The 144179-nt window shown below is 39.9% G+C and overlaps 2 protein-coding genes across 2 annotated transcripts in view; one reads left to right on the top strand and one right to left on the bottom strand.

Annotated features, from left to right (window-relative positions):
* Nucleotides 1-43548: 43548 nt before the first annotated feature.
* Pak5 (p21 (RAC1) activated kinase 5) lies at nucleotides 43549-130261 on the top strand. Its single transcript, XM_051144715.1, has 8 exons — nucleotides 43549-43759; nucleotides 98981-99766; nucleotides 110635-111126; nucleotides 114076-114209; nucleotides 114884-115010; nucleotides 122970-123095; nucleotides 124875-125009; nucleotides 129210-130261. The coding sequence occupies exons 1-8, from the start codon at nucleotides 43556-43558 to the stop codon at nucleotides 129363-129365; spliced, it is 2160 nt and encodes a 719-aa protein (XP_051000672.1). The 5' UTR covers nucleotides 43549-43555; the 3' UTR covers nucleotides 129366-130261.
* Nucleotides 130262-141137: 10876 nt separating this feature from the next.
* Nucleotides 141138-144179, bottom strand: part of Lamp5 (lysosomal associated membrane protein family member 5) — an 11679-nt gene continuing 8637 nt past the window's right edge. The window contains exon 6 of the mRNA XM_051144714.1: nucleotides 141138-141336. Within this exon, the coding sequence (XP_051000671.1) occupies nucleotides 141158-141336 (179 nt within the window). The 3' untranslated portion in view covers nucleotides 141138-141157. The remainder of the gene's footprint in view (nucleotides 141337-144179) is intronic.

Raw genomic sequence — 144179 nt, 5'->3', positions numbered from 1 at the left:
TATGGGAAATAATTCATATACTACTACTGACTCCTATCCTATCTCTGTCAGAGACCACAATAGATTCTAGACCTTTTAGCTATAGAACCCACCCTCATGGTCACATGTACTTTCGTAATGGAGTTTCTATGTAGTCACACCATAAGCTTTATTGTGCACATGGAATTGGGCTGATTGTTGCCTGGGAACGTTTCCCCAAATTGTACTGTGTTTTAAATGTGGTGACAAAGAACCACTTAGCACCAGACTCCAGGTCTGACCCAGGTTGACAATGTCAATGTGAAGCAAGTTTTCATTCTCACCTCTTCAGGTTTGTTTCCCTGCATGGACACCTGAAGAGTTTCCCTCAAGATATCAAGTAATGGCTGGAGAGATGGCTCAGTGGTTAATAGTTCTGACTGCTCTTCCAAAGGTCCTGTGTTCAATTCCCAGCAACCACGTGGGGGCTCACAACCACCTATAATGTAATCCGGTGCCCTCTTCTGGCCTGCAGGTGTACTTGCAGGCAGAGAGCTGTATACATAATAATAAATACATATAAAAAAAAGACATCAAGTAAAAGCACATTAATTCCTGCTCAGTTCTTTCTCTTGCCTTTTTTTTTCCTTGAGAGATTCCCTAAATCATGAGTTTCCAAATCATTGCCTCAGGCTTTGCAGCTATTGACTCCATCTAAGACAGAGAGAATCATGGCAGGTTTGTCATTGACTATAACAATGGAAAGACCATTCAACCATGAGCTGTGTAGAAAATACCATAAAATTATAATGAAGCTAGGAATTTCATATTGCCTACTGACCTTGTATCCATTGGAATAACATCTTATAGCACTCTTATGTTTGTGATGAGGGTGGCATAAGCAAGCCTACATTTTCTTTTTTTAAATTGTGTTTTATTAAGTTTCTGTTTTAACATAAACATTTCTATTATTACACATGGGTAAAATAAACTACACACTGCAGGAAGAACCACGAGCGAATCAGGAATTATAGAAATGTAATATTCATAATGACTTGGCTATTTGCATTTGGCAAACTTGAAGTAAGCATCTTTCCTATCTTGTTCGGTCTAAATTTCTGAATGGAGATTAATATCTATCACATCTCATCTCTATTAACTTAAAACAGCTATCTTGATCTAAAAACATCTTAACTCCAATCCTACTAAGCTTAAATGACTGACTAAACTATCTGGTCTTCAAACCCATCGGAGACTTCAGAAAGGATAAAACTTATATACTTGAGTGAACCCAGAGTTCAAGTTAGCAGCTTCCAAAATGAAAAAATGACTGAGACTGTTTACTGCCTAAACAGTCACCCAACAGTCTCTATAACATTGGAGCATCATCTTCAGCCTTCTGGTCCAATATCTCTGACAGATATATTTGTGACTCAGGAACTATAAGGACTTGCTTACCCTGTCTTGGCAGAGTTTGGCCATAGACTCTGTCTGCATCTAAACTTGTCTACCTTTAGGCAGAATTCTGTCTGTGGCAGAAATGAGGACATTTTGCCCAGTGGCTGGTTTGCAACATTTGAAGCCAACTCCATAAGGAGATTCTTTGATGCTCATCTTCTTTGAGACAGGCTGGGTGTTGCCAGGAGTTAGCTTGTATTGTTGTCAAAGAATCTTTAGAATAATAAAAATATCTTTAAATGCCATATTATTTAGGTCTCTGAGGTTTTTGAAGACTATTTACCTCCTATATCTATAGAATCATATCTATCTATTAGGCCTAGAATATATATTCTTGTGATAAAATTAGACTAGCTTTTGACATGAGCATGATTTGCATTGATATACAAAGTTCAATACCATTACATTTAAAAATAACCTTATTTGTGAGTAACAATTAGGGCTTTGAGATGAGGAATAGATTCAATATTCAACCTTTTCTTCTATCCTCCCTTCATATTTCTATATCCCCCTTTCTTTCTTTTCAGCTCCTATCTCCTTACCTACAAAAGAAAGATAAAGGAAAAGAGATACGTCTCTGAGTCAAACCTAGGGGAGGGAGGGAAAGGGGATGAGGGAGGGGGCTACAATCAGGATGTAAACAATTCAAACTGCAGAATAAGCAGGTAACTAATATTGCTAATCCCACTACATGGAATTAGCTCTGAGATTGGCTAAGATACTAAGGTCTATGCATAGACAAGGCTTCATGTTGGTCACAGATTCTCTGTGACTTATAATTAGAGGCCATTCTTAGTATGCCATGAAGGAAGATTTGCAGATGTCCTACTTCTGCTCATACAATGAGCAGAGAACCAGCCTTAATTGCTCTGTACATCCTGCATATCTCATACCATCACAATGTTAGAACTGTATAAGTCTTGTGAGAAATTATGTTTTCAGAACATAAGAACTGAACACTGACCCTGCATCAGCCCTGACAGGATTCATTCCTCTCAGCAAGCATGATGTTGACATCCTGCATCCTCCATGATTCAGCCCCAGGTGCCTCAGTTGCTGGTTCCCATCAGGACAGCTTCCAGGGCAGCGTTGTAGAAAACTTCTGATCCCAATTGGTCTAGCTGTTTAGACTGTCCTACACAGGACTCCTATTAAGCCGAGAATTTTACAATTTTTAAGAAATGGACCACAAATGCTATCCCTGGCTTACTTAACATTTTTCCCCAATTTGGGGGGCACAGGAGCTTCAAATGAATTATTTGCCCTAAATCAACCTGAAGAAATCTTTTTTGTTTTCTTTTGGTTTTTTTATTAATTTATTCTTGTTACATCTCAATGTTTATCCCATCTCTTGTATCCTCCCATTCCTCCCCCCCCATTTTCCCATTATTCCCCTCCCCTATGACTGTTCCTGAGGGGGATTACCTCCCCCTGTATATTCTCATAGGGTATCAAGTCTCTTCTTGGCTACCTGCTGTCCTTCCTCTGAGTGCCACCAGGTCTCCCCCTCCAGGGGACATGGTCAAATGTGAGGTGAAGAAATCTTAAGAGAACAATGTCCCATTTCCTCTAAGGAGGCTTGGATAGGTTTCTGTTTACTCTCTTGGTCTACAGATGCTTATTTTCACTGGGAGTTGGTTATAAGTATTGTTGACCTTTTACAGAGAGGAAGCCTACATTTTCTTTTTTTTTTAATTAATTTATTTATTTATTTATTTATTTATTTATTTTTATTATTAATTTATTCTTGTTACATCTCAATGTTTATCCCATCCCTTGTATCCTCCCATTCCCCCCCCCTTTTTCCCATTATTCCCCTCCCCTATGACTGTTCCTGAGGGGGATTACGTCCCCCTGTATATTCTCATAGGGTATCAAGTCTCTTCTTGGCTACTTGCTGTCCTTCCTCTGAGTGCCACCAGGTCTCCCCCTCCAGGGGACATGGTCAAATGTGAGGCACCAGAGTACGTGAGAAAGTCGTATCACACTCTCCACTCAACTGTGGAGAATATTCTGACCATTGGCTAGATCTGGGAAGGGGTTTAAAGTTTACCTCCTGTATTGTCCTTGGCTGGTGCCTTAGTTTGAGCGGGACCCCTGGGCCCAAATCTGCCTATCATATTGTTCTATTTGTAGGTTTCTAGGACCATCTGTATCCTTTTATTTTGCTATTCTTCCATGCGTCTCTAGAAAAGTAACCACACAATTATGTACATGAGATATGACAATGATAATGCATTCTATTATATCTTCTATTATACTTTGGAATCTTCTTGTTGTTTCTCATTTTGTGGGGTTTCCTTTGTATGCTTGCTGGCTTGCTTTTTGTTTGGTTGGCTGGTTGGTTCTGGCTGTGGTTTTGACATAGTGTCTTATGCACAGCCTTAGCTGTCCCCTTGCTCACTGTCTAACACAAGTGGGTCTTGTGTTCATAGTTCTTCAGTGTCATACTCTTGATTCTATGACTACATAGTTGTCATGTACCACCATAACAAGGTTCACGGGTGGGTGACATTGATGCTGACTGTTATACTTCAGTAGGGTGCACAGGAACTTAGAGTGCCATGAAATCTAGCCATTAAGAACAAAGCTCCCATGTGAGTACCAGCTTGATTTCTCCACATTCTCAGGTACGTGGTATCTTCAGCGATAAGGTCTTAGAATCAAGATATATAGGGTAACCAAAAGTATTGTCAAGTAGCCTATAATATTTGTGGTCTATGGCACCCTATTGGCCAACAGCTCCAAAAGAAATAGCCCATTCCTGATACTGGAGTTTTCATTTGCTAATATGAGGTGTCTAGTTGAGGTATTTTTCCCCTGTAGGATGTCTCCATTAAAACTAGTATATACTTATAAATAAATATATGCGCATGCATGCATATATGTGTGTTTATATGTATGTATATATGTAGATATATGAAAGCTTATATAGCATGTTTCTAGAAAGCTTTCATCATTATTTTAGAGTTCACTCTTTTGACTTACAAAAGAAGTTTGCTGTGGAACGTGTATGCACGATGACGGAACAGCTTCGTACATCCCATGTTTAACTGGTCTCTTGGTTACACCAAGAAGCCATAACCAACGAGTGAGGCTTGGCTTCTTGTTCTATGTAAGTACTCTCTGTTATTAGTAATCTTTCCCAGAACATATCCCCACCATGAAGGGATGCATACATATGGCACACTCCATCCAGATTCCAGAATCAATGATGCTTCCATTATAAGACTTAGGAAAAAGGACACATGTAAGAAAACATTAGCTCATTCTTTGTGTGTGTGTGTGTGTGTGTGTGTGTGTGTGTGTGTGTGTGTGTGTCAATATTTATTAAGATTTTATTGTGCCCAACCTAAAGACATCTCAGTTAACTCTTGATATGATACAACTATAGTTCTATTATGAAAAACACCACATGTAAGGGATTTTTACCAAAAAGTGATGATTAAATTTGTATTTTAGCTACCTAGATTTACTCATTTTACAATGCATATATACTTCATAGCATGTTGTTGTACATAATAAACATAATAACTCCAAGAATGACCTATGATGTTATGCATTCTAAGACCCATTTATTCTCAAATGTATTCTTAAATAAAGAGTAGGGAGGGGTTCAAATTATATACTTGTTTTTTGTGCCTGCATATATTAGTGATTCAGGTTTTAGACTTTCTCAGACTAACAGAAAAAAATGATGAGGAATAACTGATGGAACTATAGGCCTCAACAATACTTAAAACAGGGAGCAGTGGAAATTAAATGTTAGCTGTCTTGCTGAGATAGTTTTTGCAAGGCTGTGCCATTCTCATTCTGTTTCTGTGGTGGCTTTCTTTCTCATAATTTCAGTTTACTTGGGGCCATTACACTACCCAAAGTCTTTTATAAGAAAACAAATTATATTATGTTGCTTTGATGAAATTTGCATACAGTTATATAGTTTGTCTTTGCTGCTTTGTGTGTTCTCTTTCCTACCCTATATCCCCTAGTTTCACCTGCTATGACTAGGTAGAAGAGAAATAAGGATAGAGGAGAGAGAGAGAGAGAGAGAGAGAGAGAGAGAGAGAGAGAGAGAGAGAGAGAGAGATCCTTGAACTTTCACTCTTTTTGTTTCTTCTTTAAAGATGACTAATAACAAACTGCAACCAATGCCCCTGAGTGACCAACAACTTCCCTCAGGCCCTAGCATTTATATACCCTCTGAAAAGTTCACAGAATTCAAAATGTCACACAATTGTAGAAACTATCTGCAGCTGGCAAAACCATGCCTCTGCTAGAGCACAAGGCAAATCATAGTAAGCTGCTGCAGATAGCCCAAAGAAGCCCCATATGTCCACACCTAGGATTAAAGCAAAAACATATCCTTGTAATATTTCTGGTTTTTTTAAAGAAAACAAAATTCCAGAATTGTCACTACATTGGCTAGTAGAACTTCCTTAAACCACATGATTAGTCTAGTTTAATTTTTCTCAACACATTTGAAGTTAGTAACTAGCCATTTGTGAATAGAATACATTCTGTTAGAAGCTGATAGAGGAAGTCATGGAACATACAACTGGATTCCCATTCAGAGGACTAGAACACAGGGAAAATTGCCCATAACTCTTCCATGTCCCACAAAACATGCAATGAATTATTCTGATGGAACAAGACCTTTTCCCTTCATTATTATAAGACAAATTCCTGGAACCATTAGGAGGCAGGTAAATTGTAATTAAATCAATCAGAAAAATTATAGAGGAATCATTTACATTCCTTAATGTTATGTCACATAAAACAGTCCAGGCTTTCAAAGATATACTGTTCAATATACTACACAATGCAGTGATTGAAATTTAATAAAATAAAGTTTAAATCAATGAAAATTCCAATCCCTCACTTAAATTGTTCTATTGGCAGTTATTGAAGTACACTCGGTGTATAACTGAATATGATTGAAGAAATTTCCATTAGGCAGATTTGGGTTTTTTGTTTTGTTTTGTTTTGTTTCTTAAGTGTGGCATTTACTTAGGATAAAAGGTTTGAGATTCATTGCTGTTAATTCCTTTCCTTTTTCCTGACGAGCATGATGAGTCCCTTTCCTGGAAACACATTAAGAATGAGGTGCCAGGTTCCTTCCATCTGTTACAGCAGGAAGGACAACTGCTATTTTGTAGTTATTTTAAATGCAATAAGATGTCAAAATAAGAAAAAAAAAAAACACCCTGTCTGTTCCTTAGTGTTTATGACATCGCTTGACCATACAATTCTTCCTTTTCATGGGCAATAGCTATGCAAAATGGTGACCAAATGTGTAGCCGGGTTTGTTATTTGAATCTCTGCAACTTAAGGTGGGAAGAGACCGCCTGGGTCTCTAATCACCTTTGAGGCAGCTGTATTTTCTGCATCCTTCAAGGTGCAGCTGTGTCTGTTGCAAACAAACCGAAGTTACTATATTCCATGGGCTGTCTGTCTTCACTGTAGTTCCCTCCTGTGCTTGAAGGCAAAATGAGATGAAGGGGTCAGGGAAAGAATCAATATTATGAGTTTGAGGTTAAGCAGACACTCATTTTCATGCTCTGACTTTAAAATTTCCCTGTATGACTCACACCAGGATTACTCACGTATTAAATAAAATAACTATAAATATTGTTGTATATCTGTCATCTACTGAACATTGTGCATATGTATAGGTTGCATCCTCAAAGATTGTTAAAGGTGGTTTGGAGTCAAATGTTTCATGGAAATCCTTTGAAAGTTTGGCACGTTTAATCTTAGGTTCCTTTAAGTCTGGATTTAATCCATAACGCATGTTCATTTCCAATGTGATTTCTATAAGAATCCTCCTACATCCATCCCTCCTCCATCACTGAACTCCCTCTCTCCTCTCATTTATTTCTTCTATCCTTCAACAAATTCTAAATTAAAAGACTCAGGACAAACCACTCACTAGTCTCACATTCTGTGGGATGTGGTTATTTTCATGGAAGGGCTGTGACAGCAGCAGGCTTTGTATTAAAGCCCTGGCTGCCTTACAAAATTCATATTTTCCAGGGCTTCTTCTTGTAGGAAAATAAGAAAAAAATTAGCTGCATGGCCGATTCACAGGACCCAACCCAATGAAGATGCTCTGTGTTTGGATATTGCTTAGACAATGATGCATAAAGAACTCATTCTTTTCCTTTAAAAAATATACTTTTAAATTGCTATCTATATTATATTAAAAAACATTTACACAGATTGAAACCCAAAAAGAATCATGAGAATAAAGACTTTTAGTAAGACTGAACCTAAGTATAGAAGAAAAGGCATATGTGAGCCCCTTAAAATAAAAGCTCAGTTCAGTTTCTTAAAGATATTTCTAGAAGGGCTCTTCCATATTTAACAATCCATACAGATACATATAAAAAAACTATACTTTGAAAGTAAATATGAAAACTATCTACATTTAAGAGAAAATATTCTAAGCATGTATTATTAAATGTAAAATTAAAATTGAATCACATTTTAACTTCTAAAAAATAGATATTGCCTGACTTAAACATTGGATGCATATGTCCTAGATACTGTGCTATTTAAAAACATGTAATCACAATTGCAACCATACCCAAATCAAAGGTCTTTTATTATAAAAATATCTGCTGGTTCCACAAATTGTGCAAGGTATATTTCATATTCCATGATGCATTAAAACGCTTTTGATTCTCACTTACCAGTAGATTGGGATAGATGTGAGGACATCCTACTGGGACTCTAGGTAAGAGAAATATAGGAGATGAGGAAATACAAGGACCAAGAGGGTCCTAGACACCTACAAGAAGAACATCATGATGGGTGGATCGGGGTCCAGGGGGGTCTGTTCAAACTACTGCACTAACCAAGGACAATACAAGGAGTAAACATCAAACCCCTACTCTGATCTAGCCAATGGACTGATATTCTCCACAGTTGTGCGGAGAGCAGGGACTGACCAAGATGAGACTTGACAGCCTATGACCATTTAGTGGGGGAGGAAGTCCCCCTAGGTCATAGACCTAGGGGAGGGGAATAGGGTGAAAGCAGGAGGGAGGGATGAATGAAAGGATACAAGTGATGGGATAACAATTGAGTTGTGATCTGAATAAATTAAATAAATAAATAAATAAATATTAAAAAGCTTTTAATTCTCTGAATCTAAGGAGAAAATAAGCCTTTGGTGGTTGGGGTGTCTTTTTATTTGGCTTAGTTTTGAGGCAGGCTTTCACTGTGTTGCAGAATCAGGCCCTGAGCTCTCCAGCCTCTGCCTCTGCATTGCTAAAACTGTAGACACGCACTACCACATTTAGGTATGAAAGCAAGTCTTAACTATGCCATGAATTCTGGTTGCTGCAAATGTCAATGCTGCTGGTTGTGCAGGCTCTATCAGTCCTCTACAAAAAAAGATAAATATAGAAATATACCTTGTTACTTCTGTATTGGGCTAATTCTTTTGCAGGTATACCCTTCTCAGTCGAAACTAAGAAAACTAGAATTGCCTCAATTTACCTTCCAAGTAGCGCAGAGGTTATTATATTAGTTACATAATATATTTTCATGCCAGAAACAGGAACAAATTGCTTCTGCACATTAGTTGGAGCACAAGGCTGACAATATACAAAATATTCTCCTAGCATTCAACATTTGCTCTTCTAAAATTCATTGGTATCTTTCCAAATTACTTCTGGCTAGCCCATCCATCAAGACCCAGCAAATCCTGACACTTCTCTAAGTCATAAGAAGGGACAAGGAGAAAAGATTAGGACTCTCTCCTTTCACTAGTGGGAATACAGCATCTTGCTGGAGGCAAGGGTAAATGTAGCATGTTTTCCTTCCAGAAATGAAGATGTTCAGTTCAGGTGAGAACTGACTATTTTGCATTTACAGTACTGTCAACAGATCATAAAGGAAAATGGATGGAAACATATGGCTCAAATTTTCCTTTAAAAAAAAAAAAACCCAGACCAAATAAATAAATAAACAAGCAAAACAAAAGTTTTCCATTTTTTTGTTTGGTTTCTCTCAACCTTTTACTTACTTGTATTTCATTTAAGTATGAGGTCAGGAAGTGTATGTATTGATTTCTTTTTTAATATATATTTTATTAATTTATTCATATTACAACTCAATTGTTATCCCATCCCGTGTATCCTTCTATTTCTCCCTCCCTCCCATTTCCCCTTACTCCCCTCTCCTATGACTGTGACTGAGGGAGACTTCCTCCACCTGTATATCCTCATAGGGTATCAGATCTCTCCTTGTTAACCTGTATTAATTTCTTAGAGCCATGTATTTTAAATTGATCCCCAGTAGTTGACTATTCTCCTTTTCTTCTTCTTCTTCTTCTTTCTTCTTCTTCTTCTTCTTCTTCTTCTTCTTCTTCTTCTTCTTCTTCTTCTTCTTCTTCTTTTTCCTTCTTCTTTTCTTCTTCTTCTTCTTCTTCTTCTTCTTCTTCTTCTTCTTCTTCTTCTTCTTCTTCTCCTCCTCCTCCTCCTCCTCCTCCTCCTCCTCCTCCTTCTTCTCTTATAATTTATATCCTAACCATAGTTTTCCCTCCCTCCACTCTTCAAGGTTAACCAACACCACTTTCCCTCTCTCCTGTATCCACTTCTCCATTTTTATTCAGAAAAAAGCCAGCCTCCCAGGAATATCAGCCAAATATGGCTTAACAAGTTACAATAAGTCTAGGCACAAACCTTCCTATCAGAACAAGAGAAGGCAGCCAAGTAAGAGGACAAGGGCCCAAGCATAAGCAAAAGAGTCAGACTTCCTCCATTCCCACTGTTAGGAGTCCCACAAGAACACCAAGATATGCAAACATAATACATATGTAAAGAACCTAGCACAGACCTGTCTAGGATTTTTGCTTCTGCTTCAGTCTCTGTGAGCCCCTATGAGTCCTGCTATGATTCTGTGAACTATGTCCTCCTGGTATCCTGGACCCCTCTGGCTCCTACTATCCTGCCCCCTCTGTGGGAGTCGCCTGAATCCACCCAGTGTTTGCCTGTGGGTCTCTGCATCTGCTCCCATCAGTTGCTGAATGATTGAATGATGCTTCTCTGATGACAACTAGGCTAGACACTGATCTAAGTATAATGAAATATCATTAGGAATCACTTCATGATTTTTTCTGCCAGTCATGTTTGGTTCTATCTTAGGCCTCTGGGCTGTTCAGCCTCTGATTTCTGGCTATCCTGGCAGTGTCAGGCATGGACTTCCTCTCATAGGATAGGCCATAAAGTTGAACCAGCCTTTGGTTGGGCACTTTACTCTTTTAAGGGGAAAATCTTACTGAAAGCAACTCTCATTTTTCCACATTTTTATTAGCTCATTAAGAGTTTCATATAATGTATTTTGATGATATCTACTACCTTCCTTCATTCTTCACAGATATACCTACTGTCCATAGGTACTGAATTTTGTGTCTTCTGTTTTTTGTTTGTTTGTTTTTGCTTAACCATAAGGTATATTTGGTGTTGCCCATATACTATTGGATATGTGGCCTATGGGACTGTAGTCAACCCACAAGGGACAACCCCCTTAAAAAATGACTATCCCATTCGCAGCACATATCAGTTGCCAATAATTCATTGGCTAAGGGTGAAAGTTCTTGCTGGGATTTTTTCTGATTGATATTTTGCTGGTTTTATGCATGCTAACTCAACTGCTACAGACTCATTTGTACCATAACCGAACTGTCCAGAAAATACTGCTTCCTTGTAGATAACCATCACTTCTTGCTCTTACAATCTTGTCAGCAGTTGTTCCTCAATTATATCTGAGCATTGGGAGGAGGGATGTGATATAGATGTTCTGTTTAGAGCCCAGCATTCCAAAGTCTCTTATATCTGCACCTTGAGCAATTGCAGGCCTCTCTTTTCATCTTCATCTATTGCAAAAGAAAGACTATCTGATGAACTAAAAGTATTCCACTAATTTATGGTATAATCTTCCTCTGTAGCCTGGAGAGGATGCCATGTCAGGGGGAAGTGATCAAAGTTAGTGGGCCAGAGTCTATGTCAGATGTAATCCTTACTGCCCATATGTGGGATCCACAAGGAAACTGTTCTGCTTATATACTACATCTGAGCAGAGGATCTAGGTCCACAACATATATGGTCCTTGGTTGCTGTATTGGTCTATGTATTGTAGTGTAGTTATCTTGTATTATGTGGCTAATATCCACATATGAGTGGACAAGCCTGGATGCAGGCAGAGTTGATGGCCAAACTCTGCCAAGACAGGCTAAGCAAGTCCTCAATAGCTCCTGCCTCACAAATATGTCTGTCAGATCTACCAAACCAGAAGGCAGAAGATGATGCTCCAACGTTATAGAGAATTTTGGGTTACTGTTCAGGCAGCAAACTATCTCTGTTATCTTCTCATTTGGGAAGCTACTAACTTGCACTCTCTGTATACTCAGGTAATTAATTTTATTCCTTCTCAAATCTCTGATGGGGTTGAAGACCAGATAGTTTAGTTCTACAACTAAGCTTAGTGGTTTAGGTGTTAAGCTGTTTTTAGGTCTAGATAGATGTTTTAAGTTGATAATGATGAGATATGATAGATATTGATTTACATTCAGGATTTTAAGCTCACCAAGATAGGAAAGATGTTTTCTTTTTTATTTAATTTACTAATTTATTGAGATTACAGCTTAATTGTTTTCACCTCACTTGTGTCCTCCTGTTTCTCCCTCCATCCCACTTTCACCCTATTCCTCTTCCCTAGGTTTGTGACTGCAGGGGAACTCCTCTCCCACCCCAATTAAGTCATAGGCAATCAAGTCTCATCTTGATAGCCTGCTTATCCTTTCTCTGAGTGCCACTAGGCCTCACCACCAAGAGGAAATGGTCAAATATGGGGCACCAGAGTTCATGTCAGCGTCAATCCCCACTCTCCACATAACTGTGGAGAATGTCCTGTCCATTGGCTAGATCAGAGTAGGGGTTCAATGTTTACTGCTGGTATTGTCCTTGGTTTGTGCAATAATTTGAGCAGGCTGCCCTGGGTCCATATCTGCCTGTCATAATGTTCTTCTTGTAGGTTTCCAGGACCCTCTGGATCCTTCTATTTCCCCATTCTCCTATATTTCTCTTACCAAGAGTCCCAATAGAAAGTCCTCGCATCTAGCCCAATCTCCTGGTAAGTGAAGGCTTTCATGGGACATCCCTTTTGGGCTAGTGCCCAATTATAAGTGAGTATATACCACGTGAGTTTTTCTGTGCCTGGATTAACTCACTCAGTATGACCATTTCTAGTTCCATCCATTTGTCCACAAATTTCAGGATTTCCTTATTTTTTTTTTAATTTTTTTTCAAGATTTATTTATTTATTATGTATACAATGCTTGCCTGCATGACAGAAAAGGGCATTAGATCACATTATAGATAGTTGTGAGCCACCATGTGGTTGCTAGGAATTGAACTCAGGACCTCTGAGTGAGCAGTCAGTGCTCTTAACCTCTGAGCCATCTCTCCAGCCCTTCCTTGTTTTTAATAGCTGAGTAATATTGCATAGTGTAAATGTACCAGAGTTTCTTTATCCATTCTTCAACTGAGGGACATTTAGGTTTTTCCCGGTTCTGGCTATTACGAATAGGCTGCTACGAACATAGTTGAGCATATGTCCTTGTTGCCTTGTGGAGCATCTTCTGGGTATATTCCAAAGAGTGGAATAGCTACGTCTTGAGGAGGCCCTATCACCAGTTCTCTAAGAAGGCATCAGATTGATTTCCAAAGTGGTTGTACAAGTTTGCGCTCCCACCAGAAAGGAAGGAGTGTTCCCCTTTCTCCAAATCCTTGCCAGCATGTGGTATCACTTGAGTTTTTTATCTTACCTATTCTGATGGGTGTAAGATGGTGTCTCGGAGTCATTTTGATTTGCATTTCTCTGATGACTAAGGACGTTGAACATTTCTTTAAGTGTTTGTCAGCCATTCGATATTCCTCTGTTGAGAATTCTCTCTTTAATTCTGAGCCCCATTTCTTAACTGGGTTATTTGATTTGGTGGTATTAAATTTCTTGACCTCTTTACATATTTTGGATATTAGACCTTTGTCAGATGTAGTGTTGGTGAAGATCTTTTCCCAGTATGTTGGCTGTCGCTCTGTTCTGTCGACAGTGTCTTCTGCCTTACAGAAGCTTCTCAGCCTCATGAGGTCCCATTTATTAATTGTTAACCTTAAGGCCTGGGCTGCTGGAGTTCTGTTCAAGAAGTTGTCTCTTGTGCCAATGTGTACCAGGCTCTTCCCCACTTTTTCTTCTAACAGATTTAATATCTCTGGTTTTAGGTTGAAGTCTTTAATCCACTTGGACTTGAGTTTTGTGCATGGTGATATATATGAATCTACTTGCATTTTTCTACATGTAGGCATCCAATTAGACCAACACCATTTGATGAAGATGCTATCCTTTTTCCATTGAATAGATTTGGCTTCTTTGTCAAAAATCAGGTCCTTATATATGTTGATTTATTTCTGGGTCTTTGATTCGATTCCACTGATCAACCATCCTATTGCTATGCCAGTACCATGCTGTTTTAATTACTGTTGCTCTATAGTACAGATTGAAATCAGGTATGGAGATTCTTCCGGAGGATCTTTTATTGTATAGGATTGTTTTAGCTATGCTGGGTTTTTAATTTTTCCATATGAAGTTGAGAATTGATCATTCAATGTCTGTAAAGAATTGTGTAGGTATTTTCATAGGGATTGCATTGCTTTTGGTAAGATGGCCATTTTTACTATGTCAATTCTCCTGATCAACAAACAAGGGAGATTTTTCTATCTTCTGATGTCACCTTTAATCTCCTTCTTCAGATATTTGAAGTTTTTTTCAAAAAAATCTTTCACTTGCTTGGTTAGAGTTACTCCTAGATATTTTATATTATTTGTGGCTATCGTGAGTCGTGTAGTTTTCTTAATTTCTTCCTCTGCACGATTGTCATTTATATATAAGAAGGCTACTGACTTTTTTGAGTTAATTTTGTATCCAGCCAATTTGTTGAAGGTGTTTTATAAGCTGTAGGAGTTCTCTGGTGAAATTTTGGAGGTCACTTATGTACACTATCATATCATCTGCAAATAGGGATAATTTGACTTCCTTCTTTCCCGTTTGGATCCTTTTCATCTCCTTTTGTTGTCTTATTGCTCTAGCTAGAACTTCAAGATCTATATTGAAGAGATATGGAGAGAATGGGCAGCCTTGCCTGGTCCCCAAGTTTAGAGGGATTTCCTTGAGTATTTCTCCATTTAATTTGATGTTGGCTATTGGCTTTCTATATATAGCCTTTATCATGTATATGCATGTGCCTTGTATTCTTGAACCCTCCAAAACTTTAAACATGAATGGTTGTTGGATTTTGTCAAATGCTTTTTCTGCATCTAAGGAGATGATCATGTGTTTTTTTCTTTCAGTTTGTTTATATGGTGCATTATATCAATGGATTTCCATATATTAAACCATCCCTGCATGCTTGTAATGAAGCCTAGCTGGTCATGGCTTTTTTTTTTTTTTTTTTTTTTTTTTTTTTTTTTTTTGGGGTTGGGAGAATATCAATGATTGCTATTTAATTAGTTTATCTGATCTTGATTCAATTTTGGCAAGTGGAATTCATGAAGAAAATCACCCATTTCCCTTAGATTTTCAAATTTTGTGGTATATATGCCTTTGAAGTAGGATCTTATCAATCTTCATATTTCTTCAGTGTCTGTTGTTATGTTTCCCTTTTTATTTCTGATTTTGTTAATTTGTATAGTGTCTCTCTGCTTTTTAGCTGGTTTGGCAGATGGTTTGTCTAGCTTGTTGATTTTCTCAAAGAACCATCTCCTGATTTTGTTGATTCTGTGAATTGTTCTCTTTTTTTTCTAATTTATTGATTTCAGCCCTGAGTTTGATTATTTCCAGATGTCTACTCCTCTTGGGTGTTTCTGCTTCTTTTTTTTCTAGGATTTCCAGATGTATCATTAACTTGCTTATATAGGATGTTTCCAAATTCTTTATAAAGGCACTTAGTGCTATGAATTTTCCTCTTAGCATGGCTTTTACTGTGTCCCACAGATTTGGGTATGCTGTTCTTTCATTTTCACTGAATTTCAGGAAGTTCTTGATTTCTTTCTTTATTTCATCCCTGACCCAGTGTCATTAAGTAGAGAGTTGTTTAGTTTCCATGTGTGTGCAGGCTTTTTGTTATTTCTGTTGTGTTTGAAGTCCAGCTTTAGATCATGGTGATCTGATAGGATACAAGGTATTATTTCAATCTTCTCAAATTTGTTGAGGCTTGCTTTGTGACCTACTATATAATCAATTTTCAAGAAGGTTCCATGGGGTGTTGGGAAGAAGGTATAATCCTTTGTGTTTGGGTGAGAAGTTCTGTAGGTATCTGTTAGATCCATTTGATTCATGATGTTAGTTCTTGTCATTATTTCCCAGCTTAGTTTCTATTTCCATGACCTATCTTTTGTGAAAGTGGGGTGCTGAAGTATCCTACTATTAATGTGTGGAGATAGATGTGTGGTATAATCTTTGTTAACAGTTCTTTTACAAATGTGGATGCCCTTGTATTGGGAGTGTAGATGTTTAGAATTGTGATGTCATCTTGGTTTACTTTACCTTTGATGAGTATGAAGTGACTTTCTTCATGTCTTTTTATTAATTTTGGTTGGAAGTCTATTTTATTAGATATGAAAATGGCTACACTGGCTTGCTTCTTGTGTCTGTTTTTTAAACTACCTTTTTCCAGCATTTTAGCATGAGGTAACGTCTATCCTTATGGCTGAGATGTATTTCTTGAATGCAGAAGAATGTTGGGTCTTGTTTACGCATGCATTCAGTTAATCTGTGTCTTTCTATTGGAGAATTGAGACCATTGATGTTGAGGGATATTAATGACCAGTGACTGTTAATTCCCTTGATTTTGATGTTGGTTGCAATATAGTGTTTTTATGGTCATTGAGAGCAGATTGTTGGTGAGTGATTATAGGTCGATGACCCTTGCCTGTGGCAATCAGGGAATTCTTCCATGGAACAGGCATGTAACCTGGTTTCAGCTCCAGGAGACTTTGCTCCACACCTTAGACTCCCTACTGGGTCAGCAGAGGTAGGCTTCTGCCCTGTCCCTTTCAGATTGTGAAACTGTAGAAGTTCAGTCCCACTGCATTGGGGTTGCTGGTTAGTTTTCTGCCATGTCCCCTCAGATCTGCTCAACATCTCCCAGGTGCATGGGAGGATCAGCCAGGCAGTGGAGCCTGGGTAGGCAGAGTTAGATGTGCCCAATTGTGCAGGCAAGGTCAGCAGTGGCCAGTAGCTAGGTTCCTGCCAGCTTGCATTCAGACTGTGCTTCTGTAGCTGGGTAATGTGTTCACAGCTGCCTGGGCTTCCATGTGGTACCTGTGGCTTTCTCTGTAATGGTGCAGAGCAGGTGGTCTGAGGACAGATCTACCCATTTCCCTGAGATTTTCCCAAACCAGGAGCTCTGGTGCTTCACTGCCCGGAATTCAGTCCCTTATACTGAGTTCCTGTTATAGAGGCTGGCTGCAGTTTGCAGGCAGATTCCGGTCCAAAGTCTGGGGACTGGGCTCCTGTCCTCCATGGGCCCTTGGTTGACCTAGGGCAATGCTTGCCTGTTGTCTGCACTATGTGGGACCCCACTCACCTAGTGTTTTCCAGTTTTTGTGCTCTGTGGCTCCTAGTCTGGTCCCTCATCTTCATGCGGTAGATCAGATACAGTGTATGATAGGTGCCCCCATCTTGGAATCCTCAATGTAAGTTTTTTCAACATCACAAAATCCATGAAGGATATGTGCCCTTCTATTGGACATTTCCTGTGCAGCTATGTGGCATAAACACACTTGTAATTTATCAGGTACTCTTCAGCCTTCAGAGTCTCAAAGAACAATGCAAACACTCCAGTCACTTATCTCCTCATGCTCTTTAATCTTCTTTCCTCAACTCCTAAACTCCCCCCGCCGACCAGAAAGATGTTTTCTTCAAGGCTGCCAAATACAAATAGCCAAAATACTATGAATGTAACATTTATATAATTCTTGATTGTTTCATGGTTCTTCTTGCTGTAGGTAGTTTATTGTATATATGTGCAATAATATAAATGTATATGTAAAGTATTTAATAATAAAGAAGGAAAACTTTCATTTTTGTTTTAAATAATTTGTGGGATAATAAGTCATTAGCATTCACTTTAATTATATGTAAATTTGCTGAAAAACCCTTAGTTTATAAACAGGACATGAAACTAAACAAAATGTTCTTAAAAGGTGAAATACAAATGGCTGAAAATAATTTTTTAAAAGTTCAAGACCATTTCTCTGAGGGAAATATAAATTAAAACTACATTAATTGAGATTTCATCTTATCCCATGTAGAATTTATAAGATTTAAAAAAATGACAAATGTGGGAACAGAAGTGGGGGAAAAAGAAACAGTTATTCACAGCTGGTGGGAGTGCAAAGTGGTGCAGCCACTATGGAAATCAGTGTGGAGGTTTCTTTAAAAGCCTAGAAATAGATGAACTATATGACCCAACTATACCACTCATGCACATCTACTGATTGAACTCCATATCTTAGTATAGAGATATCTGATCATCAGTCTTCTTTGTTATTTTTTTCATAAAAGTTGAGCAATAAAAATAGTCTATATGTCATCATCTAATTAAAGAATAATGTAAATATACACAATTTACACAATGGGATACCATTCATCTCTTCAGAATTATGAAATTCATAGGTAAATGGATGGAGATGAAAATACTCTTTCTGGATGTGGTAACCTATACCCAGAAAGACAAACATCTTTTGTTTTCTTTTATTTGTGGATATTAGCATAAAAACTTCAGATATATGCATTGCATTTGGAATAACTGCACAGTTCAAGAAATTAGTAAAGGTGTTGATATACTTCAAGGAATAGGAGATAGCATTCAGTGGTATAAAAAATAGGTAGGGTTAAATGAGGTGGGAGATAGAAGATACTAAAGACAGAAGCACAGAAAAGGATAATTAACATTGAGATATTTCAATAGAGTCATATAGAAACTTACAACTGTAGAATATTCCTAAATATATGCATTAATATATATTAAAAGGAGTTTAAAGGGAGTTACTTTATAATGGGGCAATGAAAAAACCACAGGTTAACAAATACAAAGTCCAGTGCAAAAAAAAAAATGTATTACATTTTTGCAACTGTTGGCCAGTAAGGCTCCATAGACCTTTAACACAACAGAATACTGTCAGTATCCTTGGTGGCCCTGAAGAACTTGATGGTAAGATCCTATTGCTGAAGATAACACATACATGAGTTCTAGAACATACATAAAGCCAGCTTATACCTACCTAGATATGCCATCCCTAGTGGCTAGATTTCATGGTGCTAGAAGGCATTATGAATGCTACTGAAGGAGAAAACTAATATCTTGCCCAGTTGTGAACCCTATGAGCTACAACAACCAGCCAGGCAAAACAAGCACAGTGGTGCAGTAGTGGCACAAAAAAGCCATGACAGTAACCAACCATCTTGTGATTAAATTAAAGCCTGCTCCACAGTTGAATCTATATATGGCAAAAAATATCAGCACCAAGAAACTGTGGCTAGATAAATTATAGGCACTAGACAGTAATTTACTCTATTAAATGGGCAAAATATAAAAGCAATTCTTAAGAAAACACATGCTATGGTCAAAATATACTGTATATATTCACCACATTTGCAAAGAATGAAGTAGAATTTTGATGACTCAAATGATTATCTAAGGAAATTCTACTGAAATTTTTACTTCTTTTTTAGTCTATTTGATATAGTTATGAATTGTATGTTAATAAATGAATGTTCTTAATACTAATCAGCTATTATTTCTAAGAGACTTGAGATGGTATTAAACACGTGAAACAGAAAATAGCTTAGAAATATAATAGCAGGGCTTTTGACAATTCATCATTTTCATGAGCATATATATTCAAGATGTACTTAAATTAAAAAATGTTATGTTCTGTGTGAACTTATGTGTAACAAACTACCACAAAATCTTGTGATTTAAACAAAGCAGGTTGTATTTAAGAATTTATATGTATATACTCATGTATTTAATAAGAATTAGTGAAAAACAAATCATGGATTTGAAAGAGATAGGAGAAGTATATGAAAACATTTAAAGGTGTGAAAGAAAGGGGGTAGTGATGTAATTATATTATAATCTCAAAACATAAAAAATTAAAATAAGAAACAACTTTATAATATCCCAAGATACAGTAGGTTGGGAGGTTAGTCAATGCGTGGTTGGGTGATTTCTTTGTCCTGCATATATTGATAAGAGACCACTGAGAAGGAAGCAGCTAGAAGATGGACTAGAACCTGCCTGGTAGGAAAGCCTGGTACTTGGTAGGCTGAGGAAGAAATATTGTGAGTTTGAGGCCAGGAAGGTAGTGTAACTCCATCTGAACAATAATAGCAGCAGTAACAGCAGCGGCGTAGGCAGAGGCAGCAACAGTGGCAGCGGCGGCAGCAGTAATACTAAATTAAAAAGTAGAACATGTGAGATACTCAAGTCAGTCATGTAGATTGACATGCACATGTGGGTGATGAAGGGAATGACACTACTGAGCTCAGTTTGGACTGTTGCCTTGCGCACCTATACATGTCCAGTGTATATAATAACCAGGAAGTAGATGGACTCCAAAAATGTGTTTCAGGAGACTGAGGTAGAAGCTGCTAAGTATTTTTTTTCCTTTTTTTTTTTTTATTAATTTATTCTTGTTACATCTCAATGTTTATCCCATCCCTTGTATCACTTACCAGGAAACTGGGACAGAGGGGAAGGCATCCTATTGGGACTCTAAATGAGAGACGCATGGGAGAACAGCAAAATAAACGGATACAGAGGGTCCTAGAAATTTACAAGTAGAACAATATGATAGGCAGATTTGGGCTCAGGGGTCCCGCTCAAACTAAGGCACCAGCCAAGGACAATACAGGAGGTAAACTTTAAACCCCTTCCCAGATCTAGCCAATGGTATTTTTTTTTTTAAGATTTATTTATTTATTATCATGTATACAGTGCTCTGCTTGCAGGTACTCCTGCAAGCCAGAAGAGGGCGCCATATCACATTACAGATGGTTATGAGCCACCATGTGGTTGCTGGGAATTGAACTCAGGACTGTTGGAAGAGCAGGCGGCGCTCTTAACCACTGAGCCATCTCTCCAGCTGCTAACGTTTTAAGGCCAGAATCCAAAAAGAAATGAAGGATAAATCCTGGCATAGTCATAAGAATAGGACAATTATACTATGTGTCCTGATGAGTACATTAACACAAATTTTGACACCATGATTAATACATCATCCCCCATAACATGGCTCAGAAAGAATGACTATGAGCATGGACCTATTAGCCATATGGCTCATTATACATGAGGAATTCATCCTAGCTAAGAACTTAAAAAAAGGAAAGAAAAGAATACTTAGTCATAGCTCATAGCGTCATTGTGATCAGCAACATTTTCATATTATTTACTGTATTTATTTTATTTTATGAGTGCACCTGAATGCACTTGTGTGCAGTGTGTGTGTGCAGTACCTAGAGAGGTCAGAAGATAGCATCAGACCATATAAAACTGCAGTTACAATTGGTTGTGAGTTATTTGGGTTCTGTGAACCAAACCCGGATCTTCTATTCTTAAGTTTAAGTAATTTTGACTTCTGAGCCATCTCTCTAGCCCCTATGATAGGATTTTATTTTTTCAAGTTAATCTGAAGTTATGTGGAAGATAAGTGTTTGATTGGGAGCATGTATTAGCTAGGAATGAGCAAACCTTTTGAAAAACAAGAAAATGGAAATCGTTGGTCAGCCAACACAATGCCACAATGCAGTATCCTATTGCCTATTTGATTTTGCTCTTTGTTCTTGTTGGTTTTGAGCATTTTTGTTTGGTTGATTGTTTAATTTGGTTTGCTTTTTGGGTTGTTTGTTGTTTGGGTTTTTAAGATAGGATCTCACTTGTAACCTAGGTTGAGCTTTAACACTTGGCAGGTCTCTTACACCGGTCTCCTAAGTGCTGGTATAACAAACATGAACCACCATACCTGTCTTCATTTTTGTTATAGTTTCTTTTATTTTAATAAAGCAACTGTTTTTCAAAAATTCCCATTAATATTGAAGAATAATGTCTGTGATTCCATTCTTTCTGATATTCTCATTGTAATTATTTATGTTATTAATTGTACATTTCCTGTAGTCAAGTAGAATAGTGTCCTATTTGTTTCAGTAAAATGGATAGCTGATTTCAATTCAATAACCAAAGTTGTTCCCTCTAAACAATAAGGTGTAAAATCTTTTGTTATGTTTTATTAGTTTCTTTCTCAATATGTCCTAAAGGGAGCACTACAAATTCAGCAACCCAATTTTTCTCTCCTTCTAAAGTTTCTTACATGTAAATATGCAGTACTAATTTAGAATATTAATTAAGGTAAAATATCAATATGCTCCCCAGTGAGGAATCTCAAAATATATAACTCATCAAACAGAATACATATATATTTCTCATTCTTGATGTTCTGGATTATGTAAATCTTTCATAATGCAGTTCAGAGATTTTGGCTACCTGACCTGAGTCTCTCTGATAGCCTTAAGATTTAAATTGTTCCCATTTCTAAGCAGTGGCTAGCAGTTGTGTCATTCCTCCATCACTTTATACACACAACAGGATACACTGCCAACATGTGCCTCCCATCCCATTTATTGAAGACTCTTCTCTAATGAACTGATTTGACATTTATGGGTCCTTCTCTGTGTAAGTTTTTCTTTTGTTCTTAAACTATCCTTTAGCCCTATATTGAGAAAATTATGCAAGAGAACAGGTAGCTATTTCATTTTTTAAGTCTTAATCATTCATGACTATTTCTCTTGGAAGAAAATAATAACTATAAAAGGATACTGGTGAGGCAATTGAAATGGTGGCAGCAAATTCTTTGATCCCTTTGTACAATAAGAAATGCCCTTCTATCAGTTTGAGGAAGTCTAACAAGGTTCCAATGTACAGCCAAAATGTTTGTTGCTGCAAGGGCTATGTAGTAGAGATAGTATATTATTGCAATTTTATACTTTATGTCAAGGTGGACTTCTTAATTCTCAATATCCTAATTGTCAGAAGAGCAAAAAAGTAGAGTTTTGGAGTAGATAGAATTGTTTAGATCCAGTTCACTATAGGATGCCACTGGGCTCTGAAACATCTGTGCTCACTTTACTCAAATAGAGAATAGATTCTACAATCATTAAGGCATCTGGACAGATAAAGGGAATAGTGAGACTTTCTCTTTGGTTCAAAGCATGGATGTGGATGTGGATGTGGACCCAATCTGTTTTCATTTCTCTCCTCTTTTTTCTTTTTAACATGTATTTACTTATTGTGTGTGAATGTGTGACTTGAACATGAACTTGAAATTCCACATGAAGTCAGAGGAAAACTAAGTGAATTTGGTATTCTGCTTCTGCCATGTGAGCACCAGAGATTGAATTCACGTCATCAAGCTTGGCAGCAAGTACCTGGGGATACTGAGCCATCTTATAACCAGATAAGATTATCTCTTTTCTAAGCCTTGTTTAGGCGAGGTAGTCAAGCCCACCATTCTGTATGAGTAAGTCTGATTCCTCCCACTGTAAGGCTGTGTAAGGGGCTTCTCTGCCTCTGCCTGCCATCTTTGTTAAATCCCTGCATAAGGGAAAGCAATAGCCCATTTTAGCTGTTTTTCTTCTAATCTACACTGTGACATTTGTTAATCATTTCTGTATAGTTCTTGCTGGTCTCTGTCTGGATTCCATTGTGATAATATATTTCAACTTTAGTACACTTTCTACTGCTTATGGGAAATGGATAATGGGAAGTATGGAATTCTTTGGTTTTTTGTTTATTTTTTGATGTTGTATTTTAATTACAACATATTTCTTCATTCTCTTTTCTCTCTCTAAACCCTCCTAGTTGCCCCTTCCTACTCCACTTCATATTTTCATAAATTTTATTGTATACATATATGTAGTTTTAATTCATATATATATATATATATATATATATATATATATATATATATATATATATATATATATATCCCAAATGTAAGCTGTTGAGTCTATATGGTATTAGATCTGTATATGTTTTCATAGTTGAGCCCATTTCCAACAGACATATCTGCGAAACACTCTAACACCTAAGGCTCAGGGAAAACTATGAAAGAGGGCATTGAAAGACAGCGAGAAGCAAAGCATCATGAACTTTGTTGTGATTTTGTGCCTCATGTAACATCAGAAGCTACATCCATAAAGTCTCACTAATATGACCACCTAAACATAAGCTGAAAAAGGATAACACCAATGAGCATGCCAGCGTGCATGGGAAAAGCCCCCAAGGCCTCAACTCCACACAAAGAACTTCAGGTAACTGAGAAAAGCAGGGAGTGAGAGAGGTGGCCCTCCTCAAGAAAGAACAGGTGGAATGATTGTCCAATGCCACGTGGTTTAGAATCCTTAAACAACTAGTCAGTAAAATCCAGTACACACAAGAGAACGATTTAGAAATGGTTTAAATGTTCTTTTATTCAGAAAGCTCAAGTTTCCGAGTAGAAGAATATACTTTTGACCCCCTCAAGGTTCGTGCAAGCTCTCTCCCCATTTTTACTAGAGAACTAAGGACAGGGTGATAGATATGGGCTCCCATGTATAACACTGTCTCGCATTTTTGAAAGAAGGATGCGATTGCTGGGGTTTCATATTTTGTAATTCTGACATTGTAGAAAGCAGGCTTAACAGATCCCCAAACCCCACCATTCTCCAGCAACTTACCAAAATTAAACAGTAGTTATAAGGCAGAAAGAAAAATGCATTTGTGGATTTTTCAAAAGATTTGAGCCTCAAAGGAGATATTATTATGCATAACAAAGACAGGAAAATGAAAATGCTAGTTACATAACCCTTCCAGAAACTTCATATTAAATGCATTTCAGATGCAGCTTTAAGATTCCGAAATTAGGAAATTTTATTCTGGCAATATTTCTTTCCTTGAGGTTATCTTATCAGGGCCAAGAAGCTGCCAGCTGCAGTGGGAGTGTTTCATGGGAACATAAAGCCTCTAGAATAAAATCAAGCTCCTGTGAAATAAAACATTGCCTCCCCAACCAGTACAGAGTTGGTCATGCAGTGGTTTATCTTTAGCTATGTGTGTATTTAAAGAAAATCATCTGCTGTAAAATATCACAGTAAAGTTTGTCTTCTAAACCATATAATAATTTCATTATCAACTTCACTGAGTCTTCTTTTTGTGTGTTCCTGCTGCAAACCTGCACGATGCCTAATAATCACCATTACTTCAACGCGTACTTGCATTTTATAGCTTGATTCACTAAACAGCATAGAAACCCTACATTAAGTGCCAATGGAGTTATACATCGGTCCTATGTCTGTTACTATCCACCTGAGAGACCTTAGGCAGGTGATTTCACTCTTGGACTGAGCTTCTCCTCCTTCCTATCAGGCTAATGACATTTTCTAGTAGCCACATGCTATCGGAGAGGAAAACTGGCATGTATGCTAAGATAATGCTCACAGAGTTTCCTTCCATTTTCAGTCATTCAAACCTGCATGGGCTCGACTCAGTAGGCTTGCAAACCTTTGCTTGTGCCAAGCGCAGTGCATGTGCTACCAGTTAAACAGACGTCTCCTCCATGCAGCAATGCAGAGACCCGGGCATCTTGTACTTTGACACCTTAGTGTGTCCTCCTATCTCTTCTTCTACATCAGACCAATACAAAGTTCATCATGCGTAAGTGAGTCACATAACTTCTTGATACAAACAGGTCAATGGCAATACCTGAGTGCAACAGAAACTAGAAATAAGTAGACAGGGTTTCTAGGATATGTTCCCTGTTACAGAAAGGGTTGCCTGTGAAATATATGTAGTTTGTGAAATTGATCTTCGGTTACTGTCCTGATAGTGTTATCATTCTACATGGACACTCCAATGCCCACTGAGCATCATGACTGGCAACATGCTATCTCATAACAGAAGGCCAATAGATGGTCCTAGTTCGAAACTCACTTTCTCTTATTTCCCAATGCATGGGCTCTATCACTGCTAATATTTTTGAGTTCCCCAGATCATAGTAGTTCCCCATTTTACTTGAAACTCCAGTTAACTTCTATAAGTCACAGGCATAAATCATTAAAGGAAAAATTCAGAAATAAATAGTTTGTAAGTTTTAAACGGCATGCCATTCTGAGTAACATGATGAAGAAATCTTACGCATAATTCTGTTCCATTCTACCTGATTGTGAATCATCCATCTGCTTAGTGCTCGGTATATGCTACCTACCCACTAATCATCATCCATTTGGGTTATCAGATTGACTGGTAGCACTGCAGTATTTGTGTCCAAATGATCCTCCTTTTACTTAGTAATGTTCCCAAAACACAAAAGCACTATTCTGTAGGGTTAGATATGCCAAAGAGAAGCCATAGCATTTCCTTTGGGTAAGAGAGATTTTTTTTTTAATTCTATTTAATAAGAAGAGGGAAAATAATCACAAACTGAAGGTTTTTGAGTCTATGGTAAGAACAATTTTTTTCTTTATAAAATTGTAAGAGAAAGAAAAAGAATTCCCACAGATCCTTCTGACATGTCCCACGTTGCACAAGATGCAGCCATGGTATGAGGTAAGGGGATGGAAGGGCAGGAAGATGCTTGAAACTGCAGGGTCCTTTCCTAGCTTCAGTTTCAGACACCCATGGACACGACCCTTAGCATAATTCCCTTGGTGTTTCCCTAAGTTCTTGCAGGCTGTAGACAATGGAAAACCCTGGAAGAGAGTGTGCTCAATGCCTCAAAGGTAGATGATTCCTCTCGCCATGATTCTTAAATTGCTCTGTGAGAATTTTCTGTATTGCTTATACTTACAGTGAGCACTCATGACTTCCCCCTTATTCTCAAGGGTTAAAATTCAAGACTCCCAGTGTATAGCTGAAACTGTGGGCAGTACGGAGGTTTCCATTTCAAGCAACAGTGGCACTAATGATGCTGGCATGGAGCCCATGACTGAAGAAACTCACTCTAGTGACCCAACTTCCTATTCTACCTCTGTCTTCCTCTTTTTTTTCTAGCCTCTTGCTAGTGAGCTCACATGCTCTGTACTGTCTTGTGGACCCTTCCCTTTTAGTACATGTCATCATTGTGGAGACACAGATGGAAAGGGGGCGGCAGATGAGAATTACACACTGTGGCCTGGTTTTCAATGCGTAGATGAAACATCATCAGAACTACAATTCCTATTTGGTCTGACAAATGGATACACAGTGAAAAAGTTCGATGGTTTAACATTTTTGAAAAGGCTGAAGTTCTTTGCCTAAAATTGTGTTGAAACTTGGTAGTATTTAATGAAGTTCCTTTCTTTATATTCATAACACTAAAATCTATTCTTATTTTAACAAATCTTCAACAAGTTTCTTATACCCAGTGACCTATTTTTTAAATAGATGGAATCAGAAGTTTTGGGAATGGGCAGTTTGCCAATCCTGCCATAACTTCAAGCATATATACAACACTGTGAAGTCGTTCAACAGTTGATAGCAGGTCTAGCTTATTTTGGGAAACATCACAGTATTGTTGACAACACCCCTATGGGGCCTTATTCTCACCAGGAGGTGGAACAAGCACATGACCTACAGTTGGAAAAAAAAAAAAGGAAAAGGAAAATTAGGCCAGTGTTCCTGGGACCCCTCTGACCAATCAAGAAAAGGCAAAAATAAGGTTATGTAAGGTTTGTTAGCTCACTTTAAAATTCTTATGCATCAATTACCTTCAGAGAAATTAATCGATCTCTAATGTTGACAAAGTATCTGCGGGGAACATGCAGAGGTTATAATTTTGATTGATACTTGCTCATGTTTACACCTTCACCACACACACACACACACACACACACACACACACACACACGTGCACACACATACACTCCTATGTTCATCCACCTGGGAAGTCGGAGAGTGAGGGAATGAGTTCTCTTCCGTATCCCATAGTTTCTGTTGCAACAACTTCTCCAATATGTAGACTAAATATAGGCTTAGAGAATGCTTTCCTTTGCTTTCCATTTTCTGGAGTATGTCATTTCCCTCCCTTTCCCTTACATGTACTTTTAATTTGTGCACTACAGCATTATGTGTCTATATTTAGGGGTTTCTCTCAGTGGTACCCAGGAGATAGCACATACGACATGGTAAGAGTGAATTATGCTCAATATTTTAAAAAGGATTTGTAACTTAAAAGGCATGTTCAGCAATGCTATACTGGTAGCTTGAAGTCATCTACCTGTGACTGTTTTTGCACCCTAGAAATTGCCAAACACTTCAAGGGAAAGATGCTTGCCTTCATCCCAGAACCAGCTGTTAAGTATTGACCAGCATGTGGATGCCATGGATTGTGGTCATGTGCAACTACAATCCTGAAAGCTTCACTTTATATCATGTGTCAGTAGAACCAATTTGGATGCCTTAGAAAGACAAGGTTCAAAAAGGTCTTCTCTTCCCTCATGATCGTTATGATGCTTGGGCCATACTGTGAGGACAAGCTAATACTCATCTAACAGATGAGAATCTAAGTGATTTTCCTACACTTGTAAGTTTCCAAGCCACTCAACATCTAACTATAGAATGCTTGCACAAGCACCGACAAGACCAAAGGAGCCACCACAAAATCCAACAAAGACTGTCAACCCATCATATTATAAACCATGTACATGGCTGCCATTTGGAATCACTGGGTCATTGGGTGGTTTGTTATGAAACAAAGGCTGATATACTACTCTGGCATTCCATTAAGTGTCAACTCAGCAACTAACAGTGGTATTTCCAGGGTTATATTGTGGAGTAATGTCTGCTTAGAAAATGATACTCTACCTACTGTGACATACTATGAAAACATCTTCAGAATAAAGTTCTCCATCCTTATTTTATTTATGTTATCACATATTTATGTGAAAACAACTTCAAGAAGTACATGGAGGATATTTAGGCATTAGAGTCAATGGAGTACAATGCAAAACAAAACAAAAAAAAATCCACAAGGATAATTTTCAAGGCCATTTTGCTAAATTGGGGAAAATAGCCAATCTCAAATGGCCATGTATTGCATGCATATAACGATTTCAAAAATAAACATTTTTAGAGGTAGAAAAGAGGTTCCAGTTTGCCAGGGGTTAGGGGTGGTGCCATAGAGATGACAAAAGGGAGCTATTACAGATTCATAGTGAGTTCCAAATCATAACAGAGGGACACTCAATGGGTCATTCACTTATGTAATACCTTGTTTTTCCATGTAGCAATAAGTAATATAACAATTACTTAATGCAAATTCTATGCCAGGAAGGTGTGTGTGTGTGTGTGTGTGTGTGTGTGTGTGTGTGTGTGTGTGTGTGTGTATGTGTAACCATGATTGACTTGCTAAATATTTCAACAGCCTTTTGGTACAGATACTAACTTCAATTTATTTTAAGTTTCTAAAATGTAAGAGATTAAATTGCCTTTGTAAGTGGCAGTTCTTGGTTTTGAGCCCACAAAACTAGTTTTGAGTTGCAGTGTGTTAATATATCTTTGCTCCCTTTACTCTTTAAAGTCTCATTCATCACTACTTTGTTTGCAGTATTTAGTACATTGTAAGTTATTGGTAAATACATATAAAGAAGTAGGTAAAACATATTAGGGAAAACTTAGAGGACCTATGTTCTATTTTCTCTGCTCTGGCAAGATCTATGCTCAAGCAAATTCCTGAGAACCAGCGATTCTGGTGTGTGCCTGCCCACTGCTGCTGTCTTCCACCCTGCGGACTTCTACTTGTTAAATCCACCAAAGGATACAAAGCTGTAGTTAAAATATGTTTTGGAACAACAAGACGTACAATAAGGTGACTATAGTCAATAAGAAGGCACAATAAAGCTTTAATGAGCACTATGTATAAATTGATACACGCCTCTAGTTGGCCCTCAAGAGACAGTCAGGATAGGCTGCTGGGAGGACATGAAGGAGACCTTCCTTGGCTGAGAGTCCTAGTAGCAGGGCACATAGTAACTAAAGAGGACATCCTATAACGAGACAAAACTCCTAATAGAGGAGATTTATCCTAATAGAGGGAGGGGAAAACCTACTCACCCACAAAAACATCGACCCAAAAGTTACCCTGCCTATAAGACATACATGGATAAAAATAGAGCAGAGATTGAGGGAATGCCCCCAAGCAATGTTTGGCCCAACCCAAGACTCACCCCATGGGAGAGAGCCAACCTTGACACTATTAACAATATTCTGCTATGCTTGCAGACAACAGCCTAGCAGAGCTGACCTCTTAGAAGCTTCACTCGGTAGTGTTTCTAAAAAGACACTGAGGCTCACAGCCAAACATTGGGCAAAGTATAGGGAGTCTGGTGGAAAAGTGTGGAGAAGGAGAATAGAACCTAATGTGACAGGAACTCTACAAAAAACCCAACAGAGCTTGTGAAGGCTGTATTGCCAACCAAGGACCATGCATGGAGTAGACCTAGACCCACTACACAGATGTAGTTGATTGAGAGCTCAGGCTTCATGTGGGTCCTCTAGTAAGGACAGCAGGGATGGGAGTTGGAGGGTACTATCCCTGAAATGAAGTCTGCTGACTGCTTTTTTATCACTTCCCTCTGACTGGATTGCCTTGCCAGTTGACAGGGAAGAGAATGTGCTCAATCCTGGTATGACTTGATGAGCTGGGGTGGGTGAGTAGGGGTGGCTCACCTTTTCTGAGGAATGGGGGAAGGGGAAGAGGGAGGGAGGGCAGGACTGGCAGGAGAAAAAGGAGCAGGCTATAACCAGGATGTAAAGTGGATAGATAGATAGATAGATAGATAGATAGATAGATAGATACGTACATGCATACATAGAAATTTCAAAAGTTCAAGGCCAGCCTGGAATACATAGTAAGACCCTTTGTCAAAGAAAACAAACAAGAACAACAGTAAACATTTAAAAATAACTAATAAAAATAACTACTACAAGTGAGGAGATAGCAATCAGGATGTGATCTGAATAAATTATGATAAATTTTAAAAATTAATTTATCCTACTTGACTAGTTTAGGAAAACATCAGTAAAAATTATATAAAGACTAGCTGAGGCAATGGCTCTGGGGACAACAGACATGCTATGCAAGCAAGAGGGACCAGAGCATGAAAGCTCAGCAGTGATTAAAAATAAAATATCATATAACTTCATTATAGAAATTAAATAAATGACTCTCCATTTAAAAAATGAGAGAAGATATATGCTAATTTACTCAACTTAGTCCCATGAAATTATATTTTTTCAATAATTCATATTATATTGCATAAATGTATAATAAGATTTTACAATAAAAATTAACATTTAAAAATATTTAAGATCCAATTTACTTAGAGAACAGGTTGACTTTAGCAAAATATCAAATATTTTGCCATACTAAGCATTCAACAAATACTTATTGACCACCTGCCTTACAGCAGGCCCAGAAAAGTTGGAAATCAACTAAATAGACAAATGGCTTATCAGGGAAGACCCACTTTACTTTCTGGCAGAAAGAAATATCATCTAAGCTTTCTGAAAATCAAATTGATAGCATTAGAAAAACAATGGCCCATGTGTTGTCATAGGCTGATTTTTATCTTCCTAAATTCACATTTAGAGAGTTCCTAGGCACAAAAATTTCAAAATGGGACTCTATTTGGGGGACAGAGTCTATAAAAAATACTCAGCTTTAATTAAAGTCATTAGTACTGGACAGAATCCAAGATGTCCAGTGTCCCTATATGAAAAGGAAACTGGGACACCATCATGTACAGAGGGGTAGGGTGACAACACAGAAAGGAACCAGCCATCTACACATCAAGGATAAGAAGTGTTGGGAGAATCGACTCTAACAACCCTTTGATATTGGATTGCCAGCTCCCTGACACCTGTAATGAGAAAGCACCTTTGTGTGAAGAGCCCAGACTGTGTGCTTTATGCTGGTGACCCTAGAAACCTACTACACACGTTTCTGTTTCTTGTCTCACTGTTTCCAGAGCTGACAGTCTGTCCCAGAGGGAATGTTTGCACATATGTAGAATGATCTCTGAACCAAGTGTCCCACTGGAATGTTGAGGTTTAGAGCAAAATAAACCTTAAATGTTAATAAAAGAATCAATAAATGGATTATATTACATTCCATTTCATAAAATATCACAGAGCCTCAAAAAAAAAAAAAAAAAAAAAAAAAAGCCCAAGAACCAGTGATGTGTATATTGGCATGAGAAGATAGCAAATATTTGCTTGATTTTGTTTTTTATGTAAAAGCCCAAATAGTTAAGCAACACACATACAATGCAAACCTCACACAGTGTACATAGTATGGTGTATTTACATATGAAAACCCAGTTCTTCTGCAGGGCAGCAAAAATAAACAGAAAAAGGTCTAGGCTTGGAGATGTGAGGGAGCAGCATAGTGATGCGCTTTGAGCATTTTTTCTGCATGCCTGTATAGTGTTTATCCTATCCATAAGCCAACGTGTTACTTTTTAATTGGGAATAATGTTTCTGCAGCACCATAACTATACAAGGTACTTTGGAGGGACATAAGCAAGGTTCTGGGTTCAAAAGAGATTTCCCTGTGGATGTAGCACTTGATCTGAAAACAGAAGAGGCACTCCCTGGAGAGTCAGGAGTGATGGTAGAGACTAGGTGGAGAATGCAAAAATAGAGGGATGAGAGGCTTTAAGATAATGAAGGGGAAGAAAGGACACCAAGGCTTCTGAAGGAAAGAAGGGACTTACGCAAGCAACAATGTGATGAAAAGAGGATAGACAAGGAACCTTGAGGTCTGGTTTGTACATGGTCAATGAGAAGCAACAGAAAAGGTTTAGAAGAAACAGGCATGGATTTATATTTTAACAAGACAGGTCTCCCTGCAGAGTGGAGTTGCCACTTGGAAGGATACAAGCTGGTCAAAGTGAAGCTTAGCTAGATGGGTTTATTGTAAGCCAAGCAAAGATGGGAACATGTGTAGTATGGTAAGAACGGTGAGTGTGGTGGGTAAAATAAACCTGCGCATTAGGTTGCTTTGCAAGTGGGAGCTGCTCCCTTACAAATCGGGCATGGCAATTGCTATTGCTGCTAATAGTTTGCTGGAGCCAGATAATAATGAGGTAGATTACCCCAATAAGCCAAGTAGAATCACTAGGGCCACCAAGATTAGAAGAACTAAGGAGAAGAGGCCAATGTGAAAGATTTAAGAACAGTGGGAAAAATGTGTGATACTTCTGGCTTTGACTGTGGCATGGAGGCCTGAGAGCCAAGGAAAGCAAATCACTTCTAAACACTTGAAAAGCAACAGAAGTGGTTTTGCCCCCGAAAGGGTCCATGAAGAACCATGGCACTGCCAAAATGTTGATTTTTCACCCAGCAAGACTCATTTCAAACTTTTGACATCCAGAACTGTTAAACAGGTTATATAGAGCCTAAGCTGACAGGTTTGTGTTCATGAGTTAAAGTAGCGAGAGGAAACCAGTACAGTGGAGATTCTAAAAGATACGCAGATACAGTGGACATTTGGGAATAAGATGGACCAAAGTTGGTGATTGTTATGTGCACAGCGAGGGAGAAGGGAAAGTCTGACTACATTCTCAGAATTGGCTTCAGCATTTTGCTGTTCTGTGTATTGGAGAATTGATTTCTACAGAAGGTGAGCAGATTGAGCAAGTGTGACAACCAAGAGCTAAGTGTTGGAGATGCTGAGTGTCAAAAATAGAAAGAACTCAAAAGGGTATCTGAAAGCATTTGCCTGGACCTCAGAAGAAAATTCTAGACTGTCTCCATAGTTGTGATCTTTGGTAGAAGGAGCAAAGAAACTCAGAGTAAAGACAGGGAGAAATAGCAGCTTTCAGTTGTGACATTTAATGGATGCTTCTAAAGAGATTTTGGATGTGTCTACTCTGTTGATAGTATTTTTAAACACATGATATTCACATTTCAATATTGTGGTATCACTATGGAAGTGTGGAAATGATCAGAATTTAAATGTATTTTCCTCAAGGCATGCCTTTTGTTAGTCCTGAATCTTGGCTAGTGAGAAAAAGAGATGGATTGATTAAAGCCAGTGTGAGGAATTAACCTAAACCATAAAGGTCCTATAATGTAGAGAAGCTAGTTAATGAAAAATTGGCCAAATGAATGGGCTAAAATCTTTAAGCCACCACTCAACTGTGGGTGCACATTTGAGAAACAAAATTCAGAAAGTTTAAATGAGAAAATATTAGCAAACAAGATCACCGTGTAATGATTGGAGCAACACATCAAAAGGATTGTCTGAAGTATAAAAAGGGGCAAATGACATACCAGGGGTCAAAGTGTAAAGACTGAATTCATATCTAAATGGTGAAATTGGACACCAGAAGTTGGACCCACAAAGAAGAGTCTATAGCTGTTTAAAGGGCAGGTTTTAGGTGAACTAGGACTCAAGTCGGAACAGTTGTAGTGAGAACATGGGGCAATATACCAAGCAACTAGAAGATACAAGATACAAGAATAACTATTTTTCCCATTCAGAATTCAAGCAGTTTCTCTTTCTCTAGGGTTGCAAAGGAATTCAGCAAGCATAGCAACTGTTCTGTGACCTGTCCCACATATACTGCAGCTTATAAAGAGAAAGACAAGAAGGAAGGAAGGAAGGAAGGAAGGAAGGAAGGAAGGAAGGAAGGAAGGAAGGAAGGAAGGAAGGGAGGGAGGGAGGGAGGAAAGAAAGGGTGATTGATGTATTGCTAATATTCTGAACATATAACATGTTCTACTTACAAAACACCTGCCATCTTGAGATTGTATAATGAGCTCACCACAGTTGGTTTTTGTTGTTGTTGTTGTTGTTTTGGTTTGGGTTTTGGTTTTGTTTTTGTTTTTTGCTGGTTTGTTTGTTTTTTTAGCACTGAATCCCCACTAGGTACATTTTCCCTAAAAGCAACAAAACTAAAACTCTGGGTGTTTATTTTCTTTATTCTAATTTTATGATTAGTCTTTAACAAGAGAGTGTGTGGTTGGAGCCATCCCTCTACCACATAATTTTCGAATCAAGCATTTTTCTTCTACCAATGACAGGCCAAGTCATTAAGTCTACATTATCTGGGCACGTGTAGGTATTTCTAAAATACTTAAAAATCCATTATTACATTTACTAGGTTCTTCGTGATAGATATGAGACTAAGAGAAGAAATTTTTCTTGATAAAGCAGTCAGTGAGAAATGATTGTCTCCTAAGAAATATGTTAAAGGTATTTTAGTTTGTTTGGTTCTTTTTTTTTTTTTTTTTTCTTTTTTTTCCTTATATTTCCTATATCTCAAGTGTCTGTGCAGCTGGGATTTTTTTTAATCAGCTATTTAAGAACTTCATAATATGTATTCTTGGGTGTGTGGCCTCCACTCCAGTGCGCTTAAACTTCCAGAGACCACTAAAGAGAACTGAATCCCTGTCTCCCCACAGCCATCAATTGCCAATAGCTCCTCATCCGGGAGGCCTTTGTGCCTGTCCCCTCCCCTCACACTTGGATTTTTGATGAGCTTTAGCCTGCATAGGATTTGTGCATGCTGTCACAACTGCTGTGAGTTCATACGTGCAACTATCCTGTTGCATCCAGAACACCAAGACATTTTCTTATAGTCATTCAGTATGTCTGGCTCTTATAAGCTTTCTTCCCTCTTTTTTTTTCCCCCCAATGATCCCTGAGGTTTTGGAGGATAAATGTGATAAAGATGTTCCATTTATTGCTGAGAATTCTCCAGTTTCTTCTTCTCTGAACCTTGACCAATTGTGGCTCTCTGTTACTATCTACCTCCAAAAGAATGAGAGGTGCATTAAATCTAGGGATATGAAAATAAGTCAGGAAGAGTAGGTTTAAACTATGTCCATTTAGCAGAAAAATATCAGCTGATTCTTTCTTAGGCCTGTGACTATCTAGGTTCTTCGCCTCAATAATGGTGCCAGTTACAGTTTTTGAGCTTGTGGGAAAAAGCCTTAATCCAAGCAAAAAGCAGTTGGTTACTCCCATTATGTTCATGACACTATTGCCCAAGGGGCATATCTTGCCAGCCTAGTCATTAACATAGCGCCCAGAGTTCACAGCTGGGTAAGGTGGTGACTAGTTTTCTCCTCTGGTAGCATGCATAACACCTTTCAGCACTTTAAAAGCTATCTACTAGATGAGCACCAGTTTTATTTCTCCATGTTGTATGACTCAAGTATATGGTACCTTCAGTAATGGGGTCTTATCATCAAGTTTGCAACTGAAACAAAGAGTAATAACAAAAGCCTACAGTGTTTAGAGGTCTATGGGGGCTCATTAACCAACAGCTCCAAAAGAGGAAGCCAGCTCAGATTTAATCTCTTGTCTTACTTTTTGTACCTGACATAGCCAGAAGAGGGCAGTTATATTGGCATTCCATTTCAAATACACAGTTGAGGAAGTAGGCAAAGTACTTACTGTGAGGTGCAGAATTGATGGGTGCTGAAGAACTTGGTTTTTGACTCTAGCAAACAAGTTCAGCTTTCAACTTCAACACCACAGTGTGCATTCAGTGAGTCAACAGGGTGCCCAAGGGGAGATGGCACTGTTTAGTAAGAATGTTCTAATGTTTGGGCTTTTAAAAGATAATTTCATGAAGAAAATTGTTTCATAAAATGTCATCTTTCTTTCTTAAAATCATTGAGCTTTAAACCCCACTGAAGGATCAGGGAACAAGGCACCAAACAACTGTAGATGGTTTAAAATAGTCATGAAATAATACACACAAGTGGTGGGGGTCTTTGGAGGACTGCTGGATGAGTTGTGTCCTGTGTGAACACTCTCTAGTCTCTATGATCTTGGGTTCCTACAAGAATGCCACACCACTAGCAAGCTATGAGTCTGTGCACTGGACGCAACAGGAAGGTCAAGTTCTCATCTAAAGTAGATTTCTAGGATAGCAGCTTTTGAAAAATGTGAATGACTCTTCTGGACCATTCAAAGTGGCTGATCAATTCTCTACTTTGTAACCATAAATTTCAATCTTGTCTTTATGAACATTAACCCAAAGAAAAGACTTTTAAATGATCTGAAGATATTCTAATTTAAAATTTCTAGTCATTAGTTTTAAATTGACTTTAAAATACCCCAGGGGAAAAAATACATGTTTCACAAAGCTTATGAAATATAACAATTGCAAACTATCTCTCTGACGATGTCCAGTTCTCTCTGGTTTACTATGGCATTTCTTCTTGTCTTGCCAATTCATTTTTCCAGGTTTTTACATACAGACACACACACTCAATGACTAGAGGGAGTTTCATGCTATTCCGTGATGCAATGTCCAGGTCATTTGCATATCAAACAATAAACTGGATATAATACAGAGGAGTAGTATGGAAGCATAGACTTACTCAATGAGAGTAAAAGTATAGCACATACTCCAAGGGCACAGCAAACACACGCCTCAAGAACTTCAGGTTCTTTGGGGTTTCTTTTATGAGTTTAAGCAAAGGGACAAGCTAATCCCCAGCGGCAGCCATGGGGTGGATCTTTTGTATGACTGACAAGTGGGCTGTTATAAAACTTTGGATGATCTACCTGTGCCTAGGCAATATATTCCATAATTGCAAGCATATGGAAGCCTCTTTAAACACACATGCGATGGTAAGCACATATGTTTTCCCTGATTGGTACCTTCAAGTCCAGATTCCCCTTCACTGTGCTTGCATCCAATACCTTCTTAATTCAGCCTTGTGTGTTGCTTCTCCCAGCAGGAAGCACCTGGTAGAGAAGCGCTCTATTACACTGTCTCATGGGGAAGTGACAGACACATATCTTCAAGAGGCCCTGTAGAGATAACTGGGGTCGACCTAACACACACATACACACACATACATACACACACATACACACACATACATACACACACATACACATGACCTAACACACACATACACACACATACATACACACACATACACACACACAGACACACGACCTAACACACACATACATACATACACATACACACACACAGACACACGACCTAACACACACATACACACACATACATACACACACATACACACACACACAGACACACGATAAATAATACTTCTTAAACACTTTAATATTCTGCCAGTGTGCATAAGAATTTAGCTTTATTTACAATCTGTTGCCTACTTTTCCAAAATATTATATTCCTGTTTTGTTCATGTCAGTAGAGGGCCCACTTGCTTTGTGATTCTCAGTGATAGGGGCTGTTTCAGTTCTTGTCCTTCCCAGGGTTTCTTGTTTTCTTACTTTCTTAACAATCTGTCTATAAAATTTCCTTATTTTCCAAAACACTTTCATCTTCCAGAGAGATGTGTATTTTGCTGCTGCTTTTAATCTCCAAATTGTGAAGTTGAAAGGACCCCTCTCCCCATGCCTCTGCATCCTACACTTGATCTCATATATATTAATTGAGTTTGCCTAAATGTTATTTAAAGTGAACATAATTTACTACAGAGTATAATATAGTGCTTTGCCCTCTGCTTGTCAAAAGCAACACTTCAGAGGCAGGTGTGAAGCGAGGAAGACTTAGATGTGAATATAATTTTGCCACCTCTTAAGCAGACTTAGCCAAATCAGGTTGTTTGACCCAATTTGTAAAGGGAAAGTGGTGTGTTATAGAACTGTCAGTACAGGCACTCTTGACTGTTTCTTATCCGTACCCTGTACTACATCATAGCCATGGCTAGCACCCATGAGCCTTCTCACGAAGTCATCGACTGTGGATGTCTCCTACAGTTGCTGGCCCAGGCTTCTTGTGCATGTGGCATCAGGACCCTAAGCAGTCATGGACACATCAGAAAGCGGACACATACCATGATGGGAAGTCTTGGTTTTCAACTTGGTGGGATTTAGAATCACATAGAAACAAGGCTTGTCAACAATGGCATTTCTAGACTGAGTTAATTAAGATAGAGATAGTTACCTTAAATATGACAGACTCATTGCATGAGTGGGGGCCCACACTGAATACAATAGCAACTAACTGAACACTAGCATCCTCCTCTTTCTTTGCTTTTTGACTGTAGGGCAGCTTCCTCGTGGTGCTGTTGGCATGACTTCCCTGCCAGGACATATTTTGACCTAGAACTGTAAGCAAAATAAAGCCTTCCTTTCTTACATTGCTTTGGCCAGTGTACTTTCTCATACCAACAAAAAAAAGTAACCAAAACACCTACCAGACATATTTTCAAGTCTTTACAGGCTATCTCTCTGTTTCCTGGTACTCACGCACACAGAACCCTATTTCCATCTTTCGTCCAAATGAAGACAGTAATGGTTACTGTTGAGAAAATGTCACTGTATTCAGTCAAATGAAAAGTTCACTGATATGTTGCCTTAGGATTTAGATATTTTTTTCAAATTTCTTTTGCATTTCTTCTTCTGAAACTCATTGTCATTGTATTGTTATTTTGTTTTGTCCTGTCTCAGTTTATTTTAATAGTTTATTGGGTGGTTCTCAAATATGATGTCAGTATGTAGAACATCGTGCCCTTAAACCTGAGACAATCCATTTGCCACTGCTTTCTTGGTGCTGAGACTTCAGGCAAAAGCAATCATGAACAATTGATTCCTTTTTAAACTTGATCTTACTAGTCATGTAGATCTGTGCTAAATACCATTTAAAGGATGATGCATAGGAACAAAGAATGCTATGGACTTCAGTTAATTCAGCCAGAGTTTGGCTCACCACCATTTCTGGGTACAGTGTTAGTTTATTTATATTTCTTTTTATATGCACTCACTTGAATAGCATAGTGGCCTCTGGAAGATTCACACATAAAAGGAAATAGTAAGACATTTGTGTTCCAGTTCTAAAAATATTTGATCTAGGGTTCTCGTTGCTTGTTCAGGTATGGATGAACAAAGTTTTTCCGAATGAATTGGTCTTTCTTTTTTAAACTAATGAAAGGCAAAGTCTATTAAGATATCAACTTGACTCAGCCAATGAATGACCTAATTATATTTCTGGATGTGTTTTATGTTCAACAAATAAAGCCAAAATTGTGGTATATAGAGCTGCTAACTTGTAACTTTTTCCAACTGCGAATTCTCCAAGCAGTCAACTATGCAGGTCATGGTATCACAATCAAGATGCTTTTGCATTAAGGCAATTGTATGATGGGTGATGTCACTGCCCAGATTGGACATGTTTATCTGAAACCTTGATACATCAAAAACTGAAAAAATGATGAGGGCAAGACAGGAGGTGATAGGTGTTTCTTATTAGCTTTTCTTTATGTAACACTTGACTTCCAAAAATAATGTTTCAAAGTATTTGTGTCCTGGTTTGATAGGTCAGAAACTAAGGATGCCATTCATCCAAGTAGTTTTCTTCTTGATGGTCTGTTTCATGCAAAGAGCTACAGATCCAATAAGCATCTCTGCTGCTGGGGATTAGCTAGGGATGGCTAGTAAGACCAATGACTTTGTGCTATAACAAAATAACATGGCTTTCTTTTTTCTTATGTGGACCTCAGATTCTGAGATCAGCAAGAGGGCAAACCCCTATGGTTAGCACATTCCATGCTTATACTGTAGTGGTTTTCATCCCACAGACCACAGGAATTTATATATCCAAATCAAGAGTCATTGTGAAAGAACTTTTAACCTGTAGGCTGATCCTGCAATAACCTTCCCTCCTTGTCCCCCCACTTCCTTGCATTTCCAGTTCCATGTGCCCAAACTTTTTATAAGCTATGTTTCTCTTTTTTACACTTCATTTTTTATTAATTCATTCATATTACATCTCAATTGTTATCCCATCCCTTGTATCCTCCAATTCCTCCCTCCCTCCCACTTTCACTCTATTCCCCTCCCCTATGACTGTGACTGAGGGGGACCTCCTCCCCCTGCATATGCTCATAGGGTATCAAGTCTCTTCTTGGTAGCCTGCTATCCTTACTATGAGTGCCATCAGGCCTCCCCATCCAGGGGACATGGTCAAATATGGGGCACCAGAGTTCAAGTAAAAGTCACTCCCCACTCTCTACTCAACTGTGGAGAATGTCCTGTCCATTGGATAGATTTGGGTAGAGGTTCGATGTTTACTGCATATATTGTCCTTGGTTGGTGCCATAGTTTGAGCAGAACCCCTGGGCCCAGATCCACCTATCATAATGTTCTTCTTGTAGGTTTCTAGGACCCTCTGGATCCTTCTATATCCCCATTCTCCTATATTTCTATTACCTAGAGTCTCAGTAGGATGTCCTCACATCTATCCCAATCTCCAGGTAAGTGAAGACTTTCATGGGACATGCCATTTGGGCTAGTGGCCAATTATAAGTGAGTATATACCATGTGAATCTTTCTGCTTCTAGGTGAACTCACTCATTATGGTCATCTCTAGTCCCATCCATTTGCCTACAAATTTCTAGAATTCCTTGTTTTTAATAGCTGAGTAGTATTCCATAGTGTAAATGTACCACAGTTTCTTTATCCATTCTTCAACTGAGGAGCATTTAGGCTGTTTCCAGGCTCTGGCTATTATCAATAAGGCTGCTATGAACATGGTTGAGCATATCACCTTGTTGTGTGGTGGAGCATTTTATGGGTATATTCCAAGGAGTGGAATAGCTGGGTCTTGAGGAAGCCCTATTCCCAGTTTTCTGAGAAAGCACCAGGTTGATTTCCAAAGTGGTTGTACAAGTTTGCATTCCCACCAGCAATGAAGGAGTGTTCCTCTTTCTCCACATCCTCGCCAGCATGTTGTGTCACTTGAATTTTTTATCTTAGCCATTCTAATGGGTGTCAGATGAAATCTCAGAGTCATTTTGTTTGGCTTTTCTCTGATGACTAAAGACGTTGAGCATTTCTTTAAGTGTTTCTCAGCCATTTGATATTCCTCTGTTGAGAATTCTCTGTTTAGTTCCGAGCCCCATTTCTCAATTGGGTTATTTGGTTTGGTGGTGTTTAATTTCTTGAGTTCTTTATATATTTTGGGTATTAGACCTTTGTCAGATGTAGGGTTGGTGAAGATCTTTTCCCAGTCTGCAAGCTGTCACTTTGTTCTGTTGACAGTGTCTCCTGCCTTACAGAAGCTTTTCAGCCTCATGAGGTCCCATTTATTAATTGTTGACCTTAAGGCCTGGGCTGCTGGTGTTCTGTTCAGGAAGTTGTCTCCAGTGCCAATGAGTTCCAGGATTTTCCCCACTTTTTCTTCTAACTGATTTAGTGTCTCTGGTTTTATGTTGAGGTCTTTAATCCACTTGGATTTGAGTTTTGTGCATGGTGACAAATATGGGTCCAATTGCATTTTTCTACATCCAGTTAGACCAGCACCATTTTTGAAGATGCTATCCTTTTTCCATTGAATAGATTTGGCTTCTTTGTCAAAAATCAAGTGACCATATGTGTGTGGATTCATTTCTGGGTCTTTGATTCGATTCCACTGATCAACCAGCCTATTGCTGTACCAGTACCATGCTGTTTTAATTACTGTTGCTCTATAGTACAGTTTGAGATCGAGTATGGAAATTCCTCCAGAGGATCTTTTATTGTATAGGATTGTTTTTGCTATTCTGGGATTTTTTGTTTTCCCATATGAAGCTGAAAATTGATCTTTTAATGTATTTAAAGAGTTGCGTAGGTATTTTCATAGGAATTGTATTGAATCCATAAATTGCTTTTGATAAGATGGCCATTTTTACTATGTCAATTCTCTTGATCCATGAACAAGGGAAATCCCTCCATCTTCTGGTATCATATTCAGTCTCTTTCTTCAGAGATTTAAAGTTGTTTTTTTTTCCAAACAAGTCCTTCACTTGCTTGGTTAGAGTTACTCCTAGATATTTTATATTGCTTGTGGCTATCATGAGGGGTGTAGTTTTTCTAATTTCTTCCTCTGCATGTTTGCCATTTGTATATAGGAAGGCTACTGACTTTTTAGAGTTAATTTTGTATCCAGACAATTTCCTGAATGTGTTTATCAGCTTTAGGAGTTCTCTGGTGGAATTTTGGGGGTCATTTATGTACACTATCATATCATTTGCAAATAGGGATAATTTGACTTCCTCCTTTTCCATTTGGATCCCCTTGATCTCCTTTGATGAGACCCCAAATAATCTTATAACCTTTTATAAACCCCACATCAGTGTGTGGAAGGGTTCCCAAAATGACCTTGTTTATCCCATTCGTGGGTGAGTGTCAAAAAAGCACTCATCTAAAACACTGTCACTCACATGTAATGCGGGACAACCCAGTGTTCAAAGCCAGGTTACATCACAGGTTTTCAGAACCATAAAGCACAGAGTCTCCATTTACTGCAGCTAACTCTTGCAAGACCTACTTTGTCCTGGTGATTTTCTAAGTATTTGATGAGTATTTGTTTCTATGTATAATAATTGTTTTATATGCTGAGTAGTTATTAGCTCATTTTCATGATGATATCTATGCCATTTTGCCACATATGTGCCTTGGATTTTGAGTACATACCAAACTTTGAGGTGCTTCTCCTTGGGAATTGGTCATTTTTCCTTCAGTAATGTTACGTGATAAAGAAGTCTGAATTCTAGCTTTCATGTGTTACATCCATACAACCATCAGCCGCTGCCTACCAATGGCTTAGTTGGGATTACCTGCTCTTGACTCCAGAATGAGCTTATGTCGGCTTCCACACATCCTTTCTTCTAGAACTGTGGAGGAGGAAGTATAACCTGCCTGAGAAATCTTCATGGCAAGTGCATTGGGGTGGGAGCACACCGAGACTCCAAACACCCCTACCCCAGACTGGCTTATTTTCCAGACCATTGGTCAGAGCAGGTTACATGGGACAAATTCAGCATCAATGGGGCAAACAACTGTATATCTCAGGGATCATTCAAGACAAGAACAAAGATTCAGAATGGAATTATTTAATCCATTCAGCTTGAGATTCTAACTTCTTCTATCTTTTGAAATTAGTATTGTGAGAAATAACTAAAATGATGTGACTATGTGATTTAAAATACATGCATCTTCTGATGGCAAGCTCTAATAAGCTTCCTATTTTCTCTTTGTATTTCATAGGTTTTTACATCATGTTTGGAAAGAAAAAGAAAAAGATTGAAATATCTGGACCATCCAACTTTGAACACAGGGTTCATACTGGGTTTGATCCACAAGAGCAGAAATTTACTGGCCTTCCCCAGCAATGGCACAGCCTGTTAGCAGACACAGCCAACAGGCCCAAGCCCATGGTGGACCCATCATGCATCACACCCATACAGCTGGCTCCTATGAAGGTATGCAAGAACTCTGTCTTCAGGTTGATTTCAGACCGTGCTCTGACTTGAAACAGTGACTTTTTAAATGCCAATATATTAGTTACATTAGTCTTCATTTTTCAGCACATAAACAGGAAATTTAGTGTATATATATATACATATATAATTACAATATTCAAGTGTAAAATTAAGCAACAAAATAAATTTTATTTTGGATGATGATCTCCATCTCCTCTGATAATATCAGCAGTAGCTTCTATTCAAATATTTTATTGGACATGTCTGTGGTTTCCTATTTGTTCTAAAAAAAGTTTATACTTAATCTTGTATAAGATGTAATAATAACAGATTTCAATAGCAATAAATCATATTTACATGTATATAGTACACTCACATGTATGTATACATATGTATGATTTATACACTAAATGTGTGTGCTCTTAAATTTATTTTCATAGTCTAAAAGAGATCTATTTTAAATATTAGCAAATAATTTTAGTCATTGGATAGGCTATAATATACCTAAACAAAGAGCTAGTAAATAAATATTTGATAAGGTTCATGCAGACAAGTGCAAAGAAGCAGAATACAGACTCATTAATTCAGCTACTACAAAGAAAATTCAAGGGTTGCAGCCTCTCTTTACCTCAGTGGCCCACAAGCTCTCCATTATAAATGATCACCGGAATATTAGACAAGAGATCACTCCAGAATGCTCACTGTGCTAGTACATATCTGTGTTCTGAGGATACTTACTGTGCTAACATGAGTAGTCTATAAACTGTGTTAAATTATATGTAAAGTGATTCTAAAGGTTTCAAACAAGGGACATAGTTGGCAAGCGATTGAAGATTCTGCTATCTCTTGAACTGACTGAATTAGAACTGTGATCCCATGAAAGAAGTGTATCGTCTTGTATTTGAGGTGAAGTGGTGGGCTTTAGCACTGGACAGCAGGCTTCAGGATGCTTTTTCTGAGTGTAAATCTACCACAGCAGCCAGTACTCTTTCGTAGGTCAGGAGTCCTGTTGCTCCTATTCAGGTCCTCCAGGACCTATTTTGCCTACAACTTGACAGGGCACAGCTGTCATGAGCAGACTCATTCATTTATTTATGCCAGTGCTTCTCCAACTACATCACAGATCAGAATCACCTGACAGGCTTGATTAAACACACGTCTTAGTTTAGGGTGTCTATTGCTCTGAAGAGACTCATGGCCACAGCAACTTTTATGAAGGAAAGCATTTAATTAGGGCTGACTCACAATTCTGAGGCGTAGTCCATTGTCATCATGGCAGGAAGCATGGCAGAATGCAGGCAGATGTGGTGCTGGAGAGGCAGCTGAGAGTTGCACATCTGGATCCACAGGCAGCAGGAAGAGACAGTGAGCCAATAGACCTGGCTTGAACTTCCAAATCCTCAGAGCCCATCATCTCTTAGTGACACAACTCCTCCAACAAGGCTGCACTTCTAAATAGTTCCAGTCCCTGTGGCATATGGGGACCATCTTTATCCAAACCACCACAGCCCTGATATAAAACACTACCTCTGTTTCTGATTCAGTAGAACCAGCTTAGGACTTCCAGATGTTTACTTTTAACTGATGTCCTGCTGCTGCTAAGGCTGCTGGTCTGAAGATAGACTTTGAAAACTTTAATAAACATAGATATAAAGACTTATTTCCAATAGAAGATATAATCAGCATATTATATTATATCAGAATTTTTATCAGAATCTTAGATTTATGACAAAAGTTGACTTTCTTGGCCCCAGTCCCCAAACACGTAGACTGACTGAGATCATTTGAATAATCAAAGGGGAGGAATTTTTTTCATTTTTTTCTTTTTCTTTTTTAAATAATTTATTCAGATTACATTCCAATTGTTATCCCCTCCCTTTATCTTCCTGTTCCCCCTCCCTCCCTCTTTCACCCTATTCCTCTTTCCCTATACCTGTGACAGAAGGGGACCTCCTCCCCCATCATATGGTCACAGTCTATCAAGTCTCATACAGATAGCCTGCTTCCCCTTCCTCTGAGTGCCCAAAGGGCCTCCCCACCAAGGGGAAGTGATCAAATAGGGGTCACCAGAGTTCATATCAGAGTCAGTGCCAGCTCTCCTCACAACTGTGGAGAATGAGCTTTCATTGGCTAGATCTGAATAGGGGATTTAGGTTTCCTGTATGCATTGTCCTAGGTTGGTACAGCAGTTTGTGCAGGCGCCCCTGTCTCCAGATATGCCAGAACTGATGGTCTTCTTGAAGGGTTCCTGGACCCTCTGGGTCCTTCTATTTCTACATTCTTCCATTCCATTCTCACCTGGAGTCCCAATAACGAGTTCCAGCATCTTTCCTGATGCCCCACTGAGTGAAGACTCAGGGAGGAATATTTTTAAACACGTGGCAAGAGTGGGAAATGTGGATCCGTGATGTGGTCTGTCTTAGTATGTGTGACACCCTGGGCTCAGTCTCTAACATCTCTTCTCCTCCCACCGAACTGTTTTCCTTCTTAACTATTTTGTTCACAAGAGCATCACAGGCAATATTACCCTGCTGTTCCTGAAGTCGCTGTATTATATGCAAAAGGAAGGTTGAATGGTTGCGTCTCTTTGTTCTGAGTCTCAAACTTGGTCTTGAGGGGTTTAGTAACCCTCTTCCCACTCAGCATCACCTGGAAGGTTCTGGGTCAGTATTTCTGGAGTCCCCCAGGCTGCATTTGTTTGTTTGTTTGTTTTTGGAGACAGGGTTTCTCTGTGTATCCCTGGCTGTTCTGGACTTGCTTTGTAGACTAGGCTGGCCTCGAACTCACAGAGACCCACCTGCCTCTGCCTCCTGAGTGCTAGGATTAAAGGTGTGTGCCACCACCCCATGGCTCCTGACTGCATTTATAACAAACTCTAGATGCCTTGTTGACTAGGGAAAGATCCTGATGAAAGTACCAATATTCCTGATGAGCACAGTAACATGTGCCTGTAATCACAGCCCTTGAGAGACAGATAAGAGCAGTGTGAGTTCCAGCCCAGTCTGGGCAACACTGCAATACCCTGCCTCAAAATTAAATGGGAAGGCATTGTTTTCACTGGGTTAAAGCAAGGGCATCATGTTAACCCTTTGTCTTTGCTACAGCCCAGAGGCAATTCTAAATGATGCAACAAAATGCAGAAAGATAGAGAAAGGCCATCACAACTTCCACTTCACCTGAGCAATCAGCACATCCTAATGTTTTCATTTTTAATTTTGAATTAGAATTATGGTAATTATTCTAAATATTTTGGTATATTTAAATTTTACTGTGGTGTCAATCAATATAACTCTCCTTTACCATTTTTCTTTGAGATTGAGATTAAATTTCTGATTCATACAGATGGTTTGAGTTTAGTTTAAATTGTAACTTTTTATAACTTAGCAATTTTTAAAATAAGTTTGTTTATTTTTAATTTATTCACTTTACATCCCAGTTTTAGCCCTTGCCCTCATCTCTCTCCTGGTCTCAGTCTCCCTTCCTCTTCCCCCCTGCCCCATACCGGAGTCCTCAGAAAGGGGGAGCCATTCTCCCCTACCATCTGACCCAGCCCATGAAGTCTCCTCTGGACTGCCTGCATCCTCTTCCTCTGTGGCCTGGCAAGGCTGCCCTGACAGGAGAAAGTGATCAATTAGTGGGCAACAGAGTCCATGTCAGAGGCAGCCCCTACTCCCCATACTATGGGGCTCCCATGGAGACTGTGATGCCTATTGACTATATCTGAGCAGGGGTTCTAGGTCCTTTGAAAGACTATGTCCAGCAAGAAATCAAAGCAGATGCTGAGACTCACAGCCAAACTTTAGGGCAGAGTGCAGGGAGACTTAGTGAAGAGTTGGGGGATAGAAGGGCCTGAAGAGGACAGGAACTCCACAAGGAGAACAACAGAGCCAACTAATTGGGGCCCAGGGGGACCTGCAGAGACCAGTGCACCAACCAAGGACTATGCATGGAGATAACCTAACTTACCCATTTTTCTAGAAAAGAACACTATAAATATTGTGCTATAACGTTATTGAAAATATCATGAACATATGTGTACCCTGTTCTCATAATGACTTCTTAGGTACATGAGATTCTTTGAGTATACAAACTGTTTTTATAATAATTAAGCCAGTTGTCATTTTCATTAATTATTTACTGAGGATACAGTAAGCTTTTCCAGAAGACACACATGTCATACTGTCATAGTTTATGCCTAAAGGATCATGAACTCTTTACTGTTTTGCTTTAAAAGCTTATTATTTTTAATATATTATACAGTAAATAGTTCTTAATTCTCTCATAAACAGAAGTCTTTTGGATCCTAAATGAATTTGATGGAGTTCTAAAACCAAATCACTTAAGAACAACCATTTGGGGTTCGCATCAAATGTGATTATCTGTGACTTCTGAGGTTTGATCCTCACTGAGTGATTAGTTTGTTGTCTTTTGAATTGCTCTCTATCCTTATGAAAGGAGACTTTTGTCTTCTCTAGTTGGCCATTAATGTTCAAGATTACTGAATGTAATACCTTATCCTATTGTAATTAAACACAATGTCTCTAATATAGTAACAGCTTGGAGTCACATAAAATGCTTATACCCTTTCAGACTACCTTTTATCTAACTTAGCCTTCAAAGCATTCTCTTTTTTATAACTGCTTTATTATTTACTTATGTGTATTTTGGTAGAGAGTATGTGTATCACTGCACACATTTATGTAGGTGCCCTTGGAGACTAAAAGGGTGTCATTTTCTCCAGAGCTGGAGTTGCAAGAAGTTGTAAAACACCCAACATAAGGGCTAGGAACGAAATTCAAGTCCTCTGAAAGAGTCAAAGTTCTCTTAACTTCTGAGCTATCTACTTAGCCTCTAATCAAGGATTTCTTTAATATTAATATATATCTATCTGACCTCCAATTTTAAAGATTGTGTGTGTGTGTGTGTGTGTGTGTGTGTGTGTGTTCTTTGATAATCCTATACAATGTATTTTGATCACATTTGCTTCACCTCAACACTTCCAAGATCGGTTACACCTCCATACCCACTCAACTTGGTCTTTTTCCTCCCTTTTTATCCATGAAATCTTATTAGTGCTGCCCAAATTCTCTTGGATTTAAGGCCTGTTCTGCAGTTTGAATGACCTATTAAGGGTCATATCCTTAAAGAAAATTGATTCTCCCTCTCTTAACGGGTGTCAGTTGTCAAGATTACCTCAGCTAGGGGTGGAGTTTCCCTTTTGATAGGTTTCCATCTCGCTTGAGCTTGCTAAGGTCTTGTGCATGCTGTCACAATGCCTTTGAGTTCATGTGTGCAACTGCCCATTACATCCAGAAAAGATTGTTCCCTGTAGCCATTTACTGAGCCTTTCAGGGAGATATAGGGTGCTATAGATGTCCCATTTAGGGCACAGCACATCACAGTCTATTATCTACACATTGACCAGCTGTGGGTCTCTATATTAATTGTCATCTATTTCAAGAAGAAGCCTTTCTTCAGGGACTTTAGGGATGTACTAATTCACGTGTGTAGTGATGTTATTGGTCACCCTGCAAAGCTTCCTATCAGCCCTCTGTTTATCCTGTGGAGACTGAAGGGTGGCAGAAATACCAGGGCCAGGCTGGCATTCCTGGATCTTCTTCAGATCTCCAGTCATCAGCATTTTGTAACAGTTCAAAGTTGCAGTTCTGTCTCTTCTTTATCCTCTGCCTCTAGACACTACATTAAAAAGAACCTTATTAGGCAAAACAGGTAAAATCGAGAGAGGAGAATCTTTGGGTCCTAGCTGCTTCGTTCTGGGAAACCACTGCTTTGTTTCCTCTCTTGTAGTTTATGTCAGAAGCTCCTCAAGGAACGAATCCACCTTCATTCCTTTACGATTCTCTTTCTCCCTGTCCATGCTTCACTATTGCACACTGAGAGCCTAAATATTTTTAGCTTTGCAAACTCAGTCCAATTTCTATTAGATTCTCTATGTTGAAACACACTTGCCTAAACCATAGGACAACTATACATTTTCTAACACTGGAGGGGTTATTTTTTCAAGTGTGTCCTCTAATTTCTGAGAATAGTCATCAAGAAGTCAAACTGTAGCAGATATTTGTCACACTCTTAGCTGGATGAAACTCCCAGAAACTACAACAGTGAGAAGTGGCCCGGGGAGACTTTCCTGGGTTCCATGTCTGCTTGTTGTCCTGCACTATGATCCTACATTTCAGCCCAGCTAAGTAGCCTCTATTCTCTTTATTCTCATCCTGATATTTTTCCATATGTCTCCATTCAAAGCCCATAGGTTCAATTCCATATAGTTAACCTACTCTCTAATATAGTTTTAGCTCCTTCTTGTGTGTGTATGTATGAGTGTGTGTGTGTGTGTGTATGTGTGTGTGTGTGTGTGTGTGTGTGTGTGTGTGTACTGTGATGCAATGTTAGATATAGAAACATCTATTTTAGCGCATGAAACTTGATGTCTTAATGTTTGCCCAGCTGAACTTTCTCTTTCCATCTCTAAGTGTCTGCCTTGGTGGGTGAACATCATAGTTCATCTAACAATGAGGCACGAGAAGACTTTAAGAATGGGAAATATTTACGGGAAGAAGTAAGAAGTGGTACAGAGATCCTATGACAAAAACAGGTTTAGTGAGTTTAAAGGGAAAATAGATTACCTACAGGGGTGGGGCAGAGAGTTCTGGCGAGAGAGGAAGGAGATGCTGTCAGATAAAGGGAAGCAGCAACTGGAGAGAAGATAGTCTGGACAGCAGAGCATTTGGAAACTGCATTTAAGAGTTTGGTGCCTGATGATGCTCAGTAGGAGACAGCACCAGGCCTTGCATCTAGAGATTTTTCTTTTTAAGAAATGAATTGACTCATTTAAAGGTCATATCAAATTTAAAGTTTACCTGCCATGTTGATCTAAGGTAGAATCTTGTAGGTTAGGAGTGGAAGTCATTGTTGGAAGATGTGAAAAGTCAAGATTCAGGAAGTTTTTCCAGGTATATGATTGCCAAAACGCAGCTGAGAAGACACAATGCTTGTCCTAGAATAAACTGTGGGCTTTTAATAAAGGTGATTTCAGTGAAAACAAAATGTAATTATAAAATGGAACCTGTCTGGAAGTTTAGCCATGTTTTAGAACTATTTGTGAAAATTCCACTTCAAAAGAGCGGCATCAGTGTGTGTCCGGTTAATCAGAGCCAGTGCTCCCACCAGGAGGACAGATGGTTCCTGCTCTGTCAATTTCTCACCTATTTCTACACTTCAGAAAGGCAGTGAGGACAACAGACAGGCTCTTCCAGACTTCCCCATGCCTTTTATTTCCCCAAACTCCTCATTGTAATTGGAAAAATTATTTTCAACCAATTCACCAGCGTGGGGACTGGGAAACACATTTCTTAGCTGCTAGGATGTAGGAAGCTGGATGAGATAGACTCCTCCCCAAGTAGGAGAAGAAGAACATCAGTAAAGCCAAGGACTTTGTGGGTCTGATCTCTGCACATCTGAAACTGCCAAGTTGTCCACTTTATAATGATGCTAAGCTTCAAAGTGTACACCCTGATAACATATCTCCTTTCCTTAAAATCAGTGCTCCTCTTCATCCCTTTCTCTTTTCTTTCCTGCTCTTATCCATCTTTATCTCGTCTTTGTTTTTCTGTCCTTCAGGAAACTCCACAAATTATAGAGAAAGTGAAACCTAAGCTTAGCCCATGTAAGTACTCACAAGAACCGGAAGTACCATCTTCCTTTGCATCAGCACCTTGTTGTGTCTAACTTATGCCACCTTAAAATTTCCTCTCTATGTTTGAGCAACCAAACTCAAATGCCCTTGTTGTTACAAGTAAATAAAATCTGCCATTTTCTGAGTGACTAGACTCAGGGAAGGCATCAGTGGATGTGACTGCCCTGCTTTGATGTTGAAAAGCATAGTAGGTTGACTAGATATTTCCTGAGGGCCTCTCGACAGGCTCATCCTGGCGTCAGTGTGACAGTGATCATAGATAGATTACTCCACACCTGTAGCTTAGTGGTGAAGTGAATTTAGCGCCTCCCGTCACCCTTGAGACCAAAGGAACATTCAAAAATGTGGCATCCGATGCTGTCTTTGGTTGTGACAAAGATGGCTAAGTCTACTTCAGAGCACCTCCTGATGCAATCAAATGCCTCTCTTAGCACTTTGCGGTGAAAGTCTCTGATTGCAACTCCACAGCAGAAATTAAAGAGGTGGCTACTATGTCCCAACAGAAAACACACTCAGGATTCTTGACACCTTTCGGCTTGATGTCTTATGCAGCTCTGCTTCCAGGTCAGGGGCTGATGTGGAAGAAAAGCTGACTTCTGATTTATTGTGATCTGAAGTTTTGTTGGACGTTACTAGGAAACAGGCCTGATCAAAATGGAGAATACCATTGCCAGATGCGATAATGTTTATAGAGCACAAAATGCTCCATATCTATTATTTGTAGCATCCATACAATGACTAGGGATGTACTGAGCAGTCGTGAGGGGGAAGAGACCTTGACTGAGTACAAACCCACCCACTCTCTAAGCTCAACCACACTCTGCTTTCTGACCCAGCTGCTTTTGGTTGCTCAGCAGACTTCCTTTCTTGAGCTTTCCTTAATGATGACCTTGCTTTTGAAGATGATCAAAAAGAAAATTGTAATCCCAAGCATAGAACTTTATATTGTAACATCGAACAAGTGAGCAAACTTGTGCTTATATCTTCCCATGGGGACATTTTCTAGTTTGCTTCATATAACACAAGACAGATCGATTGCCCTGGAGAAGTTAACAGACAATGGGGTTGGCTGGGCCTGAATCTGAAGTGTTAGTGATGAAGACTAACCCTGTCTATTGGAGGCTGTGAACGTAGACCCCACAGCTGTTTCACAGATACCATTCGTGGTTGGCTGAATGACTAACCTGGAGTTTTCATTTCTCATGCCACAGCCTCATGATGGGCCTTGAGTTTAGGCTTGACCATGGGGCTTTCACAATCTGTGGCATGGTGAGAACACAAGCATCTGATCGGCAGCTAAGCATTGTGCATCATCTCAACAGAATCCTTCCCCACGGAGGGTCCTAGAAACCTACAAGAAGAATATTATGATGGGTGGATCTGGACCCAGGGGTCCTGTTCAAACTATGGCACCAGCCAAAGACAATACATGCAGTAAACTTTGAACCCCTACCCAGATCGAGCCAATGGACAGGATATTCTCCACAGGAGAGTGGGGACTGACTTTCACACAAACTCTGGTGCCCCATATTTGACCATGTCCCCTGGAGGGGAAGACCTATAGGCTCAGATGAAGGATAGCAAGCTACCAAGAAGAGACTTGATACCCTATGAGCATATATATATGTATGAGAGGTCCCTCACAATCACAGTCATAGGGGAGGGGAGTAAGGGGAAAATGGGAGGGAGGGAGGAATAGGAGGATACAAAAGATGGCATAACAATTGAGATGTAATATGAATAAATTGATAAAATATGTATTTAAAAAAGGGACTCTTTCCCCGGAACACTCAATAACTCCATGGAGAAAAAGCACATCTGGCGCACATCAGCTCGCTCAACCTATATCCTTTCAACGTGAAGCAGAGCCGCGCCAACCTCACCCTCACAATTTTGCATGACTACGGCTGGGGTATTTGCCATGTAGCTTTGTGAGACAACAGGGCCTTGCTTCATTTAATCTACAAATCATCCCTTCATGTGGGTGATATTGATTCTGTCTTTTAGGTGAGGAAATCAAGGGTTAGAGAAATAAAGAATATGAGCCAGCATGCTAGCTCATGGTTGTCATCCAGACACTTGGAAAGCATATGCAGGAGGGTTGCCATGGGTTCCAGGTTAGCCTGGAATAAAAAGTAAAACCCTGTCTCAATATATATTAGAAGTTCCATAGCTGGCAAAAAATAAATAAATAAATAAATAAACAAAAAACAAAACAAAGAAACAAAAAACAAAACAAAACAAAACAAAAACAAATGAGAGAACAAAACAGATTCAAGTCCCCAAAACTTTATGACTCTAAAACTCATTGCTATATAATCAGCACACTCCCTAACCACTAATGGTAAGAGTACATCCAGTCTGAAAAACGTAGAACACAGTGTTCTCAGACAAGGTATCATGATTTTTCACAAGCCAATTGACAAGCTGTTGTAAAAGTGCTACAGGGAAAGGGTGCCTTTTAGGCCTTTAGGCCATTTAGAAGGTCTGCGTTTCACCTGTGAACTTCTTCCATCCACTCAAGAATGTGACAAGGACATCTTGCTAATGACAAGTCTACATATCTATGCTTTGATGACTGGAAGTTCCACATAAGCTGAAATATCCTTGGGATAAACCTGTTGGCCTCAGCTTGGCCCTCCTGGCAGTGGCGGCCTACTGAAAAGAATCCTTCTAACTCCAAAGGAAAGGCTATCCCTTGGCCCACTCACACTAAGCATCTTATGAAAACTGGGACAGTAAGGTTGCAATTATACAGTGTTTGGGGAGGACTGTCAAATTCTTATTCTTATAATGTTGTTGTGGATTCTTAAGTAAAGTCCCTACACACTGTTGACTTTATTGATAACACTGTTATTTCAAACGTTTCTAAGCAGCACATCGCTGTTCAACTGGTTGGGTGATTTGATGAAGAGTTTAAAGTAAAAAACAAGAAAAACCTGCTTCTGGCTAGGGGTGGCCTAAGTGTTTCCTGGTAACTTGTTCCTCGCTTATAAGGAATAAAACCTGAGAGCTGATGCACCACAGTTCTGAGCACTTTGAGCTCAACTCTTTCAGGGAGGAGCTCTGCATCTTCTTTTTATTAACATTCGTTTATTAAAAAGGTGGCTGTTTTTTTTTTTTTTTTAACGATATTGCTGAACATTTTTAAAAGTGCTTTTGCTTTACTGAGGATCAGAAGGGAGTTCTAGAAGTCTCATTTTAGGGAAATACATAGACAGCAACAAATAGGTAGGAAGACCTTCCCACTCTTCTTCCCAGGCCAGTTCTTGGTCTACACGGCCAGTAACCATATACAAAGCACTTTCCAGGGCTGCTGTTTTGTATGTTCGTCCTTGAAAATTGTCCTGCTTCGTGTGTGTGTGTGTGTGTGTGTGTGTGTGTGTGTGTGTGTGTGTGTGTGTGTGTGTGTGTGCATGTGCCACTGTCCTTAGAAGCTAAAAGATAGAGTTGGACCTTTCGGAGATGAAGCTATAGAAATTTATGTACTGCCTAGCATGGGTCTTCTGCAAGAGAAATGCACACTCCAGCCCCTTGCCCTGAGTTGTGTTAGCTCCCAATACCTATAGCCCATGGGTGTGTTTACTGGGATCCTGTCCTGTCTGTGTCTGTCTTGTTCCTGGTCTCAAGGACACAGTTTGAATAACATGTGCTATTCTTTCTTAGCCTGCATTGAGATAGACTTCTGCACTGAGATAGGTGGTCTGCTGAAGGAGACTCCAGTTTCTGGTGCTAAACATCTGCTGGAGCCACCCATTTTCCTCCCCATCCCTCTCCCTAGCTATGTTTCCAACATGGTTTCTCTGTGTCTGGATGAAGATGAGAATTGTGAATGGGGTTTGTCTTATTCAAGGGATGCCACAGAGTCTAGACTATACCACCTCTCCAGTGGACTGCCTGGGCCTTATTCAAATGCAGATGTTCTAATTTAGTGGGTCTGCTGGAGATGTTACAGTGAGCTATTAGCTACCCTGCTAACCTACAAGCCACTCTTCACAGCAATAGTTTAACTTATCCAGAAAAACATGTAACCAAGAGCAGGGTTACGGGCAGTTAGACAAGCAGGATCAGTGTGTGCCGTGTGTGCTTGTCTGTGTGTGTGGAAGGGTGGTCAGTGTCTTCCAGGTGGGCTAATAGCACGTCCGGCTTTTATCTCCTCCTTCAGTTGCTAGATCAACACTATGACCAGAAATTGCCAATATTTGCGGGGGTGGGGGGATCACAGCAAAATAGCTCCTGTTCAAGAAACACTGGTATAGATGTTATTATAGAAGAGTCCATTAAGATGCTGAGTCTCCTGGCTTTAATGACTGAATGGTGATGTAAGACACTGAGCGACTCATCTCTGTGCCTCACTTTTTGTCTGTAAAATGGGTATGACGATGTCTATGTTAGAGGCTCACAGTGGTACTGTAAAAATGAAGGGATTATATATCCATGGACTGCTTAGAACTACATGCAGAACCATACCTAGACATCAATTCATGTTAGCAAGTATCATTAAAATAAATCTGTCTTAGTCTTGGACTGCTCCATGCCAGTCATCACAAACTTAAAGGCAGAAAAGTCCTTAGTTACTTTCCTCATCACTGTTATGGGCAGTGGCTAAGGGCAACTTAAGCGAGAAGGAGACTCGAAGAATGTGGTTCATGGAGCAGGAAGGCATAATCCTGGGGGAGGTCGGAGGAAGGCGTGGCATGGGCAGTGGATTGGTCTGAGATGGCCAGGAAGCAAAAGGAAATGCTGATTCTCACCCAGTTTTATCCTGTTTCCCCTTAACTCTGTTTGGGACTCCAGCCCTGAGACTTCCTCCTCCCTTAAGTCTCTCTTGACACAGTCACAGCTATACCCAGTGATGTGCCTCACTAGTGCCCTAGGTGTTTCTTTTCCAGACAAAATGACCATTGAAATAAACCATCTCTAATACCATCTTCATTATCATAGTCTCTGTAAGTTCAGAGTGTAAGGTTGTCTTATGGAGCTTCTCTGCTCAGTGTCTCACAGTGTTGTAGTCAGTGGGACAACCAGGCTCTATTCTCATCTGGAGGCTTGATGGGCAGAACCTATTTCCATCTCTGTTGAGGTTGTTGGTAGAATTGTTTTCTAATTCTCTTCTCAGCTTGCTTCTTAAAGCCACCATGAGAGGGAGAACTAGCCAGCTTGAAGTGTGTGTGTGTGTGTGTGTGTGTGTGTGTGTGTGTGTGTGTGTGATTAACAAGATCATAGAGTTAAAAGCCTACCTCAACTAAAATACAATGCTAGAGAACTACAGGAGTGACAAAAAGCACACTGCGGAACTGGCATCCTGTCACCTATGTCACAGTAAATTTGTTCAAAGCAAGACCCAGATCTTGCCCACAAAAACTAGTAAGCCACCCCAAAGTGAGAGTCATCATGGAAGGATCAGCCAAAGAGCTGTCCTCTGTGTCCCTAAAACCCTTCCCTATTCAAAATACAATCATCACAAGCCAGCAATCCGAAAGTCTCAGCCCATCATCTCAAAGTCCACATCCCCCATTAGACTGGACTTTGATGTCAATAGAATATATGGATGCAGTCTATTGAATACAGCTACTGGATTCAATTCTCCACTGACAGACATGAGAATATAGAGTTATCTTCTGCCAACATCCCCAAAATCCAGTGGCAAAACAAGCGGAGTAGACATAAAAACTCTGACTCAAAACAAGAGAGTGGAGTGAATGAAGGGGGTCAGGGGGACAGAAAGTAAAAATTATCCATTTGCCAACGTCCACCCAGAAGTCCCACCCTAACCCTGGAAAATACTAATATTTCCTTGATTAAAGAATAGGGCATGGAAATGGCCTTCTGTGGCTCCAGCTCCACCCACTTAGTTTTCCTTCCTCCCTTCTCATGAAGCTTAGCAGATAATTGTCACCAAATCAGTTTTCTCTGCCTGCTTTACAGTGGCCATCATACTGGGAAAGCCTAGGAGGAGCTGCTTTACTTCACACTCCATCCCTTTCATGTCAAGCTAGCACTGTTTCTGTTGGCATTGTCTCATAAGAGCCCTGGAGACTTTACGGACCCCACCGTGGCTCACCCCATTAAGCAAAAGTTATATCCACAGATATTCCAAAGATCAGCCCTCCTGTGCTTATACCTGCTGCTCTGTCTGCCTGATGAGTCTCTGCTTTGCCGCTGTCTGTGGGACACACTCATGAAAGGGCCTCTTGTCTGCTCTTCTTGGTCTGAATCAACAAGGAGTATAAAGGTCACACATTCACTCCTTCCTCTGGGTTGTGCTGTCCTGAGAGTGAATCTCAGTTTTAGCATCTTGGCTGCCAGGTGGAGCACATCAGACTGTTTAAAGCCATCAGATTCTGATTCCTTCTTAAATGTTTATTTAAAGAAAGAGAATCATTCCTTCAGTGGACGTTTCTCCTAGCAGACAGAAGAAATCAATGGGTCCTTCTATATTTTCTTTGAAATCTGTTTAGTAATATTGCCAAGTTTATCTCATACAAGCTCTGCCTTTCCACAAAACTTCAGGATGCAGTTTCACTAGACATTCCACCGGGCCCTCCTTCCAGCAATATGCTTCCGAGGCCCCATCAAGAACATCCTCAAAGTCCATTCCTGGTAATTGAGGGTTTCTCAATCTTGATCCTGAAATTTTCTCTATGTGCCACTGTCTGATTACAAACCCCCTGTCACATTGTTCAATTAAATTGTGTCCCTCTTGCAAGGGGGAAAAAATCAGATCATAGTGATTCACAACTCTGATCACAGAAGGAATGCTCTGAGTTGGAGGCTGCTGTGGAAACCACGAGTCTGAAGCCTCTTCATGTTGTGTGGATGGGCCTGGTTTGGATCTAGTGGTTCATGGGGGTGGGGCAACAACAAAGGAGAAGAGAAAGAAGGAGCAGAGAGAAGGAAGAAGAGAGCAAGTAGGGGAGGCAGAGAGGAAAGGGCGGAGGGACAGATGATGGGATGGAGTAAGGGAGACGGTGTTATTTTATTCTTGAGTGTAAAGCTGGAATTATTTTTTAAGCTGCAATTTTTGGTTCAGTTTCTAGCCTCAGTTATTAGGCCTATTTCTAGCTTCACCTGGCAGCTTCAGACACTAATTAGTTCAATTAGCTGGTCACACCTGCAGCCTTGATGGCTACGGTTCTCCAAATCCTAGCATCTTCATCGTTTTGTCAGAGACTTGGTTTTATGAACAATGAGCCTAAAACAGAAAACTATTTTTTAACTCATCAGCAATGCCTCCCATTTTCTAGTTAACAAATAAAAACAAAGCCAAGGACTTGAGAAGGCCTTACAAATTAACAACAACAACTACAGACAGAAATTTAAAGAATAAGAAAGCAGAGGGGGAAAGTAAAGACATGTAGAGACAATTTCAGTGTGGACTAGTCAAGTTCATACCAAAATCCTGAATCAAGCCAGGTTGGGGGAGCAAGGGAGGGGGTAATTGGCATTTCATTCATGCTGATTGACACTGAGCAAATGCAAGCAGTAGTTCTGATCCTCGCTACGATATGACTTGAGGAATGTTGTTGATCAAGACTGCTAACTAGCAGAAGACAATATTTGTGTAAGATTGGAGGAAAATTAAATTTCCTGACACACTTTTTCTATGTTTTACTTAATTCTATAGCAAAAAGTCAATTTCTACCAAGTTCCAAGCGAGGGACGGTTGAGTCTCCTCTCTAGCGTTGGATGTTTAAGTCTTCCCTTGGAACATTTGTTCTCCGAATCTGAACTATGTGTGCAGCCCTGGGAACTGCACTAAGCAGCTCAAGTGCCATCGCCTGGAGTGGAATTCCTGGGGCACAAGGCACATGACTCTTGGGCTGGCTCATCTCACCTGCTTGCCACTCTCTGTGTTATCTCTAATCTCTGCAGGCCATTCTCACATTTCAAGTGTCAACCATTAACTGTTAGACTGACCCCTGTAGATCAACAAATCAAATCCTTCACCAACTCTCCACCCCTGTTGAAATAATTTCTGCCTTTGTATGATACTGTTCCATGCATTTAAATTTTAATGCCCAATTCTCTAATATATTTATTTCCCACACTGCCTTCTTTTTGCCCGTTTATTTATTTTTTTAGCCAAAAGCCATATTCTTCTTGCTAAATAGGTCTGTGAGCTCATCCTATGAGCGGCATATGGTTGTTTGTTATGTCATTTTGTGCTCACTCAACTTGTCATTTATTGTAAGAATTAAGTACATTTATACTTAGTATCATGACTCAGCTACTTGACTTTGCATCTTATATGTTACTTAGTCACTTCTATGCTTATCTTCCCTTTGCTTTCTTCTCCTGCTGGCCCAACCAGTTGTTTGTCACTTCTCTCCTTTCCCATGAGCTTCATGGTCCACTCCCAATTTCACTAATGCATTCTCTCCTTTCCTGCTCTTTTTATTATAGCCCCTTCCTTGTTTTTGTTTTACAAACAAACTCCCAATTCCCCAAGTAATATATTCTGCATCCTCCACTAAATACTGTATATTCCCATATCCCCAATCCAATTAGCAAAGACAGCCTCTAATCGCTTCAGCCATCCCGCCTCTTCCCCTTGCCCACCCTGCAGCCAAGACTTTGGAAACACTTCTAATATCCTAACACCTCAAACTACTTGCTTAAATAAAATAAATCTATAGCTATAGCACTAAACTAGCTTTATAAGCTCTGCATTCTATCTTAGGAACTATTAATCAAGACAGAGAGATTAACAGAGACAGACAGACAGAGAAAGGAACACTAGACAGGCTGCATAGCAGCCATTCTGCTTAGAAGCCATTCCTCTTAATATGATTTTGTCTTTTTTTTTTTTCCCAGAGCTGAGGACCGAACCCAGGGCCTTGCGCTTGCTAGGCAAGCGCTCTACCACTGAGCTAAATCTCCAACCCCAATATGATTTACCTCATCCTGAAACCATTGTTCTAGATGAGGGTTAGCCAACAGAACCTATCTGTGATGTCTAATAGTCAACCCTTAGGTACATGGACATAAAGAACTCTGGAAATGGAGTGACAACTGAAGCATCATGTGTTCTGTTACTGTCACCACTTAAAGTTAAATAGCCATGGACTCCATGTTAAACAGTACAGATCAGGGTGGTTTGCTGTTTGGAGTCTTGACTAACATAATCTCTATGTTCTAGATTCAAAAGATTTTCAGATTTTGTGCATTTGGATTAGGAATGCTCTGCCAGGAAAGCCTGGGTAGATAGTCCAAAAGCTGGAAAAAATAATCTCTCATATCATAAATAATTCAGTATCATGGGTTTCAGATATGAGATATTCCAGCGTGGTGGGCCTGGTGGACACACTTGTAATCTCAGATAATCGGCAAGTGGAAGCAGTAAGATCTCCTATCTAAGGCTACAGAGAGAGTTCAGAAAAAGCAAAGGAAGGCACTGGACATGTGGTTCAGTGGTAGAGTACTTGTATAGCATAGGAAAGGCCCTGGGTTTAATCCAGTCCCCAGAACAGATGAGAACAGACACAGACTCTCTCAAGTTTATTTCCCCAGTGACAGAGGCTGAGAGGAGAACTTGTACGTATGTGTTTACCCATAGAGTACCCTCAAGAGACAACAGGACAGGATGAAGGAGGCAAAAAATAGTGCTGGAAGAATGCTCTACAAATATGGAGTTTCATTAGAGTCAAGTCTAGGCTGATCCCTCAGCAAGTTCCTACGTGTGAATTGGACCAAAGGGATTGTCTCATCTTAAGATAGCAGGTCTGTCCTTATATCCCTAATTATTTGTCAATCATTGCTTGTAGCCACCCAACAGAAGGATAGTTTCCCAGGCTGTCTGAAAATGGAGATCCTTTTTCCATAACCAAGACAGTGCTCAGGAGAGATAGAGGACCATGATGGTTTCAATGGCCCAAATAAAACTCACATTGGAGTTGAATCCCCACGGTGCAGTGCTGGTCACCTTGGGAATACTGTAGAGACTCTCCTAGCAAGGAGACCCCCCAAGAGATGCATCTCCCCAAACATGCACCTCCAGTCCCAAAATCATAACATGCACATTGTGTGTGTGTGTGTGTGTGTGTGTGTGTGTGTGTGTGTGTGTGTGAGAGAGAGAGAGAGAGAGAGAGAGAGAGAGAGAGAGAGAGAGAGAGAGAGAGGCGCTGAAGGCTGTGACCCACCAAGATTTAGCCAGTAAGGAGAGGGAAATGGCAGCCATCCACTGGAGAGTCCCTGGAGGACTCTCCTTCTTCAAAGCTTCGAGGTTTTAGATAAGTCGCATTAATACTCTCAGTCTCCTTCTTTTCCTGGAAGTATACAGGAGTTCCTATTCCTAGAGAAGGATGAAGAGCAAAGCAGAAGGCTTCTCTTGAGTGAAGACATAGACACAATGACAGTCAGTCTAGCCTTAACGTGTAGGTGTGCCATTGTGCTGTTGAGATAATAGCCCACTGTCATTTTTCCTTTTCTAAAAGTATGAAGAATTCTTCTTTATTCTTAGAGTTAAGGGATTTTCCAGGAATAGGTAAGTTCATCTTTTTTTATTTGAAAATCCTAACTCAATGAAGTTTTAAGGCACACACTCAGCTTTTCAGCTCAGAGAATTTAGTACCAATTATTTTTGAGCTTATGTCCCACCCACTTGTTGTCACCTTTCTGGCACTCCTATCTTTTCTATAGTCTCTTTTTCTTCCTCGTGATCCCCATCCTTTGTGTTTCTGTGCAGATATCTCTTTTAGTTCTCACGTCCCATGTCCCATCCCACCCCACTGTACATCCTTCCTCTCAAACTATGCACAGATGTGCCCAGGTCCCATCACTCTGTGACACCCTTCAATCATCAGAGATGCTCTGACTGCTTTCCTCAGGAAGCTGATGTCTGACTCTCCTGTCCCAGTCTTTGTGAAATAACGGTTTAATTTGTCTGTAGGCCATTAAACATTTTCTCTCTTACTGCTGGTTTCACTTAGTTGTGATAAAATATGTGCAACCATACACAACACAGATACATTTCCATCAACAATGAACTCTGTCTAGGTTCTCATGACGTACAGCTAAGTGCGGGGTTGTCAATGTAATCTGTAAACTTGCAGTGTTTGCACAGTGAGAATCACCTAATGATCCTCACACTGCTACCGATGCCCAGGTATACTTCTTTTCTCTCTCTGGGGGTGGGGGGTTGGGCAGGTTGGGGTCAGTTGCCCTGTTATGAGAGGATGACTGGATGGAATCCATGCCCAGGAACTAATAGGCTAACATAAGCAGCCTACTACCCCTCAAGACAGAGAGGAAGCTCCATTACCTTGACTGTCCCTGAGCATCAAGAAGAGAGACTATTTTCAGTCCCATCTTAGCACTATACAGACAATAAGACTATGATGCCCAAATCCATTTCATGGGTTTTTGTGTTGCTCTCACTGAGGCTTGCCCATGCTTACCTGGGCACAGCAAAAGCACAGGCATGTTCCCAGCCAAAGCTGTGCTCGGCTGTCTTCCATAGCAGTCCTTGCCAATGTCTAAGCTCCAGGGCTCTGGAGGCCATGTGATCATGAGTTAAGTGAGGTGGTCTACCAGACTGAGCCTGAAGAAGTGCACCACTCTTGGGTTATAATGATCCTCAAATTCTTTCTTCTTTCAACAGCCTTTGTGGGAAGGCTTAGATTCAAACTTTCAGTTTTGTATTTCAGGTCACTTTGTTTAAACACATGGCTACCATGTCCTGAGGTCAGTGCTATGAGCTAGGGGACACGGCAGTTAATGAAGCAGACCTGAGCTCTTCCTTGCAGAAGCGTTCATTCCAGAGGGCAAGGGCTTATGGTCACAATTACACATGGAGTATGGAGATGGAAGAGTAAAGTCCGCAGTGACAGAAGCAGCAGGCTCTGTTTGCATCCTTGCTACCCACCTCCTGCTATGTTATCCATACACTGAAGGCACCAATTTCATCTTTGGACACTGTTTATCAGAAGGAAGGTAACCACAGTAACAAAGATCCAGAACTCGGGAACTTTGAGGAATGGTTGAGAGCACTGGTGATGTGTCAAAGACTCAGGAAACCACAGTATATAGAATAGCTATCTTCTAACGCTGCAGGACTCTCCTTAGGAGCAAAATTCAGCTCCATCTAGAAAGCTCCCATGAGGATAAACAAAAATGCCATGTAGAAAAGTCACAAAGATTTGGTGCCATACTAACGAAAGCACAGTCGGATGCAGTGTGTGTTTTCCAGTGTCTACCTGGGGAAGCAGAGAGCACCCAGCCATTAGGAACACCCAAGTGTTAGCCCAGCTGCTCACACTGGACCCACCACAGCATACAGGAAGGAAGAAGAAGCCAGGAAAGGTAGAGAGTCTACAAAGTTTTCAAGAATTTGGGGTCTGAAAGGATCACCCACTCTAGAAGAAGCTGGGAAGAGTGAGGCCAAGGGTTCTTAATTTTTGTCTCCTTCAACTGAAAACAACAAAAAGAGCTGATGGCTTTTCAGTTTTCCTTTCCCAAAGCCTAGACAGCACTTCAGTTTCCTAGGATTGACTACTGCCATGTGTTTGTGGGGTTTGCTTGGTTTTTTTTTTCCCCCCTAAGAATCTTTGCCTATTTGCTCTAGTCCATCAAAACTAAAGTGACACCCAATAATAGACTCTAGGAGCACACACTTTCTGTCTTGGGAATCTCCTCTCAAATCCCCACCCTGAAACACAGCTATGTTCCTTCTCTAAGCTTTCCTTTACCCAGCTGGTATGGTCTTCTTCGAGGACCTTGCTGTCCACCAACAGGTACTCCATAAATACTTAATGATTACACCAACCTAAGTCCCAGACCAGGGTACCATGTCACCTCAGCAAAAACACTGGGTAGAGGTTCTTAGTAGAGGAATGTAGGCGGCACATAGGGAAGAGCTATGCTTTTCAATTGGATTAACACTTTTAGTACAATAATATTAAGGATGTTTTAGCTTACCTAGTCTGATAGAGGCCCTAAGTGTTGTGAATTGATTAGACTATGTCGCCCTCTACTGGTATAACTGTCACATTACAAGCCTACATGTCAACATTCTTCATTCTGTTGGTCAGTTCAGTAGAATGCTAAATATTGTATAATTGCTTTTCCTATATTCAATTTTTTCCCCATAGTATTTATACAACTTATATGCATGGGTTTAACATGTAAATACCTCCTTAATGGTGGACAATAAAACTTTTAACTTTTTCATTTGTTTTTCATAATTTTGTATTAATAACAATAGCAATCTTGCTGAAGGTTTGAATGTTTGGATCCTTGCATTGTCTCTGAAACTGAGTAATTTTCTTGTTTTTCAGTTAAGGGCAAATCCCCAGAGACAACCCTGTGCTCACTGGCATCTTATAAAGCTGAGACGCCATCTATGGCTTGGGAAAGAAAATGTAGTCCACCTTGTTTTCCTCTTTGCCCGCTAGACTTCTCAAACATATGCAAAGGTGCCACCTAGTGGCCCAGAACAGTATCGCAGCCTTGCGTTTAACTTTAAAGGGAAAAATGGGTGACCAACTGTTAACACCTATGCTGCTATGTTGGGTTTGAATATATTGTAGGTTTAATTTGTCAGTGCCTCCACTTACAAATTAAAAAAAAAATTTGTATTTTAATCAGCAAATCTGATCCAATACTGAGATAAGCAAATGTTATCTTGTCAACTTGTTTGGAGTAATTGAATAACTGGTTGGCTTTCGCTTTTGAGTTATAATTTGACTCTTTCCACCTCCTGTGCCTCTCAGCTCTTCCATGTCTTAATCACACACACATTTAGTTTCCTTGTAAAAAAAAAAAACTCTCTGCTCTGTAAAAACCGTGTGTAGATACTATGACAGACAGCCTGGAAGCAGGCCCAGTTAACAGTCTCTATCTAGTGCCTGCCACCATGATAACGGCCATCTTGAGTACAAAGTCATCTCCTGTGTCCTCAGGTGACTGTAGACACAGTCAACACCTAATTTTAGTGACAGGCAACTTCCCAGAAGACTTTCTTGCCTAATCCTGGCCTACTCAGTACTGAACAAACCCACCTGTTGCTGTGCAATGGAAGTGACTAAAACGTCGGTTCTTGTTTTCCCATTTACTCCTCCAGCAAGGGGTCACTTGTAGATGAGTCCACAATCTATGGCACGACTGGCCCAATGTCGGCATCTACCTTGGGAGGCAAGTAATGCCTTCATGTTGTGTATTCTATGAACCAGAGCAATTTCTGCTTCAGAGAAAATTTAGAAGGTACAGAGGGTCACATATACTACCACCATCCCCTCAAACATGCTCAGCCTCTCACTATCAAAAGAAGTCTCCAGACTGGTGCAGTCTTGCCACTGATGAACTCTTACTGATGGCGGAACACCAGAGTGACCCTCTTGGCATTGCACAGTACATGTGACTACCAACAAAAACTCGAATCTACTGTTGTGGGGCATGGAGTAGTTTTACTGCCCTGAACATTCTCTGTGCTCTCGATATCTGTGCCTTCCTCCCACTGATCCTGGAAATCAGGATATCTTTTTTACTATCTGCATAGTTTCAGATTGGTATGTATTTGTGCATTTGTTCTCAACCTTCCTAGTGCTTTTCCAGGTTGTGATGACCCCCAACCATGAAATTATTTCATTGCAACTACATTAACTGTAATTTTGATGCTGTTATGAGTTGTAATATAAATATATGATATGCAGGACATCTGACATGCAACCCCAAAGGGGTCATGACCCAGAGACTGAGAACCACTGTCTGTAACCTATTATATATTCACATAGTTACAGGCATTTTTATCTGGACTTTTTATCTGAATTAGGCTAAATCAATAGATAAAGTTGAAATAAGAACATTAAATCATCCTATCCATGAGCATGGAATATTTCGCTATTTATTCAGTTCTTTTTTTATTTCTTTCACCAACACTTTGCACTTTGGATTACACAGATCTTGTACATGCTTTGTTAGCTTTATACCTATAAATTGCAATGAAGATGCTAATGTAAATGGTATTTTGTTTTTAATTTGGAGCATCACTTACTCATTGCTGATACACAGGAACCAACCAATGCTTAAAATAAAAATGAATAAATACCATTTCTTTATTAACTTTAGTGTGTTTAATTTTTCCTTACCACTGATTTTTGGGAACCAAACAAAGCAGGGAGTCTCATCATGACATCGTCTCCTCATTCGTCCCCTTCTCCTCTGTCCTCCCCATCTGTCCCCTGCTTCGTCCTCTGTAGTGCGTTCTTCTTCGCTCACTCAGTCCTCCCTCTGTTTCCCATTTCCTGCTGTTTGTATGCCACCACTTCCTCACTCCCCATTCCCCTTAAGGTCTCTTCCTCTTTCCTCATGATCCCCTTTCTGTTTTTTTTTTTTTTAATGTAGAAACAAACATATATAAACACACATACATATATACCAATGCCCCAATGTTCATTATTATATACTAATTTTAAATTTTGCTATTTCATTTTGAGTAGTTACTATTGAGAATGATTTGAGTCAACTCTTTCTAACTTTGTACATAATCAGTCATGTCATCTTTAAAAAAAAAAAAAAAAAAAAAGACAGTTTCATTTCTTCCTTGCCAATTTGCAGCCTTTCTCCCCTTTCTTTTCATTTTGTTACTTGTAACTTCTAGTTACAGATTGAAGGAATAAATGAAAGAATAGAAATATGTTCTAGTTTCATATGTGTGGAGATGAGAGATCAAAGACAGGTGTCTTCCTTGATGACTCACCACCTTACCTTTTGAACTAGCATCTCACGGAACAGAAGGTGCACCAGTGCTGCAGTTGCACTGAGTACCTCTCTGCTCTGCTTTCCCGCACATGCGGAGATGTGAACCCAGCTCATCATTCTCACAAGGCAGGTGCCTCCCAGCCCTGTAATATTATTTTAATGTGCGTGCTATCTGTACAGATGTTCCTTCCTTTGTTTGTGACAGTGGTGGTGTAAATCCTCTCTTTTTCTTTTCTTGGCTACCTGGCTAGAAGTTTATCAATTTCATTTATCTTTTCAAAGAATGAGCACTGAACTTTATTGGGTCTTTTTACTACAAATTTTCTGTTTCAAATTTCATTGATATATGCTCTAAATTTTTATCATTTTTCTTCTTATAACTCCTCCTCCTCTTCTTCTATTGCATTTAATTTGCATGGCTTTGTTTGTTTGCTTTTTTGCAGTACCAAAGGGTAAAGTCGGCTATATTGGGTTGGCTTTTCTTTCTTCTTTCTAGTGTGTGTAATCAGTGTTACACTTTTGGAATGAAGCACTGGTTTCTCTGCATTCCACATATCTTTAGGTTATATATTCTTTTTAATTAACTTAAAACATTTTAAATTGGTCTCGAGAATTCTTTTTGACTTACGTGTTATTTGACATTGGGTTGTTTAATACCAGTTTATCTGGGAACTTTCCAGCTATCGTTCTGGTATTGATTTCTAATTTAATCTCATCTGGAAACATTGTACCATTTATGTAATTTTAAATATGTTTATGTGTGTTTCGTGACCCAGAGTTATTTGGTGAATGTTCTTAGTGAGCTTAAGAAGAAAATGCACTCTGCTGTTGAATGAAGTAGACAGTAGATGTGCGTGATTAATCCAGATGTACAGCTTTAATCCTGTGATTAAAGATGACTTACAGTTTGGCTGTGTCTCCAAGGACACCTGCCTGCTGGATCTGCCTAGTGTGATAGGAATTGTAAAGGCTCCAACTATGAGAGTGAATTCATCTCTTTCTCCCCTCAGTTATGTCAGTTTTTGCTTCTTGAATTTCACAACTCTATTTTTAGGCTAATATTGTTGGGGATTGTTTCTTCTTGTTGTTTTTGTTTGTTTGTTTGTTTTGTTTCAGAGATTTTGTTCTTTGTTGTTTGTTTGGGGATTGGGGAGCATTGACTCCTTTATTATTCTGTAATAATCTATCCAGTAGAACTTTTATTGCTTAAAAGTCATAATAACAACTTCTGATTTCTTTTGGCGAATGTTAGTATAGCATGCCTTTTCCCATCCATTAGCTTTTAATTTACGAGGCTTTCTATGTTAAGTGGTTTCCTCCAGACCAGTGGTTCTCAACCTTCCTAACACTGTGACCCTTTAATACAGCTGACCCCAACCATAAAATTACTTTGTTGTTACTTCATAAGTGTAATTTTGATACTGTTACTACTTATAATGTAAATATATGATATACAGGATATCTGATATGTGACACCCCCCCCAAGTAGTCATGGACCCACCACAGGTTGAGAACCACTACTCTAGACAATAGATTTTTGAGTCTTAACTTTTTACCTATTCTAACTATCTCTGTGCTTCACAAGCTTTGCTTTGTAGAGATACGTTTGACCAGTGATGATACTCAGAAGTGACCACTGATACAATTGGGTCCGTGTCTACCACATGTTCTACTGTTCCTGTTCTTTGTTTCTTTTGCTCATTCATTCCTTTTTTTTTTTTTGGCATTGATTGTTTCAACTTAAAGTTTACATGATTCTATTTTCTCTCGACCCTTCACATGCTGAAAAAGCAACTTTTTAAGGAAACCTCCTTGGTGTTAGCAATCCACATTTACAACTAATTTAAGTTCCCTCTCCGGTGACACTCTTCTGACTGACAAGCAGTACTTTACAAGGACATAGTCCTACATCACGCCTCACAACATGGCTGCCACTGCTGTCATTCTCTTCCCTTTTACAAACCATCATATCCCTGTCATTATTATTGACCTGTTATATTATTTAATTAGGGTTGAAACATTAAAAGTTTTTATTTTATCTTCACTTATTCCTTCTTCTGTGTTTTTCCTTTTATTAGACTCCAGATTCTGACATTTATCATATAGTCTCTCTGAAGAACTTCCTTTTAAAAATAACCTTTTTATTCTTGAGACTTTTAGCATATATAAAATGAAATATGATCGTTCTTACCACATTCCACCCTTCTAACGCCTCCTATATACCCCATCACATTTCTGTTCCCTTCTGAGCTTCATATCTTCTTTATTTTTGTTAATTGTTGATAATCCCCTAAGTCCAATTATTGCTGCCCATATGGCATATAGAGCCAATCTACTGGAACATGGGAAATCTACCAATGGCTACTCTATCCTTGAGAAAGGATGACTTTCCCTTCCCCAAAATGCTATCAGCTCCCAACAGTTCCCCAGTAGGGTGTGACCCCTAGAGATTATCTATGTCAGAATTTTGCTGTCTTGATCTTGTGCAGGTAACCACAGTCACTGAGTTCATGAATGTAACAGCCATGTCTAGTACAGAAGACTGCACCTCACATCACTCCTCCCTACCCTCTGGCTCTTACATTCTTTTTGTTTCCCCTTCCACATTTCCTGTGCCTTGAGGATTGCAGCTGATGAAGATGTCACAGTTGAGGCTGCACTCTCAGTCTCTTATTCACCACACTTTGGCCTGTTGTGTATCTGTGTAGCGACTGTTGTCAACTGCAGAAAGAAGTTTCTTTGGCCAAAGTTTAAAGAAGCCAAAGTCTATGGCTATAAGCATAAATATTGGGAAAGTAATTTAATAAAACTGTTTAGCAAAATGTTAATGACATGTTCTACCCATGGTCTGTGACCTCCTAAGCTCTGGGTTATCTGACCTGGGTTGGAATTCCAAAAATGAAATTTCCTCCTGTGTACTAGGCCTTAAATCCAATCAGAAAGAGGTTAGTAACCTTGTTGGAATTATGCCACCATCTCCCCAGTGAGCATATCCTGTCTGTCATGTTGATAATGTAATGTTCAGGGTAAACCATGAGGTAAGGCCATTCATGTCTTTTCTCCCAGTCTACTTAGCACCTGCTTGCACTATGAAAGCTACCCAACAGGACAAAAGTTGACTATCAATTTGACTTCATTTTCTCTGTGTTCTTCAACCAGAGTGTGTGGTGTCTTCAGTAAAAAGGGTCCAATCATGTAACTGTGGAAGGTAACCAAGAACAATTGAAAAAGTCTGTGTTGTTTTTATGACCTCTGGAGAATCCTTGACCAATAATGTATAGAAAGACATCCTATTTCTTTCACTATGATTTTTATTTATTAGTTCACGTCTTCTGAGATCTGCATTACCCACCCATGCAAGGTAATTCCTTTCAATGTCTTTTTCTTAAGTTATATTTTGAAATTAGCTTATAAGCTTCTGGGTTTTCTTATGGATTTTTTAATGTATCCTTAGTTTTAGTTACTCTACCCACTATGCCTCCTTTACTTTTGTCCCCATTCTTGCTTAATCCTTTGCCTCGCAGTACTCATGCTCTCTGAAAGGAAAAAAAGGAATAAATAATTTATTTTTAACACTCCTTAAAAGTGGCTACACATTCCATAAATTTTTGTTTATCTAAAGCAAAAATCTCCTTTTTAAAAACATTATTTACTTTCTGTGGAGGCAAAAGGGTTGCACAGATGTTAAAAGCATGAGTGTGGAGGTCAGAGGACAGCATGTAGGATTCATTTCTATCCTATTGTGTGGGTTCCAGAGATCAAACTCAGGCCATCAGCCTTAGCAGAAGCACCTTTACTCACTAAGCCATCTTGCTATCTCTCCTTTGCTTTGGAAGGATAATTTTGTAAGGTATAGAATTCTATTTTAGTAGAGAGGGTTATTTCCCCCTCTTAAGTTTAAATATTTCATTTCTTCATTCTTTTCTTTTTAAAAATACTCATTTTTTTCTTTATGTTTGTTCTTGGACATATACCTGTGTATACATACATGAGTGCGTATGTGCCATGATTCTTGAGTATCAGAAAATAATTTTCAGGAGTAAGTACTCTCTTTCCCATGTGTGGGGATCCAACTCAGGTAACCAGGCCAGGTGGCAAGCGCCTTTACTCACTGAGCCATCTTGCTGGCCTCATTCTTTCTTGAATGAATTCTGAAAAATTACATGCAATTCTTCACTATCTCACAGGTAAGGAACCCCTACACCAACTTCATTCAGAAATTTTCATTATCTTTACTTTCTTTGTGACTTGGGAATTCTATAACTAGGTACATTCTTTTTTCAGTTTTTATAATTATCCTGCTTGGTGTTATAGTATTTGGCTGCTGATTTGTGGGATTTCCCATCATTATTACTTCAAGCATTTCTTTCCATTCTTCTCTTGTTTTGGTATTCCACCATTTGTAGTTACATTGTTCCTAAATATTTTCATACATTTTTCACATCAAGGTTTTTCTCTGTTTTATTCTGGGTTGAAATATTTCTGCTGGGATCATTCCAAGCCCTGAGATTCTTTAGCTCCTCACTCTACCAATGAGCCCTTTAAAGGAATTCTTCATTTCTGTAAGGTTGATTTTAATTTCCATCATTTCTTCTTACAATTTGCCTCTCTGACTTATTTTCTCCCACTTGCTCTTACATGATGTCTACTTTCTTCATCACAGCTCTTGACATATTAACCAGAGCTGTTTAAAAGTCCTGATCTGATCATTCCAACATCTGTGACACATCTGGTCTTGATGTTCTCTCCATCTCATCAAAATGGCTTTGTTTTGTTGTGATTTGTTTTTGTTTTGCCTTTTGATGTAACTAGTAGTAGGTACAGGGAATTGTGGCAATATAATTTGGTGATATGGAAAAAAAGATTTGATGATATGTTGATATAATGTGGAGACTGCAGTCACAGACAGGTTCTCCTGTCCTGTGATTAGACCCCAGATTTTCAGTGTAGCTCTTTGCTGTTGAGTAAACTTCACATGTACTTTCTTTTTCACTTTACTCAGGTCAGGTGGGACAGAATGGCTAGAAGAAATCAGGGGTGGCATTTCTCTTCTGAGAGATTAGTTGTGTACAGGGGGAAAATGAGTAATTCGCAATCTGGTCCCATAGTTTCTGAGAGGAAAGTCTCCCTAAGAGGAGGGTGCAGGGTGTTTTAAATAGCTCCTTTTACCTTCCCTGTCCCAGAAGCAAAATAGATTAGTCTATTGGTGATGGTGAAGACCTAGAGCTGATTAACTCCTGAAGGTAAGACTTACAACTGAGTGTAGACACCCCTCTCTGCTCAAGGCTGGGTCCTCCTGGAGATTATCCTATTACTCAATCTCCTACCCCAAGGCTACTCCCCACAGAAGATCTGCATATGGAACTCTGTTACAGGTAGCCATGTTCTACATGTCCTTCTGTCTGTCCAGTTTAAGGCAAGCAGTTTTCCCTGTGGCAGTACTTCTTTGAAAACACTATGAATTTGCTCAGCTCAGATTTTCACTTTTCCCTACCATGAAATTGTAACTTCTGAGCTTTTTGAATGAAAAGTTGGAAACAAAAGGGCCCACCTATTTTGGCAAACAAAGTTTGATTGTAGCACAGTGGCACTCACTCATTATGTGTTTTCTGGCAGTTCCTGAAATGTTATGATGGCTACTTTGAGTACTTGCCACAGAGTCTGTCTGGCTCGCAGAAACTAACGTATCAGTGCTTTGGACTCTCACAGAACATGTTGCATGTTGCAGGTGACAAGGATGCACTAATATGTCAAATAAAAATTTTCTTATCTATAGTGTTCACATTCTAGTAATACATTCTACACAGTCTATTATATTCCAACATAAATGCTGATACATTTCAGATATGATAAGTGTCAAGAGGAAATGAAAACCAGAGAAGGGGGCAGACAGAGGGTAGTTGGTGGTGAGAAACATAAGATGGATTCCAGCAGAGATATGTGAAGTGCTGTGGAGGAGTCTGATTGCAGGTGACAGAAGTTGTGCTGTCTGCACAGAGAAGAAAACCGGCATTAAGGGTGCAAAGAGGAACAGAGAGAACAAGAGTGGCCAAGTGTAGAAGCCTGGAACGCGAGAGAGAGGCCTCAATGGGGAGCTTCGTGTCCGTTCCATGTCCGAGTTCAGTTAGCCACTGGAGAACTTTTCTGTTAAGGACCAGTCTCCCTGGGGACAGAATCGCATGCCTTGAAGAACTTAAAGAGAAGACACACAAATTCTCCAGCAAGACCAGGCGTGACCATAAGTAGGGGAGGGGCTGAGAAAGGGGAAGCTGAGGAAAACGGCACAGCTCCAAGCAAAATGCTAGGCTCAATCTGTTTGATGGGCCGCTCTGGAAAAGAACCATTCTTCAAGTTAATCTCTGCTTTGGAGAGAGGTATGGAGTCCCTCTGCCTATGCAGAGCAGAGATGCCTTATCCTAACTTACAAACCCTAAGCCTGCACATCCAGCAGTCATTCAGCAGGGCATGGGATAAATTCACTGGTGTTATTGGCTCTCTGCTTATGCAAGCAAAGTGACCCAGTAGCATAAAGAGACTCTGTCACAGACAGATTTCTGGGTTCATACTTGCTTCTTCAACAAAATGCCAGGGATGGGTAACTTATAAACAACAGAAATTCATTTCTTACAGTTCTGGAGACAGGGAAGTGTATGATCAAGGTGAGTGATGCTCTGGTGTCTAAAAGGTTTTCTATCTTTCAATATGGTGCCTTGCATGTTGGTCCCATATGTATAAAGAGGTAGAAAGGAAAATGGAGTCAGATTAGTTCTGGTTACACTTTTTATAGGGACATTTTATAAGGTCATGGCTGAAAGCACCCAGCTCTTAATGCTTTCCTCACCTTCGAGTTTGAGTCCCTACACATGAACTTTTGAAGGGCCACAAGCATGCAAACTAGAGTAATGACTTTCAGGTGCAGTTTATGAGAAATAAGAATCAGGGGAGGAAGGTGGGGACAGGTCAGAGAGCTAATGAATCCAAGTAAATCGAGGTGAGTAGTCGTGGGCTCTGCTACAAGGACCAATGAGGAAATTCTACAGGGTAGCATCAGCACGTCAGCATCTTATATTTATCATTTAAGTAGCAGGCAGGGATGCTCATTAAACACTTTAAATTTATTATATATAATTCTGGATCAGACATGTATTCCTGAGATTCAGGAGGCAGAGGAAAGAGGATCAGACGCTCAAGACTAGCTTTGGCTAGGTGAGGCCCCATTTCAATCGAGAGGGAATAAGGAGGAACGCTGCAAGTAAACTGTACAGCTCAAGATTACCCTATGCCAAGGAACAGGACATTAGGTCTTCCATATGCTGGCAGTTTTGCTTGAGAAGTCCGTAGAAACTTGGCACAGATACCTTGTGTCATAGGACTGTTGACACTCGTCTCCAAATAGGATGTAAAAGAGTTGCTTAATAGTAATCTGAGTTCTTGGGAGGTACAGGCTAGTTCCTCAGTTTCTTTGATGTTGATGTTCTCTTAGTGGGTAGTCTAATACTTCATTCATTCAGAATGTGCAATAGACTTTGCAGATAGCAGTGTCAGTTCAACTTTATTACCTAGATACTTCAAAAGAACATTTCTATTAAGCACTTGCAGCTGCTTTTATTTTTACTCACACCAGGGGGCAGCCTCGAGTGTTTCTGAAATCTGTAATACAAACAATGGTTGGCTGAATCGAACACACACACACACACACACACACACACACACACACACACACACACGTGCACGCGCGCGCACATACCTTACAGATAGTTACCTCTGGGGAAAATTACCTTCTGGCATTTCACTTCTATTGTCACTAGTTGATTACTAGCCTGTGTCCCATGGATTTAGCAGTACTACCTGTCCGTCTGTCTTGTCACTTTTTCTATACTCCACTTGGGACCTTTTTTGATCCATTTGAATTCCAAACAAGAAGATGTACTGCCTGCCTTAAAGGTCCACCAGCTTATAAATGGGTCCGTTTTTAAATTTGTAGAGTATAAATTTTACCAAAAGACATTATTTAATGTATTGTTTTCCTAGTATAAACTCTTTCAGGATAACATGTCCAGTGGCCAAATATAAAATGGCTGTACGCCCCTGGCTCTGATGGCTTTGGTGGCTAAGGATTGGCATCTAAGGTCCCCTCCTGTCCTTCTTATAGGCTCTTTGGTGCCATATGGTCCTCACCATCAACATAGGCCCCACAGAAAGAAAAGTGTGGTTTGCATCTGTGCCTTTTTTGCTCTCTGCTTGGCTATGTGAGCACCCATTTAAGTCAAACAGTGATGCCTCTGATACCCATAAGTTTGGAGAAAAGATCTTCAGAGAATGCCTGGAACTCCAGCTGTGTGCAATGAATTCATTTAACTCACTATCACTTCTCAGAATCAACAGGAAGCCCAGTGAGAGCCTCCAAATCAGAGCAACCACTGACCCGAGTGTAGGAAAGCAAAGTCTGGTCCCTCTTCTTTGCTAAACGACCACCAAGACCACAGTTCTACCATCTCCCCAATGTCATCTAGTCACCCTTACCATGGGACATAAAGCCCCACTGTCTCACTACCAAGGCATGTCCTTCTCCCAGGGCTGGAGTCTGCACTTACCCAAGCCTGGGTATGGCTTCATGAATGGGTGAAGGGCCATCGTTTATTCGTTGGCTTTACTCTTTACCACTGAATATTGTTTTCTGCTTACACTCTTTCTCTCCCCTTTCTCATTCTTATTTCCTTCCAATGGCACCAGGAAAAGGAGCTGCTACTGGACTTTTTGATTTATTAAGATTGTCAGGCCCATTCTCCCACATGGTGGAAGGGAGCTGCTGAAGAAAGATTTACTATGAGGGACTCAAATAGTGTTTTTGCAGAATTCTGAACATACATTCATCTTAGAATGCCCCTCCTGATCTCACTTCTAACTTGAAAATATGCACACATTGGACACCTACTTCTCTTCAACATTCAGCCAGACTGTGCAAAAAAAAATTGGTAGTTAAAATATTTATATTCTAATTTGAAAAATGAAATTAGGAAAATCAAGTAAAATTACATTGCTAAACCTCATGAAGCTTTGACCATGTCATAACAGCTAAACACGACTATGATTTCTCATCTGTCTGAATCCACTGTGGGAAGCGTCTCTACCAGGTGTTCTTGGAATGATCTGTTTGTTCTAGATATTGGCTAAAATAGTCATGGAATGAAATTTTCATTTCTTAAGTCATATAATCTTAAAATCAACCAAGGGTAGCTAGCACCTTGTAAGAACCCCTTGTCCCAAATCTGTTGAGAATGGGTTGTCAACCTGATGACCTCTGAATAGTATAGAGCATTTCCCATCTCTTATATTGAATATGTCTGTTTCTCCCAAAGGTCTTGAATTAATATCCTGTCCCCTTTGTGATGTCATTTGAGGATGGTGCCTTTGGCAAGCCATGGGAGCCTTGCAGTCATTAAAGAGATCCTAGAGAGCTCCCTTGGCTCTTCTGTCACCTGGGCTTGCAAGAAAGCTGTCACTGAGGCAATGAACAGGTGTCTCCTAGCATTGAAAGTCCTAGCTGTGAGAAATCCATTTCTGTAGTTTAAAAGGCATTCATTCCATGGTGTTATGTTAAAGGGCCTGCATGGACTGTAAGGGATTACCAAACCAAAGCAACTTGTCCTTCTGCCTTGTTTAGCTATTTTTGTTAACTTGACACATCCTAGAGTCACTTGGGAAGAGGGGACAGCAAGTGAAGAATTGCCTCAATTGGGTTGGCCAGAGCATATGTTGGAGGAATTGCCTCAGTTGATAATTGACATGGGAGGGGCTAGCCCACAGTGGGCAGCACAATCCCTCTGCAGGAGGTGTTGTATTGTGTAAGCAAGTTAGTGGAGTGAGTTGGCAAATAGAGTTTATCCACTATTCTTGCCCTGAGTTCCTGCCATGAGTTTCCTCACTGCTAGATTCTGGTCTTAAAGTATAAGCCAGATAAACTCTCTCCTCCTCAAGTTGCTTTCTGTTGGGGTATTTTATCACAGCAACAGAGTGAGAGTGGAACGGGATCCACAGTGAAGTTTCAGTGGGAAGTCACCTGATGCCCTCCATTGTCCTTCTTCTTGGGTTTCATGAGTCTGGAACTGTTCCTTGCCTTCCTGTGTCTGTTCTGACCTTGGCCATTCTGAAGAGAATAGGCTAAAAGTTTCATGGAATGGCCCTCAGTTGGACTTCCTTATAACTGGGTTCTGCAGAAGGGCCATTAGCAGCAATGTCTGAAAAATAAAGCCAAGTCTTTCATTGTACCTAAGACAATGTATATGTTTGTTTTAGGAAGCTTCTATAGGAGCAGGTCTCCATATGACTTTGTTGAATTCTCTTTAGCGATATTTGTTCCTCCCCATATTCCCTACTCTACCCTTTCTCTCATCCTCAACTTTAATTGGTCTTGATCCACTACTTCCCTTTAATCCTTTACACCATTGAGCTTTGCTTCCTCGCCACTGAAATCACCCCACGGGCCCTCACTACTTCCCTGACCTTCATATTCCAAGTGAAACACACATATCTGAATATTCAAAGCTACTTTCCATGAATGAGAGGAAATATACATTTGTTGTTTTGTTTTGTTTTGTTTTTTGTTTTTTGAAATATACATTTGTCTTCATGGGTCTTGGCTACTAAAGTCTTCATTTCAAAAATAATCAGTGAGTTTGCATTTTATATCAGGTGGGTTGGTTTTTGGTTTTTTTGGGACAGGGTTTCCATGTCTAGGCTTTTGTTTAAGTGATTGACATTTTTGCTCAAGATTTTGAGGGATTTTTTATTTGTTTTTTGTTTGTTTGTTTGTTTGGTTGGTTGGTTGGTGTGTTGTTGGGTTGGTTGTTGGTTTTGTTTGATACAAAGACAGGAAAATAAACTTTTGGTATCTATATTTCTTATTCTGATCAGATAAATGTCCATGTTCCCCCATCTTCACTGTATAAAAACTGCTATTGACATTGATATGTAAGGTATACATATATACATACATATGTGAGAGAGAGAGAGATACTATCTGTCTTAGTTACTTTTCTATTGCTGTGAAGAAGACACCATAGCCAAGGAAACTCATTTAGAAAAAGAGTTTATTGGGGTTTTAATGTTGCAGAGGGTGAGTTCATAACCATCATGGAGGAGAGCATGGCCACAGGCAGAAATGGTGCTGTTGCTGCCGCTGAGAGCTTACTTCTGATCCACAAGCAGGAGGCAGAAAGAAAACAAACTGGAAGTTATGTGGCTACTGAAACCTCAAAACCCACTTCTAATTCCTCCAACAAGGTCATATACCCTAATCTTTCAGAAAGAGAGCCACCAACTGGGGACCATATATCCACACCACCACACTACTCAGCACATTTTGGCAAATGTAAACTTCACCCCCTCCATTAGATTCCCACCTCATAGTCACTTCCACTCTCAGTTGCCCCCCCTAAAACAAAAACAAACAAACAAACAAAACCCAACATTATCTGACATAGACTTTGTCAACCTTTGAACTTTATTTTATTGGAGTTATAAAGTAACTGCTCTGTTATATTAACATTATGATGATGAAATTAATCTTTATTCAAATAAAATTCATTTTTTTACAGTTAGAGTCCCTCCTAGGCTACTAACTAGATTTTTAGCAATTTATTCATTCATTCAACAATCACCTATTCAGCATAGAGACTAATGCTGGTAGTCTTTGATCTTCTTGCCTGTCCAAATTTTCTTTACTTTAAACCCAATAGGAAAGTAGTAATAATTGTCCACTAGGTACCTGGCACTGTACCAGGTGATCACATACACTTACCCAACACTTCTCTTGTTTCTACCTCTAACCAACCTGACAGTGTATATATTTATCTCTACTCTACAAACAAAAAATATACTTATAGAGAGGTTTTCTTCAAGTTACACAAAACTTTATGCTTCATCTGTGGTAGACCAGATATTTAAGCTTGCATCTGCCTATATGTGAAGCTCACTATAGAGTTGCATGGAGACACTATTTCCCATTTCTTTGAGCACAGGTGTGTTCACCTGCTGCATTGGATGGCTGGTCCTACAGACAGAGACAGCTTGTATTCTACTACAGTGACATGTGCTCTCTCCCCACATAGAAGCATTTCCAAGAAGAGGCCAACTGCTGTTGTATTTCTTCCTGGCAGTCCTGTCTATACAGAAGCCCACACATAACATCATTGAGTGGGTAGTTTACAAGACATCTGGCCATTTTCTCCTTAGAAGCATCTTTGGTCCCCAAGCCACTCCTCTCATCAGCCTGCAGTGCCTTGTGGACAGAGGATGGTCCCTTCCAGCTTTTTGGTTCTGTTCCAAGAAAACGTAAGACAAAACTAAATCATATCTCCTCTTCCATCAAACCACTTCTGTTTCAAGCATCTGTGATTGAGGACCAAGAATTAAAATACATGAGTGGTGATAAAATGGCATTTCTTTTTTAATTATATGTTTCTTTTATTTGGTTGTTTTTCTTTTGTTGTTTCCTGTTTATAGAACAAACTGAATAAATAAACATTATTGCAAATGGATGCTCTTCTAGGTATATTCAGGATAGATGAATAAGTCTTTCAATAAAGTTCAAATATTCCACTACAAAGAAAGCAAATTTGAATTGATAGAGAGAACTCTTTCTTTATTCTGTTCAGCTGTTGTGGTCATGTTTGAGTGATTTGGAGCAGCCTTGAAAGCCAGCTCTCTCAATGTTGCACACAAACCAAGCTTCCTGCAACTTAACCAACCTTCCATGGGAAAGGCCTGTGGTGTGATATGATAAACTTACAGTGAACTGCATAACAGACCCTTTCAGTCCTCAGAAACTGACTGACAAAACAGCCCAAAGTGCTATCCATGAAAGCCCAGCTTCTGCAGGGCAATCGAGCATTTATAACGGCTGCATTTCTAACACCAAGGAGCCCTGATCCATCTGAATACACAGGCTTCATAGCAGTATCATTGCCAAAGTTGTGCTATCATAAAAGGGTCGAATCAAGAACAGTGCATTAAAATATTTGTGCATTTAATCTTAACTGTTTTGGTTTATAGCAGACAAACTCCAAAATATTAATGCTTTTAAAGAGAGAAGTGTCTTTTTCTTTTTAATATTTTTATGTATTTTTGAAACTATTATGTAATATAGTTTGATCATATTCTTTCCCATCTCCCAACTAGCCACAGCTCTGCCTCCCATTCCCCCCACTCCTACCTACCCAATTTTATTCTCTCTCTCTCTCTCTCTCTCTCTCTCTCTCTCTCTCTCTCTCTCTCTCTCTCTCTCTCTCCCTCCTCCCTCCCTCCCTCCCTCCCTCCATCCCTCCCTCTCTCGCTCCCTTCCTCTCTCCCTCCCTCCCTCTCTTTCTCAAATCATCGACATGCACACACACACACACACACACACATCATGAAATATGATTTGTGTTGGCTAACTAGTCCTGAGCACGAGGCTTGCCCAGGAGTGTGGCTGATAACTCTACTACCACTACATTGAAGAAAGCTGATTTTCCCCTTTCTATCATCTATGACTTAAGAGATTCTTGGCTAGGAATATGACTTAGTGTCCACCATTTCCTCTCTCTGTTGGAATTTTGTCTAGCTTCAGCTTATATGGGTATTGTGCATGCTGTCACAGTCTCCATGAGTTCATATGTACATCAGTCCTATTGTTTCTGGAACATACTGTTTCCTTGAAATCATTCGACTACCTCTATCTCTTTCATCTCATCACATGCATAGATCCCTGAATCTTGAGGGGAGGAGTGTAATAAAAGCATCCCATTTAGGGTTGAGTGCTCCAAGGTTTCTCAGTCTTTATACATTATCCAATTGTGGGTCTTTGTGTTAATTACTATCTATTGAAGAAGCTTCTCTGAAGAGAATTGAGCAATACACTGGTCTATGGGTATAGAACTATGTCATCTTACTGGTATGTTTATGTAGCAAAATAATAGTAGAAGGGTTTCCTCTAGGACCAGTGGCCTATCTAGTCTCATGTGTTGGGCTTCATTAATAATGGTAGATATATGTTTCACAATGGGTTTCATGCCAGAGATACAGGGATTGTTCAAAATACATAAATCAATTAAAATAACCCATCAAAAAGGCAAACTAGAAGATGTAAAACACACTATTATCCCATTATGTGCAGAAATGGCCTTTGTGATAAAGGACCTGAAGAGACTATGGATATGAGGGGCATGCCTCAACATAATGAACACAATTTATAGAAATCCCATAGCCAACATCAATTTGAACCAAGAGAAATTCAAAACAATTCCACTAAAATTAGGAACAAGATAAGAATATTTCCTCCTTTCATACCTGCTTAACATAGTATTTTAGCTAGAGTGATATGACAAACCAAAGGATATCAACAATATACAAATAGGAATAGAAGAAGTGTATCTATCCTTATTTGTTGATGATATGAGTCTATAAATAAGAGACTTTAACGATTCCACCAGAAGACTCCGAGAACTAAAAACAATTTCAGCAGAGTAGTAGGATAGAAAATTAACCCACAAAAATCTATAGCCTTCCCATAAACAAATAGAAAACATATGAGAAATAAAACATGGAAATAATGGCTCTCACAATAGCATATATATATATATATACATACATACATATACATAGATACAAACATATATACGTATATATACATATATATATATATATATATATATATATATATATATATAACACAAAGCAAGTGAAGTATTTGTATAATAAGAACTTTAAGACATTTGAAGAAGACACCAAAAGATGGAAGGGACTCCCATGCTCATGGACCAATAGGATTAATATTGTGAAAATAACCATCCTACCAAATGCAGTCTACAGATTACAGGTAATCCCTATTAAAATCACAACCCAATTCCTTGCAGAAATTGAAAGAATAATTTTGAGCTTCATATGGACACACACATTCCTGTATAGTAAAAGAACTGATGGAGGTATTACCATTCTGGATTTCAAGTTGTACTACAGAGCTAAAGTAAAAAAAAACAGCATGGTATAGTCCTAAAGGCAGGCACATTGAGCCAAATGTAAAACTAATACATAAATCCACACAACTACAGACACTAGTTTTTGGTAAAGAATCAAAAAATCCATACCAGAGAAAAGACAACATCTTCAACAAATGGTCCCGGTCACACTAGATAGCTACATGTAAAAGAATGGAAATAGACTCACATTTATCATCTTGAATAAAACTGAACTCCAAACTGACCAGGACCTTAACAAACATGCCTTTTCTTGCTTGTGAATATGAGATTGGCTGGGTTCTCTTGCTTTCAGGTTAACTGGGATTGGCTATAGATTCCATGCTGAGTTTGGATCCTGAAAGTATGTATGGACCAGCATGGACCCAAAAGTTATGCATGGAGCAACAGTACCAAGACAGACTTTTCTAAGCATGGCAGAAATGTGAGAACTTAAACTCACATAAAATAGCATAGACTTTTGTCAGTTCATCAAATTCAGTGGCTAACCTCACAGTCAAAGGTCAGGGATATGTCCTCCAGAATCTCCAAGGAGTCCTCCCACGGCTGCCTGCTGGACAATTATCATAAAAGGTGGAACTGTGATGGCATTTCAGTCTATTGTATCTCTATAAGGCTGCGGCACTCCAGGCAGCTACTGTACCTCCCTCTTCCTCATTTATAAAACAGGGCATAAGAGTAATAATGGACACCTTCAAAAGCCATTGGAGAAATCAAACCTGATAGCCAGACAATAGCACATGGCTTTGTGTAAAGAATAACTGCATCAGAAGCTTTTATATTATTTTAGAACTTTGCTGCCTTCCAGCATCTCTTCTCCTCCATTCCACAAAAAGTATCTCCTCCTACCTCCAATTTTTAATTCATGGAATTCTTGCAGGATTCCCCCTCACTTCCAATCTGATTCAATTCACTATATTTGAACAGAGCCCAATGGCCGTATGAATCCCTTTGAATTTATATTTAGACTGTGGGAAAGATATTAGGTAGCCCAGATATCCGCTCTTCTATTGTGAAGCCCATTTCTTTTTTAAATATATTTTATTAATTTATTCATATTACATCTCAATTGTTATCCCATTCCTTGGATCCTCCCATTCCTCCCTCCCTCCCTTCCATTTCCCCTTACTCCCTTCCCCTGTGACTGTGACTGAGGGGGACCTCTTCCCCTGTATATGCTCATAGGGTACCAAGTCTCTTCTTGGTAGCCTGCTATCCTTCCTCTGAGTGCCACCAGGCCTCCCCATCCAGGGGATGTGGTCAAATATGGGGCACCAGAGTTTGTGTGAAAGTCAGTCGCCACTCTCCACTCAATTGTGGAGAATGCCCTGTCCATTGGCTAGATCCAGGTAGGGGTTCAAAGTTTACTGCATGTATAGTCCTTGCCTGGTGCCATAGTTTGAGCAGGACCCCTCGGCCCAGATCTGCCCATCATAATGTTCTTTTTGTACATTCCTAGGACCCTCTGGATCCTTCTATTTCCCCATTCTCTCTTGCTTCTCTCACATAGAGTCCCAATAGGAAGTCTTCCCCTCTGCCCCACTTTCCTGGTGAGTGAAGACTTTCATGGGACATGCCCCTTGGGCTAGTGTCCAGATATAAGTGAGTACATGCCATTTGATTCTTTCTGAATCCATTTGTCCACACATTTTGGGAATTCCTTGTTTTTAATAGCTGAGTAGTATTCCATAGTTTCTTTATCCATTCTTCTACTGAGGGACACTTAGGCTGCTTCCGTGTTCTGGCAATTATGAATAAGGCTGCTTTGAACATGATTGAGCAAATGTTCTTGCTGTGTGCTGGAGCATCCCATTTCTTAATAAGCTTCATGGAATATGTGCTTCCACCTCAACCCTGTAGCCTAAATATGAGAGAGCTCTGCAGACCCTGCATTGACACATCCAACCACCATATGAATTACTTCTACACATTCATAATCTTCCTGTGATAGGTAGAGTCAAGATTTTGGCTTCTAAAAGAAGAGTTACGGGTTCTTGGCATGTGGCAGTAGAATGTGCAGGCTCTAAAGACTAAAAGCACTCCATTAAACTGACAACAACCCATTGAGTTGTGCATGCATTTTGACTGTTATTCTTCCCTCATAAGTAAGTCAGGCTCCATGTTACCTGTAGACAAGTGAGTAGATGAGGCAGAAGAACAGAAGTGCTATACCATTCCAGTGGGATATACCCTAAAAAGCAAAATGGCAGAGAACAGTCAGTTTCCATGACAACATATTTTGAAAATGAGAAAATTTAACCCTTTGCTGGGAATTTTTGCCCAGGACAGAAATTAGTAAACTTCAATTCAGTGGTCTGAACCAATGACCATAGTGGATCAATTATTTATTATTATATAGTTTTGTATATCAAAATTGAGGAGCTGAAGACACACTCGAAACTACAAAAGTGGTTAAAGACAATAAAGAATATTTAAATAAGGAAATAAATGGAAAGATATCTGGTTTCTATAGATTGAAAGATATAATATTAAAAGCATATAACTATTTAAAAATGTCTACATATTCATCTATTATGGTGATTTTTAAACAAATTTTTTAAAATTTGGCTTGATTATAGATCAGAGGTAGACTACCCAACTAGCATCCATAAGGCCTTGGATTCCATCTATGCTAATGAAGAAAGAAGGAGAAAGAAAGAAAAGAAAGGAAGAGGAAGGGGGATGGAGGGAGGGAAAGAGAGTGGAAGAGAGAAAGAAAGGAGAAAGAGTGAGGTATGTGCACTCTCAAAAGATCCAGAAGACCCAGAATCCTTAAATTTGAACTTGAGTTTTATTTTTTGTGTATGAGTGTTTTGCCTGCACTTATGTCTGTCTACCACACATGTGCCTGGTGCCTGTGGAGTCCAGAAGATGGCATCAGATCCTCTGGAACTGGAGTTACAGATGCTTGTAAATTGCCATGTCACAATTGGAAATAGAACCCAGATCATCTGCAAGAGCAGTCAGAGCTCTTAACCAATGAACCATCACTCCAGGCCCCCAAACGCTGTCAAAAGTAATAGTTCTTCATCTCAAAACTTCCTATACTATACAGCAAAGACCAAAATAGTCTCAAGCTGGTTTAAGTATAGACACTGAAGCCCACAAAATAGAATCATCTCAGAAATAAACCAGCAAAGGTGCCAAGACTATTCACTGAAAATAACATCCTTTTCAATAGTATGAAAAAACTGCATATTAACATACAAAAGAATAGAGTTAGGCCCTTAATTTATACCATATATAGAAATTAACTCAAGTGCATCAAAGACCTGAACTATGAAGCTCTCAGAATGAAAATACAGGGACACTTTATGACACTGGATCTGGCAATGATTTCTTGCATATGAAGCCACAGGCAGGCACATCAAAGGAGAGGGGAAAGAAGATAAATTGATGAGGAAGGATATTACCTAAATGGTAAAAGAATTTGCAAACCACGTATATGACAAGCCATTATAATGTTTTAACTACTAGAAGATAAAGTTATATGTACTAACTGGGGTTTGGGTATATTCAGTCTCCAGTATGCTTAAGCTTCTAAAAAAGTATTTACCCCAGAAGTAAACAACTCTGACTTTTAGGTAGATGAGCCCTGTACTGCTGCAAATAATTTAAAGTCCTGACACATTCTCACTAATGCCTAACTGTGGTAGATTGAGGCAAAAGTGGTCTCACTTTCCCTCCTCTATCTGCTCACATGTCTTTTCAATAAGACTCAGACGCGTCTTCTCTCTGGAGATGGAGGCTGCCTTCCTGTTGGCTTTGAGTTTAGCCACATGACTTTCGCTTACCACTGGAACCAAGAGGAAGTGCGGCTATGCCTCATTCGGCCAATGCCTCCAGACACTGTGCAGCTTTGAACCCTGTCTGGTTTCCATCTAAGTAAGAGTGTACTAGCCTGGCAACACATGTGGAGCGCGTGGAGCGAAACTTGTCTCAGGTGGGGTCACCCTAGTCCACCCTGAAGGAGCTGCCTCACCAGTTGAGAGAAGATAGACAGGTCAAGTTGCCAGCACGCAACATTCTGAGGACTAGTAAATGGTCTTCGCCTTAGACCCTTTTGTTTTTGTTGTTACATGTGTGGTTTGAGTGTGGTGTTCTTGCATGTGCGTATTCATGTTCCCATGTGTGTAGATGCAGGCATGTAGGTGGTGCCTGTGAATGACTTGTATGTAGACACCAACATTGACTTGGGGTGTCTTCTTCAATATTCTCTGCCTTATCTATTGAGTCAGGCTCTCCCATCTGAAGCCAGAGCGTGGTGATACAGCAAGCCTAGTCCCCAGCTTGCACCAGGAACCCAGTAACTGCCACCTAGATGTTCAGATCACAAGTAGGCAAGCTGGGTGTTGATGATGTAAACTCTGGTGCTCACACTTGCACAAGTGCTTTGCCTACTGAGATACTTTCCAAGTCCCTAAATTCTCCTTTTAAATTATGGCAAAAATACACGTAACAAAAATGTATCCTTTTAAGCACACAATTTAGTATTATTAAGTAATCTAAAATGTTGCTAAACCACTTTATTTTATTACCCAAAATCAAAACTCCAGATATATTGAATACTAATTCTCCCTGTCCTCAACCCCCAGTGATCTCTAATGTATTTTCTGTCTGTATGAATTTTCCTGTTCTAGGCTCCAACCGAAAATAGACCTGTGCAAAAGTGTTCTTTGCCTTGCTTATTTCACTCAGCACAATGCTTGCAGTGACCATATGTGTTTTAGTATCACATACTTGTTTCCTTTAAAAAGAAATATTCTATTTTTAAAAACACACCATATTTTGGTAATCTATTTATCTATTGATGGGCACTTGGGTTGCATCTACTTTTTGGCTATTGTGAATGCTGTTGCTGTGAGCATTGCCACAAGAGAATCTGTTCACATCGGTGGCTTCAATTTTTGGGGGGCATGTACTTAAAGGTAGAGTTGCTGGATTATATTATGATAATTCTGTTTAAACTTTTAAGGAACCTCTGAACTGTTTTCCATATATCCTGCTCAATTTGATATTCCTATTAGTGATCTGTAAGGATGCCAATCTCCCTACAACTTTGAGAGGAGTAGTTGGCCAACATATAATTGGACTCGACAGGGTTTATTTTGGATGTGTGCTTTTATTTGGTTCAATCAAGACAGCTACCATTGAGTCATCCCTTTGTAGGAATGGTACCTACTTAAAGAAGCCAAGACACAAGAACTCTCAAGACAACAGAACAGTAAAGCTAGAAGGAAGCCAGACAGGTCCCACCAGTAGAGACAAAATCCATAGACCCAGAAAGGTTGTCACCTGACAAAGACTGCATTGTTGCTGATGACATAGACTGGACTAGAACCCAGATGGCTGCTCTCATAATCTGGTGCTGTCTTTGCAGTGTGATCTCATTTCCTTTGCATTATGCAACCCCGAATGAGACGGCAAATAATTTTCTCTGTTTGTAAGGACTTTGCCACTCCAAGCTTGCTTTGCACAGCAGCATCACCAGCCTTGTCTGAGAGCTTGTTAGATGTCTAGAGTCACATGGTACACACCAGATCTGCTCAAGGCCTACAAGAGGCCAGGGTATTTGAGTGCAAAGTGGAGCCTAATGGTCACTTTATATGTTTTCAACAATGGCTGCTCATTGAAATCACCTGAGAGAGGTTTGAAACTGCCACTGGGTTCCCTGAAGGGATCCTTCTTAATTTACTTTTGGGATAAGACTGACCATAGGGGTGGAAGGGAGCTGGCCCTATCACTTGTCTGTGGAGAGATGGTATGGGTGAGGGGGAGATGACTTCTGCCCTCTCCCCTCACCATCTGAGACAATTGGGAGAGCTGGCCCCAGAGTCATGAGAGCAGGAGAGCTGTCCCTGGACCTCGCCACTACAGCATTTGAGAGAACAGGCCCTACACTTCAACTGGGCAACACAATAGACCTGACCTTGGTGGCAGGGGCACAGGTAAGCCAGCCCTGAGGACATAAAAGCAGAAGAGCTGGCCTTAGTCCTTGCTGGCATTGGGGGAGCTGACTGGGACAATGCCAGAGAGCTTGCCCTAATTGTCTGGGTGTGGAGAGTTGACAGGCTGACCAACTCAGCTACCACCCAAGCCCAGATCCAGACTTTTGAGGTAGCCAATTCCAACATTTATGTTATCTATGAACTTCTAGAGTATGTAAAAGAGCTAGTTCACAGAGCCAAAGCTACCAGATCTCCATGTCACATGGCAGCAACAGGGTATTCAAGAAAAGCCCCAGTGAGGATCCAGAAATAATAGTGGAGAAGAAGCCAGAAGCTACAAACTAGACTAATGGCTCATTGCAATGAACATTTGCAACTAAAGATGTGTGGACAAAAATACTGTGACACACTAGAGCTTCCACAGTGATATGATTTTTATGTTTTGTTTTGTATATTTTTGTTATTTGAAGGGGGGAGTTGCAAAGGCACAGGGTGGATATGAAGGGACAAGGAACTGCGTGAGGTTTGCAATGCATGATGTGACACTTACAAAGTTATGTGGGTCCCAATTTTTAAAAGTTTGTTTGTTTGGTTGGTTGGTTGGCTTGGTTTTTCAAGACAGGGTTTCTCTGTGTAGCTTTGGCTCTCCTGGACTCGCTTTGTAGACCAGGCTGGCCTTGAACTCACAGAGATCTGCCTGCCTCTACCTCTCAAATGCTGAGATTAAACTTTAAAAATGACTGCACATAAGAACTTTTGTTAAGTGCCCAAAGGCACCACAGCTCTGCAGTCTATTTCTAAGGTGCTGAAGATGGTGGTAGCTTTTCATCAGGTTTCCTTTTTATGGAATGGACTATGTATTCTCTTTATGATTGAACAGCCTTCAGAAGACCCCTGTTGATCATCTCACTCCATTGTCCAGTGTGAGAAGTAGCATGAGGGAGACATGAAGTACAGACAATTCTCTAAATGAGTTTTTACAGGAGTTTAGGAGTAGGTAATGGAATTTGTAGTAAGGAGGAAAGTGTATGTTTCTGAAGGTGTGGATGTGGCCTAAGGGGTATCACTTATGCAACACACACATGGGGCCCTAGATTTAACACCCATTATGGCAAAAAAGAAAATGAACAAAACCCTACTATATTTCATAAGTCATTGACAGTACTGCATAATGAAAGCCCACAAAATAAAACTATGGTAAATTATAACTATAAATGAAGGGTGAAACCCAATGAAAGTGTAAGTTTTAGAAATATCAATGGCCTTCTGCCTGAACACAGTGGCTAAGATGTATATTGGAAAGGCTCCTCTGAGCCCAGGCAAATGGCTCTCAGACTTGCAAGACTAGAATGGAGAAGCAGAAAAACGGCGGGTGTGTGGATTGTTCTCATTCTCAATGTAAGTCTATGTATAAAGTCTTTCTGTGGGCCTCACATGACCTGTGAACCATGGCCTCAAAAACATCCCTAGGATGAAAGGAATACCTAGTCTCATGTTCTCAGTGTCTTTTTCGTAAAGTGTGTTGTCATAATGTAAAGACACAGCTGTTGTGGTACATTTGTGAAAGGAAAGATGGTATTGTTTGAGTTTCTTCTGGAGCGTGTGTGCTATATGGGTCCCAGGTTTACCTAAGATATAATTAGAAGAAGTGGACTTACTGATCATCTTCTGCAATATGGTGAGGTAGCTAGAAAAAAGAATTGAATTCCTTCTCAATGTTTCTACATGGGCTCCTGCTGTTCTGTTACTGTCTTCAATAGAATAGGCCAGGTGATCTGGTAAATGCTGTAGACTCTTGCAGGCTGGATTTGAACATTCTCTCTGAGATGTTTGAACAAAATCATAGCGTATATATGCTCCATCATCGCCCCATACCATGACTGGAAACATAATAAACACCACAGAAGTGCTCTTTATGCTTCAAATTGGTTGCTTGCCATGTTTTGTTATGAATTGCTGTGTCTTTTCATGGAAAACAAAGGAGTAATCCCACTAACATGGATTTAAGGAAAAGGAAGCAGGTTTTCTTTGAGAATGTGTGTGTGTGTGTGTGAGTGCATGTGAGTGCATGTGCACATGTGTGTTATGTGCTTATTTAAATTTGTGTATATTGATCCATTTATATAGTGCTCACAGAAGGAATTCATTGATTTTCAGAAATAGCTTGGGGTATGAAACGGAACCAGGAATAAACCAAGGGCACCAGGTCTGTGGTGCTCTGATGGTAGTGTAAACATTTTTCAAAGGCTCAAGAAGGCCCTAGTAGACTAAGATTCTACCTTTTCCACAAACTTCTTGGTAATGCTGCTGCTGCTGTTCCAAGGCCTTATTTTGAGTGGCAAGAAGAGAAACTCCAGCATTTTGGGCCAGAAAACTTAGAAGTGAATGACCTGGTATCACCAACAGGGGTGCACGTGTCTGAGAAAAGGTCCTGGCTTCAGGAATGTGCATGAACTGACCAGAGAATGCAAATGTGAAATTGAGGCTAGAAGCTGTGTCATCCAGCCTACAGAATGCACATGCTGCAGGCTCCCCCATGCCTTGGGCATTCTGAAGGAGAATAACTCTTTAAAATAATAAAAACCTCACAATGCTTTCAATGGATTTCAAAGTGATGAAATTTTAAGGATGAACACACTTATTTTTCAGATAAACAGATAGATTACTCTTAAGAAAGGTAAAAAGAAAGAAAGAACAGAAAGGAAGAAAGAAACAAAAAAGGAAAGGAAGGAAAGAACGAAGGAAAGAACAAAAGGGAAACACATGAGTTTTATTCTGTGTGAACATAAGGTAAATGAAAGGCATATTGCAAAGTCAGTGTTTTGTTGTGCATAAAGAAAGCTTCAGAGTCTCAAAGTTTTATCTGAGTGAGAACCAGGTTTCTCTGTGGGAAGTAGGAAAGCCCTGGGTATGAAGAAAACAGCCAAATCATGATAGCATTAATAAGATCATTTCTTTGGTATTTTCTAACTTAATGTGCACCCTGTCTTAGTTACCTTTCTGTTTCTGTGATAAACAAATCATAAGAAAAACAATACAAGAGAAAAGAACAGGAGATGGTGGTGTATATATAGAGAGATGGGACTTCATCTAATAGTTTTAGCTGAAGCAGAACTCAGTGTGTAGTCCAGGATGGCCTTGACCTTTTAAGCCAATGTGGCTGTTTTGTGTGAGTGGTGTGTGTGTCTCAGTGTGAATGCGAAGGTCTGAGGACTTAGGGGAGTTGGTTGGTTTCTCATTCCACTGTTCAGATCCTGGACATTGAACTTAAGTCATCAGCCTTGGTGGCAAACACCAAGGCTCCAATAAGGCCACACCTACTAATCCCTCTCAAGTCGCACCACTCCCTAAAGACCAAGTATTCAAATATATGAGTTTATGGAGCCATTCCTATTCAAACCACCATAATTAGCAAAAGAAACTACTCTACTGCAGGGCAACCTATGCTAAGATGTGAAGATAATATGAAACATTTGAAGAACAGTGTCAAATTCTACCTACTACCTGTTAATTAGATGCTTGGATTTTTTCTCATGAATCATGAGGTGTTCCCTTCCTCTAAAAGCACTTTTTTTCTCACTAAATTAAAAAAGTAATGAGTTGACTATTTCCATAGTCCTCAATGGTGCCTCATCAATGAAGTAGCAATAATCATTAAATAACCAAGAACATTCCATCTCAAACTGACTTTAACCTCAAGCTGGTCTGGGTAACCTCAGCCCAGCCTACCTTGTGTCCCAACCAGGAAGAACTCAATCTATAAACTTTAACCATGAATAGGAAGTCAGCTTCAGTGGATGTGTTGGTATCGCCAATGATGTAGGGAACAGAGAAAATGGCAAACAGTAGAGCATTTTCCAATTTATGATTAAATCTCTATTGCCACAGAGTTCTCACAACCTTCTTTAAAATGTTTTACTTTCTTTGAATTTGTGCAAAATATAACTTTTTATTGACTTAGTGAAGGATTCTGCATCTCACTCGATTATCAGCACTATGCAATTTGTTAAGGGTTTTGTCTTCTTTGGTTGGATTTTTGTTTGGTTTGTTGGCATTGTATGGGTTTTGTGTGTGTGTGTGTGTGTGTGTGTGTGTGTGTGTGTGTGTGTGTGTGTGTGTGTGTGTTGGTTGGCTGGCTGGTTGGTTTGTTGGCTAAAAATCCTCACAATACCTCCACTCTGAAATATTCTGCCCAAACTGTCATATTTTTCCAGGAAGAATGTAATGTTCAAGTCTCATCCAATTGCCCTATCCCAACTAGTCCAGTGGGAAAATGTAGAAAATAGGCATGATACTTCAAAATCCAACTGAGAATTCGAATCGTTCTGGAAGGGTACAGGCGTTAGATGTGTCTGATTGTGACGCGACTATGGACCCAGATGTTTCCAGCCACATGTGTGACAGGTGAACTGGTTCTTCATATGCAAGATCAGAATTTGGGTGTGCAGTTTACAGGTAGATACTTCCTAAAGCACTTTCGTTTATTCTCAAGTCACGGGAATTTTTGCTTTCTGACCTCCTGGGAAAAATATTGCTGTGACAATGTAAAGCAGGTTCTTGAGGTGCAGAGAAGATGCTGCTTTTGAGAAGGAAATTTAAGGTCTTATTAGGGCAAAGCTGTTAATTACACACTTCATTATTGTCAAGGTTAACACAGACAGTGAGAACAGAGGCGCTTTTTCATCTCTTCCCCGGGAACAAGGGGAGACAGCTGTTCTCCTGGACAGATCCATTAGCGCTTATCACCAGCCGCCAGCCTGCACAAGCAGTGCCATGAAATATGGCCGCTGTCACCAGGAGCCAGAACAGATGCCGAGCTGGTCCAGGACACAGCAGAAAGACAATGAGAACCCCAGCTTCAGATGCAAATAGATTGTCTTGCATTGATTTTTTAATGCTTGGAGGTTCCACAGCATAGTATTCACTGATACCCTTGTAGTTATTGTGTTATTGATCTCTCTGAAATTACACAAATCTCACTTAAAATAAACATCAGATGCTGACTATAATAAATAACAGTCCCTCCGTGTGATGCCTGTTTAAGCCACATTGGACAATTCTCCATATTTAGATTTCATTATTGTTGCTTTGATGGTTATGGAAACACAAGTCAGCAAAAACAAATATGGCTTGGGCTATCATTTAACTGAACTTGCTGATCAAATAAGGCTATAAAATCCTTCTGTTTCTCTCCTCTCTCTCTCTCTCTCTCTCTCTCTCTCTCTCTCTCTCTGTGTGTCTCTCTCTCTCTCTCTCTCTCTCTCTCTCTCTCTCTCTCTCTGTGTGTGTGTGTGTGTGTGTGTGTGTGTGTGTGTATGTGTGTGTGTCCTAGAAAGCTGTGTCTAACAAACAGTTGTACTCTGGAGCCCTGCTTACTAACAATGAATTAGAAGTTCAACTGAAAGAAAAAACAGCATGTGTTTCTATTAAGAATTATTTGCATACTTAGCCAAAAGCATTTTTTAACTCCCAAAAAAATAATATCCAAGAAAAGGAAATCCCTTTTCTTTTCTTGTTTTTTTTTTTTTTTTCATTTGCTTTAATTTGGTTTTCTTTCTTTTTTTTTTTTTTCCTATGACTAAAATAAATATTTTTCCTTTCAAATACCAAAAACTAACCATTCACTTTGATCATACCTAGGTTTTATTTATCTGCAATGCTAAGGACTATCACAGTTCATAGTAAAACCATGCTGCTAAGAAAGCTCACAGACGTGAGAGCAGAATGCAATCCCAACTGGGAAAATCTAAGAACACATCTAAGAACACAATGCTGAAATCTTTAAGTTCATCACTTGCTGAAGCATAAAATGTATTTCACCTTCATAGTGGATGAGAAAGTTATAAACAGTACAGAACTCACAAACCAACTATAACAATATCGGTATATAGGTGGGTAGGCAGGTAGACAGATAGATGACAGATGAATATAGATAGTTATCACTTTATGTATAAAAAGAACATTGTGCATGCATAAGTGAAGTGAGTATGTATGTGTGTGTGTGTATGTGTGTGTTTACAAAGTGCTGGCTCCTATTATACTGTAAAATATTTTATTGTCATATAATATATATATATAAAATATTTTTTTCATTGTAAAGTTCCTTGAATACAGGAAATTTAGAACCTAGAAAATATGTGATTGCATTGCTACAGGGCATCAGCAATGCTACCTCTGCCAGCTTCTGGGCACTGCTGCACTTCAGGCTCTCTCCAGGCCTATTGAATCTGAATCTCCTTCCCTCTGAGGAAAGGCCTGTGTCAGGGATTAATGTGTTTCTCGTAGTCTTCATTTCTCATGTCCATCATTCAGTTTAAATCTTGACAGTCTAATTGTGCTAATTTTCTGATTCATACATTACATTCTTAAGGATGCCTGTATAGTACTGATCACGATTTGGAAACATTCAGTTTTATTTAGTTCTAAAAAAGAGCATCTGTTCTATGTAGCAATTGTAGTTAATTTAAAATGCATCTTCCCTTTAAATTTAAGAAATGTGTGGTTTGTATGTTATGTTACTAATAATTTTATTTGCCATGTATTTAGCCATAGCTAAATCTCTACTGTTTTTAGCTTTCTTCTTTCCCAGAGTTTCAGCTTAATTTAAAACTTTACTGAAAAAATAATTGAATAAGGTGATTTACTAGTACTTCCCATTACTTTCTATGGTAGAAATCATGTCAATTTATATGTATTATTATTATTATTATTATTATTATTATTATTATTATTATTATTATTATTATTATGCTGTGGGGGAGGGTTGAGATGGGCTTTCTCTGTGTAGCCTTGGCTGTCCTGGACTCACTTTGTAGACCAGGCTGTTCTTGAGCTCACAGCGATCTGCCTGAGTGCTGGCATTAAAGCCATGTGCCACCATGCCCAGTTTATACACACTATTAAATATAAATAGTTATCTTAATCATATAAGAAAAGTATTGGTTCTTACTATTTAATAGATTAAGAAGCCATGCCCACAAAAGTTTAAGCAATTTTTCCTCATACCATATAGTTTATAAGTGCTGCAAGACTATCTTAAAAAGAAAAAGAAAAAATGTGCATTGGCTTTTTGTGTGTGTATGGAGGGATGTGAACAAACACTTACCCAAGTAGGACACCAGCTAAGGACACCACTCACCCAAGGCTAGCTTGGTGGCCAATGCCTTTAACTAGGTTGCTTACAGTGTAGGTGCATGAGCAACTGTGGGCAGCCAAAGAAGACTGTTCTCACCGCAGCAACTGCTAACTGCTTATACATCCTCAGGGATGAGCCAGCCCTCCTGTGCTGCCTCATGCACAACACTCGTGTGGGCCCAGTCTTAGAGTCTCTGGCTTCAGGAAGATAGTGTCCATGGCCAGAGAACAGAGATCCACAGCAAGCGGCCTTTCTTATCCTTTTCTTCAAATAACATTTCTCTTGTAGCACTGTTCAAATTTCTCTCTAGAAGCAGATAGTGTTTCATTCATTGCACTTACTCCCTAAGTTTGTATGTGAAGTAAGCACATACGATGACAAGTGCATAGAATAACAGAACTAGCGGTTTTAAGGCTAAGGGTTAACTGTACACAGCAGCAGTGACCTTTATTATCCCACAGAAATCCATTATACTAAAGCGGATGCAGGAAAATGCTTCAGACTAAGAAATGTCAGAAAGCAAGAAGTTACAGGTACAAAAGAGAGGAGGTTGGGAAGAACGCAGTGGTACCAGATTGGGTACAGAGATACAAACATGCCTTGGCGATACACACAGTGATGGATAGATAGTTATGTCTGTGTTGTTTACACACACATACTTTCTAGTTTTGCTTATTGGGAGTGCCTGGGAGAAATGATACCCCAGTCATGACAAGGTCCACTCAGAATCCCAACTGTCATGCCTTAGATCATTGTCCAATAAATAGGTGAGGGGGGTGGATTCTTGGAGAAACAGCTGAGAAAGCAACAGAGGAAAGTAAGAAAACAAGATAAAGGCAGAACACTTTCCAGTACTGGTGCGCTTTACAATAAAAAGAAGATAGATTGTCAATGGGATGCAGACACCAACATGAAAGGAACTTTGGTGACCAAAGCCCCAACCATTTGGGTGACTAAACAAATGACACAGTATTGGATCAGAACTCAAAGGATTTAGTAAATTCCTGTGAGTCTCTCATGTTGATATAAATAAATGACTGAGTAAATAAATGAATAAATACAATATATAGGCTTTCTATGCAGAGCTCCAAGTACTTTGTACAGATATACCTTATGCAAAGAGGTAGGCCTTAACCCCTACTGCCACCGACCTCTCCACGGTGGGCTGCACTTGATATCTCGCTCCTGAAGGGAAGGAAAGAATTGTAGGTTAGAGATTAACCTAATCTGACAAATAAAGCTTCACCTAAGTGACCAAGGTAATGGTATCAGTAATAAGCCTTGTTGACGGTGTGCAACAGATATAGTGATGAAGTTGCTACTTTACAGCCTTCCTCTCCAAAACCTATTGCCCCTGTTTAGACATGATCAAACTAGCAGACTAATCTAACTGAAAGACATTCTGAAAATATTTGTTCATTTCCCCTTGAAACTGTCAAGGTCATCAGCAACAAGAAAAGTCTCAAACTGTCAAAGAGACTCAGAAGACATAATAAGTAAATATTTATCCCTCGTAGACGGGACTCCAGGTTGGAGAGATGGCTCAGCAGTTAAGAGCACTGGCTGCTTTCCCAGAGGACCTGAGTTCAATTCCCAACAACCACACGGCAGCTCACAAACATCTATAATGGAATCTGACTCACTTGTTCTGGTTCGCAGGAGAACAAAGCACTTATATACATAAAATAAATAAATAGATGGGACTCCAAAGCCCTAAAAGAAAGCTGATAAAATCCTAACAGGGTGACATTTCATTAACAGTAGTGCAAGGCATTAATACATGAAACACTGGGTAAGGAAGTATTTTTGAATGCTCTGATCCATCTCTAAAATATCCCTGTTAAACTGTTCTAAAATATTTTTTATTTAAAAGGTCATAAATAAAAAGAATTAACCTAAGACTGTTGACAGAAAACAACAAAAGCAAAACCCTTGTCCTTCAGATTAGTTTGAGGCACTAATCTGTATCCCTCAGGCTGCAGGACGACCTGGTCCTCTCCTCACTCTTTGAGCTTTCCCTTGGTGCTAACCATGATGATTTTGAACTCCTTGCTTCTTGCTCAAAAGTATTTTTCTCTTAAAATCTTGATAGCCACCCTTTGTTCTTTGTTCTTTTATCCTCCCCCACATATTTCGCTGCAAATCATGGAATGACAAGTCAAGGCACAGCTGACTGGCTTTGTAAGTGGCTTGCCGTTTCTCTCTGTTCCTCGTAGTCTGATGTTATTTAGGTTTATTAAAGGGAACAGCTTGTCACTGAGATCAACGCACAGTCACATCATTACCAAGCAAAATCTCAGATTCAAAGATGCTGACATACACGTGTGGCCACTGCAAAGAGTGTAGTGCAATACTGAACAATATCACAGTGCATTACAAATTAAAGCACATAATTAGTCTCCATGCTATTCCATAGTCATATTTTCAAAACTTGTCTTCTAGCATATAATGTCTTATAGCGTCAATGATGTCTTCAGTGGATGCATAAAGATTACATACCCATTTCTATCTGTGTTCATACTAATTAACAATGCTTTTAAATCATCTGAATAGATTTGAGTTTGGGGGGAAGGGTTTTATTTTGTTTTTTTATTTGTTTTGTTTTGTTTTCAAGACAGGATTTCTCTGGGTAGCCTTGGCTGTCCTGGATTCACTTTGTAGACCAGGCTAACCTTGAACTCACAGCAATATGCCTGCCTTTGCTTCCCTGGGTGCTGGGATTGAAGGCATGTGCCACTACCATGCCCAGCTCTGAATGGTCAATTTTAGAATAACAAATGTTTTTATAACAAAACATTATAAACTGCTAAAGTTTATAGCCATCAGCTCACTGTTAGAAGTTGAAGGTTTACACAAGCCCTCAGGTTGAAATCACTGATAGTAAGTAGTAAATGTATATACATATGTATGTATGTATGTATGTATGTATGTATGTATGTACATATATGCATACATACATATATGTTTGTGTGTGTGTTCAAACTGCCTTCTAATGTTAATAATTATGCCCTTAGATAGACAAGTGTTTCTGTCATCTGAGCTTTTTTTTTCTGTGAGTAAGAGTTAATACAGAGACTCCTACTGAGAAAATGCTGAGAATAAATGACTTGTTTTCTCAGCTCCAAATGGGCTACTTATATTACCTGCTCTAAGACCCAGGGAGCATCACAGAAAAGGGAGTGGAGAGATGGTAAGGGATGGAGGATGAGAAGGAGTCCAGTGAAATGATACCTTCAGAACTTGACATGGCAAATCCAATAATGAATACATAGCAGCTACAGCTATATGCACAAAACCTGAACAAAAAATAAGACAAAGGTGATGGGCTGGGTGTTAGGAAGAAAGGTCTATCCGAGTGGGAGGGGACAAGAGAGAGAAACAAGGTGAGTATATTCACAATTCATATATGTATAAAATTATAAAAGTTTAAATTAAAAGTAATTTTAAAAGAAGGTGTTTATTTTTTATCTGCAAAACAATAGGAAAATACTTCTCTCTAGTCTAATGCAAGATTTTGCAAGCCCAGATTGCTTTGATTAGTTGATGTACTTTTCCAGAGAAGCTGGGCAACAATTGTTTCATTACCATTTTAGCTAAACTGTTCCTCTCATGTTTTCTTCTGTGGTTTAAACTAGACGAAGTAGGGGTGACTATCCTCTGGCAATTATAAAACCAAAGATATTTCCTTAAACAACATTCCTCTATTATTCCTAGACAATCGTCAGAGGAAATAAATCCTGCAAGGAAAGCTCTATCAATGGCCTGCTAGAGGATTTTGACAACATCTCCGTAACTCGCTCCAACTCCCTAAGAAAGGAAAGCCCACCCACTCCAGATCAGGGAGCCGCCAGCCGTGTTCAAGGCCACTCAGAAGAAAATGGCTTCATCACCTTCTCACAGTATTCCAGTGAATCCGATACTACTGCGGACTATACAACTGAAAAGTATAGGGAAAGGAGTCTCTATGGAGACGACCTGGATCTGTATTATAAAGGCAGTCATGCAGCCAAGCAAAACGGCCATGTCATGAAGATGAAACATGGAGACGCGTACTATCCTGAGATGAAGCCTTTGAAAACGGACCTGGCCAGATTTCCTGTCGACTATCACACACATTTGGACTCACTGAGCAAACCAAGTGAATATGGTGACCTTAAGTGGGATTATCAGCGAGCGTCCAGTAGCTCCCCTCTGGATTACTCATTCCAACTCACGCCTTCTAGAACTGCAGGGACCAGCAGGTGCTCCAAGGAGAGTCTGGCATACAGTGAAAGTGATTGGGGTCCCAGCCTTGATGACTATGACAGGAGGCCAAAGTCATCGTACCTGCATCAAACAAGCCCTCAGCCAGCCATGCGACAGCGATCCAAGTCAGGCTCAGGGCTTCAGGAACCCATGATGCCATTTGGAGCAAGTGCATTTAAAACTCATCCTCAAGGACACTCGTACAACTCCTACACCTACCCTCGCTTGTCCGAGCCCACAATGTGCATTCCAAAGGTAAGGCCCATTGCTTCTTCTACACGAGTGACTGACCCTGCCAAGGAGACTCTAGATAGCCAGAGATGCAAAAGATTGCTGCTTTCCCACCGAGAATCATTAGGCAAATCCTACCTTATTTTTCTATGAATCCCATAGTCAAAGGCATTAAGACAAGGCCCATATGTCATTCTAATCAGAATTTGGCTTTTGGGACCTGCTACAAGAGTTCTGATTAAAACATGAGAAAATGCATATTTAATGGAACAATTTTCTGATTTACTGATGATAAATTCAGTCTGATCATATTTACTAAGTTCTTTGTTAAGGGGTAAACAATTGCAGATTATTATAGGCAATAGTGTAATAGTCCTCAATATATCAAAGTTCATGTAAAGATATGGATATATGTATAAACATATGTGAATAAAATATCCAGCTCAAGGGACAGTCTTTTTTTAGAAGAGTGTGCTCTCTTAATCATTCTTTTAAATCTTAATGACACTTTTATATGAATATTTTAAGTAAAAAAGATAACAGCTAATTCCTGAACTATTTAGGCATTTTTTTTCACAGTGCTAGGAATCCATTGTAGAGTGATAAGGGCATTAAGCAGGCACTCCAACTGTAAGCCAGCCCTTACTCCAAAGAATACCCTTTTAAATAAGGTTCATATAAAATTGCTTTGATAACTGACAGGTCTGCCACACCCCACACTTTGAAAAAGACTGTGATGCTTGGTTAACGGTACACCATTTCCTCAAGCATGTAAGCCATTTAAAAATAGCCCAGAGCGTACGGGTGGTTGATTTGTCCATGGTACCTTACATTTGACTGGTACTTAACCTGTATAACTGAGGCAGAAAGGAAGGATTTGAGTATGGCTTGTGGATCACCTTGAGCCTCAAGACAGTCTTGGTAGGACTCAACTACTAGCAAGAATATCGCCTACATTTGTACCAATGTTTTCTCCTCAGTAGCTTGTCTGATAACATACGCATCCCTGCAGAGCCTGCCTGCCTACCTGCAGCCAACTGCTTTGTCAACTTCAGTCAAATATTTCCTTTGCTTATCATGTAAGATGTTTAAGGCATTTAAGCAAAGAGGAATTGATGGAAGCTACACCTCAGAAGAAACAAACGACCTGTTATTTTAGTCCCCATGATAAGAACTGAGATGTGAATCCTGAGAAAGGGCATGAAAAAGACACCCCCAGTTAAAATGTAAATGGTCATGACACTTTTAATCACTCCATGTTAAAGGTATTTGGATGGCCATAGTTACAGTGCAACAAACACTTTTATTTCATTCTTTCCATGGCACTTGCTGGACATAGGTCTTACTAGCCAGTAGCCAAGTGCCAAACCCGTATAGCATCTACATATATATTCTGATACCTGAGAGAGCTAAGCTGACTCTAACCCAGGTCACTCTCTGTGAATGCCGAGGAGAAGGAGCCCCTTCACAGTTCTAGAACCAAATAAGCAAGTGGATGTGTTTGTTCTATTGCTGAGTAAGTCACGTGCTCAGAATTCATTGGAAAGAATATTCTGGGTATAGAGCAAACTCCTGTAAAATCTCAGAACTCAGCATGCTGTATCAGGAAGATCACAGAACAGCTCTCAAGGATCTAGAGACTATCTCAAAACAAAGGCCTAAGATGTGGCTGAGTAGTAGAGTTCAAGGAAACTCATGCACTACCAAAAAATGTATGTATGTGTGGAACATCTGAGCAAAGAGGAAGAAGCTGGTTTCAGTTATTGTCCCAGAGAAAATGCTATTGAAATACAGCACACTTTCAGCCCTGGGGTTATTTTTGAACCATTAATATGGTTAGCCCTTTTTTCACTTATAACTCTCAAATCATGAGATCGCAGGATTCTCTTGAAAAATGACATGTTGACCTGGTATCTCTGGACCCACTTTTTCATGTAGGATTCAAAATTAAATGGCCCCGAGACAAACCATGCCCCCACTAGAAAGGACACAGGCTCTACAGTTTAGTTCCGGTCCTGTCTAGTTCACTACACTCATCTTTAAAGGCCTTAGGGATTTAGCACCACCAGGAGCAAGCCTTGCCTACTCATTCCCCAGGAAAGAATACTGAGGTTTAGAGTCACATGCCACACAAGGTCTCCTTTGAAGCCTGGCACCTCTCCCAGTTTAGTTCTTTCCCATAATGTGGGCCTGTGTTATTCCAAGGGTTCATCTGAATTTGCAACTCAAATCTATGATAAGTTTCAGAACCCTCTAGAAATGTAAGATAAGAAAAGGAGGCGGAAGGAGGCAAGCTAAAAATGGGTTATTTGCTTCATTCCTTGCAGGTCTCCAAATAAAATAAAATAAAATAAAATAAGACCTCCTGCCCTAAACTCCAGCTTTACTATAGCCAAAATAGTGATTGGACAGTTGTGGCTCAGGAAAAACATGAGCTCATTTACACATAAGACTGTCTGCATTTTTAAGCCAGGGTTCCAAAGGAGCAAGCTACTGCTCCTATCCCCCCACTCCCCCCCTCCCACCCCGCCTCCAAACCCAGGAGAACTGATGTGCGGTTTTGTGGGAGGGCAGGAGGTGGGAGGCATGTTGGTAATTAAAATGCTCACTTGATTAAAAATATAACATCTCTCTAAAAACAGTTAGGTGCCTCTGTCTTTAGAGTTGTACTCTGAAAACTCAACCAATTGCATTTGGATTTCCAGCTGGGGCAAGACATAGTGATCACGACTCAAGATAATTTGACTTTGCCTCATGACAGTTTCTAGAGGAGGGCGGGTGATGATCGCATAGGAGAAAGAAAGGGAAAAAAAGCACAAACCCCCTGTAGCAAGAATGAGGAAAGGGGTGTGTGTGTGTATGTGTGTGTGTGTGTGTGTGTGTGTGTGTGTGTGTGTGTGTGTGTGTGTGTGACACCAGTTTGATCTTTTGTCCTATATTTTTTAAATTTTAGTTCTACCTCACAGTGAAGAAAGATGTGGAATAATAACAACACAAAAACCCCACTTCACTTTTCTTATTAGCATGACAAGAGTAAAAATTGTAATAAAATCCATTAATACTAATATTTAGTCTCTACTTTGCAATCTTGTTACATGAGCAGATGACACCTTAAGGTGAAAAAGAAAAGTCAAACAAATTCTAGCACCACTCTCATCACGGAACTACAGAAGCCAGCAAGGAGAGAGGAAGCATGCCTCCCACTCTTTCCAGAAGACTCTGCTACCATGAGCAACCTGGCGGGAGCCTGTCATCTTGTGCTCTCTTGGGACCAGGCAGTTAGCTCATATCTCTTGGTGCCACCTTGGGCAAAGCCAATGAAAAGTTTCTGACACAGTGACAATTCAGTGTTTCTCCAGGCACGTGCTGTGTACCAGATATACATGTGGCTTAGTTAAGACTCACAGCAAAATTTCTTGCCCCCGCTGTAAGATAAGGAATAAGATCTGGGAGTCACATTAGCAGCCTGTACCGTTCAGCTCATGTACCAACTGGAGTCCAGATCTTCAGTTTTAACCCCTGGGATGCATCCCCATAACACAGAGACAGCTTGTAAGGATACTAACCCTTCCATTGTGAAGTATCTCTATCGTTAATGTAGTGAGATTGCATCAGAAATTATTTCAATATTTCAATATTATCTCATCATCTTTCATTCAGAGGTGGGTTTCTCAACCTTGATTCTAATGATGTTTTGGGCATGTAATTCTTTTGTAGTGAGGGGTTATTCTGGCATTTCTGGGTAGGTAACAGTACCCATGAGCTCTTCCCTATTAGATGGCAAGGCTTCCCGTCTTCACTCACAGTAATCAAATATATGCAATAACAAAATATATCACCATTCACCATGGACAAGGCCATACAAAATCAGATAGCTGCAGAGGAGCCTTCTACAGCTACCTTTTATCAAGCACTTTTGAGCAGTTGGAGGCTTGGTTTGGGGAGATAAACTGTTCCCATTTGAGCATAACACTGCCATTTATTAACTAAGTGACTGGTGAGTGGTGCCTCCTTTTTAACAGTAGAAGGGAGATAAAGACAGTCCCAGCCTCATATCAGCTGAGAGTTAAACAAGTTCATGTCAGAGCAGCCTTCTTTGAAATGTCTGTCCCTAGGTTGACATTCAGAGAGTGACTATATTACAAGGGTCACTGTGTTCCAGCCACAGTGTGAGAAATCTTTTGCAGACACTGTACATTTAGGCCTTACAAGTCCAGAAGAATCCAGAACCTTCTCTTTGACAGTTGAGGAAGCTGAAACTCCAGAAAGCTGTCTTTATGGGCTTCCCCAAGTGTATGAATACAGTTCTGAGCTGGGGTTCAAAACTACATCTCTGTGACTCTAAGATCTATGCTTCCAGAACATTTGTATCAGTTCTAGAGGAAGGCTGAGGAGCAAAAAAGTGGGTGTAAGGCTTTTCAGTCAGGAGACACACTGCTGGATGCCATCGCCTTGCTTCTGAACTTTGTGTGTACAAGGAAGCTCCGTTCATAGTATGCTCCAGATATGACTTCTACTCATCTAGAAATATGAATTATGGGTAAATACTGAAACTGCAAGCTGCAAAGATAGCCTTAGGTGAGAAGACCCAAAAGACTCTTCTTTTTTTTTTTTATTTATGAATTCACTTTACCTTGGATGATAGCCTTGTTTGAATTTATTAAAGATAGCCAGAGTTTTGCTATCTAATACAGAGACATTCAAGACCTAGATTTTTTCGAATCTTTACAAGCTGTCCAAGCTTGTCTGTGCTTGAGTCTGCTCACCACAGACTTAGTCCTCTTAGTGCTTCCACAGAACTACTTCACAGACCCTCAGAGACGTACTCTCTGCCTTGTGCAGGGTCAGTAACAACCTATCTGAATGTCTGCAATGTGCACTTGCCATATACTCAGTAAGTCAGGGAAGACTCGGCCCTTCGGGCTCCTTGTTATGAAGTGTATATTACTACAGGCCTAACTGAGATCCCAACTCAATGGTTTGCCAAAATTCCAGGGCTAATTGTGCACTGCACTCCAGTTTCCTACTGCATACAGTGCAGCAGCTGTATCTAAGCACCCAATCCCCCAGCCTTGGCACCCTAAGGAGATGCCTTAAGAATTTTTAGTGTCACAAGGGCACTTACTCATTGGCAACACTTGCCTCTTTTACCAAAGTTGAACATCAGCTCACAGCATGTGCTATATACCCCAGTCATTTGGCCAGAATGAATAATACATCCACTATGAAGCTGATTGCTCCGCTTTGTTAATGAAAGTAAGTACCAGGAAAGAAACATCAATAAAAATCAAAGTTTTGCCTTTGGCAGAAGCGACAGTAACTCCTTTATTAGGGTTCAACAGGGGTTCCTTAATGCCCTGCAAGGAGACAGACTGTAGCTCAGAGGACAGCAACTAGCTGCCCAGAAAACCAAGAATGAACCCTGAGCCTATCCACCTCAGGCAGGGCTGCACAGCTTGATTGAGAGCAAGGAAGAATTAACCTCCCCATCACTGGTGTTTCCTGCTCATAAAAGGGGAGAAACCGACCTTTGCAGAGAACAACAGGGGGGCACCAGGATGAATGAGCTAGCTGCCTTTTCCTAATTACCGGTCCCTAAAATGTCTCTGAAGAGGGGGAAAAACCACTAGCGATTCTCCTAGGCTCTCTTACAAATGCTTTTTCCTTTCCAAAGCCAAGTCTGCTAACATTTTCCTGTCAGTCAAGTCAGGAAAATTTAAGATGTACTTTCCATGCTCAGACAATAGATGGCTGTGATTTGCTTTTGTCCCTGATTTATGTAAAGCAAGCAACACCCAGTCTGCCTTTTTCTTTTTTCTTTCTTTCTTTTTTTTTTTTTTTTTTTTTTTTTTTTGAGCTGAGCAAACTCTTTGTTTCATTGTGTTCCAAAAAGGTGTATTGGAACATCACAACTAAGTCCTGGAAGCAGCCGGCTCCCTTCCCTGTAATCTCCATCTTTCAGCCCTTCAGCAAGCATTCCTCAGTTCCCAGTCTGTGGGACAGATGTGCAACACAGCCATCTCTCACACCACTGTCCAGCACCATCCAGCCACAGCCTCCCTTCGATGCAGAAGCTCCTGGTGACAAAGAGATGCTGCCGCATGATATTTTTTCCTTCTGTTCTTTCTCCCACACCCCCCCCCCTTTTTTTTTTTTAGCCTTGGCATAAAATGGTCAAATGATGTTCTACTGCAGAATTCAATTTCACAGTTCAGTTGGGTCCTTGATTACACTGCCAAATACAGATTAATGTGCATTTAACTAACATGGATCAGGGGAATTCTGGCTGACAGCCAGCTGTAATCGGGGCAATTGATAGCGATGAGGAGTTTTATGCCCTGTCCACCGCAGTGCACCACTGCTGAAATTGATTGATTAAATGAATTCATTGCTATAATTACGTATAATGTTGATACATCACAGGCCTGTACCTAGCCCTATCCTTGGAGACAGTGCACTTATTGTAGAAGGGCATTCTGGCTGAACTGTTAACTGGGAATTATTTATTCCCACGTAATAAGCCTCCCCATCTCTTTCAGCTTTTGAATAGAGATGTGAAAAGGCACATTTTTTTTAAAGAATTAACTTTTAGGGTATACTATAAAGTCCCAGGAAACTGAAAACCAAGTGTATGTTATTAGTCACCCGAAAAGGAAGGAAAGCACGACTCTTCATCTGCCTGTATTTTTAAAGGTTCCTGCAGAGAGAATTTCCTCTTCAAATATAGCCGCTGTACAGTGATCACGAGTGGTCTCGGTGCAGCTGACTGGTTTGGTAGCCCTGGGTGATAATTTGCAAAACAATCGATCTAGCTGTCTTTTATTACATCGTGCCATATGGGAATCTCCTTTAGAGCCGGTGGAAGAGAAGTCATTCCTGTAGAGTTACTGGTACACCGTGCACACGAGTGCATTCCCTGGTGGCATGGGGAAAGTCTCTGTGGCGTTTCTATTGTTCGCTCTCCTACATTACAGCTTCCTGCTCCCTCCCGTTCAGCCCTCACACTGAGCGTCTGTGGGCAAATGGCATCCACTCATCCTTTGGTTTTAGAACATGGGTTCTCAGAGACTTAGTAATTACCATCCCTTTTGATGCCCTACCTCAACAGCCCTGTGGTTTTGCTAAATAATTATCTTCTACATCCCTTCCCAAACATTCAAGGCCAGCTTGCTCATACATGCTCCAGAGCCTCTCCTTTTCTTCTGGAATGTGTCCGCAATTACATGAAGGAAAGGTTTCCCAGCTCAAGCTTGACTTTTCTGCATGAACACAGGCATGGAAAAACGAACCTAGACAGACTCATTTGTGTTTCACCACTCCCAAATATAGACACCACCATGAGCGAGACCAGCTAGAGGAATGACAACAAACATCAAGAGTGTGTGAGAGTGGGAGACAGTCACCCTACGGAAAAGCAGCCATGCTTCCCTTTGTAAAAGAACATGCTGGGGCATCGCTGTCACTGAATGCAAAGTTCGTTTTGACCAAAGCAAAACTGAAAATAATGAATTCTGTACATAGAATGATCACCTCATTTTTCGGAGACAACCACTTTTTTGTATATTTAGAAGGTATCTAAGCCAACACTGTTAAAAACAAAAATACAACATTCATCTTTCTTTTTTTCAAGTTTTTTAAAATTTTTATTAATTTATTTATATTACATCTCAATGGTTATCCCATCCCTTGTATCCTCCCATTCCTCCCTCCCTCCCATTTTCCCCTACTCCCCTCTATGATTGTGACTGAGGGGGACTTCCTCCCCCTGTATATGCTCATAGGGTATCAAGTCTCTTCTTGGTAGCCTGCTATCCTTCCTCTGAGTGCCACCAGGTCATCTTTCCTTCATCCCATTCCCATCGGCCTATCATTCAGTATTTTCTGGCACAGTTCTTATATTTTGTTCCAGACTATTCAGATATGCAAGGTTCCAGATAAACATGAAGGCATCCCTTATCTTGGCCACTCTCAGCTCACATACTGCCCTCCTTTGTCTACACCCCATGCCCCATCATTAAAGCCTGTTTCTGTGAACTTACATAGACCCAAGTGACAAGTGACTCAAAGAAGATTAGCACTGTCCTTCTACTGTCTTAGTAGCTTTAAGCCTTTTGTCCAACCTACTTCAGCCTACTGCACCTCAGTCCTCTTATAAGATAGAACAGTTATAGGCCTTACTGTTTACAGTGAGGATGAAATGCCATGGGGTACATGGAGTACTCAGAATAGCCCTTGGTACATGGCAAGCACTCACTAAATGCTATCATTGGTGTTATTTTTTTTTCCTACAAGAAATGACTTTTAATAGAGTAGTCCCTTAGGGAGGGAGCCCAACTCTGGCCTCAGAAAAATGTCAGAGAATTTTAATCACAAGGAAAAGTCCCAGCTTTGATTACACAGATCAGGTAGGTGATGACTAAAGGTGGTAAAGTCACAGCAGGCAAGAAATAAAATCTACGTGTCCTTTTTCTAAGGGTTCAGGACATCTAGAAATCTCCTTCCATGAACACAGGACCTTAGCAGATCTTCTTTGGAGTGCAGGGCCCTTAGAAAGCCTGATTGTCTGCCAGCATCCCCTTGAATGATGAATAAGGGCCACAAGGTGAGACCATATTTCACGTGCCTGAAGCAGACAATTAATTTTTCTGAATCACGTTGTTTGGTTCTAAACTTGTCTCTTGTAGTTGTGATTGTTCCACGTAGCATTTTTACAAGCCTGTCCCTCTTACCAGCAGCTACGAAAGACAATTGCATCTTATTTCCTAAAATGCCTAATTTCAAAGATGTTTAACTTTGAAACAATTCTGTCTTGTCTGCAAGAGGAAATTGTCTCCTTCATGAAGACATTTGTCTTCTTTTTTTGTACCACAAGCTACTTGCTCGGAGTTGACCCTAATCATACTGCTGATGGGTGATAGTGGAGAAGAGGCCCCTGATGTAGTGGGAAGTGGTGTCTGTGACTCCTACAGGCCACCATCATCTATACAAGCTCATGGGAGATGAATACAATTTTGTCTTAACTATGAGAGAGAAAATCTCCATGAGGACTCTGGAAAGTGGTAACATGTGAGGCAGGGTCTTAGAGTTACAACCAGCCTGCTTTCTAATAGAGGCTAACTTACAACACATGTTCAAAATATTATAATTAAGAATTCTATGTCTTAGCCGGGCGTGGTGGCGCACGCCTTTAATCCCAGCACTCAGGAGGCAGAGGCAGGCTGATCGCTGTGTGTTCAAGGCTGGCCTGGTATACAAAGTGAGTCCAGGATGGCCAAGGCTACACAGAGAAACCCTGTCTCAAAAAAAACAAAAAAAAATGAAAATAAAAATTAAAAAAAAAAGAATTCATGTCTTATCATTTTAAGAACTTAATGTACAGAAACCTATGTGACTCTGGCATGTTGTACATATGTAAATGATAGCTAGTTTTGTTGTTCTTGAGGTTATTTTATTGTATATTGCGATTATTACACTCAACACTTTACAGAACTATAATAGTACATAAAGTTTTCTGGCCCATCATGTTTCAGATCCTTTTATAGCCACACAATCTTTTGGCGTACCCTACAATCTAAGGAGTGAGATGTTAATATTTTTACCATTATTTCATTTTACAAATGAGGAAACTGGGGCTCAGAGGTACTGAGGATTTCAAGTAAAGCCATCAGGGTCAGGCTATACCCAGCTATTTTCATCTGGATGTGAGGCAGGATTCTGGTGTAGGGGATACCTGTTCCCTATTCGAAGGCCCTCAGAGTGGTGCTGCTGTTCCTAGACCTAAACATTACTTCCTAGACGTAAAACACAAACATTTACTATCTCGCTGTTTCCGAATGTCAGCAGAAGGGGAGCCTTAGGTGGTTTGTTCTGTCTTGGCATCTCTCATAAGGTCACAGTCACCAAATTAGGCTGGGATACCGTCATCTGTGACCTGGACGTGGGCTGCAGGGAGCACTTTCATGATAGCTCATGGGCATCAGCTTCTAGCTCAGTCATGGTTAGAAGCCTAACTTCCTGATGCATGGCCTTCTCTGATGGATTCCTAAGTGCTCACATGACAGAGCAGTTGAAGAAGGGCCAAGCAAATTATTTCAGTCAGGGAAAATGTACCACAACCATGGGGCCATTAAAGTGGACAGCGATTTGCTGGCTTCCTTGGCCTCTGTTGTCCTGCTTACCCTCTGCCTTATCCACTGCCAAGTTCCCTCAACCTTACTCCTCTAATTCAAAGTGGAATGGGTTTTACAGGGATCTCATTGAAGGCTGGCCAACACCAAATATTTTTTTTCTCAGGAATACCTGGGATTCTTCTTTACTCTCTCTCTCTCAATTATACTTGAACTTACTCTGCGCAAATGTCACAATTTTAATTAATACTCCACACTGAAGCCAAGTCTCCTTAGCACCAGGAGCCATATTTTACCTTTTATAGGTACAGGTGTTGTGTTATGTGTAAGTATATATGTTTGAAAGCATGGAGAAAGTCTCCTTCCTACCCCTGACATTTCTCCCCAGTTCTGGCTGAGGACCAATGTCCTTCATCATGGGGGAATCTTCCCTTCTTAATTAGGGCATAAACAAAGAGTGTGGCCTGTATAAGGATCATAAGAGTTAAAGAACCCCTTGGTTGTAGATAGCAGTAGGGAGAACGGGTTTGTGGGGTAGAGGCTCTTTTTCATGGGTATAGCTGGTATTACTGTTGCTAGGTAAATCTTGCCAGCTCTTCTTCTTCTTCTTCTTCTTCTTCTTCTTCTTCTTCTTCTTCTTCTTCTTCTTCTTCTTCTTCTTCTTCTTCTTCTTCTTCTTCTTCTTCTTCTTCTTCTCTTCCTTCTGCCAGCCATGAGCTTCAGCTTCAGAGCCAGTGATTACTACCCATCTACCTCTCTTTCCAGGTGGATTATGATCGAGCACAAATGGTCTTCAGTCCTCCGCTGTCAGGGTCTGACACCTACCCCAGAGGCCCCACCAAACTACCTCAAAGTCAGAGCAAAGCAGGCTACTCTTCAAGCAGCCAGCAGTACCCTTCTGGGTACCACAAAGCAACCCTGTACCACCACCCTTCCCTGCAAACCAGTTCTCAGTACATCTCCACCGCTTCTTATTTGAGCTCTCTCAGTATCTCCTCGAGCAGCTACCCTCCACCTAGCTGGGGCTCCTCCTCAGACCAGCAGCCTTCTAGGGTATCCCATGAACAGTTCAGAGCTGCTCTACAACTGGTGGTCAGCCCAGGAGACCCCAGGGAATATTTGGGTAACTTTATTAAAATCGGAGAAGGGTCTACAGGCATCGTGTGCATTGCAACTGAGAAGCACACAGGCAAGCAAGTGGCAGTGAAGAAAATGGACCTCCGAAAACAACAGAGACGGGAACTCCTTTTTAATGAGGTAAATGCTGGTGGTTTTTTTGTTTTTGTTTTTTTTGGGTTTTTTTTAGATTGTCTCTTTTTTCACGTTGATGTAACATTTACTTCCTATTTCAAAAGCAGGGTATGCAGGGCCTAGGAAGAATATTCCATTAGTAAAGTGCCTGCTGTGCAAGCATAGCACCTACCGTCTATTCCCAGAACTCAAGTAAAAAACAACAACAACCTGGCAAGGTCACATGTGCTCATAATCCAGCCCTTGGAGATCTCCAATTTTGTACTTGCTCCAAACTAGTGATTTCTGATGAGACAGACTAACCTATTGGTAAAGCCCTGGCTAAGGAGAACCCCTGCTGAAAAAAAAATCCAATGAAACTCAAAGTCGTCCGTTATTCTCCATTTACTTGCTCATACCGATGTACACAGCACTACACACACACACACACACACACACACACACACACACACACACACACACACGGGGAATACAAAAATATTGTGTTTTCACACACAGAATGACACTGAAAATAGAAAGGCAAAACCAACATTCCCCTGTGATTCTTCCTCTAGTCTTGCTCTATGTTTGCATAGCTATTGCTTTTAGAAAGTACTGCATGTGTGTCCACAACTGTGCTAAGCACCAGCCTGGTTGAGCAACAGCCCTTTGAGGTAGAAAGGTGTTACCATTTGAGCAACGAAGCTACTCAGACTGGTATAACCAGCCCTCGGTCATATGGCTGGTGGACTGTGAGGCCAGGGTTTGAGGCCTGTCCAGTAGATGTCAGAACTCATCCTATGCTGTCTGTCTCTGAGGGTGCACATGCACTGCTCAGTTTACATTACATATGTGTGTATATACATGTATATATATATATACATTACATATGCATGATACGTCATTTCTAGATTGCTGATAATATTTAACATAATGTAAATGCTGTGCAAATGTTGATTATATTCCATCATTTATAGACACATAAGAGCACAAAATCTGTAAAGAACTATTTCCATACATGTTCGTTTGATTAAAGGGATACACAACTCATGAATACACAAGACCTCCAACCATATACATATATTTAGAGCCATAACCCCACAACCAAGCAGTGGTAGCCTATGTTAATATTTTAGTATTTTTCTTATAGTTTGCTATTTTACTTATATTTTATTGGGATAATACTATACATGTAGTCTGATAGCTTTCTATTTTAGTTTAATATTCAATGTAGGATTTAATTTCATGCTAATAAAAATATTTAAAGTACATTGTTGTGTTTTAATGTATCAAGCATATCACTTTAATGGCCTCAAATTCTTCCACTCTCTCCCTCCCCCCCCCCCTCCCTCCCTCCCTCCCTCCCTCCCTCCCTCCCTCCCTCTCTCTCTCTCTCTCTCTCTCTCTCTCTCTATATATATATATATATATATATATATATATATATATATATAAGCAGTCTCTGATGTATATTGTTGTCAGTAAGTGCTATTTAGCTTCATGTTTTATAATCTTATTAGACTCATAAAGTGGGATGAACAAGTCAAATGACACATAAATATATCTATTTTTAGAGAATTGACATATAATGTTTTTAGAAAGTGCCAATTTGAGCCTTTACATAAAAATCCCCTGTCACATTTACTGTCAGTATTAAATATTAAATTATCTCTGCTAATATGCTATACATAGAAATATCTTACTATTTTAATTATAATTATATTGTTAGTTGACTGATTTTATTTTTATATATTCACAGTCCATTTTAACTCTTCTTTGAATCATATGTCCATTGTTTCCTTTTCCATCAGAGTTATGGCATTTGTCTTAATGATAATGATAATTAATGCATCATTTTTGCATTATACATATAATTTTTTATATTTATCACATATGTATAAATTAGGAGCTCTAAAATAGATAAGACTAGAGTACCTGTATCAAAAAAAAAAAACCCAGTGTTTTTGGAGTATTGCCCCTTTAATAATTTTTATCAGCAATATGGGGAATAGATGATTTGATAGAGATGTCAGTCTACATCTCCAGATCAGGCTATGGATGCTTGAGATCGTTGAAGTTCTGTTGGGACCATTCTGATTACTCTTATGAGTATGCAAACATGAGTTGATCCAGAAGCACTGTGCAGTGCTCCAAGCTACATTCAAAACCTCATCAATGGAGGCTCCATGAAAGCCCAGTGGCCTCCATCTATAGTTCCCAAAAGATGCTCATCTCTTCCCTAAGCCCTGGAAGCCACCCAGCGCTCCAGCTGAGTGGGCTTGAACATCTTCCTTGTATCCCATTTCTGGTTCTTAAACATTTTTTTCTAAATCTCAGTATTAGAACAGATAGGCATAATTTATTATTTAACTCAAGCTCTGGAAATCAACTAGAAGTAGCAACAAGGCAATAATACTCTTTCCAACAAGTAGACTCAAATTGGCCTTTTAAAAGCCTACAGCATGTATCAATTTACCATCTAAATATGTTCTTTGTATTCAGACCAGTTCTCCTTCAGAACTGTCTTATAGCTCCTCTAACTGTTTACTTGTGGACTTTAGTTACACCCATTCAGCTTACTGTTGACCCACAGTAAAGTATGAATAGTGATCTATACAAGCTCCTCAGATATGTCTGATTGTATTTTCCAAAAACCCAAATTAAACTCCCTTTTGGGCAAATTTTTCTGTATATCTTAATTTATTCCCATCCCTCTGCACTCTCCTATCTTTTCTCTGCCTCCCATAGCCTTCTTATCTTTCCAAGGTCTGCTTGGCCTGTCATTGTTTTTTAACAATCATACTCACTGGAATCTTTTAACTATCACTAACTGTTGTTGATGCCTTCAATCTACTGTAGATCCCTAAAGAAGTTTCCCTGCACTCACCTATCACTCAAAATATTGATGTGGCCACAAGAGAAAACAGCCAGATTTCACCATCCTAAAGTAAATATGTATCTTTCTCACTCATCCAGGTTGTGATAATGCGTGATTACCACCATGACAACGTAGTTGACATGTATAACAGCTACCTTGTTGGAGATGAGCTCTGGGTGGTCATGGAGTTTCTAGAAGGTGGTGCCTTGACAGACATTGTCACTCACACCAGGTAAGGCAGATGACTCAAAGTACAACTCAACCACTACATCTATGATTTCTTCATTAATTATTAACACTGTACGCTCAGGAACTACAACCCTCAGAGTGCTCATGACTAAATCATGTATGCATAGGTCATCCATTAAATTAACACCCATCCTACACCCTGAAGGTTGATTCAACCTCAGAAGCCTACTGAGAATGAAGTTTTAGTAGCAAACAACAGAACTTCTCATCACTTACATAGAGTTGAGTTTTATCCTCCTGAGTTGCGATGCCGTGTCCACACAGGACTGTCTGAGGACAAAATGCCCAGGTAGAGGATTGGAATTTTATGTCATTGTGATGATGTTCTTTGGAAACAAATCTCTCCATTCAACTTGAATACAACTTCAGTGCCTACAGTACAAGAGTTCTGGGACATGAATTTGCACTAATTGCACAAACGCTAACAAATGTGATCACTTTCATATGTCTTGTATTCTGTCCCTGGAATGCTCAATGCCAGGATTTATTCTTGGATAAACTTGTCCCAGCAACTTCAGTTTGTTTATTTGGTGATTTTTCTAGACAACGGCTAGAGTCATACACTAATTCTCCAGAACCCAAAAATGTGGCATCTCTTAACCATCAGAAAGCTGTGCCTAAGCCTGTCTTGATTTTTAAATATTATTTCCTTTCTAGAATGAATGAAGAGCAGATAGCTACTGTCTGCCTGTCAGTTCTAAAAGCTCTCTCCTACCTTCATAACCAAGGAGTGATTCACAGGGACATCAAGAGTGACTCTATCCTCCTGACAAGTGATGGCCGGGTAAGGTTTTTATGTTGGGTCCCCTCTGGCTTAGTTTGTCAGCTTGCCTCTCATAGGCATTATTCTCTTAAGAACACTTTCTCACAATTCTAATCTTTGTTAGTCACACATCGCCCACTCCACTTCCAAGAACTTGCAAAGAGGAAATTGCCTTTCCTCTGTGTCATCCTTTACTCAGAATTACCAGTGACCTGAAATTGATGGATAATTTGTGTCCTCTACAACGAGAGTAGGAAGTAACAGAGACTATGGGGATTTCTTTTATCTTTCTACTGCATTTTTTTGTTGTTCTTAGATGAGAGGACCTGACTTTTCTTCAGCTCTCTCTCCCCTCTTCCTTTGAATATGCCTACCTTCAAGATCTCCATGTGCCTGTGAGAAACAGATGACCAAGTCCTCTTAACCAGTTGGAGAAGCCATTATTAAAGGGATAGTTGTTAACCAGTGTGTGAGCAGACATAGGAAAATCATACAAAACAAGCCACAAAGATGATGCAGTGTTTGAAATAGACCACCCTGTTATTAACCCATGCTGAAGAAGTTGCTAGGTTCAGAGCTGCCAGGCAGGAGTTCTGGTCTTTGGTAGAATTCAGAATGTCATGAATTTGCAAGATGAGACTTGACAATAAATGTCCTTCCTCTCTATGCTCCTTGTTTCCAGCTTCCCAGAAGTCATCTGTGTAGTCAATGCCCACTAGTCTCAGAAGGCTCAGAGAAAGCATGAAAGGAAGAAAGAAAGGAAAAAAAAAGAGAGAAAACATTTATCAAACTATGTTTCCATGCCCAGAATTCTACACTTTTCATCAACATAATCTACACAAGAAATTCTGCAGAGGCTCAGAAGTCAATATAATATAGGCTATGTGACCGCAGTGATAGGTGATCACAGGGCTATGTGACCGCAGTGATAGGTAACCTCAGGGCTATGTGCCTGCAGGGATATGTGACTGCAGCAATATGTGACCACAGGGATAGGTGACTGCAGGGACATGTGACCACAGCGATATGCAACCACAGGAATATGTGACTGCAGGGATGCAGCAATGGCGTTCCAAGGATGTTTTAGTGAGAAGGGCCTTGACACATAGACTGTCACTATGTAGACTCTCCTCACTCCTCTGAAATTCTCCCCAGAGGAAATGATCTTGGGATTAAGGGAACAGGCCTCTCTTCAGGGGTATCTGACTTTTAGAATCCAGCAACCTCAGAGAGATGGAAAATGTCTGTGTCATGTCCGAATTTGCTTAAGAACTACAAGAGACAAGCTGGAAGAAAGTGACCACTCCTTTTGGCTCATCTTGTTTTGTTTTTAAAAGAGTCTAAATTTTATTACAGATCAATTGGTAAGTTTAGTAAAGTACAGAAGACAAAGATCACTCATAATCTCATTACCTCTTTCCATTTTGCCATATATGTGCATATATGGTGTGTGATTTGAGAGTCATTTCTCCAGCTAAAACTTTTAAAAAGAAACCGTACAAGAACACGCATAAGTCAACAAACCAATCAAAACTAAGTGGCTGAAAACAGTCACCATGTATTTCTTCAAAAAGGCATGGGTCAGTATTTTGGGTCTTATCAGCTAAGGCAACTGGTCTCTGCTCTATATGCCGCCACCTTCACTTCCTCACACTGTGAGTGGCCTGCAGCTGACGCTCTCCATCACCCACTTGTAGCTGCTGGCTTTCAACCAGGGTGGAGTGCAGTTTCTTCCAGCCCCTTTCTCTGATCATTCTTCAGCAAACACTGATGTGACATGAGCATTTTCCATCTGGCTGAGGTTATTTCTCTACTCCATGTTGAAAGCAAGCGAACTATAAGAAAGTGATGGGGCCCATCAGCTGCAGGCTGCTCACAAGCTGATGGGCCCCATCTTTTTTGTAATGGACTGGCTTTCAATGGTGGTAGAGTGCTAAAGGAACCATGTGTCACCCATCTCTATCTCCCCTGGGTAATTCACATGTTTCATGTTACAGTGTTCCCAAAAATAGCACTGGGGCAAACCCCGATACAGATGCAATGGATGTGTGCATCACAACCCATACTTTATATTGTCTTAGCTAAAGTACATCGCACATTCACCCAATCCCAGTTTGAAAGGATAGAGACTAAACTTCCCTTCTTGCTTTTTCTGCATGTACCTGTGTGTAACATGTCTTATACATTCCCATGTTACATGTGTGTGCACATGTGTGTCCTGGTACATGTGCTTATGTCGATGCATGTATGTGACATCTTAGGTCTGATGACTGGGAAATCTTCCTTAACTGCTTTTCCCCTTCCCTGAGGCATGGTCTCTCAATTGAACCCAGAGCTCCAAGATATGTCTTGTTTAGCTAGTCAGCTTGCTCCAGGGGATTCCCTGGCTCCATCTTCCAAGTGTTGAAATTACAGGCAGGTCTTCATGCTCACCCAGGATTTATACACAGAGAAACCTTGTCTCAAAAAACAAACAAACAAAAAAAAAGTATGAGCCACAAAGCAGAATCTGTTAGAGAGCTCCACCCAGATTTTTGTGGAAACTGCCCATACATGATCACTAGCTCCACTGCCAAATCTTCCCACCAGCATCTCTTTTTCTGTCTACTGAGCTCTCTTCTTGAAGGACAGGCCAAACTAGAACTTGCAGCAAATTAACATTCTCCTCCCCAGAAGCAGCCCTGAAACATCCTAGCAGTAGCAGGCGGGGGGTGGGGGGGTGGGTGTGCCCTGACTCTCTCACCTCGTGGAATAACTATGAAGGACTTGTTCTATGCAGACTCTCAGGTATCCTCTACAGGATGGAGCCTTAGTTGTCCACAGTGATCTCTTGCTTGCTAGCTAATTTCACTGCCACCATTTCTAATAACTCCCTAATAAGTGACTTTCCTAGATTCTTGCCTTGGGATGTGTTTGGGGGGTGGGGAAACATCAACTAATGGGTTGCCTATAGATAATATAGTTGAGTCTATGTTCATCCTCTATATAACCTGAAGGAGGAATAACGGACAAATGGCCACAGACCATCAGCTAGTGTCTTATGACCACACCATGCTCCCACTGCTGTGTCACCAGCACTCAGCAGGAAACCTGTGTCTTCTCAACAAGGGGTGTGCCCCTGGAAGTCATTGATTCCAACTGCTCACTTAATGGAGTGATATTTATAATGCTGTTCCCTTTGTCAATTTTTGTTCTATCTCTTAAATAGCATTTATAATTAACACATGGCTTAAAAATAATCACACAAAGATAATTTTTAATTTGGGCATATGAAATAGCTGGCTGTCTCTAAAACTCACCCTGATCTCCATCTACGTCTCCTTGCTAGTCCTTGGTAGAAGGATGTTCCCATGTGGGAAGTATCACAGGAAGACCTAGGATAAGCTTCCAGCTCTCTTTTAATAATGCAATAAAGCTTTGGAAAAGTAAGGTCACACTCTCTGTGCACTGCCGGTGGTGAGAGAAGAAATGAGGACTGTGCCACTCTGAGTTAATGTCTGTGATCTGGTGTTTGACAAAGTGGATCTTAAGCAGCGTTGCTTCCACCACTGTCACACTGTCTCTTCCTATTCCTTAACTCAGTTTTGTTGACCCATGCTGTTGCTCTCAGTAAAGCAGAAGTTCTCAGACTTTAGTGAGCATCAGAAAATAGTAGAGACCATGAAAATAAAACTACTTTCCTTTCCTGGGCCCTGCCTCTAAGGATGATGATTTAATCAGTCTAAGCGGTACCCAGGAACCTTCACTACTAACAATGTGTGCTGAGATTGCACACATTAAGTGCTATTGCCTTATAGGAAAGCACCTAAGAATTATTTCCAAAGGCATCCAGCTATGAGCTAAGTTTTTCTTAACTCAAAACATGCAGCAAAGATATAATTCCCTAGCTTATACAATTTACAGAACAGGAAATTTAGTAATTTAATTTTAGATCTACAACTGTTGTGGCACAGACTTTCTTTTGCACATACTCCTACCCTGCATCTTTTTGTTTCTTAGATAGGGCATGTTGGAGATGGTTGGGATATTAGGTGAGAAAAGAGCTCCGTCTGACTCTAAACGCTGAGATCCTGATGTGTTCTGTAACAAGTTGCATCTCCCTTAGGTGAAGTCAATATACTTCCTCCTGCTCTTTCAGCATAACTGTATCAAGGAGATGGGGTAGTTTACTACTAGCCAGACTATAGAATCCCATCTAAAACAAGGCTCATTTTAGAGATGTATGATTTGCTTCTAACATCTGCCCACAGTGCTTTATTATTCTTATTACTTGAGTTCTCATTATCTACCCACAAATTTATTTGGACAAATGCTGTGTGCAATTATGCTTTTCCAGAAAACTGTCTCTTCGATATACTTGGATGAGTATTAAAACCATACAAAAGCACTTGTACTCTTGTAGAGGAAGAGTAGGCCTAACTGCCAGGCATCTAGTTTCAAGTCCGTAAGTTACACATTTTGTCAGAGAAATAATTATTAGGATGCCAGATTTTGAAGTGTGTGTGGGTTTTTTGTGTGTCAGCAAAGAGAAACCCACACTAAGATACTGAGATTAAAAATTACCAGTGCCCAAATGCTCAAAATTTCTCTCTTAAGTCAGTTGTTCAGTTTCTGGTATGTATAAGCAAATGAAACATATTGCTGTGATTGTGGCTATTAATCTTTGATCTATATGATACTTAGAAAATGGAATAGTATTCATCTGTTAGGAAAGATGAAATTATGAGCTTTGGAAGCAGCTAACCCTACACCACATGTATGCATTCAAAAGTTCATGCACACACACATGCGCACACCCACACACACACACTCAAAATATATATATATATGCACACACACACATTATAATGTCCTAAATTTATGCAGACTTCTGTAAAATGTTCTACTTGCTAGATTCTTTTTAAAATCCTTTATTTTAATTTAGTCCATTAAATTTAAGCTGTTTGAATAAATTAAACATTGTCCATCAAAATTGAATCACATTATTATAAAATGTGGTTGATATCATTAAAAATTTTGTCTTTTAAGTTTAAACACCACTTCATTTCTCTTGCCTCCTACCTCTCCTTTCTCATGGTATCCTCCAGGAGCAGAAAAATGTGAGATGCAGGACTTCAGGGTGAGGGAGATGAAACCCACCTTTTTATTCTTCTCTGGTACCTGCCTTGGTAAAGCTCAATTCTTCTGATACCTGGTCTGCTGTCTACTGTCGGTTAATTGGTCCATAGGGGGCTGTGCTCTTCAGGAGGGCACAGCTACAGGATATCAAAGCTCTAGCCTTTTGTCACTAGTGTTGAAAGCTCTTCTTTTGGCTAGACGAAGAATGTTCCACTCTTACACCAAGATTTGAGAAAAACTTCTAGATGTCTGAACATAGCATCCAGCCTGTGAACATCCCTTCCCGTAACCCATGTCTAACCACCCCGTAAGTTCTCTCTTCAAGGAATAGCCAGAGGTAACGCTCAGTTTGTTTTCAGAAGTATATCAACACTCGTTGTTAAAACATTGTAATATTTTCCTGCTAGTTGACTACAGCTACTGTTTCAAGTCCTTAGATTATCCTCGAAGGTTCCCACCCTTCCTTGGGACTTTGCCTAACCTCATTGAAAGATGGTGGTCATCCATCTAGACTCTAGATCCTAATGAGGTAGACATTAAGTATTCTGAAACAAAGATACTTAAAGGTCTTCTCACTATAGTTTGTGTAGACACACATGCTGTAGGAAATCCTGACACCTACTACTATTGTTTATAGGAGAAAGAGGAAATGACATATTACAAAGGAGTATGAGGAACAACACAACATCAGAGAATCAAGATGTTAAGTCCACATTGAATGGCTGGTACCAATTCTTGTTCCAGTTCCTCTGTTGCTGTGATAAATATTATGTCAAAAGGCAACTTAAGGGAGGAAATTATTTGCTCGGCTTGTGTTTGCCATTCACAGCTCATCATTGGGAAAGCCGGGGCATGAACCCAAGGCAAGTTCATGGGGATGGTAACCATGAAGAGACTGCTTGCCTTGTTTCTTACTCTCTGGCTGCTTTCTCACAGGCTCATGATCATCTAGATTTCTTCTATAGAGTAGGGCCACCTGCTTAGGAATAGCGCCACCATACTGAGCTGGGCCCTCCTGTATTAATGAACAGTCAATACAATTCCCCACACAATCTGCACACAAGTCAGTCTGATCAAGGCAACTCCTCATTCGAGGCCACCATGTCAGATGACTCTACGCTGTTTTAAATGGACAATTAAAGGATAACTAGAACATGAAACATGGCTGCATACTGTCATTTCCAAATAAGGTTATAGTCTAAGATCTTCACACACACACACACACACACACACACACACACCACAATTTAATTAATGACTAAATTAAAATTTTTAATAGATTTCAAAAGCTTTAGAGGGTGAAGGGACTGCTTTTAGTAGGTAGTATGTCCATACTAGCGTGAAGACCTGAGTTCAGATTCTCAGCACTCCCATGTACAGTTGTCCTTGCCTATAATCCTAGCACTGGGTGACAGAGACAGGAGGAGCCTAGCCAGTTGGGGAGCTCCAAATTCAGTGAGAGCCTTTGTCTCAAAATAAAAAAATAGATAAAGAAAGATACTACACATTGGTCTCTGCTCTTCATGACTGTGCACACACAGGTATACACATAGACCCTCAGAGAAACATTTCTTTATCATAAAAATTCCTGTGGAGCTATGTTGTCATATTTGAAAGTGCAAGGTGTTTCTGTTGCCCAAGATGAGTACTGTACCACTTAACTGAACTCCCAACCAAAACCAAGTTGAGATACAGAAGGAAAAAAAACTATCCAGCAGAGGTAGCTAGAAAGAGGTGAGATGTGAAATCAGAAGCCTGGGGACAGAGGACAGCAAATAATTCAGATGAGCGTGGCAGAAGGACAACCAGGAGAAAGGTTGAGGGAAGTTCATATGCATAACAGCAAGAGATAATCCATGTCTGAAAGACAAAGTATACTATTAATCCATACAATTTGAACTTCTGGTGGTCCTTCTCAGACAATGCTATGCAATGTTAAAATTGTCCCCATGTTTTTATCCTATTATCACTAACAGGGCTAAGTTGTCCATTAATGTTCTGCCTGTAAGACCGTCCGGCATTCAGAGCAGGTCATCATGACTAGGAACTGTACCTTCCAGCAATAAATAAAAATTTGGGCATTTAGAGTCCATATATCAGCAGGTGTCTCACGGTGCAGTTTGTTCTGAAGTATAGTCTCAAGAGCACCAGAGCTCTGTGCAAGGAATGTCAGAGCTCGTTCAAGGGTAAATAAGATAATACACCTACTGAGTCCTTGGGGTAATCACTTTAAATGCCTGACAGCCAAGTGCTGACTCTCAGTTTATGGGCTTAGATTTACCCCAGCATAGATGTTCACATTGGCAACTTTGACTGCCATGGGCAAAGGAGCTAAGCAAAAAGAGAAGGGAAGCTGATACTGCAATGGTATCTCAGCCACCTAGGCAATTGCAGGTCTTGCACTATTGCAAATACTAAAAGATGATGGCTGTTCGTGTCATCTCATGGTGCACAAGAATCTACATGTGTTCAACCCCATGCAACAGAATCTCATTTCTACAGAGAGCATTGGCTTGGTTACACAAAATCATCCTCTGTGCTGTCATTGTGGGTTTGAGAAATATATTGTTTAGAGTATATTTAACTTGTAAGGGTTACCTGTGCTTATCTTATAATTTCATAAGAGATAAATGCTGCCGGAGTTCAGATATTTGGAAGTCAAGACTGATGGGAAAGCTTCTGGGAACTTGTTTTCTATCTCTGAATCCCAGTGATGAATTTGAATGAATGTCTTTGTCCCCAATTTTAGGTGTGTGTGTGTGTGTTTGTGTGTGTGTGTTTGTGTGTGTGTGTGTGTGTGTGTTTACTTCTAGTGGGCAGAATTTTCTAACTTTTCTTTTATTGCTTTGCATCCCCTTTCAGATAAAGTTATCTGACTTTGGTTTCTGTGCTCAAGTTTCCAAAGAGGTGCCAAAGAGGAAGTCACTGGTGGGTACACCATACTGGATGGCACCTGAGGTGATTTCCAGGCTACCTTATGGGACAGAGGTAAGGAGGTGGTAGCCATTGTTTGGGGGGCAGCAGGTCCTGGGATCTGCTCAGGGCCACAGTGGTCCTACTTGGTGGATACAGGGGTTAAAAGACTTCTGACTCCATCACTGATACCCACCAATGGAGATCTGCTGGCTTAGAGTTGAACTTGGCAGAGCAAACACTGGTCCTACGAAGGACACCACCACAATGTTTACATAATGGCTTTCCTTGGTGTCCTACAGGAAAATAGACAAGAAATTACGGAGTCACTAAAATGCTGGTCCCACACCCAATGGCAATATTTTTGGCTGTGAGCCGAGCCTTTCACGGCTGAGCCATCTCTCCAGCCCAGGAAATAAAACTGTAATGGTGACGGCAGTCATGTAGAAATGCTTCAGAAAATAAAAAGAAGAGGAAGAAGTTACACAAAGAAGTAATATTTGCATATAATAGAAATATAGAAAAAAATCACATGTGTATTGTGTAACATTCAAAATACAGCCTAATTCCTATTTCCTTTAGAAAGGAAATAAAGTGTATTAAGGTATAGGTATATAGGTATATAAAAATGAGGAAGGGTGAAGCAGAGGCTTCCTAAGCAGGGAACAGTATGAGCAGAATCTCAGAGGCACACAGAGCATGCGCCTGTGCTTCCATTCACTGCAGTGTAGGTGGCAGTGACGTGTGATGTACTGATGAGCGAAGAGTGCTGCCTGAATGAAGCCAGCCTCTGCTCGCCTTCCTCCTTCCTGTGACCTTGGCTAGGAACCTGGCTTGCTTTGCATACTGTGGTCCCCAGAGATAGATCTTCAGTGACAGTCCTTGCAAAAGGCGCGGAGGAAGGATGCGGAGAGAGAAAGTGCAATGAGGCCATTGCAGGAGATGACTAGACAGCGTTTACAGGGCCACTGCCCAGCCGTGCCCCTCTTCCAGCCCTAAAATTCAGTGCTTGCCACTTCTTCCTTCACTGAAGACAGTTTACAAAGCAAGATTCTGTAGGAACTAGTTTAAAATAATAAAATCAGACTTGGAAAACCCCAAAGTTGGTGAGGAGAGTACTCAGTGCAAGTCAGATTTGTAAAGGCATAACTGTACTGTGTGTGAAACAAATAGCTCCATTAAGTTTGCTTTAAACATGCCAAAGAGTTTCCTCGATTTTTTGTGCTTTAACTACAAATTTCTTCCATTTTCATAATGGAATGCTTGGGTTTTCCTTTTCTTTTTCTTTTCTGTTTTTTGTCTTCCCTGGTAGGCAGTTACTACAGACATCAATAGGATAACAATGAAAGTTCTAGACTTGAAAATGGTAAATGTTTATTTATAATGAACGGATAGACACTTAGCTATAGTCATCTTTGAAATGCACACAGGGCTTAGGGAGATGGCTTGCTCAGTGATTAGGGGGGACACACTGCTTTTGCAGAACAACCAGATTCAGCTCCCAATACCCACATTGGGCTGCTTGACAACTGCCCGTAACTCCAGTTCCAAAGCCTCTGACATCCTCTTCTGGCCTCTGAGGGTACACACACACACACACACACACACACACACACACACACACACACACACACACACACACACACATATTCCTTTAAAAAGAAATATGTAAACAAATGACATTAGCAAAAAAGGTGATAACCCAACAACTCAGAGTGTAAAGTTGTATCATACAGTTTGAAAATTTCAAATCAATTAATTCATGAATCAATATAGACCTGCTGGGTTTCATGACCCAACCAAAGTTCAGAATGTTCTCCATTCCACACATAACTCCTGGATTGTGCCTCACAGGTGGACATCTGGTCCCTCGGGATCATGGTGATAGAGATGATTGATGGTGAGCCTCCCTATTTCAATGAGCCTCCTCTCCAGGCAATGAGGAGGATCCGGGACAGTTTGCCTCCAAGAGTGAAGGACCTACACAAGGTGAGAGCTGGGATATGCTGCTATGTCCAAAAGAGCTAATGGATCTTTCAGCCACTCTGTTCATTTAACAGCTGCCGTGTTTAGTCCAGTAAGTTTGATTTGGGAGTAAGAGTTTTAGACTTAGTCATCTAGATTCAAGTTTATGTTTTCCTGTGCACTTGCTGGGCAGGTGGCTCCACGCCTCCTACTACAATGTCTTTCATCTATAAATGGGATGCCACCAGCTCTAATGTCAAAGGGTGAGTCAGATGCTGCCTCTAGCATCTTCTCACGAATAACTTGTAGGTGCTGGGGTCTTCTGAGTGCTAGAGACATTGCAAGACAAGCCTCAGATTTCTTGACTCTTGTAGAGTTTGAGTTCTAAGGAGAGAAGAAGATAATACAATTTACACAAATGCACAAAAAATGGTCAGCACATGCTATGAAGAACCCAAAGTACTGTGAAGATATAGAGTGCACAAGATGGAAGACCGGAAGTTGCTTCAGTGTGAAAATCCAAGAAGCCCTTTATGGGAAGATTCATCTGAGGCAAAATGGAAAGAAGGCACTAGCCATGCAGAGATCTGGGAAAAAAATAGCCCAGGCAGAAGCAATGTCAGTTGCAAGGACCTGAAGCCAAAGAAAAAGGCTTACATGTTACAGGAACACAGGGAAATGAGGGTAGAACATTCCAGACAGATAGGTAGGAACTCGATCACGTAGGGAAGGGTAGGGCATGTTCATATCAAGGACCAGTGAGTGTGTATTTCACATGTTCCAAGGTACAGCAACTGGGACTAAGATATAACTCATGGTTAGTTCAAGAAATACCCTGCTAACTCTCAGCTCACTTAAAGCTTGCCTTTCAAGGTCAACGGCAACCTAGGCATTATTCCCTCCAACTGCTTTAAAAGTTTTGCCTGCTTTTAAGTTTTGTACAAAATTATGTGTATATATACATAAAATATATGTATGTGTATGCAAATATATGTATTTATATGTATGTATAAATGTATAGTATATTATAATGTATTACATATATATATAAATATATGTTTGTCAGACCCTTGCATCTGATGCTCCTTCTGCCTGGAATATTTTTCTTCCTGATCTTTGCATGGCTAGTGCCTTCTTTCGATTTGGCTCAGATGAATCTTTCCATAAAGGGCTTCCTTGACAAAAACAGACAAAACGTGAGGCTGCCTTGTAGGGGAGAGGAGTTTGGAATGCTAAAAGTTCCCATTTCCATTCCCTTCATAATGAAAAGAACTCAGAGAATTGTTAGTATAGGTTGTTCAGACATGCAGCAAAACAGACATCATAAAGTCTCAAAAAGAGCTTGAAACTTTTGCTTGACTGGATTAAGATTAAACAACGAAGGAACAAAATTAATTACCTAAGTAAACAGAATGTGCAGATTAGTAGACCAAATAGATTAGTGTCACAATTAAGCTTAGTTGAGATGTATTTAGGCCTAGAGAGATGTTTTAAGTTGATAAAGATGAGATATGATAGATATTGATTTACATTAGGAATTTTAGACTCACCAAGAAAGGAAAATGTTTTCTTCAAGATTACCAAATTCGAATAGCCAAAACACTATGAATTTAACATTAATATAATTGCTGATTGTTTCATAATTCTTCTTGTTCTATGTAGTTTATTTTGTAGATGTGTAATAAAATAAATGTATAAGTGAAAAAAATTTCCTGACACAAAAACATCCAGAAAATCTGGGACACTATGAAAAGATCAAACCTAAGAACAATAGGAATAGAGGAAGGAGAAGAATCCCAGCTCAAAGGCCCAGAAATATTTTAAACAAAATTACAGAAGAAAAATTCCCAAACCTATAGAAGAAGCATACAGAACACCAAACAGACTGGACCAAGAAAGAAAGTCTCCTGGCCACATAATAATCAAAACTATATATATATATATATATATATATATATATATATATATATATATATATATATATATATATATATGTAAGAATACTAAAAGTGACAAGGGGAAAAAAAGCAAGCAGCATTTAAAGGCATATCTATTAGAATTACACCAGACTTCTAAATGGATACTCTAAAAGCCAGAAAGACCTAAGAGATGTGTTGGAGACTCTAAGAGATCACTAATGCTAGTCCAGACTACATTCCTCAGCAAAACCTAAAATCACCATAGATATAGACAATAAAATATTCCATGATAAAGTCAAATTTGAACAGTATTTACCTACAAAACCAGCCCTAAAGTAGGTACTAGTAGGAAAACTCCAACCTAAGGAGGTTACCATGTAAACAAAGGAAGTAAATAATATCACACCAGCAAAATAAAAAAAAAAGAGAAGCACATGTGTGCACACAGAGACACTACCACTATCACCACCACCACTACTGCCACCACTGCCTGTGCCACCGCCAACAACAACAAGGTAATAAGAACCAAAATCCATTGGTCATTGATAGTTCTCAAAAGTAAGAATTCCAAGTTTATCAGGAATGTCTTAGGACCAAGGTTTGTGAAGCTGTGAGCTCTCACATAGCATCAAAGGCAGATTCTCCAGAGAGACAACCTTTCCTCAATGTTTAAGGAGTCTCAAAACATTTTCTCAGCCTCTACTGATTGACCCAAGCATAGCTAAGGCTTTGCTGAAGCATTTAACTCAAAGCTAGACATAAAGGCTTTACTATTCATCTTGAGAGGAAAGTGAGGTGAGAAGAAACTGAGAGGAGTAGAAGGAGGAAAATACAGTCAGGATATATTACATGAGAAAAGAGTCTATTTTCAACAAAATAGGGGGGAAATGATTAACCAATGAAATTTAATTAAAATCGTGTTGTGTGAAAATAATCCATGCCCAGTAGACATGAGAGCTACTAATGTTTAAGGAGAGCCCTTAATGTTTATAAGCTGAGGAGAGCCCAGTCTTGTTTCCCAAATGAATAAGTAATCTATGGAATAATTTGGTAGAAAATGCTACAGAAAGATGAAAATGGTGAAACGAAAGAAGATTCTCACAAATGCAGTGTTGAGTGGAAATAAGCCAATGAAAGTTAACAATATACAAATATATATTTATGCATATAAAACGTTTATAATATATATTAATTTCCATATATGTATATGTGTGTGTTTGTATAAAACTATATATGTATACCCTGTACATACACTTATATATTATAAATATGTTATATGCATAAATACTTATATGTATATATATGTATACATATATGTAATTTTGTAAAAAATTTGAAAGCAGGGAAAATTAATATGTTCTATTATTAATAAGGATATACATTACCTTTTGTTGGGCTGTAGGTAATGGCAAGAAGGAAAGACTGAGGTACCTTCTTAGAATGGTAGAGATGTTCCATATCTCAGTAGGGTTGGAGAGTGAAATTGTCAAAATAGGCTAAGGTACATCAGAAAATTCATTTAATGGTGCTCATTTCCAAGTAACTAAGATAGATGTCTTAAGTCAAAGGGAAATGTCTGTGCCAAGCAACTTGATAGAAATTTGTTTCTCTCTGTGAAAGGAGTATTGGGGGAGGTGTCCCCAGCAAGCATTATTTCATAGTCTTAATCAGCTTTCTCACACATGCCACCAGTACATAGATAACCCTGTCACAACAGCTGCTCTTATTGCTTACCATCATTATTTTATTCAATAATTCTATTGAATTCTATCATTTACCTCCATTGTTCCAAGCTTTGAAAGCAATAGTTATGGTGTATGTTTCTCTTCCATATCGTTCTTCTTAATTTCATATAATTTGAAGTCATTGACGCACTAGTTGGGACATCACTTCAGGACACTGGGCTTGGCTTCTGTATTTGTCCTCAGTCTGATATCTGTTTCTTTTTTTTTTTTTTTTCCTTTTTTTTTTATTAATTTATTCTTGTTACATCTCAATGTTTATCCCATCCCTTGTATCCTCCCATTCCTCCCCCCCCCATTTTCCCATTATTCCCCTCCCCTATGACTGTTCCAGCCAAGGACAATACAGGAGGTAAACTTTAAACCCCTTCCCAGATCTAGCCAACGGTCAGAACATTCTCCCCAGTTGAGTGGAGAGTGGGATATGACTTTCTCACGTACTCTGGTGCCTCACATTTGACCATGTCCCCTGGAGGGGGAGACCTGGTGGCACTCAGAGGAAGGACAGCAAGTAGCCAAGAAGAGACTTGATACCCTATGAGGATATCTGTTTCTTTTCACAGGTTTCTTCCATGCTTCGAGGATTCCTAGATCTGATGTTGGTGAGGGAGCCCTCTCAAAGAGCCACAGCCCAAGAACTTCTTGGACATCCGTTCTTAAAATTGGCAGGTCCACCGTCTTGCATCATTCCCCTCATGAGACAATATAGGCATCACTGAGAGGATTCATATAGGATACGAATATAAGCAAAGACATGAGAATGATTCAGGAGAACACAAGGAGACCCACAGAACATGCAAAGGCCTGTGCATTCTAAACCAGCTGATTGGTGGGACAGTGTGATGACCTGACCGGCAGGGTTCAACAGACCAGGGCATCTTCTAGTGTCTTAAATAGGCATCTCTCCACTGACAGCTGGCATGGCCATTTGGAGCATGGCTTTAATAAGTCATTATTATACATTTTCAGCCCTTCTTCCAGCGAATCAGAAGGACTCAGTACAAACTCCGTTATGATATATCCTAGCCACATGCAGGGTACCGCTTAGGATTTTCTATATTGAAAGAATACTTTTCTGGCAAAAAAAAAAAAAAAGAAAAAAGAAAAAAAAGAAAGGAAGAAAAGAAAATAAAAAGCACTTTTTTTCTTAATGGTAGCAGTGTAATGTATTTTGCAATGAATTTGTAATTTTTCTGTACGATAGTTTTGATAATTTATAGTACTTTGATGTCACGTAGCCATTGTCTTGGTTGAAGTAATACTTGTTTACTAGCAGGCATTTGAACAAAGCCTTTCCTACTTTTTTAACCCTTTCAGAGAACCAACGATTCTTTAGGAACTTTAAATACTAAATGACCCTCAGTCACCGTCAGCTTTAGTAAAATATCTTTCTTATCTTAACAAGTGTCTTATGTAATGGAAGAAGCATTGAGAGTGATGGTGACGGTGCGGACACTTCCCTTACCCAGCCAAATATAATAAAATAAAATTTGAGCCACAGAATCACCAAATGATTCCTTGAGACAATGCTAAGTATTCTGAAAAAAATCACATTTTCCTTCAAGGATTCTGGTAACACACCATCTTTGCAGAGCAAGATATTTCCCTTGATGCCCACTTTTGAATAGGGGTGGCATTCCTCATGGCCAAATTTCGTTCCCAGGGAGTAATCCAATGCTGAGATCACTGGACTTGGTTCCCCACGTAGAATGTTTTGGTGAGACCATGGAAACCCCAGGCTCACAAAGGGAGAGTGAACAAGGCAAGTTGTTTGGTTTTGTTCGTCACTGTTTCTAAGACTCTGTATGCTAGCACACCAAACTCTTGTCTGTATTTACCTTCATGCCGCAGTATTAATCACTGTTATTCATGTATCGTGCTGGAAGTCTGAACGGATGATAGAGGATGAATTACCAAGGGGGTACTTTACCAGGTATGGTCTGACTTCAGTGGTGACCATGTTCTAATGTGTTGCTGACATAGGAGAGTTGTGCTGCTGTCTCAATCTTCCTGAATGTTGATAAAGATGAACGACTACTTCAGTACATTTTGTGTTGCTTGTTGGATGAACTTGCATGTTACCTGTAGACCAATATAGAGATTTGCCTTTAAAACTCTGGAAGTGCTACATAGTCATCATTAGTTTCTATTAATTATGCATCAGACAAAAGCCATTTGTTACCAAACTGGAAAACCAGAGGCTTTACTTAATGACTTTGCATACTGTAACAAATATGAAAATAAATTTGTGAAGATACTCTGGTTGCTCTAAGCATAATTATGACTTTTTGTAATTAATAGGTTGATAATTATTTATTATAGTTTCAAAGGAAAAAAGGCATAAAATGGCCTTCTGCTGATTAGCTGTTCAGTTTTGCCCCAAACTGGAAATAGAGAATCGATAACTTTCTTTTATAGAACACAGAAGATCAATGTTTTATGTAAACTCTTAAGGTTTCAATAGAAATATGTAAGAATAAGAGCAATCTCATTCCCCAAAATGCATTCCCAAAATGTCAAGAAACAGAATGTCATAATTCAGCCAGGACTGTGTAAGAGAACAAAGAAGAGCCAATTAGAATCATTTTAAACCAGAATCAATATTTAAAAATTCATTGCAGGAAATAACATATTTTGGATTCAAACAACTTTTGACACTGTATGACAATTTTTTTGTAATTTTATCATTGGGCATTTCTTACAGTGTTCAGTGAGTTTACTAAATGTTACTGTAGCTTGATGGAACTGTGAGCACTGAGCATTGGCAGAAGCTGCACTGCAAATAAAGTAAGCGTTTGCCTTCTCCCTACTGTGCTATTGGAAAGACTTGTTTTCTGACTTTGTCTTACTGAGTAAATACGGATGGTGTGTTTATAATCTTGGGGGTGCAAATGAATTGGTTTATATGTAACATCATGATGTCTGAAACTGAAGATAAATATACCTTGCCCTCAAAGACGACCAATTGTGTAAAAATGTGAGAATGATATTCTACTTAGAAAAAAATTGAATTGTGAGGAATAAAGTTCAAAGAAAACCAGCTGGAGAAGTAAGGAACTCCATTTTATCTCTGTGTCCCAAGTACATGGAGCTGATTTGAAGCCTTTCGCCAACACAGTTCACTAAAAAGACTTAGCCAGAGAAGGAGCTCTCAGCCTGGAAGACAGAGTGCAGTCTCTTTATCCCCTTTGAATGACAAAGAAAGACACCAAACTTGAGCCCCTGAAGTTAAAGAAAAATGTTTGTATCAAAAGAGCCCATTTCCTGTCTGTAAAATTTAGAAGGAGACTGTCATCAAATAACCCGAGACAGAAAGATGAGGGAGGACACCTACATCTTGTGTCAAGGAAGCAAAAGATGGAGGCAACCTTTCACAAACAAACCCCCAGGCTTTGCTGCAGAGGAATTAGGCATTATGCTTTCTTGGCTGTGTCTGACAGACCATGGAGAAGAACAAAGGAACATGTTAAACTGCTCTAAAAATGTAATGAAGGCCAGAGAAATGACTCAGTGGTAAGGAAGCTTGCCACAAAAACTGATGACCTGAGTGCCATCTCCAGAGCCAAACGGTACAAAGGGATTAACTGACTCTGGTAAAGTTTCCTCTGACTCTCCACATTCATGCTATGGCATACATGTGTGAAACACACACACACACACACACACACACACACACACACACACACGTAAATGTAAGGAATTTTTAAGTAATAAGATGTGCAACCGAAATGTGCATTTGAGGGAACTTTATGGAGATATGGTATCTTTTCTGCAGGAAAAGAGGTCAGAGTGACACCGCAACTGAACTCTAAACAAGTGTGTCATCTGTGTAGCATGTCTTGTGAACAGCAGAGGTTGTAGCCTTCAGGAAGAACTGAAATAAATCTGGGGAATCTTCACTCCTTCCCTCCAATAGCATCTCAAGTCAGCTGACCTAAGACACTTGAGCACAAGGTAGCCTCCATATGAGTTCCTGTAGACTTGGCCATGCCACAGTGTGAGACCTCATCACAGAGGAAGGTATAGGAGAAAGAGAGACTAGAATGCCTACAGTATCATGCTGTATACCCTGCCATTGCTTCCTGCTGCTGTCTCTTTAACTAGTACAAAGTCACTCAGCCCAAAGGGAGATGTATTGGTTCTGAATTGAAACGAGATTGATTCTTCAAAGCTGTAGTGCATAAATGGAATCAAATTTAATTATGGATGGTTGTGTTCCTATTACCCACCTAGAAGAACATTTGCTGGCAATTACTAAAAACATAAATAAATAAAATCATTTCATGAAGCTAACATCTCACAGTCAGACTTCTTGGTCAATTTAATCAAAAAATAATGAGATTTCAGAGAAAGATATATTGCACCTAGATTAGATATACCATGTACAAATAGGAAGAATCTAGCGAAACTGACATGATGCAGCGTAATTGGATGAATGGACAAGGGAGACTATCAGTACAAGCATGTTGCTTTATATTTCCATTTTCAGATTACATTATTTCAGTGTAGGTTATACCAAAAGGAAAACCTAAAACAAATATTTAAACACAAATTCTTTACTTGAGCAACGACTCTGAAAAACTTTCTTGCAGAATGAAGAGAAAAAAAGAAAAGCAAACGCTATGTAACAATTTCCTTTAAATGGAAAATATTCTCTCCTGGAGTAGGAAGGGAACTTCATAAGACGCGGGAAACAGCACAAGACTTACAAGACTCCAGAGGCTCCTCCCTAAAAAATGAAAAGAAAAGGGAGGCTCCTCCCTACTGCTATATAAGCACAAACAATACTGGGATAGAGGAAACCATTGTTGCCTACAATTTGGACAAAAACCTTAGCAATGTATCTTTTGTGAGTCAGGACCAATACTGGATGGAGCTTTTTGGTGAGGCACCTGTCTGAAAGCCAACTACATTCCTGTGAGTAAGCACATTCCCTGTGCTCTTGTGAGTGACACAAATAAACTCACTGTCTCATGAAGAGGCAGTCAGGAAGAATTGTTTCTTTGTCTGTAGTCAGAGCCCTATCTGGGGTAAACAGACTTTTGTTCACCTCTCCCCAGGAAAAAAAATCAGGAAACATAAGGAACGCCCAAATAAGGGCCAACAGGATTAAAAAAGCAGTTACATCATGTCTGTGATGGGTAATAACACATGGAACTGAGACTGCCTACTCTGAACAAGAGTGAAGCATTCACAGGGGTAATCCCATCATGGCTACCTTTCCCTGTGTGGCATGGGATGCTATCACTTCTTGGAAGCAATTCTGTGATTTCTGCTATGAGTGACAAGACATGCAATCAAGGACAAGTTATATGAAGGTGTAGCATCCTTGAATGAGTTCAAAGGTGGCCAATTTTCTCTGCATAGTACATGGTACATACGTCTTTGTGAATGTGATCTGCCACATGACTATGAGGGCTCTGAACATGACTGGTGGACTAGAGGATATATTACAATCCCTGAAAGTGGAACATATAGAATGGAATAAAAGCAAGCTTTGGAGATAGTTTCATGGTCTTTGCTGTGAACAGTAAGTCATATGGTGGAGATTCAGCTGTATCGTTAGAAAATATTGGCGTAAGTAATGAAAACTTGCAACAGGAAAAACACATGTGGTGCTGTCCTCTACCTTCATTCCTGATTTGGTAGGAAAGTGAATAAAAATAGGAGGATGAAATGGAGGTGGTAGCTTGTTGTCTCTACCCTGCCAGCTGGCGGGGACCATAGGTACTAGAAGATGGTGCATAAAAAGCAGGCATTACTGAAATGGCCACACAGTGAATGGTATTTAATATTTATTGCACCATGGTTGACATGAGTGTGAAGTCCAAAGGGAAGTTAACAACTCTTAGCAAAGATCTTGGAGCTGGTTTGGGATTTGGTGGCTTTCCTGAGTCCTATGGTGGAATGTGATCTTTATTGGGTAGGAGAGGCTCAGGTGTAAGTTGGGTTAATAAAATGCCAAAGTATCTGAGAGAAAAACCAAGTAAAAAAAAGGATGGGCGGTGGGGGCGGGGGAGGGGAGCAGATGACAAGATCTCTCTGGGTCACTCGAAAATAAATGGGATGAAATATCTGTTGAGCCAGAGTTCCTAAGAAAAATTGGCACAAGGCCAAATTCAGTGGCATCAGGCCTCTAGAAGGCTTCAAAGCCTCTGCCACAGTTCACCAGAGGAGTGGAAAAGCAATGAGTTACACAGAGAGAAGATCAACCTTGCCCTTGGAGGAAGTAGTTATCCTGCTAAAGTATGGTGTGTGCAGGATTGCACGAAATTATATGGGCCCTGGAAATTGGTCTCCCATTCCTAGGGTCCTTTCAGCAGTCAGATGAAACCAGTGGAGAGGGTCTAGCTACTGCTCCCCAGATTCTTATAAGTGACCTCCATAAACTCACTGGTTCACAAAGGTATACATTGCTTTGTCGCTGGCAACCATATCATGTGTTCACACTTTATTAGGGAAGAATTTTGGTTGGGTTTTTTGTTTGTTTGTTTGGGTTTTATTACTGTTGTTGTTTTCTCTCTCTCTTTTTTTTTTAATACAGCGTTATTCTTTGTAGTCCTGGATGTCCTCAAACTTGCTATACAGACCAGGCTAGACTTGAGCTCACAAAGACCCTCTTGCCTCTGTCTCCAAATTTCTGGAATTAATGGCATGTGCTACCATGCTCAGCCTGTTCACACCTTACTAGGAAAAGCCAGACAACACAAAGTCACAAAGGTGGGATAAATGGCTTATCATTGTGGCCACTGTTGTCAAACACATTGAAGAGCTAAAAGACACTTTGCAATTGACCTTCAAGGATGAGAGATCTGGGATACTTGCCTACTATCTCCAATCTTCTGTTGGTGAACATTTGTCCCAGGAGCATCACTGCCCAGACATTCTAGTGCACTCTTTACCGGGGACAAGAAGGGTTCAAGAGGCTGTTAGAACTATCAACAAATGATCACCGGGAAGGGCCCGGAAACATTGATGGCATTCTGACACTGTCCCCTTCATAAGTCTATCTAGGACAAAATACAGCCTGAGGAAGTCTATGGGTTGCTGATATCTGAATGAAAATATGTAAAGGTGCTTTATCCTGAAAGGTTTGCTCATGGGGCAGAGGCTTTGATACTTATGCCTTGTTGCTATAAGCAGGTTTCAAAACAGTCATAAAGGAATTCAGAATTGCACACGATACTCCTTAACTAACATAATAAAAGTCCCAAAGAGTTGTTACAAAATACATTGATCATAGTATGTACTTACACCATGTACAAACACACACACACACACACACACAACACAAACACACACACACACACTTTGTTTCTACAAAGTATGGGGTCTTTACTTTGTCCAATGATATATCACCCACACATAGGAAAGGGCTAGAATATACATGGTCAGTACCAATAAATGCATGTCATGTATGCCTTTATAAACCCTTGCCTCCCAGACAACCTAAAACACTTAGTTACTGTAATTGGCAGCTGAAGCAATCACTGGCCTGCAGTTCCTTAGCAACTGGGTCCTTTTGGCTGTCTGAAAATTCATCTCTCCATCAGAAAAAAGTGTTTACATACATGAAGCAGAAATATATATGTATATATGTATGTATGTTTATATATATATTATGAAGGCGACTGAAGTACAGTTATGCTTTACATGATATAATTCTATGTTTGATTTACTAACTACTATAATTTCACTATTAATTATGTGTATGTGTATGTGTCTATGTGAGGGTATGTGTATATGAGACCAGTTGTCCATATTGGATCCCATGGAGCTGAAGTTACAGGCAATTGTGAGATACCTGATATGGGTGCTAGGAACCAAACTGGGATCTTCTGGAACAGTAGTATAAGCTTCCACATGCTGAGCCACCTCTCTAGCCCCTGCTAACATAATTTCAAAGTACTTAATATAAATTATTTTTGAGATATAATTGAAATGTAGCATAATGGCTTTTGTTTATGACAGATTATAATTCCTACAGTTGTTTGAAATCTGTGTTCGTATATAAATTATATCTTTTTGTGCGGTTAGTAAATATTGAAGTTTACTTTTTTTTCCTATCCAAATGTATAGCTTTGGATATTTCCCCTCAGTACGAAAATAGGACCCCCTGAATAGTTTGCTTGGCTAGAGACTTCACATAGAAACATTGTCTGAATTAAGAATAAACTGGCAGAGAAAATTTGTGGATGCCTGTTTAAAAGGAAAACTGTGTCAGTCCTTTTGATCATGAACTCTTTTTTGGTAAGTAAAATTGCAGTTAGAATGTTAGGGAAAGTGCTAGAAAAGAATGTCATTAGCCACACCTTTTCTAGAAAAACCCCAGCATGTCAGCACCATACTAAAGGATCTGCCTGCATCCTCTGGTACCTTTGTAAGAATGAAGGAGTGAGCTCCATTTTCAAGTGAGAAAACATACACACACAGGCACAATAACCTTGATAATGTGGCATGTTTATTAATAGTAATATCTTTAAAGTTCAAAAATTTCACATTTCTGCATCAAAATTACTGGGGAAGAGCATATAAAACTACACATCCTGGGGTCTTTTTTACATTCCAGGGTGTCACTGGGGTTCTCTGGGATGACCCTTTAGAGCTGACATTTTCCAGTGCTCTCAATGTTTCAATCTGCAGTTTGAGACAACTTGACTTAAACTTGCTTCTCAGATCAGGTTGTTTAGCATCTGCAATGATCAGAAATGAGCTTTTTAGGTGAAAACTGTCTTTTTCACTTGGGCACTCCAGGAGAAGGTCTGCGTCGGTCATAATTTGGACTTCCTCTGCAGTATACTCTGCTGTGCAAAAAGCACACTGCTGTCTACTGGAGGTACCCAGTCCAGACAGACACCTTAACAGCTTTCCTCTCGTTCTTCCACTCATATCTGGTGCCTCCCACCTTCGTGCTGCTCTGCCAAGCATTATTTATAGGAAAATATGGACAATCAGTATATATGTTTAGAGAACTTTCTTGAGCATTGGGTGGGAAGTAACTGTCCCCTGCCCTCTGACAAAGTGGAAACTTTTTGCTTGCAAAGAAGGGAACTCTGGAAAGAACTGTGCTGAGAACTTAAAGCAAATTCATTATTGGGGCTGAGAAGATGGATAACTGCTCAGAAAACTTGAAACACGCACATGAAGACCTGAGTTCTAATAGCTAGGGCTTGCATTTGTAAAAGCTGGATATGGCCACACACTCATGTCACCCCAATATTGCGGTGGGCAGTCAGAGATCAGCAGATCCTAGAAGCTCACTGGATAGCCAGCCTAGCAAAAATAGCAAACTTCAAGTTCAGTAAGAATCTATTTCTTGTCTCAAGGAAATAAGGCAGATAACAACAGAAAAAGATTCCAGAGGCTAGCCTTTGCCTCTGCATGTGTGCCCATGGGCAAGCATATTCCCATATACATGTACCAACATGCACGCGCGCACACGCACGCACGCACACACACACACACACTCCTAAAGGAAAAGTCACCCTCCTCTCAAAAAATATCTACATATCCACTTGCTCTGTCCTTTTCAGATAGGCATATCCGTTATTCTTTTGTGCCCAGAGGCATTTAGAATTCAATTCCCAGTTGTTGTTGTTGTTGTTGTTGTTTTTAATGATAGTTAAAAGGGTAATTGAGCATCTGTAGTTTATCTGTTCCCTTTATTTTCTTCCTTTCTCTAAGCAATGCCAACAGATGAGCCGCAGCTTCTAGTCTGACTCCAAGAGCAACTTCAGAATGTAAGGCAATAGCAACGGGCATGAAAGTAGCTCAGAGATGCTCCAAGCTATAAACTCTTTAGGAAGACCTTGGGATAGAAATGCTCAGAGATCTGTATCCTGTGGCTCCCCTTTGTCTTGCCCAGTTTGTGATCAAGTTAGGGACAAAGCTCTAGAGAGTAAGACTGGGTTCAAAAGACCTTATACTGAGTTTAAGATATGACCTTAGGCTGTCTTATTAAAGATGGCATGGTGGGAAACAATCCTAATGGTGAATAGTAATTATGACTGATGCCCATGTCCCATGTGGCCACTGTAGGACATCCAGATGTCAGTGGTCTGGGATGCTGCCTGAGACCATGTTCATGTCCAGGGGTTGTACTGACATGGGGGTTCAAACACATCTGTGTGGCTGGGCTGCTACCTGAGGCCATGGTGATGTTCTGGCTGGGCTGCCATTGAGGGCCATGTCTGGGTCCATGGTACTGATGCAGTTGAGGTCTGTGTCCATGTCCATGGACCAAGTTACTACAAAAGTACCATGCAGATGTCATTGGTCTGGGCTGCCTCCTTGAGGCCATGTGAATGTCTGAGCAGTATGCTAAGTTGACCTTTCCCCTCACCTGGGGAGCAGAGGAGAGCTAGCTCTAGTAGCATGGGCAGGAAAGTTGGCCCTGATGAAGTGAGTGCAAGAGAGCTGGCCCTGAGGCCAAGAGAACAGGAGAGCTGGCCTCACCCCTTACAGGCTGCAACCCTGGGGAAAGCCCCCACCTCCTACAATGATGCTTGGGCAGCACAGTAGAGCTGGACCTGTTAGCATGGGCAGGGGATAGTGAGAGAGCTGTCCCTTCCCCTTGCCTGAACAAAGTAGGAGAGCTGGCCCTAGTAGTAGTCCTGGCCTAAGAACTGAGTTGGTAGGCTGACCAACTCAGCTTCCTCCCAGGCCCAGATCCAGAGCACTGAGTTGGCCCACTCCAACATCCATCTCATCTGTGAACTTCTGGAGTGCATGAAGGGGCCAGTGCAGATCCAACACGGCAGGGCACATCTCCCTGACATGGGGCAACAACAGGAGATCTGAGAGGAGTCCTAGTGAGGATCCAGTATTGATAGCGCAGTAAAAGCCAGAGGCCTCGAACCAGACCAACAACTCCTTGCAATGAACTCTTGCAAGTAAAGCTGTTTGGGTAAATGGGTACACTCTGTGACACACCACAGTTTCTGTGGCAAGAAGGGATTTTGTTTTGTTTTGAGGGTATTTTTTTCTTTTCATTGGGGGGTGTTACAAGGGTGGATATGAAGGGGCAGGAAGATGAGTAGTATCGGGGTGCATGGTATGAAATTCACAAAGAATCAACAAAAAGTTATTTATAAAAGTAAAATCTTGCTGATGTACAAAAACAAACAAAAAAGAAACCAAAGAGCCTCTTACCCCTGTCTACACTCTCCCTTTGCTTCCCAAGTATATAAGCTGAGCAGACACCCTCTCTTCCAGGTTCAAACTATGCTGCTGTGGTTCCATAGTGACCAAGAACTGAAGCCTTCCTCTTTATAAAATGTTTTATTTAAGTATTTATCATGGCAATTCTGGTGGTTTGAATAAATTGTTCCCCATAACCTCATATATATGAATGCTTAGTGAGTGAGATTTGGAGGTGTGGCCTTGTTGGAGGGATTGTGTAACCGGGGATGGGCTTTGAGGTTTCAAATGTTCAAACCAGACCCAGTGACACATTTTTCCTGCTCCCTGCCAGTCCAGATGTCTTCCTGTGTGCCACCATGATGACAATGGACTAAACTTCTGAGTTGCAAGCCAGCCCCAACTAAATGTTTTCCTTTATAAGAGTTACAGTGGTCACGGTATTTCTTCAAAGCAATAGAACTCCTAAGACAGCTATTAAAACAAGCAAACAAACAAAGAAACAAACACCAACATTTTCCTCATGTCATCATGCCCTGTCTTTCTTTTACCTCTTGCATAAAAAGAGAAATATTGATTTTAATCCATTCTGCTTCTTTGGCTACTAAAGAACCCATTGTAGTTTTATTTTCTTACTTCACAAAAGCATCCAAAAGCCAGAGTACAGTGCTTTTTTTTTTTTTTTTTTAATTCATTTTCAAAAGCAAACCCACATGGATTGATTCTTCAGGTCCCCTCACTAGGACCCACACATTATGAATTCCAAACAACCGTGCATAGTGACATTAGAATTATTCTTGTGCTGCAAAGTCACTGGGTGCAGAGAGCAGTGAAACATTCCCCAAAACAATCACTAGACATGCAGAATATGCCAGCCAGAAGCATGGGTCACTTTCAGGGGTCTTGCTGCAGGGAGCATGAGGTTGTGTTTTGTTTGCACTGAAAACCGTGTAAGTAAGCCAGCTGAGGCCAAGGGAGTGAAGCACCCTGTTTCTTCTGACCTAACAAGAGCTCTTCCCAAGGAAGTGTTTTCAGCTTCTAAATGTCAGGACCACATCTTCCGGTCTACGGGCTGTAGACTTAAAGAGTCGGAGAGCCAAAGCTAAGCCACCATGAGCATAAAAGCTGTGTATTTACCCTACCCACCCACCCACCTTACATACTCCCCAGCATGGACACAGCAGCCACCGGTAAACTCCCCAAGCCCCAAGACCTGCCTGTCATCCCTGGGTTTAAGCATGGACACAGGCCAGGCAAGCCTTAGGTGCCCAAGCCTGTTGGAGTGTAGCTATGTTGGTGTGTTTTGTGTGCTGTCCTCTCTGTACTCTATCCAGTTGGGGAGTGGAACCCGGAGGCTGTCGCCTAATCATCCCTAGCCCATGTGCTTGTACTGCGATCTGTCCCTGGGGATCTGCACCTGGTTGGCAGTCATTTTATGGTGGACGTGGTAAATGACAAGTGTTATCACAATGACAAGGCCCAAGATGAGGCCCAGGATCAAGGGCAAGGTCTCTTCCAACTGCTCTCGCTCATCCACTGGGCATTTATGCTCTGAAACGAGAAAGAAGAAAAGCAGTTAGCTCCAGCTAGTGAAAATATTCTGAATGCTAGGCCCTCCTAGCAAAAGCAGGGCAGAGGTGGGGGGGGGTGGGGGTGGGGGGGCAATATCTCGGGAAAGCTTTCTTAGATTGACATGTCAGCTTTCTCAGTGAGCCTTAATGTTTCTACATAATATGTAGCAAGCATGTATCAGTTTAGCAAGACAATGTTCAGTTACTAGATTCCTGGCAGCCACTAAAATAAACAAACAAACAAACAAACAAACAAAGGCAACCAACCAACCAAACAACAACAACAAAAAACCAAAAAACAGAGAATTCATTTAATTTTAAATTTACCGGAAGAATTTATTCAAATCTTGGATGTTTTTGAATTATATTATAACCACTAACATTTTTTGTTGACATTTTAAACTTTTAATGAAATCCAGCATACACAGAATTACTTATAAATACAAAATGTTCAAGACGACTGAAAATAACAAGTGCTGGCATGGACTGGACCCGTGGAACTCAACACCTGCTGAAAACTGTTAAGCTAAACCTGCTAAGCTGTTAAGGCACTAAACTGTCTGGTTAAACTGTTAAACAATCTGGTGATTTCTTATGAAGACACATACACACCTGCCTTTGAACCCAGCAGTCCCCTCCCTATGTCATGGGCCCCCAAAGAAAACATGTGGCCATGATGAGACTAAAATTAAAATATCCATAAAAATTACTGAGAATAGTCAAATCTGGAAATAACCAAAATAACTCTTAAAAATGGAATAAACTGAAGTATATTCATAAAATGCAATATTAGTCAACAATGAAATATGGCTACAAATTAGAAAGTGAGTGAATTTCGGAATCCTTATGTTGAATAAAAATTGTCAAATGCCAAAGAGTACAGATTATATTATTCCACTTTCAAAGCTTATGAACAGGTAAAATGAAGCCATGGTCCAAGAACCGGAAAAGCATTCACACACAGGAAAAAGAGCCAAGAGAACTTTCAATGTGGTGACAATGGTGTGTATCTTTTATCAATGTCTGGGTTCCAAGTGTATGTAAAAATGCATTGAATTTTGGTCTTCCAGCTTTCCTGCACTTTAAACATGACGTGTTTAAATGTGACATCTAAAATGCATGCACACCTTAAAAGTTGGACATTTAATATATTCAAATTGGACTATAATTTTAAATAACGTACACTTTGATGGATATTTGCATTTGAACAATCCATGCATCCGGCATTTAGACTGAGATAGAAAATGCCAGCAATACTTCACAGCTGGGTCGTGTTTCCACTATCTTAAAATCCAAAATAATGTGAAAGCCCTGTCTCTCCAATCTTACAGAGAACAAAGGGAGGGGAACAAGAGAGGGAGGGAGGAAAGGAAGGAGGAAAGATGGGAGGGAGACAGGGAGAAGGAAAGCAGGGAATGGGACATTCTAGAAGGCCTTCTGATAGTCACACCTTGTAGATAACTATGGATCCTTCATCCAAATTTTTGAGTCTTACGTACAGAAACTCCCATTTCTAATATCTTTTCCAAGGGATGGAGCCTTCAAGTCAAGATGAGCCAGCAAGCATTTACTGAGTCGTTACATATTCGAGGCTCCCCTGGAATCCCTGTGATTGGCTTTGTACACAGGAGAAATAGAAAGAACAAGAAACCCTCCTGAGCCCTGGGAGTCACCCCCTCTACTAAGAACGAATGGGCAATTACACCCCAGTAAACCGCTTCTAAACACTTTCCTGGTTCCTTTTTTTTTTTTTTTTTTTCCTTTCTTTTAAGACAGTTTCATTTTTGTCTGTCAAGGCTGTCCTTGAACTCATAATCACCCGGCTCTAACCTCCTGGGATTAAAGGTGTGCACTGGCACACCTAGACTATGATCCTTAAAGTAACATTCCGTTTCAAACACAAAGGCTATCTCGCTAATCGAATGCCACAGCGCCACAAGAAAAATGACATTATTGTATTTTTTTTCTACACAAGCAATGGAGGCATCATGGAGCTAAGTACTGTGCCCAGGGCTAAAGTAAGCCCCACTGGAAACAGACAGACTGTCTCAACAGTGTAACTGCAGCACAGCTGAGGCAGAGAGACGGGGCAGGAGAGGGAGGGAGGAAAGGGTAGGGGCAGGAATACTAAGGTGGTTTCTCAAAATTTGTCTTGTATTTTAGGAAAAACCTGAACTATAGTGATAAGAAACAGGAAGATGAGACCAAATCAAGCTATAGAAATGCCAAAAAGCATCATGGGAGAGCAGCACAGAGGCTTCGAATTCCAGCACTTAGGAGGCAAGGAAAGGCAAGAGAATGTCAGCAAGTGTGGAGTGAGCCTGTGCTACTCAGTGAGATCATGTACTTTGTTTCAGTGATAAAATGCTTACACATAATAGTTTATTCCATCTTCTATCACTTAGAGCAATGGCGCTTATGACCCATGCATGTCTGATGAAACTCTGGACATCTAGTCAGAACACTGTTTATGGATACAAAATATAAAGTGGATGGAAGACTGCAGAGACTATTGAAATTCACCTATCAAAATTTTTTTGGTTTTGGTTTTGTTATTGCTTTTTTTGTTGTTTATTTTTTGTTTGTTTGTTTTTTACTAATTTGAGATTCAGCAACATGTATACTTCTTTATTGATACATGCATGTTGGCTATGATGGTAAATTTTTTAAAGTTATCAGTGCTATTCTACAAGCCCTGCATAGACTCCTGTGAATAGAAAAACAGTGGTTTCTGTTGGTGACAAAAGTCACAGCTACTGCAAAGAGCACAGTTTTTATGACCTTCATTTATAACCAAAAAGAAATGCTAAATACTCTAATTCC

The sequence above is a fragment of the Acomys russatus genome, chromosome 4 (genome assembly GCF_903995435.1).
Source record: "Acomys russatus chromosome 4, mAcoRus1.1, whole genome shotgun sequence".
Classification (NCBI taxonomy): Eukaryota; Metazoa; Chordata; class Mammalia; order Rodentia; family Muridae; genus Acomys; species Acomys russatus.
Note: the sequence above shows the minus strand (reverse complement) of the source record. Positions and strands in the feature narration are given on the sequence as shown.

What these genes read in the sequence shown, in the direction of transcription:
- Pak5 (XM_051144715.1), top strand. Translation starts at nt 43,556, where the DNA reads ATGTTTGGAAAGAAAAAGAAAAAGATTGAAATATCTGGACCATCCAAC. An exon ending in GACATTGTCACTCACACCAG is followed by an intron (nt 114,210 to 114,883) that starts GTAAGGCAGATG and finishes TTTCCTTTCTAG; the next exon opens with AATGAATGAAGAGCAGATAG. An exon ending in GGCTACCTTATGGGACAGAG is followed by an intron (nt 123,096 to 124,874) that starts GTAAGGAGGTGG and finishes TGTGCCTCACAG; the next exon opens with GTGGACATCTGGTCCCTCGG.